The following is a 108,940-nucleotide window of genomic DNA, read 5'->3' as shown; positions in this document are numbered from 1 at the left end:
GTTACTCTAATATATATTATTGTTACCGAACTCTAAGAAACTGTTGTTTTGGAGTGAGACAACATAGCCTTTTTTTGGCAACCATGGGGGAGATTAAGCTCATGTTCTCTTCCCTGCAAGCTCTCATGGCTTTTAACATTCTCCGTGGGAAGAGTAGCTTTTGGAGTTGTCTGCAAATGGGTAGGGTCGGCTGGTTGGTCCATAAAGAGAATAGTTGGGGGATGGTCTCTGACTCTTTTGTCAGATCATGTGAGCTTCTTTAGTTAGGTGGGTGGGTGGTTTGGCTCGTCTAGACTCTCGTCGAAGAATCTCTTTCCAATCAATGACTACTCCTTAGCCTACAAACAAATTTTGAATCCCTCTCCTTGTTTTGCTTTGGATTTTGTCTTTGATTGTGTAGTGTTGTTCAAGGATAATAAATTGTTGAAAGTTGACTGGTTCCTTGTCTTTTTCATGGAATGCCACAAAATATGGTGTCTTTTGGAATTGACACTTCCATGGCCGATTTGTTAAAGTAGACAGACAGCCCTAGCCTCCATAAAATGAGCCTAAACATAGGTGGGACTAGAGCAAAGGAAAAACCACTCAAATTCCTCTAAAATTGAAATGAGAATGCCCATAAGTATTGGACCATGGAAAATGCTAGAGAACCATTAGAAATGGGTCTTGGGCCTAACTCAACCCTAAAGTTAGCTCGAAAAAGCTAGCTCAAGAGTTGAGGTTTTCTCTCACCTTATAAATGGACAATTTTCTTAATACCCAGGCAATGTGGGACTTCCAACACGCCCCCTCACGTGTGGCGGGAGGACATCCAAGCCAACACGTGCGACAATGGGTGACGGTGGGCCACAGCCAATTAATTGGGCTAGGCTCTGATACCATGTTAGAAATGGGTCTTGGGCCTAACTCAACCCAAAAGTTAGCTCGAAAAAGCTAGCTCAAGAGTTGAGGTTTTCCCTCACCTTATCAATGGACAATTTTCTTAATACCCAGGCAATGTGGGACTTCCAACAAGATCCTCCAATTTTACTCTCACCCCATTTACTCCCAAAGGGCGGGGGTGCAATGTGGCACTATCACATCAGCCACCCAAAAAAATTTAGTGACGTGGCTATTTCAATCAAACCTCTGGATTGGTTCCAACATTCCTGGAGCATTCAGACTATCCCCATATTGGGTGGTCTTCGACTCCACCGTTCTAGTGTGGTGATTGGGGGTGGCGTTGACCGAGAGAGAGAGAGAGCATCAAGGAGTAAGGGGGTCGGAGTAAAATGAGAGCGTCTGTAAAAAGATTCATTCAGTGTATATAGCCCGGGCCCCAGCCAGATTTCAGAAATGTAAAAGTAGGTTTGGGTTGTGGTTGTCCATGATTAAGGAGACTAGTGGACTGTTGTGGTGGTGGTGGTCCCTGTGGCTCAGAGAGAGCGTTGGCCAGGTTGGAAACTTTAAAGTCTGTTAAATCCAACCAAACACTACTCTGGTCCTTACTTCTTAGGAAACTTGTGTATTTAATACAACGATGGCCTTAAGCACAGTGGTCGTTTTCCCTTGCGCGTCTGTGGTTTTTGTCGAATCGGTTACCGCTGCCTTTGATTTTACGTCTTACCAGAAACACGAAAAATAGTCACTAAAACAACTGAGCTCTGTGTCTGTTTTTTGAGAAGATGATGGGGGTGACCGGAAAGGGAAATGGACCCACTTTAATGCAATTTTGTATGGGCTTTCCGGTGTTGAAATGGACCCCTTGATGTTACTGATTCATTTGGTATTGGGGTTTTCTTTTCTACAATTCTCTCAATTCACGTTTTTTTTTTTTTTTTTAATTGAGCAACATAAGCCCAAATAAAATAATAATAATAATAATAATAATAAAAGAAGTTAAGTAGTTAACGGGTGGCCGGACTACGACCACTCCCTTCACCCTTTGAGGGGATGGTTATCCACCCTAAGATAGGCTGACTATTAACTACCATCCCTTCGTGAATGGTTGCCACCCTCATAATTGGCTTGGGGGTGGTTGACCACTCCTTAATGCTTTTTTTTTTTTTTTTTTTTTTCTTTAATTTCCTTTTGTGTGTTTTGACTACCCACAAATCGATTATAGAGTGGTCCGCCACTTTAAGAGATGATTTAACCACCATTTAACTTCGTTTGTTTTTAAAATGTTTATGTGATTCAATTCAAACCATTAACGACTTGAATCGAGAGAATTGTAGGAGACTTTTTAGTCCAATGTGAAGATGAATAGTAGGTGATATAAAAACAGATAACATTGAATAGGGTTTGTAATTGTACTTTTTCTATAGAATTTGAACTGGGAACTTGAATACTTGAGAATGTTATTTCAAGAGGTTGTAAACACAAACAAGAAAATGAACATTGAAAATTTTCAACGTACAACTTTAAATAAAGTCTAATATTAAAACCCCCTCATTCACATGGCTTTAGATTATGGGTGATATAATTTGTTTTAAGTAATATGAATGCTCAGCCGACCGCATGATTATCTTGTTATAATGCATATAAATTTTATGTGAATTAGAGAATTCGAACTTAAACTAATAAAGTAAAAAACATACTCACTTACCCAAGATTCCTCATATTATTTCTAATGCTATCAATTTTCTCAACTTTATGGACAATTGGACTGCCACCAAGATTGATAGGAGTGTGAATCGGCGTGCTCACAACATTGCTCACTAAGCTATTACTATCAGTTTTACGGACAACCTACTCATTAATTTGTATTTGTTTTTAGATCTCCCCCTTGAATGAAGAAAGTTCAACAAAAGTTTTAAGGGTCCACATAATATTTACTACATTTACAAATTGGCTTAACAGTCTAAGTAACATCTACCACGTCAACCATTAAAATAAAAACTGTCACGTGACAATATATGTGGCGCTTATTTTCAAAAATTGCGAACCACTACCTAAATTTGTAATAGTTACATTACTTCAAGTATTTTCCTATTAGGTTACCTAAATGGAGGAAGAAGGCTAATATATATTAGCTTTTTCAAATATAAGATCATAGCCTTCGTGGAAATCACAATAATATAACCATACATTTATTAAGCCTAAATACATTATTTGAATCACTCACAAGATTTTTTAAAGTATATATTTTCTTAAAATGGCTTAAAGACAAAATATTTTTAGAATGATCACAAATTGTCTTATAGTTCACTTCCCTTGTCAAAATAAGATAAATATTATTTTTCACATTTATTTATCATACTAATTTCATATAATTTAACTGACATGAAAAATTATTTAAAACATATTAACTATTTGAAATAAATGTAAGTACCAATATTTATAACATAAAAAACTAGAGCTTATAAATTAGAGAAGTGCTAAAGAGCCAAAGAGTAGGAGCCAAAAAAATTTTCAAATAGACGTGACAAGAATTTTAAAATGAAAAAAAGTTATAAACAGCCGGTTTGGAGTGTTTAGAATTCTTGCCACGTCAGTTTGAAAATAATTTTGACTCCTATTCTTTGACTGTCTAGCACTTCTCTACAAATTATAGCAATTTATCCAAGTCGAAGATAAAATGGCAATCAATCATCCTCTATAATCCATAGGGGTGCAAAGGCGGTTACGGTTAGCGGTTAGTGGCAATAACCGCTAACCGTAATCGCCCTAGCGGTTAGTAAATTTCACTAACCGCAACCGCTAACCGTTAGGCGGTTAACGGTTAGCGGTTAGCGAAATAGATAACCGCCCGTAACCGCTTTTTTAAAATTGAGCTTTTTTTTTTTGGCTTTCTTTAGGGCTTTTTGAGCTTTTTTTTACCTTCATTTTTTTTTTTCTTGTATTTTTAATATCTTATTGGGCCCAATATAATCCAAAACCCATTCCGATCATACCCCAATAATCAACAAATACACAATAAATGACCCAAAATCATTGGAAATAATTGTAAAATAGTAGGAAATCAAAAATCAAAGTAGCTCGGGAAAAACTCCAAGAAAATGAACCCAAAATCACTGACCTTGGCTGTCTAATTTGAGAAAAAAACTACCCAGTATTTTCGTTGAGCCGATCATGAGCAGCGGGTGAGTTTGAGAGAGTTGAGACTTGAGAGAGGCTGCTCAGCAACTTTGAGTGATTTTGAGATTTCGTGAGATTTAGGGTTGGAAGAAAGAGATGAATATATACAGGTGCAAAACGATGTAGTTTTGCCTTCTATATAATTTTTTTTTTAAAAAAAAAAAAGGTTGAAGGATAAAACTATTAACTATCAATGATTCAATTTTAAAAAAATTGTTACTAATGGTTCAAAAAATTCAAAAATTGTTCAAAAAATGGTTAAATTTCTTTTTCTAAAAAATGTTCAAAAAATACATTAATACTTCAATTGTAATTATAAGTGACACATTGTTGAATCTAATGTCAATTACTTAATTTGATATTATATAATCATATAGTCTCATTAAATTATATCATATGATTCACATGATTAATTATTTAAATTCTTATCATATTTACTTATAATCTTTTTTCTTTGAATTGAACTTAATATCTAATGGTAAATGGTAATGTTCAAACTCCTAAATTTTAAATTCCTAAAGTATCTAATAATGCTTTAATTAAATTGTAGACTTGTAGTTATAAATAATATATTGTTTAATTCAATTGAATCAATTGTGATTATCATTGTACATGAATCATATGATTAACTTGTAAACTTATGACTTATGAGTTATGTCATATTATATATGTATTATTTATTATTATATAATCATATGATTTAATGATCAAGTCATCATGTGATATAATCATATCAATTACAGTGATAATATATAAATTACTAAAATTGTAATGATAATACATTAATACTTAAATTGTGTTTATAAGTAACACATTGGTCATTGTTTAATCCAATGTCAATTACTTAATTTGATATTATACGAATCATATCATCATTGTACATTAATAATATGATTCACTTGAAGTCTTGAATAAAGTATTTGAATTGTCATCGAATCATATGATTAAGTATTGATATTATACATTTATATTATTGATATGCATATGTAGACTTATATAGACTTATAACATATATAGACTTATAAGTTTATAACATACATTGAAAATAAGTTTCTAGATATTTAATTGTTGTATTAGTATGAATTGGTATACTTATGAGTTATGTCATATTATATATGTACAATTTGTTATTATATAATCAAATGATTTAATGATCAATCTCATGTGATATAATCATATAAATGATAATATAATATATTAATACTCAAATTGTGATTTAATTATTTTTTTAAAAAAATTGTGATTTAATGATCAAGTGATTATGTTATATGTATAAATATTTTTATAATTATAATTATAAAAATATATTATATAAAAATGCGGTTAGCGGTTAGCGGTTACGGTTAGTAAACCCAATAACCGCTAACCGCTAGGCGGTTATAGCGGTTAGCGGTTAATACGGTTAAGCGGTTAGAGCGGTTAACGAAAAACCGCCCGCCTTTGCACCCCTAATAATCCATAGAAATTATGTTATATAAAAAACTTTAAATCTCCACTATTGAATATATTTAATTTGTTAATTTAATATTTATCACCTACTAATTGAATTGGGGCTTGAATTTGATCCAATGGGTAAATCAGACGTGGCAGTGTCAGCTTTCCATCGCGTGCTATTAATCATCCTACGTGTAAACACGCCCAGGAAAACACAACGATCTGGGCCACCTGGCGAACAGAGGACCCAGAGACCCATCCCACGAGCAAATCACACGCTCCAAAACTGACACGCGCGGTGGCCCCCTCACCCACACTGGCATTTCCCAAGATCAGCTGCACACACCACACTGCACTCCAAACCGCTTCGATTCGATCATCACCATCGGACGCTGTAACCCAACTCTCTCTCTCTCTCTCTCTCTCTCTGTACTTTATTTTGATATCTCATTTTTCTTTCCTTTTTCCGAGAAAGTCTTGGAATGCTGTTTGGTTACTGAGAAAATCACATAGAATCTGTTCGGTGTAAGAAAGTAGTTTGATGGAAAAAGGAACTCTCCAGGAGTTGCCGAATGCCAGGCGGCCTTACTTCTTTGACTTTTACTCCTCTATTATAAGCTCACAAAGACTGGTATTCCTTTTTTTGTTTTGTTTTGTTTTCCTTTATCTCATTTTATATATATATTATTTATTATTTATATTGTGCACATGTACATTAGATGGGTTACTGTGTTTTCATAATTTCTTGACCAAGTAGGGTTAGTGCAAAAATTTGCTGTTAATTTGTATGTAGAGGTTAGGAATTGTTATTTGAGAATAGGTTCTTGGCTTCTTGCTTATCAGGGTCTACTGGTAGTCATAAACCCTAATTGCTTGTTGTAATCTTACAGTAAATTATGTGATTCACGGGTGATATTAACGTAATGGGATTTGAGAGGAGGAAAAGGAAAAATGCATTAGACTTCGAAAATCATTTAAAGTTTTTTTTTTTTTTTTTTCGTTTTCTGTTCATTTTCTTAGTGTGATGGTAGAATGTGAAATAAGTTTTGGCCTTTCATAGAAATATTGCTCAAATAGATGGGTGCCAAGACAAACACATTAAAAAAATTAAACTCCAAGAATCCCAAACTAGCAGTGGCACACATTTCTTGTTTCAGTGTATATTTATAAGATTATGAGGCCAAATGCTTATGTCATGATTCTGAGGATAAAGATAGAGATATGTGAAATATGATAGGGCTGGCCTTTACTAGCTATACAAGTTGGGTGCTTATTTATTGAAATATTGCATTCTGGTAGCTGTTTGCTATAATTCCATCCTAGAGTCTTTAATGTGGTGGCCATCAAAATCATTATTTCTTCCTCGAATATGTTCTTTTTGGTTGCTAGGAAAAAGGTAGAAAAACTGAATACGTGAAAGCTATAATAGTCCATGGTCTGTTACTATTCCAAATTTTCGTCTCCCATGCTCCATCTCTTGCACATTACGTTGATCTTTTGAAAAGTTAAAAAGCATTATTATAACTGGGTAATTCATTTTCCTCAATAAGTAATGTGGCATGCCATGAGTAATGCTAGGTACCATCTTTTTATCCTTTTAAAATCTTCTTAAAGTTGATGTGGCTTTTAAAATCACCATTAAATTTTAGATGAATTATACTTGAATTTTGATCCAATGGTGATTTTGAAAGCCATATCAGCTTTAGGAGGATTTTAGGAGGATAAAAAGATGGTATCTAGCATTACTCGGCATGCCATATTACTTACTGCAGGATGGCAATGGAACCAATTTTGTAGTTAGGCTACCCATTCAGGCTAAAGATCGTTGGGAGTCATTCATCATGAATTGCATCTAAAAGTACCCCAAAATATGCTAAATATGAGAATGTGTTGTTCGTATCTAATTCCAGTCTGCTAAGAGATGTTGGGTTGCCTAACATCCACTTGGGAGCATAATAGACATATTGTGACTATTTTTTATTGCTGATTTGCTGTCTCATGGAATTTGTGTTGCATGTTTGGATGGCGGCACAATTCAAATCTGTCACAGAAAATTCCTGTACGGTTTATCAGACATATGAAAGGCAGAACATCTGGACTAGTGACGTTGGTGGGTCCTAGCGGGAAAACTTGGCATGTTGAGTTAATTCAGCAGAATGATGGTTTATTCCTCTGCCATGGATGGCCAGCATTTTTGAGGGATCATTTTATAGAATGTGGTGATCTTTTGGTTTTCAGATATAACGGTGAGTTGCATTTCACTGTGCAAGTTTTTGATCAAAGTTCATGTGAGAAAGAAGCTGCATTTCATTCTGAATGCAGTCAAGATCCTAGTAACCTTGATATAAGTATGGGACAGAAAAGAGAAAGAGAGGAGGCTGCTTCGTGTTCGGAAAAGATTTTTGAAGGTGTGCCTAAGAAATTGAGAGGGAGCTCTTCGCAACTCTATTTAGAATGCACAGACAAGAACCAGGAAGGCAAGGTGGTTATGTCTGATGGGGAAGGATGCCGACATGAGGTCACAGTTGCGGCTAGACCATGTCAAGAAGAAATTTACTCCAAAAAACCAAAGCATTGTGGTAGCCCACTGAGGAATTCTGCTTTGTCCTTTCAATCTAAAGCTTGCAAAGAAAAGCGAGGTAAGGAAGCCAACTGTACATTTATTGGGTTTTGAGGACAAGAATCTGCCTTCCACAACAGAAAGAATCAAGTGGCTTAAGGACCTGATAATTCTGCTACTTTTTCCGTGTTTCCTTAGTAGTCTGCTTGTAAAATAAAGCATGTGAGCTCATTATTTTTTTTATTAAATTAAAAGCATAAAAGAGTAAGTTTGCAGAGTAATGGTATACCAATATATGTGCAGAAAGCATAATTTACATGGTTGAATACTCAAATTTTAACCGCGTAGAAGAGCACTTATATATTTATGTATAGAAACATTTCATGAAAGTATAAAATTCTTGCTTGCAGTGTTGGACATCGTTCCATTCAGTACAAAGTCCTCCATCAATAATAGAGTCAGCAAAGAGGATGATGTGTACATGCGCGGTAGAGGTTGTATGTCAATGTTGTCAGCACATGAAGTAGCTCAATCATTCACTTCCTCTTTCCCTTATTTCGTCAGAATCATGAAAAGCTTCAATGTCAGTGGTTCATATACGCTGGTGGGTTGTTTCCTTTGTTTTTGTTATTTTATATTTTTCAAATGAATTATCTTTTTCATAAGTTTGTGTCTTGTCCATCAAAGTACCCCCTACGAAGCCCATCATAATCTAGATAAAGGTTAAAAAAATTGTAGTCGTATGATATGTTATATCACTGAAGGTCTTTTCTTGGCCAGGTAATCTTTTCTTTCACATCCATATCTTGAAGACTCTACCTTGACTCCAATATTTTGGCCTAACTGTTGCTTAACAAATATCACAACCCATCCACCATCTAACTTTGCATTATACTGAGAAACTTGCTGCTCTCCTGAGGAGATTTACAGTTCTTACTTGGTTATGTATTAAATCTGGCACAATTAAGCCCTGGCACCATTGAGCCCTATGGTTGTAACAAAGAATTTCATCCTTTCCTTGTTCAGATGTGTGTTTGGATGGCATTTAACAGCACTTACCTTTTTCTATTGCATATGCAACTTCTTCAGGCAGTTGAGGGTTATTAAGGGTTCTCATCCAGCTGGCATTAATCTAATGTGCTTACAGCTTATTGTTGCTTTCTTCTGCAAGCTGGCCTTTTCGTCGATTTCTCTTATCTAACTGCTTTCTGTCATGCAGAATATTCCATATAAATTTTCAACGGCACATCTTCCAAACAGCAAAACTAAGATTGTCCTTCAGAATTTGAAAGGAGAAAGTTGGACTGTGAATTCTGTGCCCACTACAAGAGTAAATACAAGTCATACTCTTTGTGGTGGATGGATGGCTTTTGTGCGTGGTAATGACATCAAGATCGGAGATATCTGCATTTTTGAACTTGTACGCGAGTGTGAATTACGCGTTCATGTTTTTGGGGTTGGAAGGGAAGAGCTAGACTGCCAAAATGGAAAAGTCGCTAGTAGTAGGCCAAGTGCTGGGCGTGCTGTCACTTCACATAAGAGTCTTAAAGGTTTGTCAAAGAAAACAAGGGGGAAATCTCCTAAACCATCAAAAAGACGTCAAGAATCGCCTTTCTCTATTGATGTAAAAAAACAATGTGGCGCATCAAAGACTTATGCCAAAGTTCCAGTTTGCTCTCAGTCAAAAACTGCCAACAAAAAGTTGGGTAAGGATCTAACTATATCTCTATTGGCATTTGTAGTTAAGAATTGATTTCAATAGAAGGATCGTTGTCTCCACCCAAAGATTTTGACTTCCACCTTCTCTCAGTCAATTGCTTGCTAGGTTGGGCCACGGATGCTATATATCTCTGGTCAAAGATTAAGCTTGGAATGCATCTAAGTTTTCATTGTGTACATTCAGTCATGTATATTAGTTTTTAGTGTTTTTCGTTTTTCACCATGTTTAGAAGCGACTTCTTATATTATTTTGTTTGCAATCATACACCCAAAAAAATCTGAATATTTTTCATCTACAAGATTCATTCAGAAAACCATCCCTCTTTTTTTCTCTCCATTCTAAGTCAGTTTCTGAACTCTAAATGGAGACACAGCTGTCCGGAGTAAAAAAGGCATAGAAGATGAAGTAGGCTCAAAAAATAGGGGCAGTATGAGAATGCTGTTAGCAATTGATGAAGAAAGAGCAGCTCGTTCTTTTTCTTCTTGTTTTCCCAATTTTGTGAGGATCATGAAACAGTTCAACATCAGTGGTTCATATACTTTGGTGAGTCTTCTAAATCCATGATTGCACATTCTCCTGTAGTTTCTTTTTCTGAAAATTGTTTTTGGCATCAATTTGTATTACCAAATGGTTATTATCTTGCAGAAAATCCCATACCAGTTTTCTACTGCACATCTCCCTAACTGCAAAACTGAGATTGTGCTTCGTAATTTAAAAGGGAAATGTTGGACGGTGAACTCCGTCCCAGACTCGAAAGGGCGAATGGGGCATACCTTTTGCGGAGGGTGGATGGCGTTTGTTCGGGGGAATGATGTTAAGATTGGAGATATCTGCATTTTTGAACTTGTTGGCAAATGTGAAATGCTCGTACATATATCGTGGAATGGGAAAAAAGGGCTCGACCATCAGAGTGGAGCAGCTACACCTAATGAATTAGCTATTGTGTCATGCAACGGCAATAAGCCTTCTTCATGACACATGTAAAAAAGATCAGAACTTTGGTGAATATAAATTAGGGAGGGACGGTGTTGCTATGTGCAACTCATTTTCTCTTTTAATTTGTGTGCATGTACAAATTTTAAATCTAGTTTAGTTTCTGCATAACTCACAGCTATTGCTTGCTAAATTATCTGTGTGTTGTGCTGGACAATGATGGAAGCCTCCTTCCAATCTCCTTTCTTTTTAGAAGAAAAACTTTTCAAATTTGTATGGTAGAACTCTTTTATGCTGTTGGATGTGGGTGCTTATCGTTATGATTTTAATATTGTAAGATTTATTGAGGAATTTGCTCATTCTGAGACTGAACACTTGCCAATTTCCTGCATGGTTACATTCAATTAAAGGAATTGTGAATGTGAAGTGTATGGTTGTCATCAGTGAAACAATCTTCTTGTCTGAAAACGCAACGATGATGGGGTATTATTGCCATTTTTTTTAAAAAACTGCTTTTAGCAAACATCAAAACTAGAAAAATGCTAAAACCTATACTTTGCTGATGTGATATTGTCAATAACCTTTATATATTTTTTTTAAAAAAATTAAAGATTAATTGATAGTGCCAATCAATAAAGTGGGATAAAAGTGGTGTATAACATTACTTTCAAAACAAAGTGGACATAATTTTATGAGTAAAATTATAAATGACTTTTATTTCATTACCATTTCATCGCGCTCACATGGCAATGTCAATTAGCCATTAATTTTATTTATTTATTTTTCGTTTTTAACAAGGGCTTATTGGCACAATCGCATCAACAAGATGAGATAGTAGTGTAATAAAAATATAATTTTTAGCATTACTCTAATTTTATTATATATATAGTTGCTTCAAGTCGACGGTTATACACTTATACTTAATAGGAACTATGCCTACGTGCTGAAGCGTGAATATCTGATACTCATATCAATCGGGTGTTGCCCATTGTAGAGGATCAGCCAAAAGCCACATACGTAGCACGTAGGTGAGTTCTTGTCAGCCAACCAAAATTCGTCTCACCTTATCCAAACTCATTCTTTATCCTTGGGACAAAAGTGTCGTTTTGATCCCCCCTCCCTCTTCCTTTTCTCAATCCAATCCCGTAAACAGGTAATCGATAAATACCTCAAATTCACTTACTTTGGGTACATAATTTGTCCTAATAAAGTTTGTGTATAGAGATTGTGGGAGGCTTTTAGCAATGGCCATAGCAATAGCTGCCCTCGCTTCAGCAACGGTCGCCGGAGCTATGATGAGCAAGACCCAGAAGAGAATGAAGAACGTGGTGTACATAGGAGCGCTGAATTCATTTGGAGGTCTCAAAGCTCACAACAGTTTGGTATCTCTTGGTTTGCCCGAATGCACCGAGCAGTGCTTTGCTAAGGTGGTCGGCTCATTGAGAGCAACATCAGATGGTAGGAGGAGAGGTGGAGGTGGAAGAGGAGGAGCACTCTCTTCTTCGTGCAATGCTGCGGATGAGATCTTCAAGATTGCTGCCATAATGAACGTTCTTACGCTCATTGGGGTTGCGGTTGGATTCGTTCTTCTTCGAATTGAAGCTTTTGTGGAGGAGTCTGAAGAGTAACAAACGGTTGTTGAAGAAAGATGGAAGCCAGAATACTGGCCACACCATTGCTGCCAATCATCGGATGTGTTTATCTATCTTTGTATCAGTGCAGAATTATTATTATTATTATTATTATTATTTTAGCTGTATGATCATGCTTAGTAGTTTTTTGAAGCTTTATTGGACTGCCATATATTTTACCAACAGAATAGCTTGCGTCTTTCAAATTTTGACGTGTAGAGCATTGGCTTCCCTAAATTTGTCAGACACAGAAGATGTGAAGAAATCTTGAGATTAGGCTCCTCTTCATTTCAAGCAAAATAGAGAAGATTCATTTTATAATCGAACGAATCTAATAATGACAAGACATCATTAGACGCCGTAAACAAAATCTTAGAATGTCAAATAAATTCTTTCTATTTCATTTGAAATTGAGAAGATCAATTCCTCTCATTTATGGTTAGCCAGTTCTAGATTCGAATTTTAGACGGTTGAATTCAGAGGGTGCCTTTGAAGTTGTCACTTGTCAGGTTTGTGCAACAAAACAGAATGAAGTTCAATATCTTATGTGACTATGTCGACTGTGCAGCTGTCAGAGATGCAAGGTCCACAAAAGCTGGAGCGCATGGAATATAAAGCCTACTTACCTCAATTTTCATCCAAAATCTTGATGAGTTCTATCTGAACAGATTTATCTGAGGTTACACAGCAGAAACTCTGAATCCCTAAATCTACTCTCAAGTGTCACGATAAGGAGAAAAATAGATCAATAAATTTCTCAGACCACATAAAAAACAACGTGATATTCAGGCAAAACAGCGAAGCCATCTTAAGGGATATAATTGAGAATTGGTCCTGTGAGAAATTAAGCTGCCTTGAGGACCTTTCTTTGCCTTACAGTCAGCAATATCTGGAGGAACGATAGGCTTTCCTTAGGCAGAGGGTCTCTGACATGCGGCAAAGAGCTGCCAACTAATAATAGCCATCACCAATGACGTGAACAGTTCAAACCCTACCACCTTTGGAAAGTGCCAGCCCAAACCTCGCCTTAGATAGCTGCAAGTGAAAAAAAAAAAAAAAAAATCATAATTTGGCATAATCAGAATGAATGACCCAAGCCAATAGAGTTTATATAACAAACATGAAAGTTATTCAAGCCTGCTCTCCCGGGGAGCACCTCCTAGAGACCTGTTCTCTTCACCCTTACGCTTCTACTTTCTCTGCACCCTTCCCATCTTTCACCCATGAGCTCTTGTCCCCTCTTCCCTATCTCTCCCACTGGATATGCATATGGGGGCCCATTTGAGGGTGGATCCACCAACGTCACAAAGAATTGAATTCCACCTAGAGCTCTCTATCTCAAAATTGAGTTCAAAGCTTACAAAGGAGGACCATCCTTATCTTTTGTTGAGCGTTCACCTAACTTAGCCCCAGCTCGTTCCTCACTTACCCACTCTCTAATGTTTCTCTGACAAAATCCCTGAAAGTCAACCTCCCACTGAAGCAACCACGCGTCTGTCAGTCACCTATCTCAAAGCCATCCCCCACACAACCAAGAACCCATCTCAACCTTACACCTGGCCCATCTTCATATCACAGCCACCGGATCTCCCCAAACTCTCCTCTAGCTCACCAGTTACAACTCAATATAATACTTGCAGAGAAACTCCCTTTCATGTTACCTCTTATTTCCCATATTCACTACCACGTGCCAGCCTGGACTAGGTTGGTTCTTTCGACGATCACTAAAAATCTAGGAAGTCTTTGAGCTCGAAAACCCAAACACCCTCTCCAGCATTAAACCCCAAGCCTAGCTTGCCCGTGACCCCTCCAAGTCCAAACAATCTCTCTATGCCCACCCTTAAAGATGAGTTGCCTCCATCCATGCTCAACCATAGCCCAATTTTGTCTCAACAACCTTATAGCCCATTATGCTCCACCAGCTCACCCTCCTTCATGCCAACATCCCCCCTCCCTGCACCTTCCATTCCTCTAGAATACCTCTCAACACACACTTCCCCTCTCAAAGGCAATCACCCTTTTCCTCTCACCCCAACCCCTCTAAAAGGCAATCAGAACTGTCCAGGCCAAACTTGTTTGATGCCACACCCCTGATATTTCTCCATCTCAGGCTATGCAACAAGCACTGTGGCCAGAAGACAACTCCACACTTTGCTCTCACTCGGCCGAGAGGTTATTGGAAACTGCCAAGGGATTTTCCAACCCTCGGCGTCCCAATCCCTTTGGGCATTAGTGAGGAAAAAGAAATCCAAACCTTACTTTTTGTTTGAATCCAAGGCTTCTGAACCTCAAGCAGCTTCTTTAGGGAACTACACTTACTCCCCTCAAAATGACACCGGATGTGCACTTACCCCACCAGACTTTGAAAAGTGTTGATCGGCCCCCTCAAACTACCCAACACTTTAAAGTTTGCCTCCTCCGTTCACATTTTCTACCAACTTGGATGGAAAATGGGATCACGTGATCCATGTGTGCCTGAAAAATTGTCTATACCCCTATCAAATGTGTGAAAATACAATTATGCTCTTAAATTATTATTATTATTATTTTACAAAAAAAGCCTCACTTGGCCATGCCATTGAGACCCAAGCTTTTTATAACATGTGGCTCGTGGACGTGATTCTTGACATCCATATTCCCTCTTCATTGTTTGATGATTGAATTATACAGACACTTGACGCCTTGGACAGAATTTTCCATTAAATTACCTTATACCTTAAGCTTGGCCACTCCAAACTAGGGCTGCCTGCAGCACAACTCAGATTGGAAGGCCCTCTAGAGAAAAATCTCCAACAGTTTGAACCTTACTGATGAAGCTTCTCTTTGTCCCCTCTACCTAACATGCACAGAGACTTTAGAACACCTCTTTACTGAATGCCATTTTTCTCGAGGGCTTTGGAGAGAGGGGTTTTAGACCATTGATATTTTGAAGTTCTCTCCTTGCCCAATTGTGGAATGGATTCGGATTATTCTTCACCCTTAACCTCTCTTGGGTATTGATTAGGCAGAAATTATTCACTTTCAGATTTTGGATTCTGTTGCTTTAGATTTCCTATGGCAAGCTAAGAATAGAGCTGTCCATGAAGGTGTTACTCCTAATACAATTCATCTACGTTGGCAAGTTAACAATTTCATCTTTAGACACCTTCCCCTCCTGAGGGTTCTCTTAAAATAAACTATGATGCGGCCATTAGGGACCATTTCTCAGTGACAGAAGTGGTTTGCCGAAACTCATATGTGGGCTTTCTTCATGCCTGGACCCAAATCCAACCCCAGTGTGATCCAACTATGGCTGAAGCACAGGCTGCTATCTTAGTGGCAAAGCAAACCCTTCCTTTAGGCCTCAACAACCTGATCTTAGAAGGGGACTCCTTGGTGGTTATCAATACCTGCTTGCAGCTCTCTCTCATCCAACTGGCGGATGCATCCAGTGATCTCATATATATCTCATCTTCTCTCTTCTATTTGTTGCTCTGCTTCTAAGAACCCTCGTAGAGCAAATTCTTAAGCCCACTTGTGTGCCAAATGGGCTGCCTCCATGATGTATTCTGGATGCATTCCCATTCCCTTCCCCTCTTCCCTAGATTACAGGATTTTTAGCGGGAATGCTCCCCTGTAATCCTTGTTTTCTTTGCTGTCTTCTAACCCAGAAAACAGAATGAATGACTCAAAATAGTGCATTTTGCAATAGGAGCCATACTGACCAGTAGTTGTTAAGGAAGCCAGGAGCATAAAAGTTTCAAGTTTTAATGTGTTAGAGTAACGCCTCAATTTTCAGTTATGCAAATTAGACACAAACTTTTAAGAGGCTATGACAAGGGATGTTGTGGAGCAGACCTTGTGATGGATGGCATGGTTGCCACAATCCCTGCACATGCATATATTATGGGAATCAGAGTCCTGGGTTTGTTCTTCCGGAGCCACATCAAAGATCCCAATGCAGCAAGAGATATTATCAACACCTGAACTCAGAAAAGGAAGCCAGAAAAATGAAAAATAAAGAAAGATAAAAGACAGGGAAAAGTAACCAACAAAGATAGAAAATTAACTCAACGAAAGGACTAAATGTGATCTCCTGGAATCTGACCATTATAAGATCATTACATGAATCTTTGGAATATCAAACTGGATATTATTTGTCCAAAATCACTAGCCTAGAAGTAAGGATATTGTCCGAAGCTGCAGCTACAAAACAATACACTAGAAACAAGAAGAAATCAATGTACCAGATTCGCATTTGCTTCAATGCCTTGCAAAATGTAATCCCATGTAAATTCTAGTCCTCTAGCGCCCACCCAAAGAGGTGCCAATCTATGCAGAACAGAATCAGCAAAAGCCCACCCTACCAACAGGTAAAAAGGTGTCATAGCCCTAATAATAAAGTCAACAAATATGCAGTTACAGAGAGAGAGAGAGAGAGAGAGAGAGAGAGAAACTAGTGCTTGGAAGTTGATCTAGGAACCAAAGAATAAGCCACTGATTTTTGAAATAAGTTAAGTTAATCTTTGACTCACCAAGTCCAACTGCTTGAAATTTATGATTTTGAGAAATGTTCCTGTGAGTCAACTGAGTCAAGGCAAAGTAAAGCCCAGCAACATCTATAAAACCAATTAGAGCTTTCAACAGTTCCTGTAAATGAAAGCCATTAATTATTTACACTTAACGACTCAAATTCATATTCAATAAGGAAGTTAGTGTTCTAATGCAAAAATAATAACATTATACTGGAGCTTTATTTCACTCCAACTTGCCCAAAGAGCAATCAAGAGCAAATTCTTAACAAAACTCCAAAACAGCAAATTCTTAACAAGCAGTGAATATAATCATGTTATAGTTTCTTGTATCTTCAATATTAACTGTTTTCAACAGTTGATCTAGATCCTCAAACACCGCTCATCCTCTCTGTCTCTCCCATACACAAATACACTGGCAGCTAAGACAGATATGAGATTATTTAATCCATGTAAATGCCTGAATAGCAGAGAAAACCCAAGAGATGCACAAAGATATTATCATTTTATTCAATTAGCAGGTGACACAAGCAGTGCATCGTTCGGGCGAACTCTCCCTCTTTCCCTCCCCTCCCAAACACACACACAGACAGAGAATTATATCCTTTTTTATCCATTCACTCTCCACTTCTACGAATATATATAGCAAAATTGCAAACTTGTTGATTCTACCGAAGATTGCTCCATATTTGCATCCATAAGTGATCCTAGCATGCTAAGAACATATACATACAGATACAGGCACACAGTTTCAACGCGGGAAAGGATTGGAGGGAAATCCATAAGCCACGGATTCAATAAACAAAACCACTAGTATTCCCTCAATCAATTCATAAGCGAAAGACGAAACTACCTGATACGGATCGAAGCTATCATTCTCCGACACCTTCAAAAAGGTTGCCAGGCAAACAAGCTGTCAACATAAACACAAGGCATAAGTATGAATCTCAATTGAAGACACCGAGTAATACAAGAATCGAAGTCGACGAACCTTTACTAAAGCCGTTCCGAGATAGACAAGAGCAGCTTTAACAGAGGTACCAAGCGTGTCGTACTCGGACCTGCACGCGCATACTTATTACAGCAACACCAATTTGCATATCGACACAACAGCAATAGACCGATTTTTCTTAAATTTAATCAAACCTCCAAATTCATGGAGATTATGAAACATCCAATGTCGAATAATCAGATCGGGATTCGAGTAAGGTTAGGGTTTCCGTTACAACAAAGACATGGAATTGAGCTTCGAATGAAATAAAGAGAAGCGGAACTCACAATGGCGTGGCGGAGTAGTAAACGGCGTGAGGGCCGAATGTGAGGATTGCGCAGTTGAAGAAATGAAACACCGTCATTCTCCGTGTCTCTGTGTCTCAAATCCCTTTCTCTGAAGTCCAGTGCAACCAGTGAGGGCCAGATGGTGTTTGGTTATAGAAGAAACCTTGGTTGTTTGATAATTAATGAAATAAACCACTTTGAGCGGGCTAGTGCGATGGGCTTGAAGCCAAGCCCACTTGATCTGATTAGCGTATACTGGAGCTGATTTTAGACAAACGACTGGGCCCAATTATGAATTGGTTGTGGCCGTCCTAGGATTGTTGGGCTACATGTTCTCCATCTCTTGGCAACGATGGGAAAGAATTCCAGGCACTACCAATGAATAAAATGGACGTAGTTTACCTACAATCTAGTATATTCAACCGACTTCCAGACATGACCAATGCATTCTCACATGTGGTTTTTAATGCATGTTTGAATCATGTGTATTATAAAGATGAACAACTAGTTGTTCGTGATCCAAAACCTTTAACTAAAAGTACCGGCAAGACAAAGAGAAATAAAACCTTAAAGTATTTCGTTGGGAGTTTAGCCGAGGCTACTTCTAGGTCTAAGAACACACATCCAAATGACCTAACTTTCTTCTCTTTTAAAAAATGATTTTCCGCGCATTGTTGATCGATGGAGAGGCTCAAGGACTAATAGAACTTGATTTAGTAGTCCTCACTTCTTGTTGACACTTTTATCATTCTCCGATAATAATGAAATGTTAGTAACCTATGTTGGAAATAATTTTGGATGGTGCACAAATTCTCATTGATATAAAATCATTGCAATCTAAAAATTAACAATAAAATAACTAAAATACAAGAGATAAAAAGTAGAGTATGGAAAGATCTCACAATGTGCTATAGAATCACGCAAGAGCGTTGTCCTTAAAGGTTGATTCGTGCCTCCCGGAGTGTATAACTCGGTGCGATCGGATCCTTTGACACGCAACCTCCCAGGATTAGACTATAGCGTCTACCTTCGTTAAGGACGCACTTCCAATAACGAAGACTAGTAGAACAACCCTTTGATCTTCTTAAAAAAAAAACCGCAAAGAGAAAATAGAAATTGAATAGAATAAAATTCTATGCAATTGATCTTCTAAAATAGGACAAAACTCTTTTATAAAGAAAATGAGTTTGCCTTTCTTTCTTTCTTGTTGCAAGCTCACTCTACCATGGGATTGTGGATGTTTTCTTTTCTTTTTATAATGTCCAAATGGTCATAACACCAAAAACGGTAAAACATTTGTTAATAACAAAATGGTCAAACTACAATAAAACTTGTTAAAGACTAACGGTCAAAACGGTAAAAATCAATTAAAACTAATTTTTATTTAATAACTCATAACCAAGTAATAAATACAAACGGTCATAAAAGTTATATCTCATAACCAAGTAATAAACACTAACGGTCATAAAAGTTATATCTTATAACCAAGTAATAAATACAAACGGTTATAAATCAAAATGGTTAAAGATGATTTTTATTTCTCATAAAAACCTTTAAGAAGATATTATCAAATGATAAAACATTTCCAAATGACTTAAAATGAATGTTTGTAACAAATATTACAACAATCCCCCACATGTTACAAACATTAGAATAAAAAGAGATTGAAAGCATGCATCGATGTGGTACTCGAAAGTTTTAACCACACCTAGGATAAATAAGTAGGAACTTAATGAATCGTGGTAGAGTTAAACTCTTTTAACCAAATCCACAAGTTAAACAAACTTATCATCCACATAACTTTCTCCAAAAACAAAAAATTAAATCAAATCAAATAAACAAAAAGTCAAATCAAATCAAATAAAGAAAATTGGGTTGTTCTATAGCGGGTTGGCGCCTTATACAGGCCATGCGCCTCTGGGCTTCATGAGTGCTCTAGAGACTTGCCAAAGTCTCATAGGAGGCGGCACCACCTCCACACTCACATAGGTGGTGTCCATCAAGAATGTGTGCAGAGAACATCCCATCCCAACAAGTAGGGACTATGGACCCATTAAGAGTTTTAAACTCATCCTTACTCATTCTGCATCTTTTGTTATTACACCATAAAATGGCTTTCATGAGCGCTCTAGAGACCTACCCAAGTCTCATAGGAGATAGCACATCCACACTCATATAGGTGGTATCCATCAAGAGTGTGTGCAGGGAACATCCCATCCCAAGAGGTAGGGACTATGGATCCATTAAGAGCTTTAATCTCATCCTTAATCACTCTGCATCTTGTACTGTCTTACACCATAGGGATGGACTCATAACTAATCTTTTCAACAAGATAGTTAATAAACATAAATTGACAGTACCATACCTCATTTCACTTGTGACTTCGTTTCCCATTAAACCTCATTCATGGGATCTCCAATCACAGAGGTTGGGTATCAATCACAGTGTCATGATTTGGGTATCAGTCCTATCCCCCTCGATGCTTCTCTCACTAGCCTTCTTGCTAGTGGCTTGGTCAAAGAATCTGTAGAATTCTTTTATGACCTCACAAAGTCCATGGACATATACCGGTCTCAATAAGCTGCCTCACAATATTGTGCACTTTCTTATTATAAATTATTTGCTCGAGCTTTAGCAGCCTGAAAATCACAATAAACACATAGGTGGAACTGTGTTAGCTTATAAAGACAAATAAATTAACCAATAGGTTCTTAGCCATTCATCTTCAGTTCCTGCCTTCTCCAAGGCAATTAACTCTGACTCCATAGTAAACATTGCTAAGCAATTCTTTTTAAAGGACTTCCAAGAGATAACTCCTTTAGCCAGAGTAAACACATAGCCACTAGTAGGCTTTGCTTATCTGAATCAAAAATCCAGTTAGCATCACAATATCCTTTCAATATAACAGGATAATCACAACATGACAAACCAAAATTAATTGTGCCTTTAAAGTTTCTCAACAATTTAGAGATAGCATCTCAATGCTCAATACCATGATTATGAGTATATCTACTCAATCTACTAACAATATATGTAATATATATCAAGGCATATACAGTTTGTCAAAACATCAAGCTATTAATGATTTGTGCATATTTTTCTTGCAAAACACAATCACCGTGATTCTTAACCAAATATATTTTTGAATCATATGGTGTAAACATAGGCGGATAATCAAAGTGCTCATATCTTTTAAACATCTTTCGAGCATAATATATCTGAGATAAAATAATGTAATAATTATCTCTAATAACCTTAATGTCTAACATGACATTCGCTTTACCTATGTCTTACATATCAAAATTAGATGCAAGAAATCTTTTAAGTTCATGCACAACATCAATGTTAGTTCACAAAATAAGCAAGTCATGAATATAAACAAATAATGACACATTCATTGTTGTAAAACTTGTTATGCATTTACTTGCATCATTAATCAAATATAAATTAAACAATATCACCTTGTCAAACGCCATTGTTTAGGAGCTTGCTTTAATCCATACAAGGATTTCACCAGTTTGTACACTTTATATTCTTGACCGGGGATTACTAGCCCCTCGGGTTGCTCCATATAAATCTCTTCATCATTTAGAAAAATAACTTTGACATCCATTTGATGTACAACAGGTTTATAAATATAAACAATGGCAAATAACATTCCAATATATGCAATTTTAGTAACTGAAAAATAAGTATCAATTAATCAACATTTTGCATTTACTTGTAGCTTTTAGCTACCAAGTCTACCATGTACTTATCTATTGTATCATCCGGTTTAAGCTTCTTCTTAAACACCTATATATAACGAATTGATTTACTCTTAGAAGGTAACTCAACGAGTTCCAAAGTATGGTTAGACATAATTTATTCAAATTCGTTATTTATAGCTTCTAACCAAAAAAAATGCATCAAAAAGAGATTTAATTGCTTCATCATAACATATTGAATAATTATCAACAATATAAGCAATACAATCTTTACCGAGATTCCTTCCGTTCTAGCCCGCTTGCTTTTTTCTCAATTCTTATACATCACCAATAATTTATTAGAAGCAACAGAAAATTCATGAAAGAATTTTTCCTTATTTTTCAAAGGAAACACGTGCTCAAAGAAAATAGCATTTTTAGATTCAATAATAGCATTGCAATCTAAAACATCACTCTTGATAGTAAGGAATCTATAGCATGAACTATTACATGTAAAACCAATAAAATCACAATCATAGGTTTTAAAACCAAGTTTCCTCATTTTAGGTTTGGGTAACATAACATTTGTTAAATACCCCCACACTTCGAGGTATTCCAAACAATGCTTATGAATGTGACAAACAAAATAATGGCTTTCCCCCACAGTTTGGTGAATAACCCAAAACTGACAATTATAGAATTCATCATTTATTCCAATATTCTAATTTCTTTTCATCCCCTTGATGTAGCCAAGATTTAGATGTATAAATCTATCATGCTAAATATTAATGGAATAAACCAAATATTCACAAGAAAATAAATTTTCATTAATAGCTCACAAGTGCTTTAAGAAATGACTTCTATGAGCTCATCTTTCTCTAAGTATGATGTGTCACTTCCTCTTCTTTATTTTCTGTCAATTGACAGTTCTAAAGCTGTTTTTTTTTTTAAAAATATTAATCATCACTTGTGATTTTTTAACATGATCCTTATATATATTATATATATAGGGATTGCATATTTCAAGTTCTATTTAGATTTTAAAATAAAATCTTTTTAACTAAAGCCGCAATAAATATGCAAGGTATCATGCTCAACCATATAATAATCAACTATTATTGGCTCATTGTCATAAATACGAGATTGGTATCAATTTAATGATATGATAAATTTATCATATATCAAATGAGCATCAATATAAAGGAACACCAATAATCACCTATATTTTATTCTGAACCATCATGTCAGGAAAATTAAAAAACTGAATGATATAGATGAGGAATTACCAAATAACTTAATGTATTTATGCTAATCTAGCATGCCATTGCTACTAAAAATGCTAGATGCTATTTCAATTTTGAAATAGAGTAATAACCAGAGGTTCATCACTTATCAGATTCAATATTCATATAATATAAATTTTAATTCAATCAAGTAGTACCTTCATCACTTGATTTTTTTCTTTTAATAAATGAAATTGTATATCGTGTCTTGAAAAATATAAATCAAGATCTATGAATCATAATTTAAGAACTCACAGTGGAGCCAACGATTTTACTCAATATCCTCAAAAATAGATTGTCGCCACTACACACCAACTAGGTGTTGTGAGAACCGATCGACTCAATACCCGCACCACATTTTTTCCTCTTACAATGAGCTTACCTGCAAAAATCTTTAGCAAAGTTGTATTCTCTGCACACATTTAGCAATGCCTATGTATTTTTCTCCATCACACCATGAGAAACTACTCATTGTTATTATTATTAATCTACATGGATGTTTTCCAGCCAAGCTTAGCACAACATAACAAAGAAAATGCTAAGTTCTACAAATCCGTAAAAAGGCTTAACTCTATTTATTGTAAGAATAGTAACCCAACAATAAAAGATTATTTGACAAACAAATTAAATTAACATAAATTTGAGTTCAAATAATCAAAAACTCTTTCAATTAAAATATTTTCACTTTCAATACCTACACATGAGATTAAGCTCTTTTTCTGATAAACAAATCAATTATCAGAATTTTTCACAACAAAATCTTTCCACCCAAGAATTGATTTCATCATTCTCGTATGCGAATTGTATACCACAAACTTTTATAGTATTTGACTTCTCATAAATTTAAATACTATTGTTATGATACTAATCAAAATATTTGTGCAACCATCATAATCAACCTTTAAGATTGTTGGAAATAATTTTGGATGGTGCACAAATTCTCATTGATATAAAATCATTGCAATCTAAAAATTAACAATAAAATAACTAAAATACAAGAGATAAAAAGTAGAGTATGGAAAGATCTCACAATGTGCTATAGAATCACGCAAGAGCGTTGTCCTTAAAGGTTGATTCGTGCCTCCCGGAGTGTATAACTCGGTGCGATCGGATCCTTTGACACGCAACCTCACAGGATTAGACTATAGCGTCTACCTTCGTTAAGGACGCACTTCCAATAACGAAGACTAGTAGAACAACCCTTTGATCTTCTTAAAAAAAAAAACCGCAAAGAGAAAATAGAAATTGAATAGAATAAAATTCTATGCAATTGATCTTCTAAAATAGGACAAAACTCTTTTATAAAGAAAATGAGTTTGCCTTTCTTTCTTTCTTGTTGCAAGCTCACTCTACCATGGGATTGTGGATGTTTTCTTTTCTTTTTATAATGTCCAAATGGTCATAACACCAAAAACGGTAAAACATTTGTTAATAACAAAATGGTCAAACTACAATAAAACTTGTTAAAGACTAACGGTCAAAACGGTAAAAATCAATTAAAACTAATTTTTATTTAATAACTCATAACCAAGTAATAAATACAAACGGTCATAAAAGTTATATCTCATAACCAAGTAATAAACACTAACGGTCATAAAAGTTATATCTTATAACCAAGTAATAAATACAAACGGTTATAAATCAAAATGGTTAAAGATGATTTTTATTTCTCATAAAAACCTTTAAGAAGATATTATCAAATGATAAAACATTTCCAAATGACTTAAAATGAATGTTTGTAACAAATATACCTAGATGACAAATGCTAAGATACAATTTAATTAGCTCTATGCACTCGTTTCCATAAAGTGAATTAGACCCATCCAGCCTAACTGAGATAGGCCCAGCCAGCCTAAGTCAGGTTGATCTAAAGTGGATAATGGTTAGTCGGCTTATACGTCTCATTGTTAATGGGCTGGCCTTATTGGGCCAAAAATGGGCTGGCTTAATAGCTGGAGAAGCCCGCCTTTAAGAGTTTTATTATGTGTTACACCATATATCAATTTTGTATATATATTTGGTTGGAGAAATTTTCCCGCTTAGTTTGAGAAAAAACAAAAAACTACCGTTTGAATAAAACATATTGGTTATCATTGGCTATTGATCTCTTCTGCCTCGCCTCGCATGATGTCTCATTATTCTACTAATTTTTTTAAGGTAAGAATCTGATATTGTCATGTGTCTTCCGTTTCCCATTTTGAAAGTTTCTTGTTGATATATTCTCTTTTACTAATCCACCAAATGGAACTGACATAAATAAATTCACTTTTATTCTTTTGCAACCAAGCCGGTGTGATATTTTAACCAGTACTACAACATTAAAAAAATAATCATATTTGACTTTTTTATGCTTCTTAAAGTAAGATTATTCTACGAACTCTGTTTAATTTTTTTATTTCTTTCAACTTCACCAGGTAGACAAGGCCGTTCTTGATAAAGAACATCCGAAGCCAAACAAAAACGACTCCCATTTTATTCACACAATATTAATTAAAATGTTATCAATAGTTTTTTGTTCTTGTCAAACATTCAACCTATGACATTTCTACGAGTGTTTAACAATAATTTAGGTTTCGCTTGAATTCAGTTTTAAATAAAATTATAATCAATATATAAAAAGGGTTAAGATCGAGGGGAATGACAGCTCCCAATCTGCCCTTACTCGTTAGAATTGGTACATATATATATGTTTTTTGTGTCATGTTTTAAAATAAATAAATATCTGAATCCCGACAGATTTAATCCAATTAAAACTCAACCCAAGTCAATTCTCAATAATTTTACATATTTAGTATGAGGATCAAACCATATATACGTCATGGGAGCAGGTTATTCCTTTTGGAAAGCAAATGGGGAATTATTTTGCCGATGTTGACAATTTAAGGTTTGGTTTTCTTATACTATATTATTGAGATGAGAAGGGAGACATTTGACAGCATAAAGTGGCGTTCTTTATTAAAAAAGAAAAAAGAAAAATGGGGAAAAAAAAAGAAAGAGTCAAATGAAGGAAAAGTGAGAAACATTGATGAGCTCTAGACCAATTAGTATAAAACAGTACCTTGTATGGTCCATGTGACAAGAGTGGGAAAATGATAGTAAGATGTGAGAGCGCAAGCGATGAGGCAATCATCAAGCTAGGCCTCTAATGAAACCCATCTATATACACCCTGTAATTCCTATCCCCAATAAAAATGGCATGAAAATTGATGTAAAACTAGAGATTCAAAGGAGTGTTAAATATAAAATATTTGTTATATATATATATATTTTAAATGATTACTTATTTAAAAAAAAAAAAAAAAAAAAAAAAAAAAAAAAAAAAAAACTGAAATTAAATAAGAATACGAATGAAAGCATATATTATAAGCTACAAATATAAAGTTTTTAATTACCATAATTTTCAATGCTCTGATGATTGAGGCAGCCGTGAAAACAAAAAATGACCATTCTGAAATTCAGTGGCCATTCTAAAATTCCCAATAAGAACTGGTTATAGGCACACGATGATCCTCCTTTATATGGGTCCCGCGACAAGGGAACAGTCCAACTAATTCGATAATATCTCAACTAACAAAAAAAAAAAAAAAAAAAAAGGAAAAAGAGGAAAAATTAAGGAGTGATAATTTGTAATTGCTTGTTTGATATTTGAATATAAAATTGTATAAATTAACTATAATTTGATTAGTTTGATTAAATTGGCCGGTCAGACCTCGCAATACTAACTTATTAATTTTATGTAATTGCTTTCATATTGAATTTGCAAAAATCGCACATGGCAAAGCATGTTCTAAGAGTCGTCCACGTGAGTGGAGCGACATTGTTGTACCTCGACAATTCACCTCTTAACGTGATGCTCTTGCCGTCTTGTGACTTAAATCCATGACCTTGGCTCTAATACCATTTGTTGAATTGCACTTTTGACTATCTTATCTGAAAACCAATTGACGACCAATGAAAAAAGTCAAAGTCTTTTATGACATTCAAAATCGCATGTCTAAGAGTCGTCCATGTGAATAGAGTGACACTGTTGCATCTCAACATATGAGAAGTTTGATAAGCTAGCGTTGGTTAGCGTCAACCTTGTAGCTCACTTGAAGGACCTCATTAATTTTCAGTTTATTCCATTTTGAGTTGTTAAGAGTTTTTCAAGTAATAATTTAGATCACTGCAATAAGGTTGTTTTATTGCATTTAAGCAACTTAATTATGTGACAGTTTGTTAGAATTCTACTTGTTTGGACAAGTGTATGTGCAACCTAGGCTTTATCTGTTTGAGTAATGATATGAGAATGATTATAGTCATCTCAAATATTATGTGACATTTAAAATTATAAATATATACAAATTTAATAATGATCATCTCAAATTCAAGACTTTAAGAGAATTTTAGTTCTCCTAATAATATCATTACCCTGCCTGTTTAGATTGCCCTATCACCCATTTGAACAAATAAAACCTAAACAAACTCTAATATATGAAACTAGTCAAACTACCCATTCCAACAAGCTAGTAAAAGATAAACAAACTCTTATGTGGATTTTTTCTCTCACCCTATTTTTAGGTGAGTACTCATCTATAGCTATACGAGCTAGGATGGACCTCACTTGCGAGAAACGTGGAAGATTTTAAATTTCATTCTTTTTGAAAAATAACGTAAAATATAAACTAAAAAAGAAATACTCTGATCGAGTATTTTTAGAGCTTTTGAGCCAAAAATAATATATATAAATTTTTTTTTTGACAAATATCTTCGCATAAGACAGACACTTAAACCTAATACTATAATGTTCACGCTTTGTTGACTTCATTATGGCTTTGGACAACGTGACATATTAAGGATCTTTCCGGATCTGAGTCCATCTAATTAATTCTGCACTCTCCTCATCAATTTATTTATATAACTAAAAAGAAAAAGAAAAAGAAAATAGAAATGTACAAAAAGTCAGCATATATGAGAACATTATAAAATTAATTTCAAGTAATTTCTTTGATTAATTCCCTAACTAGGTACGTACCCATCAACTGACGACAGCAAACGATATGTGGGTTTTGCCGCATAGGACTACTGCCGGCCGATGGTATCCCACAATAGAAAAACGTTTGAATCTTCAAAACAACAAGGTTGAGGTTTGTTTGTCAATAATTATAAACCAATTATGTGAACTTTGCTTATTGTCTGACTTCAATCACAAAGTTTTTTTTTTTTTTTAATTAATCATCGTTGGTTAATTATAATCATATATGATCACTTTGCTCGGTGCTCCTCATCTATCGAGCTAGCTGGCTACGTGGTCGTGTGTGAGGCAATGAACCCACTTCTCTTAATGGCCATAGTGTTAGTGTTTCTATGAAAAAACGTGTTGAAGAATTAAGCTGACTTCAAGTCATAGCTATTGATAAAAAAAAAAGAAAAAGAAAAAAAAGGGTCATATATATATATATATAGCTGTTGATGAATCTTTAGAACTGAGTCATCATCGTGTTGTTAATGTTATATATACATGCGCATAAACTCTAATCACAATGATTTGCTAGATAATCATGTTTTTCAGCCTTGATCTAATTAATTCTGTTAATTAAAACAAGTAATTAATCTTTTTCTCATTTTCTCTTCATTCCTTCACTAACTTTAGCATCATAGGTGGTACCGTTACCTTCCAATGACACATCACTTTGACTTTGACCCTTTTTTGTCTTGCAAAATTTTTATGTGGTGGGCTTTATTAACAGTGCACATTATAAGCTCTATCACTGTGATTAATTTGTTAGACAATGACTAGCTGTACTATATATAGTCAGCTAGCCTTGATCTTGGATTTCTTAAATCTGTGGACATAATTCATCTCGTCTCGAAAAGATAAAAATAGTCATATAATTAATTATACGTACACGACATGACGAAATTTTGGCTGGACGTAGTAGCTTGAATTTGTTCCAGTTAGAATATATATAGTACTGTAATGTCCCGGTGCACGTCAGCCTAAACGGCGTTGATTTCGGTGATTCCTTCCTTTCGTTTTTGTCTTTTCACTGATACTCAAAGGAAGGGGAGAGGGTGTAGAGAAAAGCCAGATTCGAATTTGAATGCCACACATGCTTGTTTAGCTGTATCCTAATCTCACGAATAACCATGCCATTCTTCGGATTAGGTGGGAAAATTTTATTTTATTTTATTTTTGTTAAATAATGATGCCAGAGAAATTACAGCTTTTAAAAAGATAAGTAAAAAAAAAAAAATTCCAGAAAATTAATGGATGAAAATGAAATCGATCTCTGGATCTTACTAAAGAATGTAAAAATTTGTTAATTCAAGCCACTTGCCATGCACGTGAATTGAAGAGATGAACACAGCGGTATCAATGAATTGAACCACATCTTTTGCCGGGTGAAGCATCGATCTGCCCAACATTAAATAGTAAAACACAAGCAACAGATAAGTTAAATCATTAATTGTTAATTAGGTGATAGAAAATGATCTAATTAATTAATTAATTAACATTCTTTCACTTCTCTTCTTGCGTGGTCTAAATTTCATCCTAACAAATAAGGCTCAACATGTATAATATAATATTTAATTAAAATTAGAGGTGAATTATAACATAAAATATGTTTGTTCTTGCTTGATATGCACGAAAAGAACAAAGTCAAGAGTTAATACGAAATATATGAGTGTTATTAGAATATTATAACTTTTATTATAAGTTTCTTGTAAATTGATGTGACCGTTTATGCGACATTTATCATGTTAATTATTAATCAATTAAATTTACTCGTCAAATTTGTTGTTTTTCATCATTAAGATACTACCTTATATAAATTTGTAAAAGATTATAATAAAAGCCAAAGAACATGAATTTTTTTTTTCTATCCTCATATTAAATTAAGAGGCAAACGGTAAGTAAGCTACATTTTCTTTAGTTAAGATGCCCTATGAAAACAACACGTAAGATAGCTTCAAGGAGAACCAATTAAATGAGGCACTTTCTGTCAGAATTAAAAAAAGAAAAAAGAAAAAATAAAGAAATTAAAGAAACTAGCAGTAAAATAAATCCAAAACAGGAAAGAGAGAAGTCAGGAAGTGTTGTTATAAGACAAACACATGGAATATGGAATATAGCCCAAGGCATTTGACAAGTTTGCAAGTGGAACCATACGGAGACATGTTGACCGGATAATACCCACCTGCAAAACTTAATTAATACTAATCCAACGTGAGGGTTGGAAATAAGAAAACATTTCTCATTTCCCGGAGAATCTAGAGCGCATCAGGCGCTGACCGCAGCTTCGGAAACTATTAACAAATGATTAAACAAATGATTATGAGGATATAAAACAAATTGAATAGAGATTAGCAATGCCTGGGGTTCCGAGCATAATTAGACAGAGAAGGCAGCATACAAAACGGGGGGGTTTGAGAAAGTAACAACAAAGGAAGAGAACAAACATGAGCCTATCGCCTAGACAAGGTCACGTCCATAAGTCACGTGATGGGAGCCATGTTGACGCCGTGGAATATGGTCTTTTTTTAGGATTTCCACGCGCGGGTGGGGCTCGACAGATGTGTAGAGCCAAGGGGAATAATTGGACACGGAGAGGGAATATTGGGGAAGAGGATAGATTGTAGATTGGACAAACACTAGTTGTCGTTGAATTGAAACCCTTGAGGTTTTGATTACACTTGCCTCTTCCACTCCCACTTGCTCATCAGATCACTCCACCTCACGCGCTAATTATACCACCACTTTGGGACAATTCTGCCACTATTGTGCGACCCGCAATTGCATCATACACAGTACAATTATCAACCAGTCTACGTCCACGAGACCCACCATTAATTCATGTTCATAAGCTGTGGTTGTGGATATCACTGACACATCCGGTTTGTTAATATGTTTTGAATGATGATGTTTTTTTTTTTTTGGTAAAACAATTTTGAGTTGTTTCTTCATATTTTTATTTTAAAAAGAGAGAGTGAAAGAGAAAAGAAGAAAAAGAAAGAGTAGCGATAGATGCGGCCAAGATAGTATTGGGTGCAATTGCGTCATGTGAGAGGGCACCGAGCCCCATATTAATAGAGTTAAAAGTCTAGATCTACCTACTTAGCCTTTTTAAACACCAATCCGAGCATGTGAGATTTGAATATTGACCTTTCAAATGAAACTATCCTTGCAATGAAATATCATAATTTATAAAACGTGAATGGATTCTATGGTTGATGATCAAGAACAATATTTATGGTTATCATAATTTTTTCTTGTGTGTTTAAATAATATCGTTCTTAAAGGTGATCATTCACTAGTTATGATATATAAGCTATTGAAAATCAAATTCAATTGGTATAATAATTAAAAATACATCCTATCATGAGTACTCATGCCATACATTATTTTAAAATGGTAGATTATTCGGATATATAGTACATATATAAGAAAGCCAATATAATCGAGCATTCCCAGCAGTTTTCTCGTCATTTTTCCTAAATTTAAGGATTCAAACTACTTTTTAATTCCCTATGTTAAAATACATTCAAATAGCTTATCTTAATCATTCAATATATCATTATAATATTTGTTTTTTTTAATTATGTTATATATATTAGAGGAGAGATGAGAGAGAATTGTGAGACATGAGAGGAGAGATGAGATAAGAGAGAGAATCATTTTTTTTTTTAATAATCATAAGGATTGCAATAATAGAACCCAAAACATTGGGTTCCACTGTAGCAATTCTAATATTTAGGGTTCATTTATGAAGTCTGTTGTGGAATTTTTTGCGATTTTTTAAACATATTCTATAAACTTAAGGAAAAGACTCCCTTATAGAGCGTCGGCTGAAAATGCGTTCATAGTTTAATACGTTATATTCCCTATGAACTATATTTAGATTCTTATCTATCTCATCCTTTTCACAAACGTGTCTATATATATATTGTTATACGGTGTAAGTATTATCATGTTATTTAAATTTTTAAATAATCTTCAGCCAAATAAAATTTAAGCTTATAAATTATCTCTGTTTTTATTTGAATGAAAGAAAAATTAAGAGGTAAGGCAGAGAACGTAATAAAGCATTAAGCACTTAAAGATTGGAAAAGCTAGCGCGTGGGTGAGACAGAGTTGCGTGTGGGTCTGCGACCCTGGTGTCGACGGACACCCTAGCCGCTCCGACAGTTCCTCGATCCTTCGTATCCTTATTTCTCACGAGGCCAATTTCACTGATTTGGGATCGCACGTGTACAGCTCGATATCTATTGGGATTTAGACCAGACTAGGTCCTGGTCATGTAGAATGAGAGACACTAGCCTAGAGCTGGCTATGGTCGGTTTAGCTTGAGTTATAGTCGGACTGACTCCCAAGATAGTTTTTTATTTTTTATTTTTTAATTCTGATGTTCATATCGATAATCAGTGAGTTTGTGCTATCATCGAAAAGTGAGTATTAGTTATGAACATTTCATATTCAATAACAAGGCATCTAATGTTCCGTTAACAAACCAAACTCAATAAAAAATAAAAAAATCCCTAAATTTCCAATTAACATAACAGCATCAAGAGCAATAACATAACCATTGAATTGATTTTTTTTCAAGACCCTAAACTCTCAATCTGCCACGTCCGCAAGGATGAAATCAATAAGGGCAGCTTTGAACAGGGATATTTTAGCCTGCCAGTCAATCCTATTTAATGAAAAGAAATGGGAATATTCCAATTCAAGAAAATCATGAAAAAAATAAAAATATAATAAAAGCAGTAGAATCTGGTAGAAACAGGAAGAGTAGGGAATTTATATATGGGTCGCGATCCATCAACGTAGAGGGAGAGAGAGAGAGGGAGAGAGAGGGACTCCGTTATTCCATAGAACAGTACCCCATTTGTTTTCTCGGTTTCCGACCATTCCCCGCAGGAACCACCACTATATCCCTGCACTTTCTTTATCATTCCATATTATAAAGGAAGATAATTAAGAAGAAAAACGAACATCTCTCTCTATCTCACACCCTGTGTGTGGAAAGGTCTCTGATCCCTTTCTGCAACCATAAATACAGAACTTCCCCTTTTCACTAACTTTTCCTTCAAACCTTCATCCCGAAAAACTCTGCTCTCTTTCTCTTTTCCTTCATTTTTTTTTTATCTGACTAGGAGGCTCTGCTATTTTTTCCACCTCTGTCTATATTTTGCTCTTCCCATTAACCCTAGTAGGATCCTACTAAAAAGCCTATCTTACCCCCCCTCCTCCCCCTCTTCCTTTCTCTCTCTGAATATATGCCAATGCAAATCATGAGGCACTCATTATATAATCACAGCTGATGCCCTTCCCTTTCACCCTTCCCTTCCAAGTTTCAACCCATTTCTTGCTTTCTATTTTTCTTTCCTCATTTGTTCTCTTAATTTAAGAACTCGGGGGGGTGTTTGAGTAAACAAGCCAGATCTCCATCATGTTCCTCAGCTCAAACCCTATAATGATACCTCCATCAACCTTTCCCGACCTTTCCTTGCAGATCAGCCCTCCTTCGGTTTCGGATTTTGAAACCAAGGAACTGAGCTGTGATGGATTAATTACAAGAAAACCACTCTGCAGCAATAGGAGCCCAACCACCGAATCTGGAAGCAGCGGGAGCGATTTAAGCCATGAAAATGGCTTCTACCACCCAGAGAGGACTCATAATCTTGGTCTTGGTGATCAGCCCACGTTAAGCTTAGGGTTTGAAATGGCAGATTCGAGAAACCATCCTCACCATCACTACGATCATAAGCCTCAAATCTACGGCCGGGAGTTCAAGAGAAGTGCAAGATTTATTGGAGGAGTGAAAAGAAGCGTCAGAGCTCCCAGAATGAGATGGACGACAACCCTCCACGCCCATTTCGTCCACGCAGTAGAACTTCTCGGTGGCCATGAAAGTAATAAAGGACAACTATCTCATGTTTTTTTTTTTGTTTTCCCTTATTCAGCATGAACAGTGATTATCTTTTGTTTTATCCTTGACAAGTTTACCCCTTTTTTTTTCCCTTGTCAACAGGAGCAACACCAAAGTCTGTCTTAGAGTTGATGAATGTGAAGGATCTAACCCTAGCTCACGTGAAGAGTCACTTGCAGGTGGGTGTACTGTGTTCAATCTCCATGTCTTTGAACTTGTAAAATAGAGTTGTTTTTCTTGCTCTTCTTCTAGCTACCATTATTGTATATTCATGTCATGTTGACAAGATCCATTTGTAGTGAGGGAAGGAGAACAAAGGGTAAGGACAAAAGGGCATCTAGAGGGTAACTGATGGTTTAACAATGTGGACCATTTTTTCTCATTTTTTTCTCCATGGTGTTCATGCAGATGTATAGAACAGTGAAGAGCACTGACAAAGGATCAGGTAATTGATTCCCTCCTCCTTCCACCCCTCCCCCCCTCAAAGGTCTATTTCTTCTTCTATTATTCTCTTTGTTGGCAAGTTTGGTTATCCAAGTGCGACAAAAAACTGTATCATTTGATCCACTGTATCCCAACTAAAACAAAAATAGTTGGGCTAGGACTGACCTTTGTACATGTGAATTATTGGATGCGTGTCTGATAAAGCTAGAGCAATGGCTCTATCTATAATGAATATTTGCAGGTCAGGGACAGACAGATATTGGTCTCAACCAAAGGCCTAGGCAAGCGCTGGTTGATGTGGAAGCTAACCCACTCACCACGCCACAGAAATTCCAAAGGTGAGTGCATTTGCAGCTAGCTAGCTAGCAGCCGCTTATTTTCTGATAATCGATCACCTGCATCTTCTCTTCTCATTGCAATATAATAATATTTACTGAAATGATGTTATTGTGGTGCATACATGCATTACTATTCACAAATGCCGGGCGGGCTTTTTTTGGTCCAACAAGAGGGTCTGCGTCTTTGTCGATGGTGTGTAAATAGCGGCAACTTCTTAGCGAGAATCTCAAGTCATCATAGATTTTGGTGAATGTGGCCTAGCTAGGGTGGGTTTTCTATAGGGTTAAGGTAGGGGTGATTTAACGTGAGCCCTCGATCCTCTTAACAAATACACATCCCAGCTGATCCGTTGGATTTGAAGTCCTGATCCCAAAACGTCCTAAAAGTCAAGGGTTTGGTTCAAACCTCAATGCTGTTGTAATCTGATGTGTATTGGGATGCCACAACCCATAACCCATAGGACAAGGTTCCTCCCATGCTAATTCATTTGAAATTCATGATTTAAAGTTAAGTGTAGCGCCCATTTTAAATTATAATTATAATTATATATTTTCAATTTCAAAATGGAAATGATCCGGCCTGTTCCTAACCCGCAAGGGTCAGCGCTACTGGTTGGCCTTTTGTAGACTTCATTATATATCGCCGTGCAGAATCTGACAAGAACGCATGCAGGATTAATTTGTGAATATGAACATTGAATTTATCAGTACTTGAAGTTTATCCCTTGGTCGGCAATTTGTCGACTTCATTATTTCTTTGGACACTGACAAAAATGTAGCTGGAGGAGTATAATTTGATTTATGCTTCCATCAATGCTGTATTAACTTCTGAATATGGGCATGCTGGGAGTGACAAAAGTTTGCCCATGTGTTATATATAGTAGTACTTGATATAAGCTGCATGTTAATCAAGGAGTAGTATTAAAATTCTTTAGCTGATAATTTAGCTTGATCCGATGGATGGGATATCAACATATATATATATATACATCTCTAGCTATTTGATTATGTAGCAATGCATGCCAATATATAAATTTTTTCTTATTTACTCTTTCTTAGAATAAGTGAATTATCATACCAAAAGCGCTGGCACTAGATACCCCCTGTTCCATTTCTGTGGGCAGAATATATATAGGTTTTCAATTTGTTCTTCCGAGATTTCTTTTTCATTTGTCAATCTTATTTCTTTTTAATTAACCCAATATTCCAATTGTGATAATAATAATAATAATAAGTCTCTTAGTTATTAACAGCCAATTACCCGTTGAGTATATTATTGCCTACCACATACATATTTGTTTGTCTTGTGTTAATGTCTTCTCGATAAAATTATCAGCAGAATGGAGAGAAGCAGCAGGAGCAGATCAAATGATGAAACTGCTTTGACATATTCTCATATCAAGACAAACGATACCAAGGTATGTTTATATATTTACCAAACATGTTGAATTTTTGGAAAACTAATGTTGTTTCCTTTGTAACTAAATTAATGATTAATTTTACTTTAATTTTCAAATAGGAGGACGGACACAAAGCAGGCCCCCATGTTTCTGGTAGCTCCAATCCACCGTCGAATCCGCTGCTTAATCTGGAGTTCACCCTTGGAAGGCCAAGTTGGCAGTCGACGGACTATCTTGAACCTTCAAATGATCAGCTAACCCTTCTCAAATGTTAAAAACCATGAGACATTTATGTAATGTTCTTAATTTTGTCGTGAATATGGAGGAAAATATCTAATTAATCTGCATGTTTTAGTTCCATAGTGTTTGAACTGTCTCGATTGGAGAAAGAAAAAAGTAAAGGTATTAACGGTACAATTCTATTATATATATAAGAAACATTTGCTGGACACGTGAGTTCCTAGACATCTTTGATGGTTTTATATTTAAAAGGACCTCAAAATTTCGTAGTATTCATGATAATTTTCTGGCCGGGGACCATGGGCCGTACTCGGGCATGGCAGGCCGTAATAGGGTCCTCATTAAGGACAGGTGGGTCAAGTAATAGCGAAGTGTTAGAATATGATAGCAGAACAAAATTTTTTAACCATTACTTCAATTAAATATTTTATATGTGTGCTTTATTTATTGATAAGGAGTTTAAACTTATACGTGAAAAGAGTCTTAAAGAATGAATTGAATAATTAAATTTATTATTATTTTTTTTATCCAGTTAAACTTTTAAAATAATTGATAATTTAACCTAAAGTATCTTCTTTTTAGTGCAATCTAAGAGATGGTTTAGCCTTCTACCTAATCATGGATGATCGTGGATTTGAATCCCATGGCAGAATATGGACACGACTGCCAATGCACTTTTAAATAGTTGCAAACGCCTTGGAGAAATTAATTAATGAGATTGTTAATGAGTACGTACTGCCTCGATTGATTTTGAGTTTTCATTAGTCAATTTTAGAACTACATGAGAAGATAATATTGATGTAGTTATAATTTTATGATTTAATTTGAAATTAAGATCAAACTTTAAAGATCAATTTGGAGAAATCACATGATTTAAGGACAAAAATATTAGTTTAATAAATTGAATTAAAAAACTTCTCTTTAACCCAATTTGAAAAAAAAAAAAAAAAAACTTTTACTAAAAATAAGTACACAACAACTTTTTAAGCGGTAAATGGAGAATAATGCTAAAAACTACACCTTCATTCCACTTGGTTGACGTGATAGCGTCCATCAGTCATTGTTTAAAATAAATAAATTAGAAACTACACTAGTTTTATCCCTTTATTATCTCACCAATGTCTCCATCAATTCTTGATTTTTTTTTTTTTGTTCAATAAGTGACATTGCCATATCAATATGATGGGATAACGATGAAACTGATTAAAAAAAAAAAAAATTCAAGGGCGTAAGAAGGATGGAGGTATATGTCTCTCATAATTAAACTAAATATCCAAAGCTTCATTCATTTTTAAATTTTGATTTTTTGATTTTTTTTTTTTTTTTTGGGTCAGATTCTGGAGTAGTAGTGTAGTACCAAGAACTTTACATAGTTTGCTGATGTCTTTGGGTCCCATATATGCGAGATAATATGGAGGCCGACATTGGGTAGTTTACAAAACGGTGTCAGAGGGTAGTGAGGACCACAGCCAAATTACAGGCCTCGTGCTCATCACACGGCCCACATAGCAAGCCTACAGCATTCAATTAAGGCGGTCGGTCGGGGGCTTTGACCATTGCGCCTAGCTATGAGGCATCAGCAGCAACAGCAAGAGAAAGAGGAAAAATTAGGCAGAGGCACTAAGGGATTGTTCCTTCTGTTCATCATTGTGGGTTGTCCTTTGCGAAGAAGATGTATCTATTCATATATCTTTTGGGTACACTCCGCTAGATTTCCTGTTCTTCATCATTACAGACACATGTATATCTATCTCTCTCTATGTTCATGTTTGCGTGAAAGAGGATTCTGCCACACAAAAGTATGTCCATCATCATCTCACCATCCCATTTGTCCCTGATCTTCCACTACTACTTGTGCTTGGTCCACTTTCATTTCTTCTTGTGCCTTTTCTTGGGTATTCTCGGCTTTTAATAATTTCCCACCACCCCTTTTTAAATCTTTAGCTGTTCAAGTTATTATAGTTTTCGTTATATATAATTTTTTTACAAATTAACCTGGTACGTAGTTTATGTTATATTTATCACACGAATGAGGTAATCTACATGATATTTACCACGTCGATCACTAAAATATAAATTATTTCTCCAATTTATAATATATAAAAGGTGATTTGTTGGCTTCAATCTGATTATAGTTGGTAAAGAAATATGCATCCAATTTGGGAGATTACTGCATGTGGTAAGGAAGTATGTTTAAAAACTGAATATAAGACAGTGCTCTTGTGTGTAATATTCATGGTTGTAAATGTACAGAATGCCGGATGTCATATTGTTTTCAGGACAGCCTAGACTATCGTTAGGTGGGTTGCCAGGGTTGGTGCTTGAAAAAGACATGAAAATTGATTTGGACGTGTTTGTGTCATGTGTGATTCCTTCTGTTTTTATTTTTATCAATTTTATTTAATTTTTAATTTTTATTGATCATGTTCAACCACATGTTTTTCATAGTCACCAGCAGCCCGTGGTTGATAATTTGCTCTGTTTAAAGGAGCAATATTTTTATAAATTAATTGATTTTTTGATGACGTTGAAAGTCACACGGCAAATTTTTTTCTCTAACCCAATTTAAAAGAAAATTTTGTTCATTTACTAAATTTTTTTCTACCTCCAACATTAAACAGTACTGATAATTGTTTTGGGGATGATGGCTGATTTCATTTGTAGCAATGGAAGTGCATTTATTTATGGGAATTACAGAGTCAGGTTTTAATCAAACTGTACGTGGTGGATGAACGAGAGGTGACACATGAACATGTCACAAACATTTGAAGATGACAAAGTCAAAGTGGCATGAAATTTGCATCACGAGTACGTGATGTTTGACCACCACCGTTCATTTCCCAAGTGGTGATCAGTACTTAAGCATAAGGAATCTAAAACGTTTTAAATATGTAAGGTCAACTAACCTATACGTACCCAATTATATCATATATACAATTATATATATAGATCGATGAATATATTACTCGATAGTTAATTTGTTTCGTGCAGGAAAATGAGTTACCTGACCTGATCTATTTTATTGTGTACGTTAAAGAATATTTTAAGATTTTATTGTGTTAAAGAATTACTTAAATGATTAAACTTATAATTTTTTATTAGTTTAAGTTTTTAAAATAAGTAGTGGTTCATATATCGTATTAGAGCAAAGATCATATAGGTTTGAACTATATATATATATATGACTCCATAGTTTATCCAAATTTTCAGTTAAATATTAATTATATGTGTTGAATTTCTCTTGTTGATGAAGCGTTTAAGCTCAGATGTGATAAAGAATGTTAAAATATTAAATATATAATTACATGCACTATTTTCCATCAACTAACTTTTAAGATAAGCTGTGGTTAATTTAACTCTATAATTCAACATTACAATAGTCGGCCAAAGGATACTGCCAATTTATGACCAAACTTATACATGAATTTGGCTTATATGCTGTAAAAAAGTACTAGCATATGCGTTGTAATTTTTTCAACCATTTCGATTTAATATCATTATCTCTCTTTTATTCATAAAGAACTTAAAATTAAATCTGGACCACTAAAAAAACTATAGCACGCATAACACTCATCCTAGTTCTTTTTGTAAGAATATTATTGAATGATCTATTGATGGAAGGATTTACTCCCGTTAGGGTGGAAATTCGATGCAGGACCAAAGAGAAAGAAGAATCAGAAAATGTAAGAAATACAGTAATGTTATTAAACTATTCTGATCCTCACCCTATTTATAGAGTGCATGAAGAGTCGCATTGTTTCTCTTTTAACTATAATCTCCATGAAAGTTAGCATCCTCCATGGAGATGATTAGGTGTGGGGTTGACCACGCTTAAGAATAGTCACCAACACTTTTGTGTGTACATATTCAATAATATGAAAGAACTCTAACAAATGGCCGGCTCAGACGAATTTATTGGTTCTACAAATTAAGTTAAACAAATTTATATCTTTTTTATTCTTAAATGCCCTAGTTGAGGGAACCCATGCATGCATGCATGCTTCTTGCCAGAATTAACTTCAAGAATTCGGTAAGTATATGTATCAAGCATGCCACTTCAGTAGAAAATGCTGTCGCAGTGGACTTATAAATTGACTTGGGATTCATGTTGATATGTGTATATCTTACTGTTGAATTCCCATGGATCCTTATCTACAATTAACTGCCATTGTTGTCTTCGTTTCCTTAATCTTTTACTTGTTGTGTTCATTGCTTGAAAGGAAAAGGAGCAAAGAGGCTCCTGAACCAGCTGGTGCCTGGCCAATTATTGGCCACCTCCACCTTCTAGGCGGCGGTGATCAGCTTCTGTACCGAACCCTTGGAGCAATGGCGGATATGTACGGCTCCGCATTTAGTATCCGCCTTGGCAGTCGCCGTGCTTTTGTTGTGAGTAGCTGGGAAGTAGCAAGGGAATGCTTCACCGTCAATGACAAGGCGCTTGCTTCACGCCCTACCACCGTAGCCGCAAAGCTCATGGGCTACAACCATGCCGTGTTTGGATTCGCACCCTACAGCCCCTTCTGGCGTGAGATGCGAAAGGTTGCAACGCTTGAGCTTCTTTCGAACCGCCGGCTCGAGATGCTCAAGCACGTTAGAGCTTCTGAAGTTGAGATGGGGATACGGGAGCTGTACACTTCATGGGTCCAAAATGGCTCCCGTCGTCCATTGCTTGTTGAGGTTAACCGGTGGTTAGATGAGTTGACACTTAATGTGGTGGTCAGAATGGTGGCCGGAAAACGTTACTTTGGGGCCTCGGCTGCCAGCTGTGACGATGGGGAGGCCAGGAGGTGTCAAAAAGCGATCAGCCAATTCTTTCATCTAATAGGAATTTTTGTGGTGTCGGACGCACTTCCGTTTCTGTGGTGGTTGGATTTGAAGGGGCATGAAAGGGCGATGAAGAAGACGGCCAAGGAGTTGGATTCCATACTTGGAGGGTGGCTGGAGGAGCATCGTCAAAGGAGAGTTTCTGGTGAAGTTAAGGCTGATGAGGGTGAGCAGGACTTCATTGATGTGATGTTGTCACTTCAGGAGGAAGGTCAACTCTCAAATTTTCAATATGATGCAGATACTAGCATCAAGTCTACCTGCCTGGTATGTTGATTGTTGATTTTCATTGAAGAATTTGAATTTGTGGTTATATAAATTAGCTAGAAAAACTATTCTTGGGCTTATTAATTCCTACACTAGCGGTGACGATATTGGCCACCCACAGAAGTTCTGGGTTGAGCCTTTTGTGCCATCTCAAGAACAACAGGCCCATGTGTTGGCCCAATTCTTGGGTCGGCATACCTGCCATATTAATTAACATATATACGTAGCTCACTAAGGGTCTGTTTGGGATTGCGTTTGAGGGGTTTAAAAGTGCTTTTAATACTCAAAAAGTCCGTTTGAAGAAAAAATTACTCGTTTGGTAAAATTAATTAAAAGCGCTTTTAAGGATCCAAAAAGCCTAAATTTGGTCAAAAAGTACTTTTCGCAAAAGCTTCGAATGAAGCTTTTGTCTAAAAGCTCTTTTTGACTTAAAAGCTCAATTTCTCAAACGCAATCCCAAAGAGGCTCTAAGGGATAAGAAGGCTTAGGGCTTGTTTGAGATTGTATTTGAGGGGTTTAAAAGTGTTTTTAACACTCAAAAAGTCAATTTAAAGAAAAAACTACTCGTTTGATAAAAAAAATTAAAAGTGCTTTTAAGAGTTCAAAAAGTCTAAAAATGGCCAAAACACACTTTTGACAAAAGTTTAAAAATGATGTTTTTGCCAAAAAAAAGTTTTTTTTGACTTAAAAGCTCTATTTCTCAAACGCAATCTCAAACATGCTCTTACATGTTTTGAAAAGCTTAAAATGTAGGACTATTTTGTTTTAGGTTGTTTGAATTTCTATGTTATTCAGAGAACTTATAATAATAGGGGCCAACAATTCAGCCCGAAGAGTTTGAGGATTTTAGTTGAAACCTAGCTAACATTCTTTTAAAAAGTTCTACCCTTTTAAGAACTTTGTTTGAGTAACATAGACATTTGAAAAGTTTGAGAATAACCCATAAATTATTATATATACGGTTTAAATAACATAGAAATTTGAGAAGTACTCTAAGAGAGGGGGCTACAAGCTAGGCCTATCTGCTTTGAGTAGCCTAAAATGTAAAATTCTTTGCCTCTCTTAGTTTGCCCAAATTTAAGTGTTATTCAGAAAGTTTAATAACAAGGGATCGAAGGGTTTTAAGGATTTTTATGATAGTATATGTCATATGTGCATTATTAGTACTATATATTATATATTTTGGATTACTTACAGTATATATTTATCTTCATTGTGTTTACAAAATTTTATGCAGGCGCTTATCCTTGGTGGCAGTGACACTACAGCAGGGACACTGACATGGGCGATCTCATTACTCCTGAACAATCAACATGCGTTGAAGAGGGCACAAGAAGAATTAGACCTTCATGTTGGTATGGACAGACAGGTTGATGAGTCGGACATAAAAAACCTCGTTTATCTTCAAGCCATTATCAAGGAAACTCTCCGCCTATACCCAGCCGGTCCCCTCTTAGGACCGCGGGAAGCATTGGAAGATTGCACCATTGCTGGCTATCGTGTGCCTGCTGGCACCCGATTGGTGGTAAACGTGTGGAAGATTCAAAGAGATCCAAGGGCTTGGATCAATCCGTGTGCTTTCCAGCCAGAGAGATTTCTCGAAGCCCATGCGAGCGTTGATGTTAGAGGTCAACACTTTGAACTTATGCCCTTCGGGTCTGGCAGACGGTCATGCCCAGGTGTCTCGTTTGCGCTCCAAGTGCTTAACTTGACACTTGCTCGTCTACTTCATGGCTTTGACTTGTCAACCCCATTGGATGAAGCTGTTGATATGACTGAAAGCCCGGGATTAACTATTCCAAAAGCAACTCCATTAGAGATTCTCCTGACACCACGCCTTCCTGCTAAACTCTATGGCTATTAAAGTGTTTGTTACAATTAAAAAAAAAAAAAAAAAATGAAAATGCATTTAAGTTTTTAAATTATTTCTAAGGAGTAGTTCAATTAACTAGGAATTACGCCTTATGAAACGAAAATCACTAGTTCGAATCTCTCTCTCCCATCTTGTGTAGACATGTCAAAAAAAAAGTTTTTAAATTAAATTATAATGAATAATCCCGCGCTATGCGCGAGTTATGAGCTAATAATAATATAATATATCAAAATCTGATCACTTGGAGACTGTCCAAGTGTCTATCTTTTCAACAAACTTGTATTCGGTCGATGTGGTAGAGGTTCGCACGGTGAAGGGAGATCTATTGATCATTATTATAGCGTAATAATAAATTAAGATTTTTGAGCAAAGAAAAAAGAAACAAGATTGACAACATACATGAATTAATTAAGAGGATATTTATGTCACTGACATATCCACTCGAATATATATGAAAATTTGATTAGTCTTACATCTTAAAAAGTTAATTAGAAGAATGGTTTTAAATTAATTTTTTAATATTTAATATAAAATTTTTTTATCTTAATATTTTGTGATTAAAAAAAGTCTTATTTTAACATTTTGTCGAAGGCTTCATATTCTATTGAACCGTCCCTTGACAATTTAGGGGGATCGCATCGAAGATCTAAGGTTGAAAAGTCAGTGAAAGAAAATAAAAGAAAAGAAAAGAAAAAAAATTGGTCCCTTTGTCCCTTACGCCTAAAGTCAACAAAAATCACTACAACAAATTAAGGATGACACCTTATTGCGTCCACGTCTTCTTCCCATGTTCGTCCCTAATCTATAAGATAACTTATTAAAATTTCATGATTAGGTAGCGCCAAATTAATGAGCTTTAATGAGTTTTTTATTCACTTTATTGTCATTAATTATCATGTTCACTCCTAACCCGGCCAATTAAAATCATAATATACAAAATAATAGCATTGAACCTTACAAGACCGCAATGTAGTGGTATAGCGTAACAGTAAAAATTATTATTAAATTTTGAACAATTAATTTGTATATTTTACATTAATACATGAAAATACATGTAACATTTCTAAAAAAATAAATGATAGCATTATTAAAGTATACACAAAAGAACTAAGTTTTTAAGGAGTAGCTCAAACGGCTATAAACCATGCCTCATGAAGTGGAGGTCATTAGTTCGAATTTCTCTCTTCCTTTCCTTGTGTGGACATGTAAAAAAAAAAAAAAAAAAAAAACAGATAATGGTAATATTTTTGTTTTATTGCATTTAACTATTTATATTTTACACGGCAATCGGCATACATGGTATTACTTTATTTAAAATATTTTTAAATGATGTAAATTTGAACCAAGCAAGTATAGAAGTAAGTGAAACTGAGAGGGCCTTCAACAACTCAAGCCAAAGATCATATCTCTCCCGTAAAACAGTGTGATCGGCTACAATGGGTTTTCTGCAGCTACCAAACCTAAACACAATCATAGCTGGATTGTTTGCCATACTTGTAGTAATTGCCTACTTGATCCAAAAGAGGTCCGGAGCTTCTAAGGGAAAAACAGCACCCGAAGCTGCTGGCGGATGGCCTCTAATTGGTCACCTGCGGCTATTAGCCGGATCTCAGCTCCCCCACATCACTTTGGGAGCCTTGGCCGAAAAGTATGGACCAGCCTTTACCATTCGGATTGGGGTGCATCCAGCCTTGGTGATAAGTGGCTGGGAGTTGGCTAAGGAGTGCTTCACCACCAACGACGTCGCCCTATCTTCTCGTCCCAACCTTGTTGGTTCCAAACACTTGGGTTACAACTATGCCATGTTTGGATTCAGCCCCTATAGCTCTTATTGGCGTGAGATGCGCAAGATAACCACCTTGGAGCTACTCTCAAACCGCCGACTCGAGCTACTTAAGAATGTTCGAGCCTCCGAGGTGATGACCTCCTTAAAAGAGCTGTACAAGCTTCGGAGTACTGATGGTGTTTCAGTGGAGATGAAGCAATGGTTCGGAGATTTGGCTCTCAACGTGGTTCTTAGGATGGTAGTTGGAAAGCGATACTCCGGTGACGATGAAGATGCACGACGGTGTCAGAATGTATTCAGGGAGTTCTTTCAGTTGATGGGGCAGTTTGTGGTTGGGGACGCCATTCCTTATCTTGGGTGGTTGGATTTGGGTGGACATGAGAAGGCCATGAAGAAAACAGCGAAAGAGATGGATTGTTTAGCAACAGAGTGGTTGGAGGAGCACCGGAAGAGGAGAGGTTCAGGTGATCAGGCTAAAGGGCAGCAAGATTTCATGGATGTAATGTTGTCGATCCTTGATGGCGCAGACCTGGCTGGCTTTGATCCTGATACCGTCAACAAGGCTACATGTTTGGTACGTATCTTATTTTAAGTAATGAACAATGCTTTCACCTAGATGTTGAAAGAATTAATAAGATTGATAGTGACACAGATATATACGTGGTTCGGTTTATGATTTACATCCATAAGATTAAGCTATAAAGCTGTATTAAGCTCTTATTTCTCTGAGTGATATTTACAGTATAACATGCTCTTATTTATAAGAGAATCATGTTAGATGCAAATAGACTTCACTCTAATTAGGTGATAGTATTTAACTATTCATCTGTAATTTAGTGATAACCTTCAAGTATAACTCAATGATATTTTTCAACTATAAATCTGTAATAGTCTTAAAGTATAACTATAATTCTAGTCTTAAAGTATAACTATAATTCTTGAACTCGATAGTACTCTATCAGATGTGACCTGAATTTTTGTTATAAGAATCACTAATTTTTTTATCTACAGTTACTAACAAAAATTGCGTCATGTAGAATATGGTATCAGCAGGCTCGGACACAACCATGGTCACTCTGACGTGGGCACTGTCAGCATTGTTGAATAATCGGCACGCTTTAAGAAAAGCCCAAGAGGAAGTGGACATCCATGTGGGCAAGGAAAGACTAGTCAACGAAGAAGATATCAACAAATTGTTGTATCTCCAAGCCATCGTCAAAGAGGCTCTAAGGCTATACCCACCTGTGCCTTTCTCTGGGCAACGAGAATCCACAGAAGACTGCACCATTGGTGGCTACCATGTCCCAAAAGGCACCCGTCTGGTGGTCAATCTTTGGAAGATCCAGACAGACCCTCTGGTGTGGTCTGACCCATTTGAGTTCAAGCCAGAGAGATTTCTCACAACCCACAAGAATTTCGATGTCAAGGGTCAAAATTTTGAGCTCATCCCCTTCGGTGCCGGTAGAAGAGTGTGCCCTGGGATATCTTTCAGCCTTCAAATGTTGCACTTGACATTAGCTAGTCTGATACATGCGTTTGATATTTCAACTCCATCAAACGCTCCAGTTGATATGACTGCAACCTTTGGATTAACAAACATCAAATCCACGCCACTTGAGGTTGTCGTCAAACCTCGCTTGCCACCAAATCTTTATGAATAAATATTGTACTACTGCAGTTTGATGAAAAACAAAAAGCTAGGCTTGTCTCAGCAACGTTTACTTTCCTTAATTTCTCTAATAATATTACTGGTTGGGGAAAGGATAACCCATATAGTTTGGTTTTGTGATAAGGCTTAATTAGTAATTGTATGATGTACTTTGTTCGATCGGTTGCGTTAGGTTGTTTGGTTTTATTTATTTATTTTATTTTTGCACAAGAGGAGAGGAGATGGAGATTCAAACTATTAACCACCACTTCATGAAATGTGATTTTCAGCTAATTAAGCTACATACCCCTTAAAACTTTTTAATAGAGTATTGAGTAGTCCTATCTTTGTGTTCTTTCGTTTGCGTTTAATGGATTTTTGTTCATAAAATAAAATAAGAATCCATAATGCTGAATAAATTGTAATGTACAAAGCTGCTGCTTCTAGAAATGCTACGGGTTTACAAAAAATTAATAAAGGGAGGGTTATACAGTCACTTTTGAATTTGAAATGATTATTATTGAATTTTGATGTATTGATGATTTTAAAAAATATGTCACATTTGAATTTATTAGAGGATGGAGAAGGTGGCTAAAACTCTCTTACTATTGAGCTGAGAGAATAATTTTTGCTATTATTCATGGATTTAGCTTATGTGTTGTAAAAAAATAACAGCATATATGTGGTAATTTTTTAAACCATTTAGATTTAATTTTCATCTCTCTTTTATTCATAAAGAACTTAAAATTAAATCTGGACCATTAAAAAAATTATAGCACACATAAAACTCTATGCTAGTTTCTTTTTTTTTTTGGTACATATTCAATAATATGAAATAACTCTTAACAAATGGCTCAAGCTAATTTATTGGTTCTACAAATTAAGTTAAACAAATTAATTTATATCTTTTTATTTTTAAATGCCCTAGTTGAGGGAACCCATGCATGCATGCTTCTTGCCAGAATTAACTTCAAGAATTCGGTATATCTATGTATCAAGCATGCGACTTCAGTTGAAATTGCTGTCGCAGTGGACTTATAAATTGACTTGGGATTCATGTTGATATGTGTACGTATATCTTAGTACTCTTGAATTCCCATGGATCCTTATCTACAATTAACTGCCATTGTTGTCTTCGTTTCCTTAATCTTTTACTTGTTGCGTTCATTGCTTGAAAAGAAAAAGAGCAAAGAGGCTCCTGAACCAGCTGGTGCATGGCCAATTATTGGCCACCTCCACCTTCTAGGCGGCGGTGATCAGCTTCTCTACCGAACCCTTGGAACAATGGCGGATATGTACGGCTCAGCATTTAGTATCCGCCTTGGCAGTTGCCGTGCTTTTGTTGTGAGTAGCTGGGAAGTAGCAAGGGAATGCTTCACCGTAAATGACAAGGCGCTTGCTTCACGCCCTACCACCGTAGCCGCGAAGCTCATGGGCTACAACCATGCCGTGTTTGGATTCGCACCCTACAGCCCCTTCTGGCTTGAGATGCGAAAGATTGCAACGCTTGAGCTTCTTTCGAACCGCCGGCTCGAGATGCTCAAGCACGTTAGGACTTCTGAAGCTGAGATGGGGATACGGGAGCTGTACACTTCATGGGTCCCAAATGGCTCCCGTCGTCCATTTCTTGTTGAGGTTAACCGGTGGTTAGATGAGTTGACACTTAATTAATGTGGTGGTCAGAATGGTGGCCGGGAAACGTTACTTTGGGGCCTCGGCTGCCAGCTGTGACGATGGGGAGGCCAGGAGGTGTCAAAAAGCGATCAGCCAATTCTTTCATCTGATAGGAATTTTTGTGGTGTCGGACGCACTTCCGTTTCTGTGGTGGTTGGATTTGAAGGGGCATGAAAGGGCGATGAAGAAGACGGCCAAGGAGTTGGATTCCATACTTGGAGGGTGGCTGGAGGAGCATCGTCAAAGGAGAGTTTCTGGTGAAGTTAAGGCTGACGAGGGTGAGCAGGACTTCATTGATGTGATGTTGTCACTTCAGGAGGAAGGTCAACTCTCAAATTTTCAATATGATGCAGCTACTAGCATCAAGTCTACCTGCCTGGTATGTTGATTGTTGATTTTCATTGAAGAATTTGAATTTGTGGTTATATAAATTAGCTAGAAAAACTATTCTTGGGCTTATTAATTCCTACGCTAGCGGTGACGATATTGGCCACCCACAGAAGTTCTGGGTTGAGCCTTTTGTGTCATCTCAAGAACAATAGGCCCATGCGTTGGCCCATGCATTGGCCCAATTATTGGGTGGGCATACCTGCCATATTAATTAACATATATACGTAGCTCACTAAGGGATAAGAAGGCTTAGGGCTTGATTGAGATTGCATTTGAGAAGTTTAAAAGTGCTTTTAACACTCAAAAAGTCAATTTAAAGAAAAAATTATTTATTTGGTAAAAAAAATTAAAAGCGCTTTTAAGGGTTCAAAAAGCCTAAAAATGACCAAAACATACTTTTGATAAAAGTTTTAAAATGATACTTTTGCCAAAAAAAACGTTTTTTTTTACTTCAAAACTCTATTTCCTCAAACGCAATCTCAAATATGCTCTTACATGTTTTGAAAAGCTTAAAATGTAGGACTATTTTGTTTTAGGTTGTTTGAATTTCTATGTTATTCAGAGAACTTATAATAATAGGGGCCAACAATTCAGCCCGAAGAGTTTAAGGATTTTAGTTGAAACCTAGCTAACATTCTTTTAAAAAGTTCTACCCTTTTAAGAACTTTGTTTGAATAACATAGACATTTGAAAAGTTTGAGAATAACCCATAAATTATTATATATACGGTTTAAATAACATAGAAATTTGAGAAGTACTCTAAGAGAGGGGGCTACAAGCTAGGCCTATCTGCTTTGAGTAGCCTAAAATGTAAAATTCTTCGCCTCTCTTATTCTGCCCAAATTTAAGTGTTATTTAGAAAGTTTAATAACCAGGGATCGAAGGGTTTTAAGGATTTTTATGATAGTATATGTCATATGTGCATTATTAGTACTATATATTATATATTTTGGATTACTTACAGTATATATTTATCTTCATTGTGTTTACAAAATTTTATGCAGGCGCTTATCCTTGGTGGCAGTGACACTACAGCAGGGACACTGACATGGGCGATCTCATTACTCCTGAACAATCAACATGCGTTGAAGAGGGCACAAGAAGAATTAGACCTTCATGTTGGTATGGACAGACAGGTTGATGAGTCGGACATAAGAAACCTCGTTTATCTTCAAGCCATTATCAAGGAAACTCTCCGCCTATACCCAGCCGGTCCCCTCTTAGGACCGCGGGAAGCATTGGAAGATTGCACCATTGCTGGCTATCGTGTGCCTGCTGGCATCCGATTGGTGGTAAACGTGTGGAAGGTTCAAAGAGATCCAAGGGCTTGGATCAATCCGTGTGCTTTCCAGCCAGAGAGATTTCTCGAAGCCCATGCGAGCGTTGATGTTAGAGGTCAACACTTTGAACTTAAGCCCTTTGGCTCCGGCAGACGGTCATGCCCAGGTGTCTCGTTTGCTCTCCAAATGCTTAACTTGACACTTGCTCGTCTTCTCCATGGGTTTGACTTGTCAACCCCATTGGATGAACTTGTTTGATATGACCGAAAGCCCAGGATTAACTATTCCAAAAGCAACTCCATTAGAGATTCTCCTCACACCACGCCTTCCTGCTAAACTCTATGACTATTAAAGTGTTTCTTGGGGGAGTTGGAGTCATAGATATGAATAAATCAAATAAGATCAAGTGTTGTTGGCAAGAGGGGATCGTTGAATCTTTGGGTATATGGTGTAAGAATATTATTGAATGATCTATTGACGGAAGGATTTACTTCCGTTAGGGTGAAAATCTAATGAAGAACCAAAGTGATAAAAAAAATAAAAAATATAAGAAATGCAATTATCATATTAGACTATTCTCATCTCCACTACTTTATTTATAGAATGCAATGCAACTCTTCATGGAATGATTAAGTGTGGGAATAATTACATCTATTATGGTGTGATCACCCCTACATTTTCAAATTGGGAAGGTGATTGCAAATATTCGGATACGAGATAAGTGTAGTTTCTCCTTAACATATAATATTATTGGATCCTAATAATAATATTATATCAAGATCTGATCACTAGCTTGGAGACGTCCAAGTGTCTATCTCTTCAATAAACTTGTATTATAGGCCGATGGGGAAGGGAGATCTATTGATCATTATTATAGTGTAATAATAAATTAAGATTTTGGAGCAAACAAAGAAAAAAGAAATAAAATTAACAACATACATGAAGAGAATATTTATGTCACCCACATATACACTCAGGCCGCTCCATGTGTAGGTCAATTAAGCCACCGTACGTCGTGTTGGCGATAAAGGCCAAAGCCACATACAAATAAGCCGCAAGAGAGGAATCACAGTAGAGAAGGAGATAATGTTTATCTCATAGCCAAAGAGTTTACATTGCATTCTAGTTCTTATCCTAGTTCAAACATTATCTTCTTCTCGACCGTGATTCCTGTTGTGAGGCATAATTTATAATAAATTAAGAAAAGAAAAGAAAAGAAAAAAAAATTGGTCCCTTTGTCCCTAGCGCCTATGGTCAACAAAAATCACGACAACAAATTAAGGATGACAGCCTTGATCAACCTTAATTATGTTAAGAATATTACTTGTTATTTACTTCTTTAGGTATTATTAGTCTACTAGGTTTACCTTTTCTTATTCTACTAGGTTTACCTTTCCTTAGTCTACTAGGTTTACCTTTCCTTAATCTATTAGGTTACTTGCCTCTCTATAAATAGAGGCCTCTGTATTCATTATTAATATAAGACTCAATACAATGTAGTCCATTATATGCTTCCGCTCTCTCTCTCTTCTCTCTCTCTTTCTTCCGCTTCTAATATATTATCCAATATATTTAACATGGTATCAAAGCCACCTTTTTGTGGCCTCCAATAAACGTCTTTCACGTTTTCCGGCGCCGCCAGTATTATCCGGCGAATCCTTCTCTCTGATCCTCACGGTTCTCTATCTTCTCCTCGAGGTTTTCAGCGTATCACTATACCACCTGAAAACCCGGAAGACAACCGTCCCAGAGCCGCCGCACACAGCCATATCGGAGCCTACACGCGCCCTCACGCGCCGCCCAAAGTTTCGGCAATTCCGCCACTGCCCTTCCGCCACCAGCCGCCACGGTGGTCCGATCACTTCTCCATGGCCACCAATCGATAGCTTTCATCTCGGTGATTCCAGAACAGGCCTCAGATCCTCTATACAACGCTCCACGCGCCGCCACGCGCCCCCAGAAGGTCCGCGCGTCAGATCCACGCGCCAGCAAAAGCCTCCTCCGTTCACCCACGTGCCACGCCATTCTTGCCACGTCAGCCCTAAGTGCCACGTCAGCATAGCCACGACAGCCCTACGTGCCACGTCATCAGTGACACGTCAGCATGTGTGCCACGTCATCAGTACCACGTCAGCATGTGTGCCACGTCAGCCTGTGTGCCACGTCAGCAGTATCGAGTCAGACCTTGCCACGTCATTAGTGCCACGTCATCGTTGACTTTTCAATCGTTGACCGTTGACTTTGACTTTGACCACTGAAAAAGTTGACCAGGTGTTTCCTACTCAATTTTTCGTCCTGATTTCAAATTTGTGGTCTATTTTTGCTTTTGGCATCTCTATATGGCAGAAAACAAGACTCTTCTTCAAATTTAGGTGTTTGTTTTATGCGGTTCTAGTTGGTTTATGCTTGTTCACTTCGGTTTTATAGCCTGTTCTTTGGCACAATTCAATCCGGTTCATTCTTCTTGCGGATGGCACTCTCGGGTCAGACCAATCTTTCCTTAGGTCCATGGGTTTTCGGGCCAAAGAAGCCCCTTTCAGCCGGCCCACTTATGCCTTGTCAAATGCCGCCATCACCGGTCACTGAATAGCCTCTTCAACCGGCCATTTTTCTCCTTACTTAGCTCAGCCGAATAGGCGAGACGGTCTACTAGTTAGATGGGCCAGACTTTAGTTCAGCCGACAAGGCGAGACGGTCCAAGGGTTTCAGGCATGATTAGCCTCTTCAACCGGCCCTGCTTATCTCAGCCGACCAGGCGAGACGGTCTACTAGTCAGACTTTAGTTCAGCCGACAAGGCGAGACGGTCCAAGGGTTTCAGACATGATTAGCCTCTTCAATCGGGCCTACTTATCTCAGCCGACTAGGCGAGACGGTCCAAGGGTTTCAGACATGATTAGCCTCTTCAACCGGCCCTGCTTATCTCAGCCGACCAGGCGAGACGATCTACTAGCTAGAATTTTTGGGTCAGACTTTAGCTCAGCCGATCAGGCGAGACAGTCCAAGGGTTACGGGCCAAACAAGCCCCTTTTAACCGGCCTTGCTTTTCTAAGCCGACTAGGCAAGCTTCTTCATTACTAGTATATGGTTTTCAAATTCAGGCAGAATCCACTAAGTGAACCAAGCTCCAGCTTAAATGCATTGCTCAAATTCAGGCAGAATCCACGGGTCCTTAACAACTTTTATGGCGTTACTTCGGCAATTGTTTCGGCACAAGCAACCTTTTTGGCGAATTCCCTTTTCTTTCCCTTTTCGTTTATCCAAACTCAAGTTTACACATTGAGTTTGAGGGGGGATGTTAAGAATATTACTTGTTATTTACTTCTTTAGGTATTATTAGTCTACTAGGTTTACCTTTTCTTATTCTACTAGGTTTACCTTTCCTTAGTCTACTAGGTTTACCTTTCCTTAATCTATTAGGTTACTTGCCTCTCTATAAATAGAGGCCTCTGTATTCATTATTAATATAAGACTCAATACAATGTAGTCCATTATATGCTTCCGCTCTCTCTCTCTTCTCTCTCTCTTTCTTCCGCTTCTAATATATTATCCAATATATTTAACAATTGCGTCGACGTCTTCTTCCTCTGTTCGTCCCTAATCTATAAGATAACTTATAAAATTTCATCGTGCCGTATATATAAAAAAAGGAAAAAACTAAATGACAGATAATGCATGGTCATAGTTTTGTTTTATTGCATTTAACTATTTACACTTTACACGGCAATCGGCATACAATTACTTTATTTAAAATATTTTTAAATGATGTAAAATTGAACCGAGCAAGTATACAAGTATGTGAAACTAGAGGGCCTTCAACAACTCAAGACAAAGTGATCAGCTACGTACAATGGATTTCCTGCGAATACCAAATCTAAGCACAATCATAGCTGGATTGTTTGCCATACTTGTAGTTGCCTACTTTATCCAAAAGAGGTCCGGAGCTTCTAAGGGAAAAAGAGCACCCGAAGCTGCAGGCGGATGGCCTCTAATTGGTCACCTGCGGCTATTAGCCCGATCTCAGCTCCCCCACATCACTTTGGGAGCCTTGGCCGAAAAGTATGGACCAGCCTTTACCATTCGGATTGGGGTGCATCCAGCCTTGGTGATAAGTAGCTGGGAGTTGGCTAAGGAGTGCTTCACCACCAACGACGTCGCCCTATCTTCTCGTCCCAACCTTGTTGGTTCCAAACACTTGGGTTACAACTATGTCATGTTTGGATTCAGCCCCTATAGCTCTTATTGGCGTGAGATGCGCAAGATAACCACCATGGAGCTACTCTCAAACCGCCGACTCGAGCTACTTAAGGATGTTCGAGCCTCCGAGGTGATGACCTCCTTAAAAGAGCTGTACAAGCTTTGGAGTACTGATGGTGTTTCAGTGGAGATGAAGCAATGGTTCGGGGATTTGGCTCTCAACGTGGTTCTTAGAATGGTAGTTGGAAAGCGATACTCCGGTGACAATGAAGATGCACGACGGTGTCAGAATGCATTCAGGGAGTTCTTTCAGTTGATGGGGCAGTTTGTGGTTGGGGACGCCATTCCTTATCTTGGGTGGTTGGATTTGGGTGGACATGAGAAGGCCATGAAGAAAACAGCGAAAGAGATGGATTGTTTAGCAACAGAGTGGTTGGAGGAGCACCGGAAGAGGAGAGCTTCAGGTGATCAGGCTAAAGGGCAGCAAGATTTCATGGATGTAATGTTGTCGATCCTTGATGGCGCAGACCTGGCTGGCTTTGATCCTGATACCGTCAACAAGGCTACATGTTTGGTACATATCTTATTTTAAGTTGTCGTGGATGCAATTGTGAAGTTTATGTCTCATATTGAGAAAATATAAAGAATAAGAGTAATTAATATATCTAAGTGGATCCAAGCTCTTGAGCTTAAGCTTTTGGGTTAGAAGTAGTGTCCTAATATGTATATTAATTTACTCTTATTTAACTCCTGAGCCCATAGTTAGTTTTCACGCTTGATACACGCGTTTGGTTTGATTTCGGTAAAAAGAGAGATTTCTCTTGAAGTACACGTGGCACTCTTGTGTGCATGTGGGGGAGTTTGGTCAATGTGATAGAGACTTACAACTCACAAGTGATGGAAGATTTGTTGTGCATGCACTTAATTATGATGTTTGTATCCCACATTGAGAAAATATAAAAAATAAGAGTGATTAATATACGTAAGCCCATTAACTTAAGCTTTTGAGCTAAAAGTTGTGTCCTAATATGTATATTAACTTATTTTTGTTGGACTCCCTTAGTGTTTGTCTCCCCGACATAAGTAATGAACAACGCTTTCACCTAGATGTGACCAGAATTTTTGTTTTAAGAATCACTAATTTTTTTATTTACAGCTATTAACAAAAATTGCACCATGTAGGCTATGGTATCAGGAGGCGCGGACACAACCATGGTCACTCTGACGTGGGCACTGTCAGCATTGTTGAATAATCGGCACGCTTTAAGAAAAGCCCAAGAGGAAGTGGACATCCATGTGGGCAAGGAAAGACTAGTCAGTGAAGAAGATATCAACAAATTATTGTATCTCCAAGCCATTGTCAAAGAGGCTCTAAGGCTATACCCACCTGCGCCTCTATCTGGGCTACGAGAATCCACGGAAGACTGCACCATTGGTGGCTACCATGTCCCAAAAGGAACCCGTCTGGTGGTCAATCTTTGGAAGATCCAGACAGACCCTTTGGTGTGGTCTGACCCATTAGAGTTCAAGCCAGAGAGATTTCTCACAACCCACAAGAACTTCGATGTCAAAGGTCAAAATTTTGAGCTCATCCCCTTCGGTGCCGGTAGAAGAGCGTGCCCTGGGATATCTTTCGGCCTTCAAATGTTGCACTTGACATTAGCTAGTCTGATACATGCGTTTGATATTTCAACTCCATCAAACGCTCCAGTTGATATGACTGCAACCTTTGGATTAACAAACATCAAATCCACGCCACTTGAGGTTGTCCTCAAACCTCGCTTGCCACCAAATCTTTATGAATAAATATTGTACTACTGCAGTTTGATGAAAAACAAAAAGCTAGGCTTGTCTCAGCAACATATACTTTCCTTAATTTCTCTAATAATATTGCTGGTTGGAGAAAGGATAACCCATATAGTTTGCTTTTGTGATAAGGCTTAATTAGTAATTGCATGGTGTACTTTGTTCGATTGGTTGCATTAGTTTGTTTGGTTTTATTTATTTATTTTATTTCTGCACAAGATGAGGAGAGAGGGAGATTCGAACTATTGATCACCATTTCATAAAATGCGATTTTCAGCTAATTGAGCTACATACCCCTTAAAACTTTTTAATAGAGTATTGAGCACTCTTGTCTTTGTGTTCTTTCGTTTGCGTTTAATGGATTTTTGTTCATAAAATAAAATAAAATAAGAATCCATGATGCTGAAAGGAAAATAAAGAAAAAAAAAAAAAAAGACCTACGTTAAAATAAATTGTAATGTACAAAGCTAGCGAAATGCTACGTACGGGTTTACAAAAAATTAATAAAGAGAGGGTTATACTGTCACTTTTGAATTGAAAATGATTATTATTGAATTTTAATATACTGATAATTTTAAAAATCTGGTCACATTTGAATTTATTAGAGGATGGAGAGGATGGAGAAGGCGGCTAAAACTCTCTTACTATTTTGCTGAGAGAATAATGCATTATTCTCTCAGCAAAATAGTAAGAGAGTTTTAGCCGCCTTCTCCATCCTCTAATAACTTCAAACGTAACCTGATTTTTAAAATCATCGATACATTAAAAAAAAAAAATTAGAAAAAAAACAAAAAACAAAAAACACCACAAAATAACAAAAAACGAATGGAGCCCATTGATTGATTGGAGGAAGGCAAAGTCACGAACGTTATCTCTTAAAAGGTCGTAACCACCTCATGATATATTTGAATATTGTACGTACGTGTTGAATATTCTTATGGTGGAATTGAGAGATTGACACAAAGATTTGGGAAGAAAGAAAAGGACATGCATGATATATGTATGTGGGAATTGCATTGGCCACAGACTTGGTCATAAGGGTGGTCCCTAACAGCTCGAGAGAGAAGTTTGGCTTTCCATCTTGAAATCTTATCTTTAAGGTCATTAATGGCCACATTAATTTCTTGTTCTTGTGAATGGAAGGGATGGTAGTGAGGTTGATCGAGGATACCCTTAATGGAAGCAATGATGCATGGAAGGCATGTTGTTCTTGCTGAAAAACATAGAGGGTTAAATAAGAAAAAACCACAATTAACCGCTAACTGTTTTTTAAATGAAAATTTGAGAAACAAAAAAAAAAAAAAAAAAAATCCAAAACCCAATCCTACTGGACCTACTGGGCGGTATATAGACGGAACACAATGGATACCTCTATCTATCACCACTCTTACGCCTCCACAAGAAGAATAGTGATATTTCTCAATTTTGTTACATATAAAAATTTTAAAGGTTGGTTGGAAAAAACTTTCTCCAGCTCAATTTAATTAAAAGATATTTCTCCCATTTTTGGCTCTTATAAAAGAGGAGAAGGCGTCTAAAACATTCTTAATTCAGCTGGGATAATAATTCCTAGTAAACTACAAAAAATGAGCTCATTAATATAATTACATGGACTCATACAAGTCAAAATTAAAAATAGTACCACAAAATATCTAAATATGCGTCTATAAAAGCTAATTCCAAGTTCTCATAGTCAAAGATAACCCCCTAAGAGCATTCCTAGTAGTTTCCTCGTCATTTTTCTTATATTTAAGGATCCAAACTACTTTTTGCTTCCTTATGTCAAAATATGCCCCAATAGCTTCCCTTAATCATTCCCTATATCATTAAAATATTTATTTTTTTAATTATATTATATATATGAGAGGAGAGAGGAGAGAGAATTGTAAGAGGAGAGAGGAGAGAGGAGAGTGTAAAGAAGAGAGAGAAATGTTTTTTTTGAATTTAATAATCATAAGGATCGCAATAGTAGAACCCTATACTTTGGGTTCTACTGTAGCGATCCTCATGGTTGAGGCTCATTTAGGGAATCTGCTGTGGGACATTTTTTGTGATTTTTTGGACATATTTCCTACACATAGGGAACAGACTCCCTATAAGGGAGTCTGCTGAGAATGCTCTAAGGCTCCAATCATAAGCTAAAATGGATATTCTTTCACCTTACTCAAACTCTGCCATAGCAGGACTCCTGGCCGTTATTCTCTTTTCCTATTACCTTCTAAGGAGGTCCAGAGTTGGCTTGCCCAAAAAAGCACCTATCGCTGCGGGTGCATGGCCTATAATTGGTCACCTCCCTCTGTTGGGGGGAACAAACACTCCCCACATAACGTTGGGAGCTATGGCTGAAAAGTACGGGCCAATTTTTACTATCCATCTCGGGTTGCAACGTGCTTTGGTAATAAGCAGTTGGGAGATGGCCAAGGAGTGCTTCACCACCAACGACTTGGCTGTTTCCTCGAGGCCCAAGTTTGTAGCTGCCAAACACTTTGGCTATAACTTCGCCCTGTTCAGCTTCGCACCCTACGGTCCCTATTGGCGTGACATACGTAAAATAGCCACCTCGGAGTTACTATCTAACCGTCGGCTTGAGATTCTTTCCTACGTTCGAGTCTCCGAAGTTGAGACCACCTTACAAGAGCTATACAAAGTGTGGACAAAGAAAAAGGAGTCGGGGCAGATTTTGGTGGAGTTGAAGCAGTGGTTTGGAGACATGAGTCTCAACGTGATTCTTAGGATGGTAGCTGGAAAACGCTACTTTTCTACCACTGCAGTGGCTGATGAGGAGGAGTCGCAACGAATCCAAAAGTTAGTGAGGGAATTCTTTCATTATATTGGGATGTTTGTGGTGTCGGATACCATACCTTGCCTTGGGTGGTTGGATTTGGGTGGACATGAGAAGGCCATGAAGAAAGCTGCAAAAGAATTGGATGGTCTTCTTGGAAAATGGTTGGAAGAGCATAAGCGTAAGAGAGCTGCGGGTGAGGATAAAGAGGATAAAGATTTTATGGACGTAATGCTTTCAGTCCTTGATGGCAAAGACGTTGCAGGTTATGACGCTGATACGATCAACAAGGCCACATGTTTGGTACGTACGCGCATTCCTTTTTCACTTCTTATATTAATTGGGTGCAACTATATGCATTTGCGGTTTGCCAGCTATAGTAGAGCTTTCGCTTTTTAGCCTTTTTTTTGTTTTGTTTTTATTTTTTATTTTTTTGTTTTGTTTTTTTATTTTTTTTTGTTGAAAAACTGTTTTGGCTTGTTAATGATCGAACTGAAACTAATTTTGATCATAAATTGAATTTCTCTATTTTTTATCCATTCAAATATATATATACATACATTTTAGAGTAGATTTTGCTTTTTAAATTTCAATCGCAATTTTCAAATTAATTTGGGGAAAATATATTTTATTCTCCGGAATTATTATCCATTTTTTAATTGCATCTCCAAATTTTAAAAAGTGACATCTCAATGCCCAACATACTACAATTGCGTGTCATATTAGATACTTTTGCATTTTTCTTCTCAAATATCTTTGAAGTTATAAAAAAAAATTAAAAAAAATATAAAAATAACCATTTGAAAAAAATAATTAAGGAGCTAATATGAAAATTGACACAAATTTCTTTTAAACTGGTTTGGAGGGAATTTCCTTCAACCTATTCTAATAAGTCCCAAGTGTCTAACATGTTTGGGTTTGTAAAAAAAATCAATGTTTAAGATCATAGCTAAGTAAAATGACAATAAATGAATATTAAGAATATTAAAAAAAACATGTGAGAGATGATATTTGGCACTTATTAAAGTAGATTTGAAGAAATTTTCTCAAACTAGTTTGAATGAAATTTTTGTCCGGTGAAAAAAATAACAAAAAAAAATGTATGTTCTATGGTCTCAATATTCTAACAAAAGTTGTACTTTTGTAGAATATAATTTTAGGAGGCGCTGACACCAACACAGTTACCATAATTTGGGCAATATCGCTATTGTTGAACAACCGCCAAGTGTTGAAAAAGGCACAAGAAGAGCTTGACATCCATGTGGGCAAGGAAAGAGCTTTAAACGAGTCAGATATCAATCAATTGGTCTACCTTCAGGCCATTGTCAAAGAGGCGTTACGTTTATATCCAGCAGCACCTCTATCAGGACCACTTGAATTCTCTAAGGACTGCATCATAGGTGGTTACCATGTCCCCAAAGGCACCCGGTTGATCACAAACATTTGGAAAATTCAAATAGATCCGCGCATATGGTCGGATCCATTGGCATTCAAGCCGGAAAGATTTCTCACCGCCCAATTAAAAGATGTTGATCTTAGGGGTAAAAGTTTCGAGTTAATCCCGTTTGGAAGTGGTAGAAGAGTTTGCCCTGGAATATCTTTTGGCCTTCAAATGGTGCACTTAACATTGGCTAGCTTCTTACACAGGTATGACATCTCAACTCCTTCGAATGCACGTGTTGATATGACTGAGAGCCTTGGATTAACGAACTTAAAAGCCACTCCTCTTGAAGTCCTCATCACACCGCGCCTACCTTCCGAGTTATATGGATAAATGACGACTGTCAAATAAAGTTCAAGGATGGGCCTAAGTACTACAATGACAGGATTTTTTCATAAATATGCATATTATTATAATCATAATAATTGTAAATTATTGCAATCTCTTTATTATTAAGAAACATTTTATAATACTTACATGATTACAATCGTTATTAAGTGATTTTCCTATATTCCAAAATAAGTTGTAGTCTCGTCAATAAAGATGTTGTTTGCCACCCACTTATCTTGGCATGCACAATTAAGTCAAGTGCATTGCATTAATTGTTTCAATTTCTATTATCGGTTCAATGGAAAACCATTACATGATTTACATCAAAATGATTGAAAAAGGAAAAAAGAAAAAAAAGGAAATCTCTGTCAAATTAACAAGAGAAAAAATAGAGACACAACTTTTTGACACAATTTTGGCCAAACTTTTCTTTTATGTGTTTTTTTTTTTTTTAAAAAAAAAAACAAAATAAAAAAAAAATTCTAAAGCAATAATATTCTATGTGGTTCTTTTTCTATTTGGTATTTTTTTTTTTTTTAAAAAAAAAGGTATTTTTCTTCATAATAATGATCTTTTTTTTTTTAAAAAAAAAAAAAACCATTTTCCTCAAGAAAAATACCATTTTTTTTTGTGTGTCTATGTCATTCCTCAATTAACAATGGCTGACAGGAAGAAAAATCTGAGTCATTGGCCACTTTTCCATTTCTGGGGTCTAAGAAAATCTATCTGAAGACAAAACAGGAAAAAAGGTATTTTGTATCATTCACGCGTCCGTGGTTGAAGCTGATTGAGTGAAGTAATTCTAGGTAGCCTACTTGTGTCCTACTAAGAATAATGTGGCTATTAAAATCATCATTGGACTTGTGATTGATCATTATTAAATTTTAATCAAATGATAATTTTAATTAATAGCTACATTATTCTTAGTAAAACACAAATAAAACATAACTAAGCCACCTAAAATTACTCAATTGAGTGCCCTTTACGTCTTACAATAGTGGTGCTCATTTTCTTGAAAGATATATGCTCTTTCCTGACACACGCATCCTTTTCTACAACTTTCATGGGGCCACTATCCTTGCCTTTTTCTCTTCGGACTCTTCCTGGCCTCTTCTTTCTATTTAATTTGGATACTAAGAAGAGCTCAAATAATTGCTCGTAATTAAAACATCACTTCCACCAGAAGCTGGACGTGCTCTAATTAGGTGAATATATTACTCGATCGATAGTTTGTTTCGTGCAGGAAAATGAGTTACCTGACCTATATATATGAATTTGATACTTGGCGCCACTCCCGTCATGCCACTTTTATCCCCACTATATATGTAGATGGAGCTAGCATTTTATTGGGTTAAATTACTTAAATGATTACATATATATGACTCCACAGTTTATCCCAATTTTCAGTTAAATATTATATGTGTTGGACTTTTTTAGCTTGTTTATAAAGAGTTTGAGTTCACAAGTTAAATAGTTAAATTTATCATTTTCTATCAATTTAAACTTTTAGAATAAATGATAGTTTAACTCGATAAGTCAACATCACATTACTCAGCCAAAGGATGCCGCCAATTTATGACTAACTTATATGTGGAAGGAGAGAATTTTATAACTTATTATGGCATATATCATAAAGGATTTAGCTTATATGCTGGAAAAAAAAAAAAAAAAACATTTGTGTTGTACTTTTTTCAACCGTCCAGATCTAATTTCATTATTTCTCTCCATTTCTGGGATCTAAGAAAATCTATCAAAAGACAACAGAAAAAAAATGTATTTTGTATCATTCATGAAAAAGTTAACGCTGGATCTGCGGTTGAAGCTAATAGATTAGTCATATTATTTATAGAAAATAATATATTAAAAAAAAAAAAAAACTTGAATATGAAAATTTGATTAGCATTTTAACATCTCAAAAAGTTAGAAGAATGGTTTTTAATTAAATTTTTAATATTTAATTGCTGGCTGGAGAAAGGATAACCCATAGTTTGCTTTTGTGATAAGGCTTAGTTACTGTATGGTATTTGTTCGATCGGTTGCGTTAGTTTGTTTGGTTGTTTTTTTTTACATGTCCGTGCAAAAAGATGGGGAAGAGAAATTTAAACTAGTGACCACCGCTTTATGAGGTATAATTTTCAGCTAATTAATTTACCCATTGATGACTTTTTAATAGGATGTTGAGTAGCCCTATCTTTGTATTCTTTCCTTGCATTTAATGGATTTCTGTTCATTAAAAAAAAAAAAAAAACCACGTGAAAATAAATTGCAATGTACAAAGCTGCTGCTTCTAGAAATGTTACGGGTATAAAAAAAATTAATAAAAGGCGGAAGGAGAAGGAGGCTAAAACTCTCTTAATTCAGCTGAGAGAAGAGTCCTAGCAGACTAAAACACCACAAAATAACAAAAAAACGAATGGAGCCCACTGACTGACTGGTGGAACGTTACATCTATCTTCTCTTAAAAGCTACATGCAGCCCAGGGAAAAACCCATAAAAAATGTCGAAATTGTTTACTATCTGTCAAGAAATGGCCATCTTGGGACACGAAACATGAGCAAGAATTCCTCAATTATGATTTTTGTCACTCTGGCAGCCTGGCAGCAAATAATTAAGTCAAAGGACTTGATGGAATAGAGAGGTGCCCAACTAGAGCTATGACCACCGGCCGTCAAGTTTTATGGCGGGTGGGACTCCTCACACTTTTTCAAGATCATATACTCTGGAGGAGGAAGTGTAGGGGCTAAGGGTTTTTTTCTTTCTTTCTAACCGTGGACTAGAGGTTGTCTCAACAATGTTTCCTTAATTTCTCTAATATTTGCTGGTTGGAAAAAGGATACCTATAATTTGCTTTTGTGATAAGGCTTAGTAATTGTATGTTGTTATTTATTTGTATATATATAGTTGGACTAAGGATGGGGATATTTTTTACCAGCAAGTTTGGGACGAGAAGATAGGGCCACGTCATTGGTGGTGAAGCATTCCTTGGCCAATTCCCAGTTACTTATCATCAAGGCTGGATGCACCCCAATCCGAATGGTAAAGGCCGGTCCAAACTTTTCGGCTAAGGCTCCCAAAGCCACGTGGGGGAGCTGATCAGATCCACCTAATAGTCGGAGGTGACCAATTAGAGGCCATCCGCCAGCAGCTTCGGGTGCTCTTTTTCCCTTAGAAGCTCGGGACCTCTTTTGAATCAAGTAGGAAACTACAAGTATGGCGAACAATCCAGCTATGGTTGTGTTTAGGTTTGGTAGCTGCAGGAAATCCATTACTGTTATGGGAGAGAAATTGGCCTCCCAGTTTCACATCTATACTTGCTTGGATCAATTTGTATGGATGAGGCCGGTGCGATTAAAATTTTCAGATATGATATTATATATTATATCCGTTTTCCAATTATTTAAAATTAATTTAAATAAAATGGCATATGTACACCTAAAAATCAAAATCTTAACAGTAAAATATATCTTCTCCATTAATTTCAGTTCCACTTTGCTAATGCCACCATTAGTTTTAAGCTTGCCATGACCACATGCAATGTCGTCGTCATCTTGTAAGAGTTTAAAGTAATTAATTATTATATGTATATTAGGATATATAGTAAATGGACATAATAATTGATAATAAAGTGAATACAAATTCTTACAAGCGACCATTTGGCGCTAGCTAATATTGAAGAATTTTTTTTTAAAATTTATTTTAATTAATTAATTTTTTTAAGTTATCTTATAAAGTAGTGGCCAACATAAAAACAAGACGTCGAAGCAGATAAGGTTGGTTGAGGGTGTCATTGATTCTTTGTTGACTATTGGGCCGGGGGAACCTTTTTTTTTTTTTTTTTTTCCTTAATTAACTTTTTTGTCACGCCCCAAATTTTATAAAATTGAGAGCCCACCTCGGAGCTACTCTCGAACCGCTTACTCGAGCTACTTAAGGATGTTCAGGCCTCTGCGATGAAGACCTCCTTAAAAGAGCTGTACAAGCTCCAGACTGGCGGTGTTTCAGTGGAGATGAAGCAGTGGTTCGGGGACTTGACTCTCAACGTGGTTCTTAGGATGGTTCTTAGAGGATTTGGTTAATTAAGTTCATCTTTTGTCCAGACCACTTAGTGTAAGTGGAAAAGTAGGTAAGGATAGAGTTGGCTTCAATGGAGTTGGCTTTGAATAAGATCATAAGATCATTCGCATATAGCATGCATGGTTAATTCTCAAATAAAACACACAATTGCTTTGAGAAACATTTGGAAGTAATCAATTAGAGGTTCAATCCTTCAATTTATTCCTTTTCTTTTCTTTTCATTTGAATATTGAATAGAAAAACTCTCGAGTTTCTATCACGTGTATACGATTATATAGGTGAATTTTAATATGATCTATTCAATTAAACGAATTAGACTTTTTAATTCTAACCCATTAATTTTGTGTTAAACTTGTGAGTTGAGATATCATATTTGAATTGTGTTGAGTTATTGATATAAGGCTATATAAGTTAAGCCTTAACCAATATTAACCTATTTAATTAAAGGGATGATAATTTTGTATCAAATTCATATATAATTGATTCAGGTCAAATAAAAAATTATCAACCTTACTTTGATTACAACTTCTCTAATTGAAACAATCATCTCATGATACTAATTCATTAGTAGAGAAAGATGATAGACTAAGCACGAAACCTATATGTTTGTACTTTGACACGTTCGTAGCTCATGTGTCGTGGAGGGTGGAGATCAAATGGTCACTTTTAGGTGCATGCTATTATGGTACTTACATATATATTCCGAAGAATGATGTGCTCGTATTTTAAATGTTTGACATTAATTAATTAAGATAAACGTTCTGGTGGAGGTAGTGTCGGACTTAGAACATTGTTGTTGTAGGGGCCAAACTAAAATATGATAAACATAATCTAAAACAAAAATGAAGTGCAACCTAGCACAATTGAACCAAAAAACAAAAAATGCATAAATAGTTCAAAGGTGTGTAAAGAACACTTCTAAGAGTTCATGACAATTTGAATCAAATTTCTGGGTTACCGATTGATACTGTCCCTATTTATGTTTGTTTGTGTTTATATATATAAGCAGTGGCGCTATACTTTTTATTATTTTATTATTTTGATAAAAGATAAAAATAATCTACACAGCTACATCCCTATCAAAAAAAAAAAAAAAAAAAGCTTACACGGAAAGAATGAAGAAGAAAGAATTTTCCAGAAGGAGAATCATAAATCAATCAACTCAAAATTTTCATTAAAAAGTAAAAATTTTTAAATGGCTGACATGTGGCTCTGCCACTAGGTGGAAGCAACGAATCTCTTGTCTGGAAGCCACAAACCAGTCAAGTGAAGCTGATTGATTGTCCGTGACATCTTACAATGGTGCACATTTTTCTTGACCTGAATAATTGAGAGTGTACTCCTTTACTAGGGCCAACTTGGCAAACTGGAGACCCAGGCGCATGTGGTGCACACGCAGAAGGGCTGGCAGCGCCAAAACATGTGAAGCCCACGCGCAAGAGCTTTTACCGGCACGTAGGGGCGCGTTCGGGGTCTAATGGCGGAGTGCTTGGCAGAGATATGACCGGCGGCGTTAAATCTGTGGAGCGGATTAGCAACCTTGCTGATCGAGCCAACGTGGTCGCATGTGGAGGAGCTGCAGCGGCACGTGGAGTGACATACAGAACTTTCTGGAGGTGTGTGAGGGGGTGTGGAAGCTTGGACGCTCCAGATCTCTTCTGACCTGGACTTGGCGGCGTCTGATTTAGTCGATTGGAGTGGAGTGTGAAGCTTTGTCACAGCTGTGGCGCAGCATTGAGGCGATTGCTAGTGCGAGGAACCCTTTGGACGCTCGTGGAGGCGCGTTTACTAACATACAAAACCTTCTTCTGGCGCGTGTGAGCGCGTGGAAGCTTGGACGCTTCAGATATCTTTAGATCTGTATTTGACGGCGTCTGATCTGTTGTCTGAGGAGGAGTGGGTAGCTTCGGCAACAACAACGGCGACGCGGGCAGAAACTGGCAGAGGCGCATGGCGGCGCGTCTAAGGGCCGATGGGGGTGGATCTTCCACAGACCTGTAGATCTGTGCCTCGCAAGCATGAATCTGGGATACATTTTCACATATGAGGCTGTGTTAAAGGCTTAGAATTGATTTTGAGCGGAAAAACGCTTGGCGGCTACAGATTAAGTGGCTCTGGATCTATAGGTTGGCACGATTTTTGAGACTATGAGCAGCAGAAATTTTGGCGGCGCTTGATGTAGTGCAATGAGACTGAAATTCACCAAAGGGAAAACGTAAAAAAGACGTTTATTGAAGGCTACAGAAAAGTGGCTCTAATACCATGTTAGAATAATAGAGAGATATAGAAGAACGGAAGAATAATAGGGAAAACGAAAGCACAAAATGGACTACATTGTATTGATATGAATTGATAATATGAAGGACTACAAAGACCTTTATTTATAGAGAGGCTATGAGTGATAGGCAAATAACCTAATAGACTAAAGATATATAAACTTAGCAGACCTAAAATACATAAGGAAATAAATAACCTTAACATAATATTCTTAACATAAACGTTTTGCCCCTAGATGAGTGTTTGAGGGGTGGAATAGAACTTCTACTGAAAATAAAATAAAAAATAAAAAATAAAAAAATACAAGAGGTTAAAAGAAAAAAGATGGGGGTTGAGGATGGGCATTTGACCACTCTCAACCCCTTCCCTCCGCCCCTGCGTCCAGTTTAATTTTATGGAAAAACTGTAGCAAATCAATACGTAATGGCTGATGTAAGAGTGACTGTAGGGTGGGGTGGCGTAATGGCTGATGAAAGAGTGAGTGTAGGGAGTGTAGGGTAGGGTGGGGTGGGGTGGGGTGGGGTGGGGCTTGATTGGTTGAATAGGTTGGCGGCGTTGGCCAACTATAAATCCAACTCTTTATTTTTTTGAAGAAATTTCTGTATTTTGTGTTAAAAATAATATTGTTATTTCCGATATAAATGATATATATCAACCGTACGTGGTAAAAAAAAAAGTTAAACATTACCATGTCTAGCTTTATTATGCTGTTTTAGACAAACAATTCTAAGAACTTGACGGTGGTTCCAAACTATTACTTTGTTATGTATGCTTGAGTCAGGTGGCTAATTTGCTTTCTTTAATAAGGAGAAATAATTTCGTTTGCTCAATTTTATTCGAATGAATTTTTTTAGCAATTCAACTTATCGCCCTAGCTTGAAAGTACATAATTGACATACGTGTGATGTCGTGGTAAAGAATTCACAACAATTAAATGGATTGAATAACTTGCAAAGAAGATGGTAGTGATCATAAAAAATAATAATAATAATAATATTGTGTATCCATTGGTTTATTCATTAGTTACATCATTATTGATTTTGCAAGTTGCAATAAATACTGCTAAAAATCGTTTACGTAATGAAATGAGAAATCAATAGATGAATGATTGTCGTGGTTAAAAATCATTCTCACTTTTTTTGGTTCTTATATCACATCATTCACTTTTTATTATTATTCAAATAAAAAAATTACTACAAAACAATTTTTTTTATTAATTTTTTACTTTCGAATACAAAAAATTTAAAACTTTATACCATATTAACCATCATCAACTATAATAACAAAAAAAAAAAAAAAAAAAAAAAAAGAGAGTTGTCAAAGACACCCAATAATTATAGTTGGCAAGGGGGAAATGCAATGATGAGGCCCATATGTAGCAACAGCGAGGACAATTGTTTCATATTTTTCACATTGATAGCTTGTGTTATCTGTCATTCAAACTCTAAGACTCACGGATTTAATAGAAAATTTGTAAAAGATATGATAAAAAGATAAATGCCTAACATTTTTCCTACCTATCTTTTTCTTGTCTTGTCTTGGGATAGATTTTCTTAGATTGAAGAAACGTAAGAGGGGACAATAACAGATTTTTCTTCCAATCTAATGCAAATATTGCTGCTCAATTAATTGCTTTTAATATTTAATTACTTATTAATGGTATGCAATTATTTTTCCTAATAAATAAAAGTCATATAATTAATACAAATAAGAAAGTTGGTTTGAGAGAGCTACTAGATCTCCTAACAACATCATACAATTAACATCGGGATTAATTATTCGATCTATTCTCCTCTCTTCACAAATTGCTAATGAGTTAGTCAGATTATCTGGTGCGGATCCCAAAGACGCCATTTGTCTCTCTCCCCATTGTCCCCAAAGTCTCACTTTGTGGCAAAACGTGAGACACCTGCCTCTCTTAATTTTGCAGCCGCCGGTGTGGCGGAATGCAAAAAACTAATCAATAGTGGGTTCCATTCGTTGATTAATAAGAAAATCTACAAACGAGTAGGTAGTACCACCTCGTGATAACATGGAGTACCCATCCAAGCCAACATTAAAAATAATACCACAAAAATATATCGAAAAACTAGCTAAATATGCGTCTATAAAAGCTATAGATATCGGATATCCCCCTAAGGCTCCAATTATATGAGCTCAAATGGATTTTCTTTTACCTTACCTAAACTCTGCCATGGCAGGACTCTTTGCGGCCGTTATTCTCTTTTCTTACTACCTTGTAAGGAGGTCCAGAGCTGGCTTGCACAAAAAAGCACCTATCGCTGCGGGTGCATGGCCTATAATTGGTCACCTCCCTCTGTTGTGGGGAATAAAGCCTCCCCATATAACATTGGGAGCCATGGCTGAAAAGTACGGACCAATTTTTAGTATCCAGCTTGGGTTGCAACGTGCTTTGGTAATAAGCAGTTGGGAGATGGCCAAGGAGTGCTTCACCACCAACGACTTGGCTGCTTCCTCTCGGCCCAAGCTCTTAGCCTCTAAACACTTCAGCTATAACTACGCCATGTTCGGCTTCGCACCCTATGGTCCCTATTGGCGTGAAATGCGTAAAATAGCCACCTCGGAGCTACTATCGAACCGTCGGCTTGAACTTCTTTCCTACGTTCGAGTCTCCGAAGTTCAGACCACCTTACAAGAGCTATACAAATTGTGGACGGAGAAAAACAAGGAGTCAGGCCAGATTTTGGTGGAGTTGAAGCAGTTGTTCGGGGACATGACCCTCAACGTGATTCTTAGGATGATAGCTGGAAAACGCTACTTTTTTACCACTACAGTGGCTGATGAGGAGGAGTCACAACGAATCCAAAAGTCAGTGAGGGTATTCTTTCATTATATTGGGTTATTTGTGGTGTCGGATACCATCCCTTACATTGGGTTGTTGGATTTTGGCGGACATGAGAAGGCCATGAAGAAAGTTGCAAAAGAATTGGATAGTCTTGTTGGAGAATGGTTGGAAGAGCATAAGCGTAAGAGAGCTGCGGGTGAGGATAAAGAGGATAAAGATTTCATGGACGTAATGCTTACAGTCCTTGATGGCAAAGACGTTGCAGGTTATGACGCTGATACGATCAACAAAGCCACATGTTTGGTATGTACGCGCATTCCTTTTTTCACTTCTTAAGTGGGTGCAACTGTGTATGCTGTATGCATGTGCCGTACTACAGCTTTTGCTTTTGCTTTTTTTTTTTTTTTTTTTTTTTTTTTTTTCACTAAGTTTGTAATTGCTTTCTGGTTTTTTTTTTTTTACTAAGTTAGTAAAATGACAATAAATAACTATTAAAAATATTATATATATATATATATATATATATGAGAAACGGCACTTGATATTTATTAAAATAGGGTGGAAGAAAATTTTTTCAAATCAATTTGAAGGAAATATTTATCCTATGAAAAAAATAAAAAGAAGAAATGTCTATAAAAAATAAAAATAAGAAATGTCTGCCGGGGATTCAGTAATATATTCTAACATAAGTTGCACTTCGTAGAATATAATTGCAGGAGGCGCTGATACTAGCACGGTTACCCTAACTTGGGCAATATCATTATTGTTGAACAATCGCCGAGTGTTGAAAAAGGCACAAGATGAGCTTGACATCCATGTGGGCAAGGAAAGAGCTTTAAACGAGTCAGATATCAGTCAGCTAGTCTACCTTCAGGCCATCGTCAAAGAGGCATTACGTTTATATCCACCAGCACCTCTATCCACACCACGTGAATTCTCTAAGGATTGCGTCATAGGTGGTTATTATGTCCCCAAAGGCACACAGCTGATCACAAACATTTGGAAAATTCATATGGATCCACGCATATGGTCAGATCCATTGGCATTCAAGCCGGAAAGATTTCTCACCACCCAAAAAGATGTTGATCTTAGGGGTAAAAGTTTTGAGTTAATCCCGTTTGGAAGTGGTAGAAGAGTTTGCCCTGGAATATCTTTCGGCCTTCAAATGGTGTACTTCGCACTAGCTAGTTTTTTACACATGTATGATATCTCAACTCCTTTGAATGCACCGGTTGATATGACTGAGACCCCTGGACTAACGAACATGAAAGCTACTCCACTTGAAGTCCTCATCACACCACGCCTACCTTCCGATTTTTATAGATTAATGACAACTGTCTAATTGAGTTCATGGTTAGGCCTAAGTACTGTGATGATACGATTTTTCTCATATTATGAATATGCATATTATTGCAATATCTTTATTATTAAGAAATATGTTATAATAATTACATGATTACTATCTTTTTGTTATGAAGTGATTTTCCTATAATTATGTAATAATTCTATTCCTAAAATAAGTTGTAATCTCGTCCATAAAGATGTTAGATGTAGATGCATTGGAGAAATGCTATGCCTCATTATTCTAATTATCTTTTTTCAAATACATTCAAATCCACCATTGGATTTGTAAGTTTACATGTTGATTATACATATTCGTAGATTTAAAAAAATATATGTGTGCAGATGGTTAGTAGAATGACATTTTTCTATGCATGGCTAGTAAACAAGATGGAGACTAGTAACACTAACATAAGGGAAATAATTGGTATCAATATTTGTCGATCTAATCTATTTTTCATCACATCTTATAAATTAACTATTAGATTTGTGGACTTATGTGAACTCAAAATAAGTCAATAGTAGACCTCACAAATCTAATAATTAATCTATTAAATTTATAAAAATATATAAATAAAATATTAACACCAGTTATTTCTCTCGGACGTGTAAGCGTTATGGTGAAGGGCACTAATCTCTTGTCTGGCTGCCTCTAGTCAACATCGGTTGCTGGTTCATGAGTTTGCTTCCCACTTATCTTAGCATCCATGAATTAATCAGTGCTTTGCATTATTTCAATTTCTATTCCCGGTTCAAAGGACAACCGTTACATCAAAATGATGGGATACAAAATTTTTTTTTAAAAAATTTAATAGATTAATCATTGATGAGACCCCACATGCAGCAACAGTCAGGAAAAGGGCACTCTAAGAGCATCTCTAGCAACGACTGATATTTTACCTCGTCAAAAAATATTATTTTTTATTTTATTTATTCATTTTTAATACAAATTTCAGCAGATTTTTTATTGCACCGTCTATTTTATTTTTAAATATTATTGTTTATTTTTTATTTATTTTTTTCACTGGGACTCAAAACCCAAACCTATGGCCGGCCTATGCAAACTCTGTGTTCCCTCTCTCCTATCTCTCCCTCCACTCAACCAAATCCACTCCACTCTGCCGAGAGGCGTATAGGAAACCATGGGTATTGGCATATCTTTATGCAATAAAAGCTTTGCTTCCAACTCTGGATGTTTACAAAATCCTTCAGAGCCCATCCAACGAACTCTGTAGGAAAAACAACTAGCTAGATGATTTTTGAGTCAGAATTTGAACAATTTTTACCACTTTGATCACAAGCATTACCAATTGAGTTTCTTTCATGGGTGACTGTTTTATGACCTTGCTCTAAGCCCCTTGTGACAGAGATTCCACTGTACCCACCACTGACACCACCAGGCTAATCTTGCCAAAAGAGACTGGGCGTGTGAGTCTGTGTTGATGGAGCCACCGATTTTGCAATGAATGGTGAGAAACAATCATGGGCAGCTAGAGTCGTCTTGTTGAGAATGTGATGAAAAACAAGGGAAAGTGAGGGAGAGAGAGAAGGGGAGAGAGAAAAATAAAACAACAAAAAGTAATGTTTGAGAAATAATAAAATAACGATCTGTTATTTACTGCAAAATATCATTATAACTCATTTGGAGCTAATTTGACAAAAATAGGCTCATAATAGTTAAATCTAGCTATATTAGTTATTTGCTGGAGTACTTGCTATACCCACGAATTTAATAGTAGGTTTATAAAAAAGATGATATTAAACATGAATGTGGAAAACACTTATCCTACGTACGTACCTTTTTCTTGTCTCGTCTTTTTCTTGGTATAGATTTTGTTAGATTTTGTTAGATTTTGATAAAAGGGGACAATGACAGAGATTTTTCTTCCTATCTGCCATTGTTAATTTGATAGAATGCATGTCACGTGCCCGGAATGGAGAATAACCTGCTCCCACTCTTGTATAACTGGTCCCGGCCGGCCACTTTGAACAATAAGGTAGCATTAATTTATCTAAAAATCAACATCAATATTTTCTTTATTCTATAATGCTCTAACGAAAGTATTGCTATTCAATAATTGCTTTTAATATTTAATTATTTATCAATGGTATGCAATTATTTTGAAGTTATTTTTCTTAATAAATTAATTAAAGTGTTATGAAATTAAAACACACTTTAATACAAATAAAATAGCTGGTTTGAGAGAGCTACTAGATCACCTAACAATATCCTACAAACATCAGGATTAATTGTTTGTTATGTTCTCCTCTCTTCTGAAATTGGTAATGACTTGGTCTGATCCTCTGGTGCGGCTCCCAAATACTCCATTTCTCTCACTTATAAAAGAGGAGATCGAAGGCGTCTAACACTAGATCTCTTTATTTATTGAGCTGGGAGAAGAATTCCTAGCAAACTAAAACAAACAAAAAACGAATGAATATATAGTGGGCTCCATTTGTTGACTAATAAGAAAATCTACTAACCAATAGGCAATAACCATGCATGCCTCGTGATAACATGGACTCATCCAAGCCAACATTAAAAATAATATCACAAAAATATATCGAAACTAGCTAAATATGCGTCTATAAAAGCTATGGAAATCCCCCTAAGGCTCCAATTATATGAGCTCAAATGGATTTTCTTTCACCTTACCTAAACTCTGCCATGGCAGGACTCCTTGCGGCCGTTATTCTCTGTTCCTACTACCTTGTAAGGAGGTCCAGACTTGGCTTGCCCAAAATAGCACCTATCGCTCCAGGTGCATGGCCTATAATTGGTCACCTCCCTCTGTTGGGGGGAATAAATCCTCCCCATATAACATTGGGAGCCATGGCTGAAAAGTACGGACCAATTTTTAGTATCCAACTTGGGTTGCAACGTGCTTTGGTAATAAGCAGTTGGGAGATGGCCAGGGAGTGCTTCACCACCAACAACCTGGTTGTTTCCTCGAGGCCTAAGCTTGTAGCCGCCAAGCACTTGGGCTATAACTTCGCCATGTTCGGCTTCGCGCCCTATGGTCCCTATTGGCGTGAAATGCGTAAAACAGCGAGCTTGGAGCTACTATCTAACCGTCGGCTTGAGCTTCTTTCCTATGTTCGAGTCTCTGAAGTTGAAACCACCTTACAAGAGCTATACAAAGTGTGGACAAAGAAAAAGGAGTCAGGCCAGATTTTGGTGGAGTTGAAGCAGTGGTTCGGGGACATGAATCTCAACGTGATTCTTAGGATGGTAGCTGGAAAGCGCTACTTTTCTACCACTGCAGTGGCTGATGAGGAGGAGTCGCGACGAATCCAAAAGTCATTGAGGGGATTCTTTCATTATATGGGGTTGTTTGTGGTGTCGGATACCATTCCTTACCTTGGATGGTTGGATTTGGGCGGACATGAGAAGGCCATGAAGAAAGTTGCAAAGGAATTGGATAGTCTTGTTGGAGAATGGTTGGAAGAGCATAAGCGTAAGAGAGCTGCGGGTCATGAGGATAAAGAGGAGAAAGATTTCATGGACGTAATGCTTAGTGTCCTTGATGGCAAAGACGTTGCAGGTTACGATGCTGATACGATCAACAAAGCCACATGTCTGGTACGTACGTGCATTGCTAGCTTTTTCACTTCTTGGGTGGAATTCTATGCATGTGCCAGTAGAGCTTTCGCTTTTTGGCCCCCCTTTTTTTAAAAAAGAAAAAAAAAAAAAAAAACTTTTTTGGCTTGTTAATGAATTGAAACTAATTTTGATCATAAAATGAATTTATTTATTTTTTATCCATTCAAATCATTTTTTTAAAAACATTTTTAGAGTATATTTTTCTTTTTAACTTTCAATCGTAATTTTCAAATTAATTTGGGGAAAATATATTTTATCATCTGGAATTATTATCCATTTTGTAATTATGTCTCTAAATTTTAAAAAGTGACATCAAGGCCCCCACATATTACCATTACATGTCAAATTAGACACTTTTAACATTTTTCTTCCCAAAATATCCTTGATGTTATAAAAAAAAATTAAAATTAAAAAATATATAAAAATAACCATTTGAAAAAAATAATTAAGGAGCTAATGTGAAAAAATCAATATGTGGGTTCCTAGGCTAGTAAAAAGACTATAAATGACTATTAAGAATTAATATTAAAAAAAAAAAAAAAAAAACATATGAGAAATGAAACTTTGCACGTAATAAGATAGGTTGAAGGAAATTTTTTTCAAACCAGTTATCCTATGAAAAAAATAACAATAAGAAATGTCTGTTCCAAGGTCTCAATATTCTAAAAAAAAGTTGCATTTTGTAGAATATTATTGCAGGAGGCACTGACACCAACACGATTACCATAACTTGGGCAATATCGCTATTGTTGAATAACCGCCGAGTGTTGAAAAAGGCACAAGAGGAGCTTGATGTCCATGTGGGCAAGGAAAGAGCTTTAAACGAGTCGGATATCAATCAGCTGGTCTACCTCCAAGCCATCGTCAAAGAAGCATTACGTTTATATCCACCAGCACCTCTATTAGCACCACGTGAATTTTCTGAGGACTGCGTCATAGGTAGTTACCATGTCCCCAAAGGAACTCGGCTAATCACAAACGCTTCAAAAATCCATATGGATCCACGTATATGGTCGGATCCATTGGCATTCGAGCCAGAAAGATTTCTCACCACCCAAAAAGATGTTGATCTTAGGGGTAAAAGTTTTGAGTTAATCCCATTTGGAAGTGGTAGAAGAGTTTGCCCTGGAATATCTTTCAGCCTTCAAATGGTGCACTTAGCATTGGCTAGTTTCTTACACATGTATGATATCTCAACTGCTTTGAATGCACCGGTTGATATGACTGAGAGCCCTGGACTAACGAACATGAAAGCTACTCCACTTGAAGTCCTCATCACACCGCGCCTACCTTGCAAGATTTATGGATTAATGACGACTGTCTAATACATTTCATGAATAGGCCTGAGTATTGTGATGATATGTTTTTCTCATATTATGAATATGCATATTATTAGAATCATAATAATTGCATATTATTGCAATCTCTTTATTATTAAGAAATATCTTATAATAATTACCTGATTACAATCTTTTTGTTATGAAGTGATTTTCCTATAACTACATATGTAATAATTTTATTCCTAAAATAAGTGGTAATCTCGTCCATAATGATGTAGATGCCTTGTGCATGGCTAGTGAATGAGATGGGGCCACTAATAACATTAAGATAAACGTTCTGGTGGAGGGCACTAATCTCTTGTCAACATCCGGTTCAGTCAAGTGCATTGTATTGTTTCAATTTATATTTCCCCTTCAAATGAACAATGATTGATGGGAAGAAAAATCTGAGTCATTGGCCCCCTTTTCATTTCACGCGTCCGCGGTTGAAGTTGATTCATCAGTGTCGTCCTTTTCGTCTTATAGCGGTGCACAATTTTCCTGAAAAATTTTCAATAATGAAGAATTTGGTTGAATTGTTTATTTACTTGGTTATTAATATTCGTTAATATTTATAATGGACTTTTGTTCAACTTTGTTTTTTAATTTTGCCCTCAATGTGATTCGAAATCTCTACTTAGCCATTGCCCGCTACATCTTCATTATTGACAAGGAGCTTCGATCTGTATTCTCCCACCATGAAGCAAGTATCAATGGTTAATTAATTAGACAATAGATTATGGATGGACCTATTTGAAACTGAACTAAAATTTAATGATTTAATTGTAAAAAAATTGATTTTTTTCAAAAAAAATAAAAATAAAAATGCAACAGTACAAACCAAAAGATCGACCTCAGAATATTAGCAGCAACTTGTAGATAAGTGATTTTCTTCATTAATTCGTCTGTTGCGGATCCCAAAGACTCCCTTTGTCTCTCTCCCCATTGTCCTCAAAGTCTCACTTTGTGGCAAAACGTGAGACACCTGCCTCACTTAATTTTGTGGTGGCCGGTGTGGCGGAATGCAAAAAACTAATTAATAGTGGGCTCCATTCGTTGATTGATAAGAAAATCTACAAACCAGTAGGCAGTGACCACCTCAGTTCGTGATAACACGGAGTACCCATCCACAACCCATCATTAAAAATAATACCACAAAAATATATCGAAACTAGCTAAATATGCGTCTATAAAAGCTGTAGATATCGGATATCCCCCTAAGGCTCCAATTATATGAGCTCAAATGGATTTTCTTTTACCTTACCTAAACTCTGCCATGGCAGGACTCCTTGCGGCCGTTATTCTCTTTTCCTACTACCTTGTAAGGAGGTCCAAAGCTAGCTTGCCCAAAAAAGCACCTATCGCTGCGGGTGCATGGCCTATAATTGGTCACCTCCCTCTGTTGTGGGGAGCAAAGCCTCCCCATATAACGTTGGGAGCCATGGCTGAAAAGTACGGACCAATTTTTAGTATCCAACTTGGGTTGCAACGTGCTTTGGTAATAAGCAGTTGGGAGATGGCCAAGGAGTGCTTCACCACCAACGACTTGGCTGCTTCCTCTCGGCCCAAGCTCTTAGCCACTAAACACTTCAGCTATAACTACGCCATGTTCGGCTTCGCACCCTATGGTCCCTATTGGCGTGAAATGCGTAAAATAGCCACCTCGGAGCTACTATCGAACCGTCGGCTTGAACTTCTTTCCTACGTTCGAGTCTCCGAAGTTCAGACCACCTTACAAGAGCTATACAAATTGTGGACAGAGAAAAACAAGGAGTCAGGCCAGATTTTGGTGGAGTTGAAGCAGTTGTTCGGGGACATGACCCTCAACGTGATGCTTAGGATGATAGTTGGAAAACGCTACTTTTTTACCACTACAGTGGCTAATGAGGAGGAGTCGCAACGAATCCAAAAGTCAGTGAGGGTATTCTTTCATTATATTGGGTTGTTTGTGGTGTCGGATGCCATTCCTTACATTGGATTGTTGGATTTTGGCGGACATGAGAAGGCCATGAAGAAAGTTGCAAAAGAATTGGATAGTCTTGTTGGAGAATGGTTGGAAGAGCATAAGTGTAAGAGAGCTGCGGGTGAGGATAAAGAGGATAAGGATTTCATGGACGTAATGCTTACAGTCCTTGATGGCAAAAATGTTGCAGGTTATGACGCTGATACGATCAACAAAGCCACATGTTTGGTACGTACGCGCATTCCTTTTTCACTTCTTAATTGGGTGCAACTGTGTATGCTGTATGCATGAGCCGTACTACAGCTTTTGCTTTCGGGACTTTTTTTTTTTTGTTAGTAAACTAACAATAAATAACTATTAAAAATATTAAAAAAAATATATATATGAGAAATGTCACTTGACCGTTGTTAGAATAGGTTGGAAGAAATTTTTTTCAAATCAGTTTAGAGGAAATATTTATCTTATAAAAATAATAAAAATAATAAATGCCTATAAAAAAATAAAAATAAGAAATGTCTATTCCAGGGACTCAATAATATATTCTAACATAAGTTGCACTTTGTAGAATATAATTGCTGGAGGCACCGATACTAGCACGATTACCTTAACCTGGGCAATATCATTGTTGTTAAACAACCGCCGAGTGTTGAAAAAGGCACAAGATGAGCTTGACATCCATGTGGGCAAGGAAAGAGCTTTAAACGAGTTGGATATCAGTCAGCTGGTCTACCTCCGAGCCATCGTCAAAGAAGTATTACGTTTATATCCACCAGGACCTCTATTAGTACCACGTGAATTTTCTGAGGACTGCGTCATAGGTGGGTACCATGTCCCCAAAGGCACTCGGCTAATCACAAACGCTTCGAAAATCCATACGGATCGACGTATATGGTTGGATCCATTGGCATTCGAGCCAGAAAGATTTCTCACCACCCAAAAAGATGTTGATCTTAGGGGTAAAAGTTTTGAGTTAATCCCATTTGGAAGTGGTAGAAGAGTTTGCCCTGGAATATCTTTGGGCCTTCAAATGGTGCACTTAGCACTGGCTAGTTTCTTACACATGTATGACATCTCAACTCCTTTGAATGCACCGGTTGATATGACTGAGAGCCCTGGACTAGCAAACATGAAAGCTACTCCACTTGAAGTCCTCATCACACCACGCCTACCTTCCAAGATTTATGGATTAATGACGACTGTCTAATACATTTCATGGATAGACCTGAGTACTGTGATGATATGTTGTTCTCATATTATGAATATGCATATTATTAGAATCATAATAATTGCATATTATTGCAATCTCTTTATTATTAAGAAATATCTTATAATAATTACCTTATTACAATCTTTTTGTTATGAAGTGATTTTCCTATAACTATGTAATAATTTTATTCCTAAAATAAGTGGTAATCTCGTCCGTAATGATGTAGATGCCTTGTGCATGGCTAATGAATGAGATGGGGCCACTAATAACATTAAGATAAACATTCTGGTGGAGGGCACTAATATATCTCTTGTCAACATCCGGTTCAGTCAAGTGCATTGTATTGTTTCAATTTATATTTCCGGTTCAAATTAACAATGACTGATGGGAAGAAAAATCTGAGTCATTGGCCCCCTTTTCATTTCACGCGTCCGCGGTTGAAGCTGATTCATCAGTGTCCGTCCTTTTCGTCTTATCGCGGTGCACAATTTTCCTGAAAAATTTTCAATAATGAAGAATTTGGTTGAATTGTTTATTTATTTGGTTAGTAGCATTCCTTAATATTTTTTATGGACTTTTGTTCAACTTTGTTTTTTAATTTTGCCCTCAATGTGATTCGAAATCTCTACTTAGCCATTGCCCGCTACATCTTCATTATTGACAAGGTGCTTCGATCTGTATTCTCCCACCATGAAGCAAGTATCAATGGTTAATTAATTAGACAATAGATTATGGATGTACCAATTTGAAACTGAACTAAAATTTAATGATTTAATTGTAAAAAATTTTATTTTTTTTAATAAATAAAAAAAAAAAAAAATTGCAACAGTACAAACCTAAAGATCGACATCAGAATATTAGCAGCAGCTTCTCAATAAGTGGTTTTTTTCCATAAACTTAAGAAAAATGTTAAAGAAGTCACAAAAAGCCCCTAAATTTACCATAAATATTAAGATTGCTAGGTGCAACATTGGGTTGCACTATAGCGATCCTTAGATTTATTAAAATATAAAAAAATTCGATTATCTCTTTTATCACATCTTTTCACGTCACATTTGCGTTTGTTCTTCTTTATTCAAAGTGTAAGACAATTCGAGGTATATTTAATCATTTAATTAATATTCTAATAATTCACACGCCCATTTTCCTGTTCAACATCGATCATCATAGTAGAACCCAAAAAATGTTCAAAACCAGAGGCTTAATTTAAGGTGCAAGACCGGGGTGAGAAGAGAGCGTTGATGCTCGCTTAGTGAGGATGACTCGAAGATCACCATGGGGACCTTAGAAGAGGCAAATTAGAACTGCCAATCAAATTCGTACCATCCCCTTTTGGTTCCTTAAATTAAGAAAGCTCTATCTAGTGAGAGATTCCGTGTGAGAGAGAGGGATCAGATTGTACCATCCCCTTTGAGTATGAGTTTTATGATGCATATATGTTTACAAGCACACTAGTTGGAGAAAAATCGTGAGATCAGATAAGAAAGAGAGAAGACGTGTGGGAGAGAGAGGAATCGGAGAAGAAGAAGATCGACCAGAGAGATGTGGGAGAAGATCACTTGGTCGCTTGCAGAAGATGAGACGATGAGAGAGACAAAAAAAAAAAAAAAAGAGAAAATAATTTTTTTTTGGGGTTAAATACTAAATGCCCCTGGTTTCGTTGCTTTATTTTTTTCTCCATTGAGTTTGATTTTTTTTACAAGAGGTTCTTGTGGTTTTGATAATAGACCAAGTTAGTCTTTGTCAGTTGATCGTTAGTTGAATTAACGAAAGTTCAAATGTGGACCAATCAAATGTTGACACGTAGCACCTACTTAAATTTTTTTTAAAAATTTTTTTAAATTAAAAAAATGTATTTTTTTTAAAAAAAAATTAAGTAGATGCGACGTGTCAACATTTGATTAGTTCATGTAGACTTTCGTTAAGTTAACTTACAGTCAACTGACAGAAAAATTAATTTGATTTATTATCAAAATCATAGGAAGTTCCTGTAATAAAAATCAAATCCTATAAAAAAAAAATAAAGTAACAAAATTTCAAAGAGTATTTAGTATTTAACATTTTTTTTAAAAAAAAGTAAAAGTAAAAATAATATTTTAATAATATAAGATAAAGTTAAGAAAACAAATATTAAATAGAAAAGTAAAAAATAATTTTATTACTTAAATTTAGAAAAAAATAGAAAAAAGGTGTCGGTTAGTAAGAATTGCTGGTTAGAAAAAAGGTATCGGTTAGTAAGAATTGCTGGTTGGCGGCGGGTAAATGCATTGATGAGACCCCACATGCAGCAACAGGAAGGACAATTGTTCTTGTTTTTTTCACTTTAATTGCGTGTGTTATCTGTTAACGTCATTCTTAAGAAATTTGTGTCCTAACTAATCACATAAAGTCAATTTTATAGAAGAGAGTTGTCTATTTTTTTATAAACATATTCAAAATCTTATCTACGGTCAATATGAGATTATTTCTTAACAAGATAACAACCTTCTTCACGTGCATGCCGGTATTTTTCTTGCTCTTTGTCATGAGGTAAGTAGTATAGGCCTCCTTTGTCGTGTGGTAGACTATGATATTATGAAGAACTTTGTGGGCCTAACTCATCTCATAAAATCGATTTTATAGAAAAAAGTTGTCCATTATTTATAAACATGTCCAACATCTTATCCACAGCCAATGTTAAATTATTCCTCAACAATCTTCTATCTATACTAAGCCATTAAAGTCCTGATTGTTAAAACTAATAATTAAGTAATTAAATTTACCACTTCCTATAAGTTTAAACTTTTGGGATAACTGATAATTTAATATGGTATCAGAGCCAAAGGTCCTAAGATTGAACCTTGACTTCCGTCAATTTGCCCACATTTAAATTAAATATTTAATGTGTTGAGCCTCACCTATTATAAGAAAATCTGAGCGAGGGGAGCGTGAAGAAAATCTAAGTCCACATGTGAGGGGAGTATTAAAACTAATAATATTTTAAGCTAACCGATAATTTAACTGTGATTAGCAACAATTTTTCCAGAAATCCGCAGTAGACGCAGAAAACTGCAGTACACGTCGATGTCTAGTCTCAATCAGCCTATTGAAGACTTGTAGTACCCTTAAAGTTGATTAGCGAGAATTTTTCAAGAAATTGTGCACCACTGTTAACGTTAGACGTAAAGGACACTGGGCAGTGGGCACTCACGAATTTAATAGTAGGTTTATAAAAAAACAAATGATATAAAAGATGAATGCGAAGACACTTATCCTTCGTACCTTTTTCTTGTCTTGTCTTGTCTTCCCTTCGGATAGATTTTCCCACATCAAAGAAATGTAAACGGAGATTTTTCTTCCTAAGGAAAGTATTGCTGTCTAATTAATTATTTCTAATATTTAATTATTTATCAGTGATATACAATTATTTTGATGTTATTTCTCTTAATAAATTAAAGTGTTACGAGATTAAAATACACTTGAATACAAAAAAGATAGCTGGTTTGAGAGAGCTGCTCTCCTAATATTAACAACATAATACAAACATTAGCATTAATTGTTCTATTATCTTCTCTTCTGAAATTGGTAATGACTTGGTCAGATCCTCTGGCGCGGCTCCCAAACACTCCATTTCTTTCTCTCTCTCCAAAGTCTATGCGCCGGAATACGTACACTCTTAGAGTATTGGTAGTAGTTTTCTTTTAATTTTCTTTAAATTTAAGGCAAAAAAAATATTTTTTACTTATGAAAATATATTTTATAATAATTTTTCTTATCTTTTCGTATACAATTAAAATATTATTTATTTATAAAATATAAATTCTTTACCTACTCTAACTATTTTTCACAAAATTTCAATACAATCCTCAAATAAAAACAAAAAGACGAAAGATGAGAGAGAAAAGAGAAATGTTTATAGTAAAATAATGTATAGGAAATTACTTTTGGTTCTTTACACATTGAAAAATATTGTAATAACCCTTAAAGATTGGTTAAATGTAAGGAATCTAATTATGTGAGTGGTTCTTTGTGATTTTTTTTAAATTTTTCTTAAATATAGAAAAAGGAATGACGTATAGGCCAGGACATCTGTTTTAGTTCTTTTATAATAAAAGAGGAGAAGCCGTCTAAAACTAGATCTCTTTTTTCAGCTGTGAGAAGAATTCCTACCAAAACTAAAAAATCACAAAACAACAAAAAACGAATGGAATAGTGGGCTCCATTTGTTGATTTCAGCAACCATGCATTGTGATAACATGGACTCATTCAAGCCAACATTAAAAACAATGCGTCTATAAAAGCTAAAGATATCCCCCTAAGGCTCCAATAATCTACGCTAAAATGGATTTTCTTTCACCTTACCCAAACTCTGCCATGGCAGGACTCCTTGCCGTTATTCTCTTTTCTTACTACCTTGTAAGGAGGTCCAGACCTGTTGGCTTGCCCAAAAAAGCACCTATTGCTGCGGGTGCATGGCCTATAATTGGTCACCTCCCTCTGTTGGGGGGAACAAAGCCTCCCCATCTAACGTTGGGAGCCATGGCTGAAAAGTACGGACCAATTTTTATTATCCAGCTTGGATCGCAACCTGCTTTGGTAATAAGCAGTTGCGAGATGGCCAAGGAGTGCTTCACCACCAACGACTTGGCAGTTTCCTCGCGGCCAAAGCTTGTAGCCGCCAAACACTTCGGCTATAACTTCGCCATGTTCGGGTTCGCGCCCTATGGTCCATATTGGCGTGAAATGCGTAAAATAGCCACCTTGGAGCTACTATCTAACCGCCGGCTTGAGCTTCTTTCCTACATTCGAGTCTCCGAAGTTGAGACCATCTTACAAGAGCTATACAAAGTGTGGACAAAGAAAAAGGAGTCAGGACAGATTTTGGTGGAGTTGAAGCAGTGGTTTGGGAACATGAGTCTCAACGTGATTCTTAGGATGGTGGCTGGAAAACGCTACTTTTCCACCACTGCAGTGGCTGATGAGAAGGAGTCGCGACGAATCCAAAAGTCAGTGAAGGAATTCTTTGATTATGTTGGGATGTTTGTGGTGTCGGATACCATTCCTTACCTTGGATGGCTTGATTTGGGTGGACATGAGAAGGCCATGAAGAAAGTTGCAAAAGAATTGGATGGTCTTCTTGGAGACTGGTTGGAAGAGCATAAGCGTAAGAGAGCTGCAGGTGAGGATAAAGAGGAGAAAGATTTCATGGACGTAATGCTTTCTGTTCTTGATGGCAAAGACGTTGCAGGTTATGACGCTGATGCTATCAACAAAGCCACATGTTTGGTACGTATTCCTTTTCCACTTCTTTGGTGCAACTGTATCTGTATATATATATATGTGCCAGGACTAGAGCTTTTGCTTAATGGGCATCCTTGAACGGTTTAACATGAGTTCAAGGCAAGGTGGTCCAAAAAGCGATGCAAGCTGAAGCTAATCTTTCTTTGGCCTTTTTAATTTTATGAAAAACTTGTTTTGGATTGTTAATGAACTGAAACTAATTTTGATCATAAAATGAATTTCTCTATTTTCTATCCATTCAAATCAACATTTTTTTAAAAAGAAAATTTAGAGTAGATTTTTCTTTTTAAATTTTAATTATTATTTTCAAATTAACTAAGGGAAAATACATTTTTGCCCTTGGAATTATTACCCATTTTGAAATTTTGTCTCCAAACGTTAAAAAGTGAAACAAGGCCTCGCATAGTACCATTACATGTCAAATTAGACACTTTTAAAATTTTCTTTTCAAAATATCTTTAAGTTATAAAAACATAAAATAAAATAAAATAAAAATGACCATTTGAAAATAATAATTAAGGTGCTAATATGAAAAGTGCCATCCTTTTTGGTGTTTTTAATTTTTTTTTTGGTTCAATTTTTTAATAAATAAGGAATATATGGATGCTCCAACGTCTCAAAATATTCTAACAATAATTGCACTTTGTAGAATATAATTGCAGGAGGCAATGACACCAGTACGGTTACCCTAACTTGGGCAATATCACTTTTGTTGAACAACCGCCGAGTGTTGAAAAAGGCACAAGAAGAGCTTGACGTCCATGTGGGCAAGGAAAGAGCTTTAAACGAGTCAGATATCAGTAAGCTAGTCTACCTCCAGGCCATCGTCAAAGAGACATTACGTTTATATCCAGCAGCACCTTTATCAGGACCGCGTGAATTCTCTGAGGATTGCATCATAGGTGGTTACCATGTCCCCAAAGGCACCCGACTAATCACAAACATTTGGAAAATCCATATAGATCCACGCATATGGTCGGATCCATTGGCTTTTGCACCGGAAAGATTTATCACCACCCACAAAGATGTTGATCTTAGGGGTAAAAGTTTTGAGTTAATTCCATTTGGAAGTGGAAGAAGAGTTTGCCCTGGAATATCTTTTGCGCTTCAAATGGTGCACTTAGCACTGGCTAGTTTCTTACACATGTATGACATCTCAACTCCTTCGAATGCAATGGTTGATATGACTGAAAGCCCTGGTCTAACGAACCTGAAAGCCACTCCACTTGAAGTCCTCATCTCACCGCGCCTACCTTCTAAGTTTTATGGATTAACGACGACCGTCTAATAGAGTTCATCTATATGCATAAGTACTATGGTGATAGGATTTTCCTCATATTATGAATATGTATATTCTTAGAATAATAATAATAATAACAATTCCAATTTTTGTATGTGTGTTGTTATTAAACTAAGGAATATGAATAACTATTTTATTCTACACTCTTTTATTCCCAGTAGCTATTCATTTTTCAAAGGACTATACATTTCACGAACAAAACGAGACCTAAGGTAAGAGAAATGATTGGTGTCGATATTTTTTCTGTACTTTCTTCATCTCATTTTACAAATCAACCATTAGATTTGTTGACATATGTGAACCTCAAATAAATCAATGGTGAACCCCACAAATTTAATGATTGATCAATTAAATTTGTAAAAAAATATGAGAGGACAAAATACCAATAATTTTTCTCATGCACTAATTTCTTGTCTGGCTGCCCTCCAGTCAACATCGGGTGCTGTTTGAATGCATTGCATTGTTTCAATTTTAAATCCAGGTTGAAGCTGACTGATCAGTGTCCGTCCTTGACGTCTTATAGTGGTGCACATTCAACTTTTGGTGCACCACTATAAATTTTTTCAGGAAAATTGGGCACCACTACTATTAGTAGCGGTGCACAATTTTCTTGAAAAATTTTCTATAATGAAGAATTTGTTTGGTTAGTAACATTCTTTAATATTTTTAATCAACTTTTGTTCAACTCTGTTTTTAAATTTTGCCCAATCAAAATCTTGACTAGCTTAGCCATTGCCACCTACATCTTCATTATTGACTCGGAGCTACAATATTCTTTATTGTCCCACCATGAAGCAAGTATCAATTGTCAATTAATTAGACAATAGATTATGGATAAACCTGTTTGAAACGGAACCAAAATTCAATGATTTAATCGGGAAAATTTGAATTTTCTTTTTTTTTTTAAAAAAAACTGCAACAGTACGAACCGTAAAGATCGATCTATATATCTTAATCCTAAGTAAGAATTGCTGGTTGGCCACGGGGAAATGCATTGATATATAAGACCCCACTTGCAGCAACAGTAAGGACAATTGTTCTCATCTTTAACGTTTCACATAAGTCGTGATCAGCAACAAATTTTCAAGAATTTTTCAAGAAAATTGTGCACCACTTTTTTATATTTTATTTTTTTATTTTTTTATTTTTTTATGTTCCACGTCAAGTGTCTTATATGGTCATTTTCACAACTAAAAGCATTCTTAATTTTGTTACGAACATCAATAACTTTTTAAAAAGCACTTCAGCTATGCATTTACTAAACATGCAGTATAAAAAAGATGATAAAAAAAAATAATAATGTGTACTTCTCCTACATGCCTTTTTCTTGTCTTGTCTTGTCTTCGATCGAATAGATTTTGTTAGATCCAAGAAATGTAAAAGGAAACGAATATGACTCAGATTTTTCTTCCGGCCATCAACATAAATATTTTGTCTATTCCACAGTACGAAAGTATTGCTATCCAATTAATTACTTTTAATATTTAATTATTTATAAATGGTATGCAATTATTTTGGAAGTTGTTTTTCTTAATAAATAAAAGTACTACAAAATTAAAACAAACTTGAATACAAATAAGATAGCTGGGTTGAGAGAGCTACTAGCTAGATCTCCTAACAACATTGTAGAAAAATTAAGATTAATTGTTAGGGCTATGTTTGGCAAATGAGTGGACCGGAAAGAAGACCCAAAGATCTGAAACCCTAAAAAATTTATTTCAAAATCAATCCCAACATTCTTATTTTTTATATCATTTCAATCACTTTCTATTATTATTTAAATAAAAAAATCACTACAAAATAATTTTTTTTTAATTTTTAATTTTATTTTTTCATATAAAACATTCACTTTTTTCTTGACATCAATTAAATATGGTTCAATTCTGATTTACAAAACTAATATTGTTCTCCTCCCTTCGGAAATTGTAATTACTTGGTCAGATTCTCAGGCACGGCTCCCAAACACTCCATTTCTCTCTCTCTCTCTCCAAAGTCTGTGCGGCGGAAAACAGACACTCTTTTTTTTTTTTTTTTTTGTAACGTAAGAATACGTACTCTGTTATTAAAGAGCAAAAGACGTCTAAAAGTAGAGATTTATTGAGCTGGGAGAAGTATTCTAGCGAACTAAAACACCACAAACAACAAAAAACGAATGAATATATATGGGCTCCATTCGTTGATTAATAAGAAAATCTACAAACCAGTAGGCAACAACCTGATCGTGATAACATGGACTCATCCAATCCAACCCAACATTAAAATTAATACCGAAAGTAGCTAAATATGTGTCTATAAAAGTTATAGATATCCCCCCAAGGCTCTAATTATATGAGCTCAAATGAATTTTCTTTCACCTTACCTAAACCCTGCCATGGCAAGAGTACTCTTATAAAAGAGGAGAAGGCGTCTACAACTATCGTAATTCAGCTGGGATAAGAATTCCTAGCAAACTACAAAACAACAAAAAATGAGCTCATTATAACATATGGACTCTTACAAGTCGATCAACATTAAAAATAATACCACAAAATATATCATAAATAGCTAAATATGTGTCTATAAAAGCTAATTCCAAGTTCCCATAGTTAAAGATATCCCCCTAAGGCTCTAATCAGAGCTAAAATGAATTTTCTCTCACCTTACTCAAACTCTGCCATAGCAGGACTCCTTGCCGTTATTCTCTTTTCCTACTACCTTGTAAGGAGGTCCAGAGTTGGCTTGCCCAAAAAAGCACCTATCGCTGCGGGTGCATAGCCAATAATTGGTCACCTCCCTCTTTTGGGAGGAACAAAGCCTCCCCACATAACGTTGGGAGCTATGGCTGAAAAGTACGGGCCAATTTTTACTATCCATCTTGGGTTGCAACGTGCTTTGGTAATAAGCAGTTGGGAGATGGCCAAGGAGTGCTTCACCACCAACGACTTGGCTGTTTCCTCGCGGCCCAAGCTTTTAGCCGCTAAACACTTCGGCTATAACTTCGCCATGTTTGGCTTCGCACCCTATGGTCCCTATTGGCGTGAAATGCGTAAAATAGCCAGCTTGGAGCTACTATCTAACCGTCGGCTTGAGCTTCTTTCCTACGTTCGAGTCTCCGAAGTTGAGACCACCTTACAAGAGCTATACAAAGTGTGGACAAAGAAAAAGGAGTCAGAGCAGATTTTGGTGGAGTTGAAGCAGTGGTTTGGGGACATGAGTCTCAACGTGATTCTTAGGATGGTATCTGGAAAGCGCTACTTTTCTACCACTGCAGTGGCTGATGAGGTGGAGTCGCGACGAATCCAAAAGTCAGTGAGGGAATTCTTTCATTATTTTGGGTTGTTTGTGGTGTCGGATACCATTCCTTACCTTGGATGGCTGGATTTGGGTGGACAAGAGAAGGCCATGAAGAAAGCCGCAAAAGAATTGGATGGTTTTCTTGGAGAATGGTTGGAAGAGCATAAGAGTAAGAGAGCTGCAGGTGAGGCTAAAGGGGGTAAAGATTTCATGGACGTAATGCTTTCTGTTCTTGATGGCAAAGACGTTGCAGGTTATGACGCTGATGCTATCAACAAAGCCACATGTTTGGTATGTATTCCTTTTTCACTTCTTGGATGCAACTGTATGCTGTATGCATGTGCCAGTAGAGCTTTTCCTTAATGGGCATCCTTGAACGGCCTAACATGAGTTCAAGGCAAGGTGGTCCAAAAAGTGATGCAAGCTAAGCTGAAGCTAATCTTGTTTTGGCTTTTTATTTTTATGAAAAACTTGTTTTGGCTTGTTAATGAGCTGAAACTAATTTCGATCATAAAATGAATTTCTCTATTTTTTATCCATTCAAATCAATATTTTTTTAAAACAAAATTTAGAGTAGATTTTTCTTTTTAAATTTTAATTATTATTTTCAAATTAATTAGGGAAAATATATATTTTAGGCCCCGAATCATTATCCATTTTGTAATTACATCTCCAAACTTTAAAAGTGACATCAAGGCCTTATGTACTATCATTGCGTGTCAAATTAGAAACATTTGCATTTTTCTTCTCAAAATATCTTGAAGTTATTAAAAAAGAATAACCATTTGAAAAAATTAATTAAGGTGCTAATATGAAATGAGAATAACTTATATAGGGAGGTTGCAAAAAAGTCATATTTTGTGCCACCAATAAGAAGTTGACACATTAGCTAATTTCATTAGACTTATACTTCAAACAAAAACTCAACCACACCAGATTATACTTTAAAAAAATAAAAAATTAATTTTTAAAAGAAAAAAACAGATTTGAAGGGGTAGCCAACTCCCCACATTGGGTGGCCGGCCGCCGCCCCCAGGCCATGGGGGTGGCCGCGCGGCCACTCCCATGGCCTGGGGTGGCTCGCCGGCCACCCCATAGGCCATGGGGTGGCTCGCCGGCCACCCCATAGGCCATGGGGTGGCGGCCAGCCACCCCAGATCCGGATCTGGGGTGGCTGACCGCCACCCCCAGCCCATGGCCGGGCCACCCCATAGGCCATGGGAGTGGCTGCGCAGCCACCCCCATGGGCTGGGGCGTGACGGCCAACCACCCCAGATTCGGATCTGGGGTGCCTGGCCGCCACCCCTTGGCCTAGGGGTGGCCGCGCGGCCACTCCGATGGCCTGGGGGTGGCTCGCCGGCCACCCCATAGGCCATGGGAGTGGCCGGTGAGCCATCCCCATGGGCTGGGGGTTGCGGCCAGCCACCCCATGGCCTATGGGGTGGCCGGCGAGCCACCCCAGGCCATGGGAGTGGCCGCGCGGCCACCCCCATGGCTTGGGGGCGGCGGCCGGCCACCCAATGTGGGGGAGGGCCACCCCTTCAAATCTGTTTTTTTTTTTTTTCTAAAAAAATAAAAATTTAATTTTTTATTTTTTTAGAGTATAATCTAGTGTAGTTGAATTTTTTTTTTTGAAGTATAAGTCTAATGAAATTAGCTGATGTGTCAGCTCCTTATTGGTGGCACAAAAAGTAATTTTTGTGCAACCTCCCTAAATAAGTTATTCTCATATGAAATTCGTATTTTCATTTTTTTTTTTCAAATGGTTATTTTTTTTAAAAAATAAGGAATGTATATTCCAACATCTCAATATTCTAACAATAATTGCACTTTTTTGTAGAATATAATTGCAGGAGACAATGACACTAGTACGATTACCCTAACTTGGGCAATATCGCTTTTGGTGAACAATCGCCGAGTGTTGAAAAAGGCACAAGAATAGCTTAACGTTCATGTGGGCAAGGAAAGAGCTTTAAACGAGTCAGATATCAGTCAGCTGGTCTACCTCCAGGCCATTGTCAAAGAGACATTACGTTTATATCCACCAGCACCTCTATCAGGACCGCGTGAATTATCTGAGGATTGCATTACCATGTCCCCAAAGGCACCCGGCTGATCACAAACATTTGGAAAATCCATATAGATCCACGCATATGGTTAGATCCATTGGCTTTTGCACCGGAAAGATTTCTCACCACCCATAAAGATGTTGATCTTAGGGGTAAAAGTTTTGAGTTAATTCCGTTTGGAAGTGGAAGATGAGTTTGCCCTGGAATATCTTTTGGGCTTCAAATGGTGCACTTAGCATTGGCTACTTTCTTACACATGTATGACATCTCAACTCCTTCGAATGCAACGGTTGATATGACTGAAAGCCCTGGTCTAACAAACCTGAAAGCCACTCCACTTGAAGTCCTCATCACACCGCGCCTACCTTCTAAGTTTTATGGATTAACGACGACCGTCTAATTAATAGAGTTCATCATGGATTATGGATATGCCTAATTAAGTACTATCATGATAGAATTTTTCTCATATTATGAATATGTATATTATTAGAATAATAATAACTGCATATTCTTGCAATCTCTTTATTATTAAGAAATATTTTATAATAATTACATGATACAATCTTTATATTATCAAGTGATTTCCTATAATTATGTAATAATTTTATTGCTAAATAAGTTGTAATCTCGTCCATAAAGATGTAGATGCCTTATGCATGACTAGTAAATGAGATGGGGACAATAACATTAAGATAAACGTTCGATCTGGTGGATGGCACTTATCTCTTGTCAGGCAGCCTCGATCCAATCAACATTGGACGCTGGTTCAGTTTGCCACCCATTTATCTTAGCATTCACAGTGTATTGCATGCAAAGAACAACCGTTACATCAAAAAGAAAAAGAAAAAAAGAAAATCTCCGTCAAATTAACATCAATGGCTGATAGGAAGAAAAATCTGAGTCATTGGCGGCTTTCCATTTCTGGGATCTATCCCTTAAGGAAAATATCTCACCGAAGACAAAACAGGAAAAAGGTAGGGTAAGAATTTTGTATCATTAACGAAAAAGATAACGCGTCCGTCCGCGGTTGAAGTTGATTGAAAAATATCCTAATTGGAATTTGTTTTTTTCTTCGAGAAAAATCAAATTTCGACCATTACATTATTAAATTCTAGTGTGCTCCGATTACCAAAAATCACCCGATCGAGTAGCACGTGAAGCTGCCTTTATCAATCGAGTCGATGCTCGCATCATGGTGGGAGAATACAGATTGAATTTCCAAGTCAGCAATGATAATTTTAGTACTAGTGGACCTAAACGATCGATGTGGTTCGATTAATTGGCCGGTTCGCCCAGTGAAGACCACGTGGTCTTAGGAAATCTTTAAATGAAGAACAACAACATGCATTTTGGTAGAGATGAAGAGATGGTTTAATTGGGTCCATAGCCCTAAACGTTTCATTTAGGATGGTTGTAGGGAAGCGATTTGATGGGACTGCAACGTTCAAGGATGAGAATGAAGATAACGATCATTGGCGGAAGACAGTAAGAGATTTCTTTGAGTTGAGTGGTACGTTTGTGGTAGCAGATGCGCTTCCTTAATTACCTAAGGTGGTTGGACATGGGAGGATATATACGAGAGGGCCATGAGTTTTGCCCTTAGAAGCTCCGGACCTCTTTTGGATAAAGTAGGAAACTACAAGTATTGCAAACAATCCAGCTATGATTGTGCTTAGATTTGGTATTTGCAGGAAATCCATTGTTCGTAGCTGATCACTTTGTCTTGAGTTGTTGAAGGCCCCTAGTTTAATTCACATATATACTAGTATACAATTGCTTGGTTCAATTTTACATCATTTAAAAATATTTTAAATAAAGTAATACCATGTATATATGCCGTAAAATATAAATAGTTAAATGCAATAAAACAAAACTATGACCATTATCTGTCTTTTAGTTTTTTTTTGTATATATGGGGCACGATTTTAGTAATGCTAGCTACCATTTCTTTTTGAGAAAATTACAGTTTTTCTCCTCAAAGTTGACAGCGTTTTTCAATTCGAATATCAAAGTTTCAATTTTTGCAATCCACCCCCACAAAGTTTCATTTTTTTTTAAAAAAAAAAATTTGACCAATTAATATCATCTCAAAATTCTCATATTTCCAGTAATTAATTTTTATTTTTTATAAATAATTTTTTTAAAAAAAAAAAAACAAAAAAACAAATTTCCGGGGTCCAAAAGTGGCCAGATGGCCATAGCTATTAGCTACCCCGAATTTTTTTTTTTTTTTTTTAATTTTATAAAAAATAAAAAAAAAATAAAAATTAGGGGTAATATAGAAAGTTTTGGATACAATTGGTCAAATTGCAAAAGTTTAGAACTTTGGGAGGTGAATTGCGAAAATTAAAACTTTGGTGTTCGAATTGAAAGATACTGTCAACTTTGGGGGCGTATACAATAATTTCCCCTTTATTTTTTTAGAAATACTACATGTATTTTTATGTATTAATGTGAAACGATGCATGGAAGGCATGTTAATTATAGAGGATTTGGTTAATTAAGTTCATCTCATGTTAATTAATTACCTAAGTAAGATCTGCTGGTTGGCCACGGGGAAATGCATTGATGAGACCCCACATGAAGCAACAGTAAGGACAATTGTTCTCGTATTTTCAGTTTAAGAATGGGCTAAAAAAAAGTCGTATATTATTTCTCCCAAAATCAATTTTTAGCATTTTTATTTTTTACATTATATTAATAATTTATTATTATTATTTAAATAAAAAAATTACTACAAAATAATTTTTTTTCTTGCAAAAACATTCTTTTTTTTTACATCAATCAAATCTGCTACAATTCATTGGATTTGCGTGTGTTATCTGTTAACGTTATCCTCAATCTATACTGTTGGATCGAGCCTTTGACCATCTCATCTGAAAATTAATTGGTGTCCAATGAGGGAAGCCAAATCCTTTTATGGCATTCGAAATCGCACTCCGCAAGGTCTGTTTTAAGGGCCGTCCAAGTGAGCAGAGCGGCAATGTTGCACCTCAACAATCCCTCTTTCAACATGACACTCCCGCGACTCGAACCCATAACCCTGGCTAGATACCATTTGTTGGATCGAGCATTTGACCATTTCATCTGAAAATCAATTGGTATCAAGTGAGGAAAGCCAAATCATTTTATGGCATTTGAAATCACACTCCGCAAGGCCTGTTTTAAGAACCATCCAAGTGAGTAGAGTGACATTATTACACCTCAACATATACTAAGCCATTACGGCGTGATTAGCAACAATTTTTCCAGAAAACTGCAATAGACGCCGGCCGAGGACTAGTTGATTAGCGAGAATTTTTCAAGAAAAGTGTGCACCACTGTCGTTAGACGTCAAGGGCACTGGGCACTCACGAATTTAATTGTAGGTTTATAAAACAATTCTCCTACGTACCTTTTTCTTGTATTGTCTTGTCTTCGGATAGATTTTCTCGATCAGATCAAAGAAATGTAAACGGGGATTTTTCTTCTTATCTAATGAAAGAATTGCCGTCTAATTAATTGTTTCTGTTATTTAATTATTTATCAGTGATATACAATTATTTTGAAGTTATTTCTCTTAATAAATAAAAGTGTTATGATGAAATTAAAACACACTTGAATACAAAGAAGAAATTAGGATTAATTGTTCTATTATCTTCTCTTCGGAAATTGGTAATGACTTGGTCAGATTCTCTGGCGCGGCTCCCAAATACTTCATTTCTCTCTCTCTCCAAAGTCTATTCGGCGGAATACGTACAGTCGATCTTACTTACAAAAGATGAGAAGCCGTCTAAAAATAGATCTCTTTATTCAGCTGTAGAAAAAACCACAAAACAACAAAAAAACGAATGGAATAGTGAGCTCCATTTGTTGATTTCAGTAACCATGCCTTGTGATAACTTGGACTCATCCAAGCCAACATTAAAAATAATGCGTCTATAAAAGCTATAGATATCCCCCTAAGGCTCCCCACTCCAATTATATGATCGATCAGTTCAAATGGATTTTCTTTCACATTATTTGAACTCTGCCATGGCAGGACTCCTTGCCATTATTCTCTTTTCCTACTACCTTATAAGGAGGTCCAGATCAGTTGGCTTGCCCAAAAAAGCACCTATCGCGGCGGGTGCATGGCCTATAATTGGTCACCTTCCTCTATTGGGGGGAATAAAGCCTCCCCATCTAACGTTGGGAGCCATGGCTGAAAAGTACGGACCAATTTTTAATATCAAGCTTGGGTTGCAACATGCTTTGGTAATAAGCAGTTGGGAGATGGCCAAGGAGTGCTTCACCACCAACGACTTGGCTGTTTCCTCGAGGCCTAAGCTTGTAGCCGCCAAGCACTTGGGCTATAACTTCGCCATATTTGGCTTCGCGCCCTATGGTCCCTATTGGCGTGAAATGCGTAAAATAGCCAGCTTGGAGCTACTATCTAACCGTCGGCTTGAGCTTCTTTCCTACGTTCGAGTCTCCGAAGTTGAGACCACGTCCTTACAAGAGCTATACAAAGTGTGGACAAAGAAAAAGGAGTCAGGGCAAATTTTGGTGGAGTTGAAGCAGTGGTTTGGGGACATGAGTCTCAACGTGATTCTTAGGATGGTAGCTGGAAAGCGCTACTTTTCAACCAGTGCAGTGGCCGATGAGGAGGAGTCGCGACGAATCCAAAAGTCAGTGCGGGAATTCTTTCATTATATTGGGATGTTTGTGGTGTCGGATACCATTCCTTACCTTGGATGGCTGGATTTGGGTGGACATGAGAAGGCCATGAAGAAAGTTGCAAAAGAATTGGATGGTCTTCTTGGAGAATGGTTGGAAGAGCATAAGCGTAAGAGAGCTTCAGGTGAGGATCATAAAGAGGAGAAAGATTTCATGGACGTAATGCTTTCAGTCCTTGATGGCAAAGCCGTTGCAGGTTATGACGCTGATGTGATCAACAAAGCCACATGTTTGGTACGTACGCGCATTCCTTTTTCACTTCTTAATTAATGGGTGCAACTTGTTTAACATGTTTTGGCCTTTTATTTAATTTTATGTTAATGAGCTGAAACTAATTTTGATCACAAAATGAATTTCTCTATTTTCGATCCATTAAAATCAACATTTTCAAAAAAAAAAAAAAAATTAAGAGTAGATTTTTATTTCTAAATTTTAATTATTATTTTCAAATTAACTAAGGGAAATTAATATATTTTAGCCCACCCCCCTCCCCCCCCCACCCAAATTATTACCCATTTTTCAATTACATCTCCAAACTTAAAAAAGTGGCATCAATGCCCCCACATATTACCGTTGCGTGTCAATTAGACACTTTTACATTTTTCTTCTCAAAATATCTTCAAGTTATTAAGAAAAATATAAAAATAACCATTTGAAAAATAATAATTAAGGTGCTAATATGAAAAGGGCCATCCCTTTTTGGAGTTTTCATTTTTTTTTTTTAATTTTTTTTTTTTCAAATGGTTATTTTAAAAAATAAAATAAAATAAAATAAGGAATTTATGTTCCAACGTCTCAATATTCTAACAATAGTTTCACTTTGTAGAATATAATTGTAGGAGCCAATGACACCAGCACAGTTACCCTAACTTGGGCAATATCGCTTTTGTTGAACAATAGCCGAGTGTTGAAAAAGGCACAAGAAGAGCTTGACATCCATGTAGGCAAGGAAAGAGCCCTAAACGAGTCGGATATCAGTCAGCTAGTCTACCTCCAGGCCATTGTCAAAGAGACATTACGTTTATATCCACCAGCACCTCTATCAGGACCGCGTGAATTCTCTGAGGATTGCATCATAGGTGGTTACTATGTCCCCAAAGGCACCCGACTGATCACAAACATTTGGAAAATTCATATAGATCCACGCATATGGTCGGATCCATTGGCTTTTGAACCGGAAAGATTTCTCACCACCCACAAAAATGTTGATCTTAGGGGTAAAAGTTTTGAGTTAATCCCGTTTGGAAGTGGAAGAAGAGTTTGCCCTGGAATATCTTTTGGGCTTCAAATGGTGCACTTAGCATTGGCTAGTTTCTTACACATGTATGAGATCTCAACTCCTTCGAATGCACCGGTTGATATGACTGAAAGCCCTGGTCTAACGAACCTGAAAGCCACTCCACTTGAAGTCCTCATCACACCGCGCCTACCTTCTGAGTTTTATGGATTAACGACAACCGTCTAATTAATAGAATTCAGGGATAGGCCTAAGTACTATGATGATATATAGAATTTTCCTCATATTATGAATATGCATATTGTTAGAATAATAATAATTGCAAATTATTGCAATCTCTTTATTATTAAGAAATATTTTATAATAATTAAGGTGATACAATCAAGAGTGTGAATGATCCTCCCTTGTAACCTTTTCCCACATTTGATTAAAAAAAAAAAAAAAGAGGTGATACAATCTTTATATTATTAAGTGATTTTCCTATAATTATGTAATAATTTGTATTGCTAAAATAAGTTGTAATCTCGTCCATTAAGATGTAGATGCCTTATTGGACTTATCTCTTTGTCTGGCAGCCTCGATCCGGTCAACATTGGACGCTGCTTCAGTTTGCCACCCGCTTATCTTAGCATGCACAAGTGAATTGCATGCAAAGAACAACCGTTATATCAAAATGATGGGAAAAAAAAAAAAGGAAGAAGAAAATCTCTGTCAAATTAACATTAATGGCTGATAGGAAGAAAAATCTGAGTCATTGGCCGCCCCTTTTCCATTTCTGGGATCTATCCCTTAACGAAAATATCTCTCTGAAGACAAAACAGGAAAAAGGTAGGTTAAGAATTTTGTATCATTCACGAAATTAAAAAGATAACGCGTCCGCGGTTGAAGTTGATTGAGTGGTGCACAATTTTCTTGAAATTTTTCGCTAATCAACTCAAGGGCTTGACTAAAAGCTGATTCAGAGTCCCCGGCATCTACAGTGTTCTGACTATAGAGTGAGGATAATAGATAAATCACGCAATCTGATAAGTATCCATGAGATCGAATAATTGTCGTTGCTGTCGCTGCGTGTGGGCGGCGTTTCAATGCATGCATTTCCCCGTGGCCAACCAGTCATTCTTACTTTAATGGGTCCCCCGACCCTGCAAGTAAATAAAGATCAAGGCATGAAAAATATCCTAATTGGAGTTTGTGTTTTTTCTTCGAGAAATATCAAATTTCGACCATTACATTATTAAATTCACCCGAACGAGTAGCACTTGAAGCTGCCTTTATCGATCAATTGAGTCGATGCTCGCATGATCATCAATGATAGTTTTAGTACTAGTGGATGGACCAAAATGATCGATGTGGTTCGATTAATTGGTTGGCCAAGTGAAGCAATTAACTGCAAAAGAATTTGATCACGTGATTGAAGGATGGTTAGAAAAACATAAGTAAAAGAAAGTTTCGGGCGATCGAGGCAAAAGGAGACCAGGACTTTATGGCCCCGTTTGCTAACAGCACGGGGCCGGCACTGTAGCTGGAACCGCACTGTTCTAGCTACAGTGCCATCTGATTTCCTGCAGCAAAAAGTGTACTTTTATATTAATTTTTTTTTTAAGCAAAATATTAAAAAAAAAAACAAAAAAAGGAGGAGAAAGATGGGGTGGTCCGGCCACCCCATTTTGGCCAAGGGGTGGCTGGAACCACCCCATCTTTCTCCTCCTTTTTTCTTTTTTTTTTTTTTAATATTTTGCTTTTAAAAAATAATAATAATATTAAAAAGTCAATTTTTGGCACTGCACCTGTCAGATGGCACTGTAGCAGGAACAGTGCCGTTCCAGCTACAGTGCCGGCCCCCGCTGTTCACAAACGGGGCCTATGGATGTGATGTTGTCTATCGTTAGGAAAGACGATGAAGAGATCTCCAATTATGATGCTGATACAATCACTAAAGCTACATGTCTGGTAAGCTTTTGCTTCAATTCGCCTTCAATATTCTGAACATGATTTGTCTCAACAATACTGTGAACTGTTTTTACTATAAAGTCCATTACGAGAAAAATAACAATCAAAATAAATTTGTGTCAACTCTGAGCGAGAAGTGTTGGTTTAAGCAAATTCTTTAACAAAGAGTGATTTAAAAGGTATTACAACTTTTATTATAAAGTCTTTACAAACTATAATTAGTAAAATAATTAAACAAAAAATTTCTCTTTAAATTTTTGTTTTCAATTTTGATTAATTATTTCATCAATTTATAAATTATCAAATCAATTTATAAATATTTTATAATAAAAGTTGTTATGCTCCAAATATTTTCTACCGTGAATTTCCCACCATATATTAATCAAAGTGATTGCCTGCTTGTCAGTGAATTAAGATATGTTATTTTACTAAAAAGTTGTCATACAACTAGGACAAAATTGAAAATTAGTCTTTTGAATTAGTAAGAACTCGTAAAAGAATAATAATAATAATAAAAAAAAAGACTTTTAGTAAATAAATATTTTCTTGACAAAACGACGATAAAATTATTTTTTTCCTAAGCCACCTAAAGAGGAAATTGCCACGTTACATCGTTTGTAGCATATTTCGTTGGACGGTCAATTACGATAATATAGTACGTATCGATTTTCCTTTTGTCTTGCTGTGGACTTGGTACTACATTTTAAAACATTACAATTGTTTTTTGTTATTTTTATCAATACTTATTAGACATTTAGTTTTGGTGGCTTTTGAAACATGAGTGACCTTAAAGCCTTTTAGTTTGACCGGCCGGCCATCTAGAACTTCGACTTTGGGGCTTTTGCAGGCCCTTATCTTAGGGGGCACAGATTCAACAACAGTAACAATGACATTGTCTCTTTCCTTGCTTCTTAACAACCGTCAAACCCTAAACAAATCACAACAAGAGTTAGATGATCAGATTGGCAGGGAGAGGCAAGTAAAGGAATCAGACATGAAAAACCTAGCATATCTCCAAGCTATCCTCAAAGAAACAATGCGTTTATACCCTTCCGGACCACTAGATCTCTCTCCCGCACGAATCCATAAAAGACTGCACTTTGGCTGGCCACCACGTTCCAACAGGCACACAACTTCTTGTTATTCTCTCACAGCTCCAATGGGACCTACGTCTGTGGTCTAATCCTAATGAATTTCGGCCCGAAAGATTCCTTGCATCCCATTTGGGTGTTGATGTTAAGGGCCAACATTTTGAGATAATACCATTTGACACTGGTAAAAGAGTGTGCCAGGGAATCTCTCTTGCGTTGCAAGTTATGCAACTCACACTTGCTTCGCCTTGTTGCATGCTTTTGAAATTACAACCCCTGCTCGTCAGATGAACCAGTAAACATGACTGAAAAAGTTGGACTTACGATTCTGAAAACCACACACTTGAAGTCCATCTCACTCCACGCCATCCTGCTCAAGTATATGCATGATTTGAGTAGATATGTGATCATTAAATTTCAACTGCGTTATTTCATAATTACTATTTGGGTGTAATTATAGTACTCTTACGCATGAAATTGGGATCTTGTACCAGACTTCTTAGACATAAATTATCTAAATTATATTGTCTACAATAACTAAGGATTAAGGAATAAGATCTTTGCAATTTCGGACAATAATCATGAATAAAGTCCACATTAAGGTAGTCTTTCGCTTGCCTCCTAAATAGTTCTTCCCGTGTACATATATATTATGCTTCATGTGCATTTGTATACTAATTCCACCGTACAATGTCATAATGCGCAACTCATCATTATAATATTCAATGGAAAAACTCCATTTAACCCCATGAAGCATAGGCGCTTTTGCAACATATAGTCAATTTTTTTATCAAGAGAAAGATATTAAGATGATGTCGGAATTCATTCATTTGTACCGGTAACATTTCCCTTTATTAATTATTTTAATCTCTTTAATGAATATGCTCTATATCATATTGGCCACCATCTCTTTATAAAATATTCGGTACTCTTACCATTCCTCATTGGATATTTGATTTTGGGTACTTGGATGGAGGTTTCTAGAAATGGCACTTTTGTCAATCTGATCATAGGCTTCGTCATTTCCAATCTTCCATAGGTTTGCCACCTCTCCATCACTCTTCAAACGGTTCAAAATGATCCCTTTTTCTCCGAGTGCTTTCACATCGATCCTAGCACCTCAGAAAATGGGATGATTCTGAGAATTAACCAGTCACGTAAGGGATTGTAATTTCCTCTACCAATGGTCGTTTGTTGACGTTATTGTTTGACATAGAATTCCCATTTTCTGGCTTGGGTTCTTCTCTATCTTGGTAGAAAAATAATTGCTCCACGGCTTGATCTTGTTTATCTTGGGAGAAAAATTAGTACAATTTTTTGGATTTTGAGAGCTCAGTCACAGAAGAGATTGTAATTTCCTCTACGGCTCCCATTTAATTTTCTGGCTTGCGTTCTTCTTCATCTTGGGAGAATTACCTGTTTTGAAAAAAGTTACTTGGATTTTAGACATCGGAGAGAGAGAGAGAGAGACCTTCCCAACATGTGCTTACCTACTTTGGAAACTAGTCCCTTGTTGCTTGCTTCAACCTTAAAACGGAGTTTTTAATTAAAATATTAGAGAAATATTACAAAAAGGAGTTTTTTTTTTTTTTTTTTTTAAATTAGCTTTCTACTTTGTTTCTAGTGGAGACGGTTTCTTAGTTGAGCGTGGAATTATTAAAGAAAGCGACGGATCGAATTTAGGTTACTGGGTGGCATCAAGACATGCATATATGGAAATATTATTGAAAAGTGCAAAAGTCGCTACTCAAGAACACACAAATATGTTCCAAAAATGTTCCAGCTAAGCTGAAGATTTCGGGGAGATTTTTGAGTTACTCATTGAGCGCTGTACAAGGGAAGAACTGAACTTTGCAGTTTTGGTAGCAAAGAAGATTTGGGCAAGACGGAATGTAGTGTTGCATGGAGGTGAATTCATTCACCCCAATCGGATAGTGTGCGAGGTGGAGGAGCTGACCAAACTTCTCGAGTTTCTTGAGGACACAACTCCGGAACACACTATGGAGGAGGGTGGTGGGTTACCGGCGGTTTCAACACAGTGGGCATGTCCTCCAGTTGGGTGTTACAAGATCAATTGGGACGTGGCCCTGGACGCTCAAACTCGATGTATGGGATTTGGTGTTATTATTAGAGATCACAACGGCTCTGTATGTGCTGCTAAGAGTGTGAAATCCCATAGATTTGTGGAACCAGTGATAGGAGAGGCTTTGGCGGCAATGATAGCGGTGGAATTTAGTAAAGAAAGAGGCTTCCAAGATGTAGTGATGGAAGGTGACTCGTTGCAGGTGGTCCAAGCACTGCAGGAACGATCTCCTGGTTGGCGAAGGTATGGGCACATTATTGACGACACACAAGCTTTACTTGACACATGTAGGAGCTGGACGGTCCATCATGTGAAACGGGCGGCAAATGGAGCAGCACATGGTCTAGCTAAAGAAGGACTGCGAATAAACTCAGCTCGTATTTGGTTAAATGAATCGCCTGAATTAATGTATAAGTTCCATTGCATCTTCAGAGCTTAATGCTCTTTTTGTTTAGATCCTTTGGGTCTGGATTTTCTATCTGAATAAAATCTCAGAAAGTTCCAAAAAAAAAAAAAAAAAAAAGAATACACAAATATTATATATATATATATATATATATATGAAAGATACACCAATCATTCTGAATAATTAATGCCTATAGTTTATATATATGCCGAGTCTTTATCCCATACCGAAAATAAAATATAGACATGTTTGTTAAGGCTATAAATCCTTTTGATTAATGAGGATTTTTTTTTTTAAGAGAATTCTTTCATCTTCATTTCATAATAAGAGATTCAGAGCGTAAAGCTCTTATAAAGAAACATAACCAAAAGCTATAAAAAGTACAACAACATAAATACACTAAAAGTCTAACAATCAAAAACGTATTTACCTCATCTTATCCAACCCATGTGTGCACACTTCATTTGAGGGGCAGATTTGCTCTGACCTTAAAGAAACAAGTTTTATTGACCAGGTCATGAGACAAAAACCTTACACTGAAACTATCCCTCCTCAGCTCAAAGGCCAAGATAATATAATTAATAAAACAAGAACAAAACAAAGAAAACTAACATCAATGGCAAAGGAAACCTGGCGCTTGAGGCTTACTGCAAAGTGCGTAAGATCCACACGATCCACACTCCGGCTCGCACAAACCATATCCGGCGTGTGCCAAAAAGAAGAGAGAAAAAGTTTGGTGTCTATAGGGCATAGTGGCACCCGACTGTGCCTTGTAGACATGATTAATGATGATTCGATCTGTGATTATTGTTGATTTGATTTGTTATTAATTACCCTGCTTAATTCAAGGGATTTGTTTTGTATTTAAAATTATGTTAAAGCTCAATTCAAAAAAAAAAAAAAAAAAATTTAAAGCTCTATAAATAGAGTTATATACTCAAATAATACATCAAGGAAATATATAGCACATAAAGCTTTAGTGTGTGAATGTAGGCTATATGCCGAACCATGCATCTTAATTTCTGTGTCTTTCTCTCTTTCCTTTATTCCACGTTATTCTGCTTTATATTTATCTTGTTATATATTTCTATACTATTCACTAGTCCTTTTAGCCATTGCAAGTGTGGTTGAATCTTTTAATACCTAGACCAAATTGGTTGAATTGAATTCGACAAGTTGGGAAGTTTAAATAGGAACACGTCTCGATATAAATCTAATCTTTTAATACCAACGGATTTAATAGTAGGTTTATAAAAAAGATGATATAAAACATGAATGTGTAAAACACTTCTCCTACGTACTTTTTTCTTGTCTTGTCTTGGCCGGTATAGATTTTGTTAGATACGAACAAATGTAAAAGGGGACAATGACACAGATATTTCTTCGTATCTGCCATTGTTAATTTGATAGAATGCATATCACGTGCCCGGAACGGAGAATAACCTGCTCCCTCTATTATATAACCGGTCCCAGTTTGAAAAATAAGGTAACCTTATTTGGTTTGGCCCTGAATACGTACATTAATGGCTGATGGGAAGAAAAAAGAAAAAAGAAACAAAAATCTCTGTCAAATTAACATTAATGGCTGATAGGAAGAAAAATCTGAAAAGCTGATTTCGCTAATCAGCTTTCTCGAAAAAATTAACAAGTTTCTTGAAAAAATTTCGCTAATCAACTGATCAAGGTCTCGACTAAAAGCTGATTGAGAGTCCCTGGCATCTATAGTGTTCTGACTATAGAGACTAGAGTGAGGATATATTAGATAAATCACGCAATCTGATAAGTATCCATGTGGGCAGCGTTTCAATGCATGCATTTCCCCGTGGCCAACCAGTCATTCTTACTTTAATGGGTCCCCCGACCCTGCAAGTAAATAAAGATTAAGGCATGAAAAATAATCCTAATTGGAGTTTGTGTTTTTTCTTCGAGAAATATCATATTTCGACCATTACATTATTAAATTCACCCGAACGAGTAGCACGTGAAGCTGCCTTTATCAATCGAGTCGATGCTCGCATCATGGTGCAGGAGAATACAGATTGAAGCTCCGAGTCATGAGCAATGATAGTTGTAGACTGGGATGCGTTGGAGGTCATCAATGTTTTTCAACTGGAAGAAGTCTGGATGGGCAACTACGGTCACGTTATCCATGCCCCAAAACTCACACCCTTGCAAAACAGCTGGCTCTTTCCTTAGGCCAGGAATTTTTATGGACGGATGATTTTCCCTTATTGTATTAGGGAGCATGTACTATCTGAGCAAGACTCGCATTAATCAATTAAGTTACTATTATTCTCAAAAAAAAAAAAAAAAAAAAAAAAAATCAGCGACACTTACAAAAATGCTGGCAAATATTTAATATGAATATTCAGCACTTATTAATAAGTGAAATATGTAATAAAAATTTTTACTATGAATTCTTTACATATTAATGTGATAGTTTATGTTACACCTATCATATTAATCACTAAATAATTAATCGTTCCAAACGATTAAGCAGTTTCATAATTTATAAAGTTTGGAATACGACTTCAAAAAAATCACTAAATAATTAAATTTACAAGTCACATTTTGTTGCTTAATTTTTTCTTCCATATGACACTCAAAGGGATTGGTTGGCCCAAACAAGACTAGACCATATAACATTAATTGGGTAAGATGGCCGATAAGTATGGATTAATCTTTACTGTCTAACTGGAAATGCATTGGGCTATGATAGTGAGTAGCTGGCCAATTATCATCCAAAAGCTATAGCTACAGACCACATGGGCAACAACGACGCCATGTTTGGGCTCAGCGCTTAAGGTCCTTACTGGCGCATAGAGGGTAAAATCATGACCGGCCCAAACAAAATTAAGGCCTATGGCAAAATGTTAAAAATTAGCATTTTTAAAATTTAAAATATTAAAAAAATCATTCTTCTGGCTTTTTGAAATGTAAAATTACTAATCAAATTTTCATGTTCAATTCTCAATAGATAAGAGGGACCGAGCCAGGAAATTTTATGGGAGGGTGTAACAATCTAATCTCATCTGATCTAGCGGAAAAACTGTAATTATCAATGCCAAAAAAAAATACTGTTAAAATACTTTTCTTTATACAAAAATACCCAAAGCTATGTCGTACAAGGCATTTATACAAATCTATCCGACAGTCTAAACTCTAGACAAAACTTAACCAACTTGGAATCTCTGTACATCTCAATATGAATCTCTAATCACAACTGCATAATTACTTTGATTTTCCATTCCTGCAAGCACTACAAAAACTGTGAAGTAGTGAGTCAATTGATTTCCGATAATATAAATCATTGTTGAATCATATATAGCAAAATGCTAGACAAGTTATAAAACCACAAAAATCCGTATTATTGGATATCAATATCATACTCAGTAAGTAAGAATACTTACAGTGGATTACATGAATGGATCATCAAAGGTAATTACTTGAAACCCGTTCTGCTGCAGTTGGTCCATACCCATAACAATCCCTTCACTGACTTTCTCTCTCTCTCTCTCTCTCTCTCGCCTAAACTCTCTTTCTTCCTCTTCAGCTCTCTGTCTTAAATTTCCCATCTCACTCTCGGTTTCTCTTGTGTTCTTTCTTTCTTGTAGCGCTTGGTCTCGCCCTTTCTCTCTCTGTTCTGAGTAAACACTCTTAGAAAGAAGAAAGACCGAGTAAAAAGCGGAAGAAGGAAGAATATATGCAAGAGATGGGAGAGGAGATGAGTGGTGAAAATTGTGAAGGAGAAGAGCTCTATTTATAGGAGAAAATCAAACACTATTCTACCTTCAATTTACAATTATACCCTCATTTTACTATTTCACCAACCCTATACTATTCCACCAACCCTATACTATTCTACCAACCCTATACTATTCCACCAACCCTATACTATTCTACCAACCCTATACTATTTCACCAACCCTATACTATTCTACCTTCTTATTCTACCATCCTTATACCTACCATTTACTATCCTATTATATCACCAATTATTACAATCATACTCCAAATTATACCAATCAATCATCAATTATCATATCTCTTAAATCTCCCAATAAAATAATCAATATAAAATCATCATCATGATATAATAACCTCAAATCAATATTCATTCCAATAATATTCATAAGATCTAATAAGTTCCTCAAGAATAAATATTATTACCTAATATCATCAATAAATATCTCAACCTCAAAGTAAATGCCATTACCTAATATGAATATTAATATAATCATAGCATCAATTTAATATCTCTAAAATAAGACTTTAAAAATCTGGGGTGTTACAATCTTCCCTCCTTATTAGAATTTCGTCCTCGAAATTAAAGCCCATAAATTACCACCTATCTTCAAATAGAGCAACCCAAATTAAAAACAAATTATACTTGAACCATAACTTACTCAAGTTACTATAAAAATTTTTAAATTCAATCTGTTCATAAATAAATATCATAACATATTCCATACCCAAGCGATGTGAGATTCTGCAAGCACTCTTCTTGGGCACCAGTGTCACCGTTGGCAATCCTCAGGGAATTTCTTCATTCTCGGCCCTTAACTTTTGGCCCTTATACATTTCATTGTGTCTTAACTGACACCATTATAATATAACCCACTTTTGGCATCACCAACGTGTGTCCACTAGCGACCCTCATAGGCTTGTGCACACTCCCACCATCTCAAGCTGGGTAATGCTTTGATACCCTTTGTAACATCCTAGGGAAAAGCGCTAGCCACATCTGCGCTATTACCCCAAAAGGACTAGTCAATTTGGAGCTTCCCTATAATTCATTATAAAGCCCAGTTTCACCTAGTAACTAGGCAATGTGGGACTTAGCACCCATGACTATCTCTATAAACTACCCACTCAAAGTGGGCTTCTTCTCATCATGCAGTGCTTCAATACCACATGACCTGGCGTTACTAGGTGGCTCTGATACCATTATTGTAACAATCTAATCTCATCTGATCTAGCGGAAAAACTGTAATTATCAATGCCAAAAAAAATACTGTTAAAATACTTTTCTTTATACAAAAATACCCAAAGCTATGTCGTACAAGGCATTTATACAAATCTATCCGACAGTCTAAACTCTAGACAAAACTTAACCAACTTGGAATCTCTGTACATCTCAATATGAATCTCTAATCACAACTGCATAATTACCTTGATTTTCCATTCCTGCAAGCACTACAAAAACTGTGAAGTAGTGAGTCAATTGATTTCCGATAATATAAATCATTGTTGAATCATATATAGCAAAATGCTAGACAAGTTATAAAACCACAAAAATCCGTATTATTGGATATCAATATCATACTCAGTAAGTAAGAATACTTACAGTGGATTACATGAATGGATCATCAAAGGTAATTACTTGAAACCCGTTCTGCTGCAGTTGGTCCATACCCATAACAATCCCTTCACTGACTTTCTCTCTCTCTCTCTCTCTCTCTCGCCTAAACTCTCTTTCTTCCTCTTCAGCTCTCTGTCTTAAATTTCCCATCTCACTCTCGGTTTCTCTTGTGTTCTTTCTTTCTTGTAGCGCTTGGTCTCGCCCTTTCTCTCTCTGTTCTGAGTAAACACTCTTAGAAAGAAGAAAGACCGAGTAAAAAGCGGAAGAAGGAAGAATATATGCAAGAGATGGGAGAGGAGATGAGTGGTGAAAATTGTGAAGGAGAAGAGCTCTATTTATAGGAGAAAATCAAACACTATTCTACCTTCAATTTACAATTATACCCTCATTTTACTATTTCACCAACCCTATACTATTCCACCAACCCTATACTATTCTACCAACCCTATACTATTTCACCAACCCTATACTATTCTACCTTCTTATTCTACCATCCTTATACCTACCATTTACTATCCTATTATATCACCAATTATTACAATCATACTCCAAATTATACCAATCAATCATCAATTATCATATCTCTTAAATCTCCCAATAAAATAATCAATATAAAATCATCATCATGATATAATAACCTCAAATCAATATTCATTCCAATAATATTCATAAGATCTAATAAGTTCCTCAAGAATAAATATTATTACCTAATATCATCAATAAATATCTCAACCTCAAAGTAAATGCCATTACCTAATATGAATATTAATATAATCATAGCATCAATTTAATATCTCTAAAATAAGACTTTAAAAATCTGGGGTGTTACAGAGGGGGCCAGCCAAATTTTTTTTATCAAAAAAAAATTATTTTT

General features: G+C 36.4%; 12 protein-coding genes and 5 pseudogenes across 16 annotated transcripts; 16 read left to right on the top strand and 1 right to left on the bottom strand.

Annotated features, from left to right (window-relative positions):
• Positions 1 to 5,842: 5,842 nt before the first annotated feature.
• LOC132184903 (B3 domain-containing protein Os01g0723500) lies at positions 5,843 to 11,015 on the top strand. 2 transcript variants are annotated; one of them, XM_059598692.2, is made up of 6 exons: positions 5,843 to 6,124; positions 7,544 to 8,132; positions 8,464 to 8,657; positions 9,273 to 9,759; positions 10,141 to 10,316; positions 10,419 to 11,015. In XM_059598692.2, the coding sequence occupies exons 1-6, from the start codon at positions 6,035 to 6,037 to the stop codon at positions 10,746 to 10,748; spliced, it is 1,866 nt and encodes a 621-aa protein (XP_059454675.2). In that variant the 5' UTR covers positions 5,843 to 6,034; the 3' UTR covers positions 10,749 to 11,015. The 2 variants fall into 2 exon arrangements, with proteins under 2 accessions (XP_059454675.2, XP_059454676.2); XM_059598693.2 differs by having other exon boundaries at positions 5,844 to 6,124; positions 10,147 to 10,316.
• Positions 11,016 to 11,729: 714 nt separating this feature from the next.
• LOC132184072 (uncharacterized) lies at positions 11,730 to 12,537 on the top strand. Its single transcript, XM_059597556.2, has 2 exons — positions 11,730 to 11,859; positions 11,929 to 12,537. The coding sequence occupies exon 2, from the start codon at positions 11,951 to 11,953 to the stop codon at positions 12,332 to 12,334; it is 384 nt and encodes a 127-aa protein (XP_059453539.2). The 5' UTR covers positions 11,730 to 11,859; positions 11,929 to 11,950; the 3' UTR covers positions 12,335 to 12,537.
• A 407-nt stretch (positions 12,538 to 12,944) lies between these two features.
• LOC132184071 (seven transmembrane domain protein) lies at positions 12,945 to 18,268 on the bottom strand. Its single transcript, XM_059597555.2, has 7 exons — positions 18,127 to 18,268; positions 17,840 to 17,909; positions 17,702 to 17,761; positions 16,852 to 16,966; positions 16,564 to 16,679; positions 16,175 to 16,299; positions 12,945 to 13,372 (listed from the first exon to the last, which is right to left on the bottom strand). Exons 1-7 carry the CDS (start codon positions 18,201 to 18,203, stop codon positions 13,249 to 13,251), a joined length of 687 nt encoding a protein of 228 aa, XP_059453538.1. The 5' UTR covers positions 18,204 to 18,268; the 3' UTR covers positions 12,945 to 13,248.
• A 14,647-nt stretch (positions 18,269 to 32,915) lies between these two features.
• ATS (Homeodomain-like superfamily protein) lies at positions 32,916 to 36,655 on the top strand. 2 transcript variants are annotated; one of them, XM_059597704.2, is made up of 6 exons: positions 32,916 to 33,991; positions 34,111 to 34,187; positions 34,417 to 34,453; positions 34,694 to 34,790; positions 36,130 to 36,208; positions 36,310 to 36,655. In XM_059597704.2, exons 1-6 carry the CDS (start codon positions 33,529 to 33,531, stop codon positions 36,463 to 36,465), a joined length of 909 nt encoding a protein of 302 aa, XP_059453687.2. In that variant the 5' UTR covers positions 32,916 to 33,528; the 3' UTR covers positions 36,466 to 36,655. The 2 variants fall into 2 exon arrangements, with proteins under 2 accessions (XP_059453687.2, XP_059453686.2); XM_059597703.2 differs by having other exon boundaries at positions 36,127 to 36,208.
• Positions 36,656 to 40,570: 3,915 nt separating this feature from the next.
• LOC132185629 (xanthotoxin 5-hydroxylase CYP82C4-like) lies at positions 40,571 to 43,385 on the top strand. The gene is made up of 2 exons (XM_059599388.2): positions 40,571 to 41,521; positions 42,759 to 43,385. Exons 1-2 carry the CDS (start codon positions 40,571 to 40,573, stop codon positions 43,383 to 43,385), a joined length of 1,578 nt encoding a protein of 525 aa, XP_059455371.2.
• Positions 43,386 to 44,830: 1,445 nt separating this feature from the next.
• On the top strand, positions 44,831 to 46,920 carry LOC132184963 (cytochrome P450 CYP82D47-like). The gene is made up of 2 exons (XM_059598762.2): positions 44,831 to 45,754; positions 46,218 to 46,920. The coding sequence occupies exons 1-2, from the start codon at positions 44,831 to 44,833 to the stop codon at positions 46,839 to 46,841; spliced, it is 1,548 nt and encodes a 515-aa protein (XP_059454745.2). The 3' UTR covers positions 46,842 to 46,920.
• Positions 46,921 to 47,926: 1,006 nt separating this feature from the next.
• On the top strand, positions 47,927 to 50,676 carry LOC132185594 (xanthotoxin 5-hydroxylase CYP82C4-like; annotated as a pseudogene).
• Positions 50,677 to 53,938: 3,262 nt separating this feature from the next.
• Positions 53,939 to 56,329, top strand: LOC132183637 (cytochrome P450 CYP82D47). The gene is made up of 2 exons (XM_059596998.2): positions 53,939 to 54,941; positions 55,550 to 56,329. The coding sequence occupies exons 1-2, from the start codon at positions 54,021 to 54,023 to the stop codon at positions 56,171 to 56,173; spliced, it is 1,545 nt and encodes a 514-aa protein (XP_059452981.2). The 5' UTR covers positions 53,939 to 54,020; the 3' UTR covers positions 56,174 to 56,329.
• Positions 56,330 to 58,121: 1,792 nt separating this feature from the next.
• LOC132184324 (strychnine-10-hydroxylase) lies at positions 58,122 to 60,885 on the top strand. Its single transcript, XM_059597913.2, has 2 exons — positions 58,122 to 59,258; positions 60,103 to 60,885. Exons 1-2 carry the CDS (start codon positions 58,317 to 58,319, stop codon positions 60,727 to 60,729), a joined length of 1,569 nt encoding a protein of 522 aa, XP_059453896.2. The 5' UTR covers positions 58,122 to 58,316; the 3' UTR covers positions 60,730 to 60,885.
• Positions 60,886 to 68,832: 7,947 nt separating this feature from the next.
• LOC132184485 (strychnine-10-hydroxylase-like) lies at positions 68,833 to 71,342 on the top strand. Its single transcript, XM_059598132.2, has 2 exons — positions 68,833 to 70,186; positions 70,587 to 71,342. The coding sequence occupies exons 1-2, from the start codon at positions 69,239 to 69,241 to the stop codon at positions 71,223 to 71,225; spliced, it is 1,587 nt and encodes a 528-aa protein (XP_059454115.2). The 5' UTR covers positions 68,833 to 69,238; the 3' UTR covers positions 71,226 to 71,342.
• Positions 71,343 to 73,850: 2,508 nt separating this feature from the next.
• LOC132183930 (cytochrome P450 CYP82D47 pseudogene) lies at positions 73,851 to 76,153 on the top strand (annotated as a pseudogene).
• A 1,165-nt stretch (positions 76,154 to 77,318) lies between these two features.
• LOC132184366 (strychnine-10-hydroxylase) lies at positions 77,319 to 79,413 on the top strand. The gene is given in 3 exon segments (XM_059597979.2): positions 77,319 to 78,338; positions 78,676 to 79,277; positions 79,279 to 79,413. Coding segments are annotated over 3 exon segments (1,572 nt in total). The 5' UTR covers positions 77,319 to 77,390; the 3' UTR covers positions 79,301 to 79,413.
• Positions 79,414 to 83,608: 4,195 nt separating this feature from the next.
• Positions 83,609 to 85,991, top strand: LOC132185624 (strychnine-10-hydroxylase). The gene is given in 3 exon segments (XM_059599384.2): positions 83,609 to 84,582; positions 85,247 to 85,848; positions 85,850 to 85,991. Coding segments are annotated over 3 exon segments (1,569 nt in total). The 5' UTR covers positions 83,609 to 83,637; the 3' UTR covers positions 85,872 to 85,991.
• Positions 85,992 to 88,353: 2,362 nt separating this feature from the next.
• Positions 88,354 to 91,669, top strand: LOC132184424 (strychnine-10-hydroxylase-like; annotated as a pseudogene). The gene is made up of 2 exons (XR_015912804.1): positions 88,354 to 89,461; positions 91,011 to 91,669. The product of XR_015912804.1 is annotated as a strychnine-10-hydroxylase-like (transcript).
• Positions 91,670 to 95,150: 3,481 nt separating this feature from the next.
• LOC148584737 (strychnine-10-hydroxylase-like) lies at positions 95,151 to 97,469 on the top strand (annotated as a pseudogene). Its single transcript, XR_015912820.1, has 2 exons — positions 95,151 to 96,171; positions 96,764 to 97,469. The product of XR_015912820.1 is annotated as a strychnine-10-hydroxylase-like (transcript).
• Positions 97,470 to 97,899: 430 nt separating this feature from the next.
• LOC132184830 (strychnine-10-hydroxylase-like) lies at positions 97,900 to 100,605 on the top strand (annotated as a pseudogene).
• A 1,610-nt stretch (positions 100,606 to 102,215) lies between these two features.
• LOC148584736 (uncharacterized) lies at positions 102,216 to 102,737 on the top strand. Its single transcript, XM_088518604.1, has one exon. It carries the CDS (start codon positions 102,216 to 102,218, stop codon positions 102,735 to 102,737), a length of 522 nt encoding a protein of 173 aa, XP_088374730.1.
• Positions 102,738 to 108,940: the final 6,203 nt, after the last annotated feature.

This window comes from Corylus avellana, chromosome 7, assembly GCF_965113065.1.
Source record: "Corylus avellana chromosome 7, dhCorAvel1.hap1.2, whole genome shotgun sequence".
Taxonomy (NCBI): Eukaryota; Viridiplantae; Streptophyta; class Magnoliopsida; order Fagales; family Betulaceae; genus Corylus; species Corylus avellana.
Note: the sequence above shows the minus strand (reverse complement) of the source record. Positions and strands in the feature narration are given on the sequence as shown.

Bases quoted from the DNA above. Each gene is read 5' to 3' on its own strand.
- LOC132185629 (XM_059599388.2), top strand. From the start codon at position 40,571: ATGGATCCTTATCTACAATTAACTGCCATTGTTGTCTTCGTTTCCTTA. The intron at 41,522-42,758 runs GTATGTTGATTG...AATTTTATGCAG, and splicing joins GCATCAAGTCTACCTGCCTG to GCGCTTATCCTTGGTGGCAG.
- LOC132184485 (XM_059598132.2), top strand. From the start codon at position 69,239: ATGGATTTTCTTTTACCTTACCTAAACTCTGCCATGGCAGGACTCTTT. The intron at 70,187-70,586 runs GTATGTACGCGC...TGCACTTCGTAG, and splicing joins TCAACAAAGCCACATGTTTG to AATATAATTGCAGGAGGCGC.
- LOC148584736 (XM_088518604.1), top strand. From the start codon at position 102,216: ATGGAGGAGGGTGGTGGGTTACCGGCGGTTTCAACACAGTGGGCATGT.
- LOC132184072 (XM_059597556.2), top strand. From the start codon at position 11,951: ATGGCCATAGCAATAGCTGCCCTCGCTTCAGCAACGGTCGCCGGAGCT.
- LOC132184903 (XM_059598692.2), top strand. From the start codon at position 6,035: ATGGAAAAAGGAACTCTCCAGGAGTTGCCGAATGCCAGGCGGCCTTAC. The intron at 6,125-7,543 runs GTATTCCTTTTT...AATCTGTCACAG, and splicing joins TTATAAGCTCACAAAGACTG to AAAATTCCTGTACGGTTTAT. The intron at 10,317-10,418 runs GTGAGTCTTCTA...ATTATCTTGCAG, and splicing joins TCAGTGGTTCATATACTTTG to AAAATCCCATACCAGTTTTC.
- LOC132184963 (XM_059598762.2), top strand. From the start codon at position 44,831: ATGGGTTTTCTGCAGCTACCAAACCTAAACACAATCATAGCTGGATTG. The intron at 45,755-46,217 runs GTACGTATCTTA...TGCGTCATGTAG, and splicing joins TCAACAAGGCTACATGTTTG to AATATGGTATCAGCAGGCTC.
- LOC132183637 (XM_059596998.2), top strand. From the start codon at position 54,021: ATGGATTTCCTGCGAATACCAAATCTAAGCACAATCATAGCTGGATTG. The intron at 54,942-55,549 runs GTACATATCTTA...TGCACCATGTAG, and splicing joins TCAACAAGGCTACATGTTTG to GCTATGGTATCAGGAGGCGC.
- LOC132184071 (XM_059597555.2), bottom strand. From the start codon at position 18,203: ATGACGGTGTTTCATTTCTTCAACTGCGCAATCCTCACATTCGGCCCT. The intron at 16,680-16,851 runs GTGAGTCAAAGA...ACCTGTTGGTAG, and splicing joins ATTTCAAGCAGTTGGACTTG to GGTGGGCTTTTGCTGATTCT. The intron at 13,373-16,174 runs GTCTGCTCCACA...TTTCACTTGCAG, and splicing joins ACCATGCCATCCATCACAAG to CTATCTAAGGCGAGGTTTGG.
- LOC132184324 (XM_059597913.2), top strand. From the start codon at position 58,317: ATGGATATTCTTTCACCTTACTCAAACTCTGCCATAGCAGGACTCCTG. The intron at 59,259-60,102 runs GTACGTACGCGC...GTACTTTTGTAG, and splicing joins TCAACAAGGCCACATGTTTG to AATATAATTTTAGGAGGCGC.
- ATS (XM_059597703.2), top strand. From the start codon at position 33,529: ATGTTCCTCAGCTCAAACCCTATAATGATACCTCCATCAACCTTTCCC. The intron at 34,791-36,126 runs GTGAGTGCATTT...TAAAATTATCAG, and splicing joins ACGCCACAGAAATTCCAAAG to CAGAATGGAGAGAAGCAGCA. The intron at 36,209-36,309 runs GTATGTTTATAT...ATTTTCAAATAG, and splicing joins TCAAGACAAACGATACCAAG to GAGGACGGACACAAAGCAGG.